At 38.9% G+C, this 120,864-nt stretch overlaps 2 protein-coding genes across 3 annotated transcripts; both read left to right on the top strand.

Moving 5' to 3' along the window:
- The first annotated feature begins 27,973 nt into the window (after nt 1-27,973).
- LOC128515888 (small integral membrane protein 32-like) lies at nt 27,974-29,416 on the top strand. The gene has a single exon (XM_053490133.1). It carries the CDS (start codon nt 28,730-28,732, stop codon nt 29,060-29,062), a length of 333 nt encoding a protein of 110 aa, XP_053346108.1. The 5' UTR covers nt 27,974-28,729; the 3' UTR covers nt 29,063-29,416.
- A 4,223-nt stretch (nt 29,417-33,639) lies between these two features.
- Nucleotides 33,640-120,549, top strand: LOC128542585 (protein diaphanous homolog 1). 2 transcript variants are annotated; one of them, XM_053512508.1, is made up of 17 exons: nt 33,640-34,392; nt 78,842-78,868; nt 83,990-84,148; nt 85,276-85,377; nt 86,015-86,145; nt 86,236-86,319; nt 87,114-87,183; nt 87,674-87,813; nt 89,224-89,329; nt 89,538-89,648; nt 90,114-90,232; nt 91,860-91,976; nt 96,866-96,981; nt 103,967-104,031; nt 110,663-110,842; nt 116,545-117,051; nt 120,323-120,549. In XM_053512508.1, exons 1-17 carry the CDS (start codon nt 34,273-34,275, stop codon nt 120,509-120,511), a joined length of 2,343 nt encoding a protein of 780 aa, XP_053368483.1. In that variant the 5' UTR covers nt 33,640-34,272; the 3' UTR covers nt 120,512-120,549. The 2 variants fall into 2 exon arrangements, with proteins under 2 accessions (XP_053368483.1, XP_053368490.1); XM_053512515.1 differs by lacking the exon at nt 78,842-78,868.
- The last annotated feature ends 315 nt before the right edge of the window (nt 120,550-120,864 follow it).

Raw genomic sequence — 120,864 nt, 5'->3', positions numbered from 1 at the left:
TAATTGGACCTTAATGTAGGGTGCAGCAACCAGCTAAAGAGTTATAAAAGCTATAACATAGATTTTACACATCAGTGAATCATACTGTAACTGTGCGTATACACAGACATTTTAGTTACATTTCATTTCGGGAATTGATTAAATCCTTTAGTGTTTAAAGTAAGAAACCATCCTAACAGTATGCGTATCACTATTTATCATTCTTATAAATCTGTACATTGTTAATCATCCAGTTGGTCTTTTTCACACTTTGGTTCACAGTTTCCTTCATCCTACTCATACTTGCTTCATTTCTATCTAAAGAAAGTGATCCAGCAGGGCTTCAGTATTGGACAGATCTTTTCCTGATCTGCGTAAATCTGCTCAAACAGACCAAAGCTTTAACTTCCACACTAACATTATATTATTATTATTATAATGTTGAACATTACTGGAAAATAGAGAATGAGAGAAGAAACTCTTGCTGGCACAAAGTCATTGACTTGGTTTGTTACTTTTTTAAATATAATTCTAAATGTAAAGATTATGATGATCTTGTAACATTAAGATAAAACATGTTTCATTTTTTGTCTCTTAAACCCGCCGGCACACGATTTATGAGTTTTTTCGACCCCCGGTTGTATTCAGATTGACAGCTGACTGCACGCTCCAGTTCACAGGATAAAAGAATAACTGCACACAGAAGCAGACGACATTTTTGGTTTGCTGCAGGTGGATAATTTAAGTTCGGCTTTTTAGTTCATAAATACGAGGAGGACTTAAATAGACATTATTTGTTCAAAATGCAGAAATAAAATTTCATTTTCTCTGCAGCAGTTCATTGATTTCATAAATGCAACACATTATAGTTTAGTTATACAAAGCATAAAGGTAAAAACGGTATATGCAGTGTTTTTGTAATTTTAGATGTCAAAATGGTTTTGAGGTGTTTTCCTTTTGGTGGAAAATGGGTCTAAATGGCTCTTTGAGTATTAAAGGTTTCCGACCCCTGGTCTAGTACATCCCATGAGTGCTCGATCGGACTGGGATGTGGGGAGTTTGGAGGCTGGGTCAGCGGCCTTGGGCTCGTTGCTTGATGAGCCCCGGTGCATTGAGTGTTCTAGTGCCTTTCTATCATGGCCAGCACTGACGTTTTTCAGCAGGTTGCTCTGCATTGGCTTTTCTGTGGGATCAGGACGGACTAGAATCAGAACCAGATGGATTTGCCTTTTCTTCCCAAAAATGGGTCTTGGATGCCCATGATCATATCAGCAGGTTACTGGGGTATAATTGATCATTAGTATAAATGTCTTAATATTATGTAGAGTTAATATTATGGCTGACCCAGTATGTCCCGTATATAAAGATATATATTTTGTCATTTTGAGTGAATTCATCCTTTAAATCAGTAGTTCTATTGTTTTTATCTTTATAGCATAATAATCTTATTTGAGCTTTGTTTTTAGCACACCGGCTGTTTCGCATTTCCTTCTTGATGATATTTTGTGACTGTTAAACTACCAGAAAATGATTGAGCTCTCCTTGAGCTAATTAAGGTAGATTAAAACAGGGAAATGCTTAAACACAGCAACTGTCGTCCAGATTGGAAAGCTGTTAATATGCCAAGCATGGCTTCATAATACTGTTGAAATCAATGTTTTTTACTTGGTCTGCTCTTGATTCCCAATTCTGACTCAACTAAGTCAACTCTAATTCTTAATGTCAATGTCATCATAATACAAATGAATTGTTATGAGTTTGCACGTATAACTGATTTATGCGTTCTAACACAGTGAGCTCACAGCGTTGTTTCTTTACTACTGTACATAGCAAGTACATTTTCATATTTATTACTTACTATTACTGTTCATCATGTCTGATTATTTGGATAATCGGCATGCTGTTTATAAACTCATAAACAGAACGTGGACAGGTTTATCCCTGGCCAAGTTCAACTACGTACTGTACGGCAGGTAACACTTATTACACTGCAAAGTATGTGGACAAAAAAGGGCATGTGGTGACAAAGCTCATAGCTGACGGGGAATGGGAACTGGCCTGGACACAACGAGAAAATCAGAATGAGGATAGTATTACTGTAGAGAACATAAATATCTCGACCTCTTCCTGGGAGAAAGAGGATCATGACACAGAAGTGCTGAGGTCAACTGTCAAATTAAAGTGCAGTTTTGATGGAACAGGGTCCTCTTGTAAAGTGTAGGTCGGAATTAAGACTGGGCGTGTGTGTGTGTGTGTGTGTGTGTGTGCACCCTCCATTACTGTGCTCTCATAAACACAGGGCCGGTGTCTGCTCTTTATCAGCTTTAAACTCTCTAAACCATACTCCCTCTTTTTACTCCTTTTCCTCTCTCTCTCTCTCTCTCTCTCTCTCTCTCTCTCTCTCTGTCTCTCTCTCGCTCATGACACATACGAGTGCACTTATGAGGACAGGACAGTCAGTCCTTTTTTTTTTTCACGCGCCTCAACACAGATGTCTGGTGTAGGAAGCCGTAAAGCCCATCTGTCACCTAAAACCACAGATTTGGTTGCATATTTAGCGAACGAGTGTCAAACATTAGAATGTTTAGATCGCTTGCTTTTGCAAACAAAATGGACTATTTAAATTTAAACGGTTTTAATTATACAGATGATGATGAAGGAGCGAAATATAAAAAATAAATAAGGAATCAATTTAAAGCGTCTAAGAAAGATTTTGGAACACAAAAAATGCTCCAGTGCATCTTAAGATGAAGCGATTAAGGGAGGGCCATTCTTCGTTGGTGTATGGAGGATGAGTACTTTGTGAAACATTGCTCAGAACTATCTCCCATAGTTGTCCCATTAGACTGAGATCTGTTATCTGTGAAGGCCATGGTATCAGTATCCTGTGTATCCTGTGGATGGGGCGGACCTGTCCTCCCATTAAAATGGAAATGCTCCCTGATCGAGTGAGGATCATCAGTCAGAAGAACACTTTATTGATCTGTAGTGACGCATTCAGGAAAGAGTCAAACCACAGCAACGAAATTCATCCCAAATCCACCAGGTTTTTCTTTTGAATTTATCACCAATCTGAAATTTATGGAGAAAAATATCTTATTATTTAGCTATTTATTCTAAAGCATCCTAAACATTATAGCAAAAGTGTGCAATTCTCAGTGAGAATACAAGTCTGGCACCTGATCCATTCAGTTTAATCCTTATTCCTGAAACCTGCCCTAACCCTTTCCGTCAGCTTAATTTTTTTATTGGGCCACAAATTTTCATTGAAAATGTTTATTTACTGCAAATGTCATCAAGCAGTTAAGACAGGATTGATGGTTTTTTTGAGGATTTTTTCAGTTTTATTTATTTTGCTTTGTTTGTTTGCACAGGAGCTATGAGGCTAATGTAACAAGGGCTGGAACCTAAAATATCCGCACACATATCCACATTTAGGCATTTGTCAGACACTCTTATCCAGAGCGACTTACATTTTTTTAAATCTCATTACACATCTGAGCAGTTGAGGGTTAAGGGCCTTGCTTAAGAGCCCAACAGTAACAACTTGGTGATTGTGGGTTTGAACCTGGGATCTTCCGAACCGTAGTCCAATGCCTTAACCACTGAGCTACTCCTGGCTAATACCCTATTCAGATGCAGAAAAACGTACAATGTATCTGAACCTAGTATAATTGTATGAGCAACCACCTTGGACAACTGGATGAACTTTTTTCTCCCATTTGGGGGTAACTTTTACAGTAACTTTGTCTTTTGTATATTAATAACATGATCATATTTTCAATATAATTATAGTTAAACTGCAAAACTACAGAAGGAGCCATCAAGTCCAAACCTGTCTTGACTGATTGAATGATCCTTTAAGCTGTACCACACTAACAAAATTTTCTGCACAGTTCAATATAGTATAGATCTTTTGCACCTGACATCATGGCATCTGCCCATCATGGTCCAGCCCAAATGGGACATGACTAACCATACCCACACTTCACATAAAGTCATGGTAGCAAGAAAACTCATCTGCTAATATTATGTCATTTTTAACACTTTTAAATGACATGGTATTATTGCGAATGGCCTCTAAATCATTTTGTGTTGTGTTTCACAACTTATGTGAGCTACAAAATGGAAACCCAAATACCCTGAACAAGGGAACTACTTGGTCTGTGGAACAAGTAAATCTGTATACTAAATAGAGCAACCCTGTAAGAGTTAGTTAGCTGTTAATTAGAGCAGAATTAACCCGAATATTGAAGAAACAGATCGGTCTTTAGTCGTCGCCTAAGAATGACAGAGACTCAGCTCATCTGCTTTCAATCTGGTTCATTTCACCACCCAGGTGCCAGAGCAGAAAACAGTCTGGGTGCATGTCTTCCTCGATCTCTGAGATATGGTGGAACCAGCCGAGCAGTGCTGGTGGATCGGAGGGAACGTGGTGCGGTGTGGTGTGTGATTAGAGCTGAGAGGTAAGTAGGTGCTGGGCCATTTTAAGATTTGTAGGCAAACATCAGGGCTTTGAATTTGATCTGGGCAGCTAAAGGAAGCCAGTGCAGGGAGCACAGAAGTGGGGAAGTGTGGGAGAACTTGGGAAGGCTGAAAACAAGACGTGCAGCTGCATTCTGGATCAGCTGCAGAGGACGAAAGGTGGACAGAGGCAGGCCTGCCAGGAGCAAGTAGCAAGAATACAGTCTTGAAATAACTGAACTGAGCACACACCTGAGTACCCCGTGTGGAAATAAATGAGCAAATTCATCTAATGTTGATTAAAAGATGAGCTTTTATTTACATATATCATACATAACTTATCATCTGTATCATGCTATTGAAATGGGTCTGCTTGGACACCAATTTGTCATCATCGTAACAAATATGGAGGCTTAAAGGAGAATGTCAAGAGTGCTACCTCGTCTAGCCGCTCTGCCTCAAACCATATGACACCCACACAGAAACATGTGTCTCCATGTCAGTTCATCAGTAGACAACCTGTGCCAGGTCTTGGGCTCGATTCCAGGCTTCTTAAGTGCTTCAGCTGATCTTTGTGGCACCTATTCAGTGTGCCCACTGGTCTAGAACCCAGTACAAGCTGTGAGTGGTATACATGTTTTGGCAGGCAGGAATCTGAGATTCTGTGGATGTGTCCAGCCCACCTGAGCCAGTGAGATAGGAGGATCGCTTCCACTGATGAGTAAAATCTGTAGGATTTTTATTCAGCAGCATATACTTCTAATAGGACCCAGGAGTAACAAGGATCATATAATATAAAAGAACGTAAGAACAAAGTGCAAGTATTTTTCTAAACTTTCAAATTCCTATTTAAAATACTGCCAGCTAAAAATAACGTGAGCTTTCTGAATAAAAAATAATCTGGCAGGTTAATTAATTAGCCTAAGCCATTTTTTTGTTGTTGCTAAAACACCATAATAGTATATAACATTATTAGTTTTTTTATTATCGTTTTCTATTGCTATTATTTGCTATATCCAGCTCGTGCCAGGCTGTTCCTCGAGTGAATTCAGTATGAAATATTCCCTTAATTTTCATTCAGCTGCTCTCAGGGGAACAGCATGATTCATAACCCCCTGCTCCAGAATATATTACAGTTTATTTGAAAAGTGCCCCTTTGGGGAAGGGGGAAAAATGATATAATATAGGACAAAACAAACACTGTGCACGATACCATGATCATTGAAAGGGGTCTGATTTTAGTGTCTTGTTTTATATCTATCACATAATACTTAATATAAGTAGTAATAAATACACATTAGTAATAAATATATCATCCAGTTCCAGTGGTGTTGCTGCCTGACAGCTTCAGAGTCAGTAGTTGTGTTTAGATTACAGCCAAGTTAATACAACATGTAATATTGTTAATATAAATAGTTCAATTTATAATTAGGGTGGCTCAAGGTTTTATGAGTACTGTATATTCAGTATGTACTGTATGTATGTACGTACACTGTCACCGCAAAATTAAGCATCCAACTCTTCCAGATATGGAGGGGGGGGTGTTTTTTAATTACTTCTTTGATTATTGAGATGATTAACAAAACACAGCTTAGAGTCATGTATTAATCAAAACAACATTTACAGTTCCAGGTATTTATTTAAAGACCATATTTATTGCTTCAAGATGAATCTCTAAAGATGAGGTTCTCTCTGGAACCTTAAGAATATACAACTTTTCAACTTGCATGATGTAGCTTAACTAAAACTAAAATATAAGTTCAGTACTTATTTCCATGAAATTAATGAACAAGTCTATGGAATATGCTCTTATTTATTATTCAATGCATTAATGCATTAATACAGTCCAGAATTCTACAAGAAAATTTATTTGTATGTTTTTTTAGGGCCCAAGCACTATAGGGTGCGCAGAAATCTTTTGTAATAAAGGATTTTTTTCCCATACTTTTGGACTTTTTGGGGGTCATTAACATGCTCAAAAACTCATGAAACTTGGCAGGCCAGTTGGAATCTGCTGCCATTCGGATGCCTAAGAGTCTGGGCCACAGGCGTAGCTCGTGGCCCTTAGGGACCCTCACAAGATTCATGTACTGTAGCCACATGAAACTCGGTACACATTTAGAGCTCATTGAGAGTGTATTTCTAAATGTTATTTCGGGTCGATCACAAAAACACACCTGATGAATTTTGATATACTCCTCCTGGAGAATTTATACGATCGCCACCAACCCGGGCCGATGTGATCTTGACACATTGAGGCTGCTAAATTGCGAAGGGATTATTGATATCTCAAACGGGTCAGCCGTGATAATGTCTTAAACTTACGCGGAAACGTTATTAATAACTTTCTGTGTGGCATTATGTTCAGTGACATCGCATTGAGGAACATTGTAGTCTGCTTATTTTCCAGCATCTGCAGCCTATTCTGCACACGTACAGTACAAATCACAAATGTTAACACACACACACGCACAAACACTAGTATGCTAAACATAAATGGGTTTAGATTGGGTAGTGATGATGAGAACTGTGTGAATTGTGTGTCTGGGTTTCAAGCCCTTGGCTGGCATTAAAGAGTGTATAAACAGGGCTAAAGAGGGCTGCAGCACATGGCAGGGTGAATTGCCATTCTTAGGGGTGCACAGTTGCATCCTGGCATGAGGTGTAACCAACACTGGCACAGCTTTAGGGACAGCTCTGATTGTCTGTGCCTGTGAGTGAGAGGCGGAGGGACTGGTACTGAAAAGGTGGAAAGAAAGATGAGTGTGTGGCCTAATGGCTCCGCAGGGGTGACGAATCCGGGGCTGTGTGTGTTTCTTTATCAACTGTTTCAAGATGGTTGCAGAAGGACACAGGACTGACATCCAGGTAACTGTGAGTGTATTTCCCACCCAGTAAACTGCATTAGCCTGCTGTTTCCAGTACTGTTTATGGATTTCATAAGATATACCTCATGTGCATGAAACTCTGGATCAATTTTCACAGCCGCTGCCAAAAGAATGCAGGTTAAAATGTCAATCTACTGTAATGAGCTGAAGAAAGGCAAAAAAAAAAACTGATTGACATTTATAGAAGACTTTAAGCACAGGACGGTGATGAGACCCTTAGCCGCTGTAAAACATCTGTATGGTGCAAAGATTTTAGGGAATGCTGTACATCCGTGAATGAAGATTGGAGCACACCCTACAGTAGTTGTTCCTGTAAGCATTCAGCGAGTGGAATGCATGATCCTTGAAAATCCATGGGTTACTTGTCTGCGACATTTGGAAAAGACCCATCAGTCTGTGGGAACTGTACACACAATCAGGCACAATCCTGCATTTCCAGGAGGTGAGTACACTTTGGGTACCAAGAGAGCTCTGTTCCTTCGATCAGCACAGAAGATTGCTAATCTGCACTGAGTTAAAGGAACATTTTGACAAGGAAGGCCAGGAAGTCATGGCTCCGACCTTCTGAGAAAACTCTCTATCTTGGAGATATTCAAACACTAGTGTAACACTGGGATTAGTGTATTAGTGTAGCAGGGTATGATAAAGAGAAATAAGGATTTTTAACTTTTATACAGTAAACTGTGTTTGGTTTCTCTGCAAAATCAAACATGCTGGTTTGAATGAGTGTTAAATATAAGAGACATTAAATATAAAGTAGACTTAAGTACCTTAAAAACACAACCATCTGCTGGATAACTGCTATTTAGCTAAAGCCAAATATAGCATAAGCTCTCTGCTTATGTTGCATAAACTGTGTGGTATATTAGCTGTGAGCTGATTATTTTTAACCCTTACGTAACTTTTAACAATCTTTGAACCGAAATCACAGTTACATCAATTAAGCAGAACAACATATCAGTGCCAGCTGTCTATTTCACTCCGTTTGCACCATTTTAGCAGGTTGCACTGTCAAGATTGTTAAAGCTTTCACACAGCATTCAAGAAGAAGGAACATCACTTCTCGGCAAATCAAAGCGGCGTAGCTGATTTAAGATGTTTTTGCTGGTCAGTACTGGTTTAAACTGGGTAGTGCTAGTTTTATTGCTATCTTAGCTGGTGAATAAGCAAAAAGAAACAGCAAGGGCACACATAGAGGCTAGAAAAAGAAAAAAAAATCATCACCCCTCATGTGTTGTACAGAAATACCAGTATGTGATGGAAACCAGCAAAAACCATCACGTTTTGAACGAGCTTCTATTAGTTTTGACCATCAGGTTGGTGGTTTAAAACAATGATTTACCCATATTTTCATATTTATGCATTTATTAAAAGCGGATAAGAGTGTATGTGCAGATCCCATCATCACACTGGCATTCTATTAGAGTTATGTTCCTACCTTATTTTCAGTGTACCTAGGATAGACTCCGGTTCTAACCCACACAAATATTTCATGAATACCAAAAATGAATAATTTCGCAAGTGATGCAATCCAAACATCCAGATGCCTGGCTAAGGCTTTGCCCAAGGGTCCATCTCATAACTTTTAGGTCACTTAAATGGAACTTTACTGTAACACCAGATGTTTTGCTATGTGCACAATGTAGCACAGTTGTGATAAAGAATGGCAGCTTATTTTAAAAGGAAATACGAAATCCATTGTAGAACACTGATCAAACGTTTGGGTTCATTCATTTATCTGTTAGTCTAATGAAGTACTGTGTAGTCTCCTTCTGTCTATTAGAAAAGTATATAAGTAAAAGTTTTGTATTTAAGTCTCAAGAAAGAAAGAAATGGTGAAAAGATGGCGTATTGATTATACTTCAGGCCTGCAGGGGACAAAATCGTTGGTGGATGAAGCAACAGAAATGACACATATTCCCTTTCTACCTTGTCCCTGAACAACCTTGATTTCACACAAACCACAATTTTCTTTCTCAGCCTCAAGAAAAGCATCTTTCATTATTGTCATAAGCCACATCACAATCATCATCATCATCCCTTAAGTTCTTTTTTCCATAATGTCACTTATTGGCACGATGGTTAATCTAGATAGTCTTAAAAGATATACAAGATAACACAAATAGATAGATAGCTAGATAGCTAGATAGCTAGATAGATAGATAGATAGATAGATAGATAGATAGATAGATAGATACAGTAGATATATAGTTACAATATATACTCAGCAAAAAAAGAAACGTCCTCTGACTTTCCACTGTTTTTACTTTCAGTAAACTTAATGTGTAAATATTTGTATGAACACTCAAAGAGTCAACACCATAAGACATAAACTAAAAATGTTTCACAATGTGTCCCTGAATGAAGGGAGGCTCAAAATCAAAAGTACCAGTCAGTATCTGGTGTGGCCACCAGCTGCTTGAAGTACTGCAGTGCATCTCCTCCTCATGGACTGCCTATTGCGGACAGTCTGAGCACTGATGGAGGGATTGTGTGTTCCTGGTGTGACTCGAGCAGTTGTTGTGGCCATCCTGTACCTGTCACGCAGGTGTGATATTCGGATGTACCGATCCTGTGCAGGTGTTGTAACACGTGGTCTTCCACTGCGAGGATGATCAGGTGTCCTTCCTGTCTCCCTGTAGCGCCGTCTTAGGCGTCTCACAGTGCGGACATGGCAATTTATTGCCCTAGCCACATCAGCAGTCCTCATGCCTCCCTGCAGCATGCCTAATGCACGTTCACACAGATGAGCAGGGACCCTGGGCATCTTTCTTTGGGTGTTTTTCACAGTCGGTAGACAAGTCTCTTTAGTGTCCTGCGTTTTTAGAACTGTGACCTTAAATGCCTACTTTCTGTAAGCTGTTAAACAGGTGCATATTAATTATTTGATTATGGTTAATTGAACATGCATAGAAAACATTGTTTAAACCCTTTACAATGAAGATCTGTAAAGTTATTTGGATTTTTACAACATTATTGTTGAAATACACCGTCCTGAAAAAGGGACGTTTCCTTTTTTGCTGAGTATATTTGTAAATAAAACCATACATTTTGTGATCTCAATCCGATGACTGAAAATTTGCAGCGATACTTAAAGATCCATTAGATTTGCTATTGCTTGAGCAATTTATTATTTTTTAAATCAGCAAAAACTTCAGGATCCAGATGTGCAAAGAAGATCTGAAGCTAAATCCACGGCTTCAAAGATGGTTCTGTCAAGTTTTGTCTTATTGGGGACGAATATTTATGCCATCCTTAAATAGCTTTTTTGTTGTTTGTTTGTTTGTTTGTTTGTTTGTTTGTTTTATTAATCTTGCATTGCAATAAATAATTTAAATTTTGTTCATATTGTATCAGGTAAAGCATAAAGTTCCTAAATCAAAAATCTATTTCATTCATGTGTAATAATACAAAATGTCAAGTTTAAGAGGGTAAACACTTATGTAAATCATTTTAGGTTGTACTTCAAATAGAAAGACTTTACCTTCAATGACACGGCAACGACACAATTTTCTACTCTGATGTTGCAGTGTGTACGTTCTGAGCTGGTACTTAAGTAAATCCACCCATAAATAATGAACACAGTTTTCTGGTCTTTGACAGGCATTGTCCTGGATATTATCTTACTTCATGTCTTAGGGGCTGTGGGAGAAAAGTGGCAATAGGAATGATAATCATTACACTCTACAATAGAGCTGCACCTAGGATGTAAGTGTGTGTTCTGATCCGGACAGTGCAATTGTACTAGGGAAGCTCTTTTTTTTATGGTAAAGTATAAATTTGCTATAATTAAAGGGAAATCACTCCCTGAAACACTTTATTAATATATTAATCCCTATAATTACCATGTCATCTCCAGAGATATCCAATATTTAATATGTAAAGAAATTCTGATTAAACTTTTGTTGTATTGTTTTTTTTAAACATTTAATTCATTCACACCTTTTTCCTTTTATACTTTGGTTCACGGTTTCCTACGTGCCCGTAGTAGCACTCTGTCTAAAAAGGGGGATGCAGCAGCACGTTGGTCCATTAGTCTGTGCAGAGTCCTCATTTCCTCATCTGTGCACTCTGTTCAATCAGATCATCTTCTACAGCTTTGGCTTTCATGGTAATATCACCATTAATGCCGTCAAGCTTGTCTTCTCATAGATTCCTAACCAGCTGTGTCGAGTATCATTGCAACAATTTTATATTTGGGAACTTTGAATCCATCATTTATTGTCTCCAATTTGTTACGTCTCCACTGGATGACATTACCTTCACTGAAAAATTATAAGCAATTATGCTCACCGGCCACTTTATTAGGTACACCTTGCTAGTAGTGGGTTGGATCCACATTTGCCTTCAGAACTTCAGAACTTAACTAATTGTGGCATAGACTCAACAAGGCGCGGGAAACATTTCTTAGAGATTTTGGTCCTGGTTGACATGTTATTGTCACATATTTGATGCAGATTTTTTTTTTTTTGGTGCATATCCATGCAAATCTGTTTACACTTTCACCACATCCCAAAGTGCTCTACTAGATTGAGGCTGTTTGGGTGCAGTGAACTCATTGTCATGTTCAGGAAACCAGTTTGAGATGATTTTTAGCTGTGTGTGCTGTGTGAGATGTGTATTATCCTGTGGTCATAAAGAGATAGACATGGTCAGCAACAATACTCAGGTAGGCTGTGGAGTTTAATGATGCCCAACTGGTACTAAAAGGCGCCCAAAGTGTGCCAAGACACCAGCCTGAACTGCTGATATGGCACAGGACGGATCCATGCTTTCTGACCCTACCATCCAAATGTAGCAGCAGAAACCGAGACCTATCAGACCTGGCAATGTTTTTCCAATCTTCTATTGTCTGATTTTGGTGAGCCCATGTAAACTGTAGTCTACAGTTACCTGTTCTTAGCTGACTGGCGTGGCACCCGATGTGGTCTTCTGCTTCTTGTTGTAACGTAGAAAATTAAGGGAACAAATTAAAGGAAATGTTACACAATCCAGTAGTGAATTTGTGCTGCCTGAAGAGCTTTAATTGCCTTAAGTCAGACAACTATGTAGAACTGTGTTGAAGCGATGAACCCTATTCCTCCAAAAGATATTTCTTTATTTGTTTATGATGCTGATTTGATAGCGCTATGTCCAACACGGCACTTAAATATCTCCCATAGGTTTTTGTAACTCGTCTCAAATCATGTGATTTATGCCTTTTTTCGTGCTCATCTATAAGAGACCATCAGGAATAATAAAGGACGTGCTATATCATAGAATAACGGTGATCAGTCAGAGGAACATTGTATCGATTTGCCCGGATGCTTCAGTCTAATAAGGCAAACTGGACTCAAACCATGAAACCTGTACACAGAATAACCAAGCTATTGTTTTTTCTCCCTTTAAAAATTGTCACCCACCATTATGTGCAAAGCATTACAAAATGTTTCTATTTCCCTGGCTCCTTGAAGTGTGCTAATGCATTCCTAGAAATTCTTTTTTAAGAAAAATTCTCCCTTCAAAGACTTTTATGATGCACTTCAGTACTACAAGCAATAAAGTGTGTTTTGTAAAGCAGTTTACATCTTTCATCATTTCATGTATTATTACTGCCTTGCTACAAGTATATTATGTGCCTTGATGTTGTTTGCTAAAAGATATTTTGTTTTCACAGAGCAGCATTAAAGTCACATTAAGCGTGAGAGTTATGAAGAAATTCATAACCATATAGCTGCATTTTCTTTTTTGTTTGTGTTCCCTAGTTATATACTGTACAGTAAGCCTAAAGCACTGTTAAGATATAAGATATATATATAAACAATAGTGCTCACTATAAATATACACATTTATCTCTTATTAAATGGTGTTTTTCCTTTTTTATGGCACATCACATATATCACACACACACACACACACACCAGAGCAACCCCACCACAAGGATAGCATTAACAATCCAGGGGTATGGATTGAACCCTTGACCCTGGAGGTGCAAGGTCACAGTGCTACCCACTATGCCACAGTGCCACCTGGATGGGTGGGGTATTATTTAAAATGTCAAAAAACAGTCAATGTGTAAAAAATTCTCAGTAACGTCACTAATTCGTTTGTGGAGTAGGACTCTTTGTCAGTCCAGATTATTTTTAAAAACTGGTTTAAATATAGCTGAGTGGAGCTTATTATTCTACAGTGGAACCTTGGATTACGAGCATAATTTGTTCCGTTTGCTCAGTTGTGATCACGTGACGAGAAGCGCATGCGTGATACATGATACTCGGTACTCGTAAACCAAGACTTGTTCGTTTTCCAATACAAAATTTATTAAAAATCTTTGCTCGTCTTGCAGAACACTTGCAAACCGCCTTATGAACAGATTATGTAATAATCATCACCATCTAAGCACTTTATCCTGATCAGGGTCATGGTTCATCCTTGGCCAATCCTGGGAATGCTTTGTTTGAGGCAAGAATGACCTTAGTGCAATTTATCATAGGCGGCATGGTGGCTTAGTGGTTAGTACTGACACCTTGCACCTCCATTGTCTAGGTCTTTGTGCATGGAGTTTGCATGTTTTCCCTGTGCTTGACGGGTTTCCTCCAGGTACTCAAATTTCCTCCCACAGACCAAAGACAAGCAGATTAGGCTAACTGGCATTTCAAAATGTTACATTTGTGAAATGGGAATAAATACTACGGTCAACATTGGCCTCCATGGTGATCCTGAAGCTAACCCTTGCAGACATTTGGAAGACACAACATTGCGAAACCTGGAGCTGTGAAGCAGCAATGCTACCCGCTGTGCCAACGTGCTCTCCATCTGAATCTGAAAAAAACATTATGTTCCCTACTGCAATATTACTACCATGAATACTTAATGAAACATTAGGAGCTTGAGGTTATATTACGTATATCTGACATTTACAAGCCTTTGGTTTGCGCGATTGGAAATAATTAAACAGAACTCTGTGGTTTAATTGCTTTAATTGCTGCAGTGTCACACACATGGTAAACAAAAACCTCACAAATGTAGTCAACCCACCTTAAATAGCTGATTAATGTTAGTTAAAGTCAGCATAGATATTGATCGTACTACAGTGCACAGTATAATGGTGGCTTTGTATTAGACCATAAGACAAGGATCTCTCCTCTGTACGGTGTTCATAAAACACATCTAAAACATTCTACTTGCACACAATTTTTTTAAAGTATGGCTTCAATAATTTATTAATTTTACTGCTCATTAATTTGTGTTTGGAGCCCCTGATGTGCATGGCTGTATGAGCACATGTAAGACCGAGTGCTTTCATAAAAGTAATTGAATTTATATGTTTTGAGAAGCGGCTTGAACTTGAACATTAGCATTCATTTGCATTGATTGCATTTGAGAGCTAGTGTGTCATTAGCGGTGCGATTAAGGTTTGGGGAAACAACCAGCTTTCATTCATATAAACTGAGAGAAAGAGAGAGAGAGAGAGACGTAGGAAGAGAGCCGTGCTCCATTTTAGACGACATGCAGTTCGGTCATAATTCAATATAATTAGGCTATAGTCTCCAAAACGACAATGCAAACAGAGTGCTTTTATATCGCAAAAGGGAAAAGGAGAAAAGAAAGAGCAGGAGACAGAGAGTGAGCATTGCTTATTGTCTCATTATCATCCTCTCTGCTGCGACTGTTTGGCCCATGAGAGGGCAGGTAGTTTAAAGATCCGGTTCTTCTCACAGACTCCACTCTGTCAAATCAGCCAAGCACACAAACATGCAGCAAAAACAGCCATTAAAATTCACCTGAGTCTCCCCCATGCCGTTTATACACGCAGTCTCTCAGTCTCACACACACAAACACACACCAAACACCCCCTGCTGTTCTTCTCTTATGTGCTATCTATTACACAGGGGTGACAAATTCAAGGAATAAAACAAGATAATGTGATTTAAGAAGGTGTTAAGCCAATACAAGTCAATACAGCTTTCTGAAACTGCACAAGAGGGATGGAGAATGTTCTTCCCGAAGATATTCCCTCAGTATGCGTTTTGATGGCGGTAGTGGAGAGTGCTGTCTGACACGCCGCATCGCCTGTAGGTGTTCCATTGGGTTAAGATGTGGTGACAGTGAAAGCCGGAGCATGTGATATTTTTAGGCCATTTTTCTCCCCAACTCAGTCACCTGCCAATTTCCACCCCCGGGCAACCGCATCTTTTCAAAACCGTGGCTCATGCTGCATCACAAAGCAGCTGAACACTCACTGAGAAAGGATGTATCCAATCTATTTCCCATACATATGTTTCCAGATGCCCACTATCAGCTACTGTGCATGAGAATGACAATGAAGAGAACATGCCATCCTTTTTCCTTTGTGTGTGTGTGTGTGTTTTTGCTTTTCCTGATATCATGCAATATGTTATGTCATGTATGCATTATCATCAGCGAAACAAAGTACAACGCTACCAGCAATACAAAAAAAACATAATTCCGGATTCGTTGGTGATAGACACACAGCGGTACTGGAAAGCACTGTCCCAGTTGTTTAAGTGTCTCGAATGTTTCTGTGCAAAATTTGAAAAGCAGAGATGAGAGTACTGTAACTGTCTGTTTATTTCTTGTTTTTGTATTGTATTGTCTGGCTGGTCTTAAAAAGTGAAACAAGTCACATTGCTTACTTCAAGATGATCGCTTTGTTTTCTTAAAGAACAGCCCGATTTTCTAAAATTGTCCAAAGTTGTCCTAGGAATTGTCCATATGGAGATCTTCTAGGGGCTTCCAAAATTAACTTACTCTTTCAGACTTTTTTTCTTGTTAGCTTACATGAAATTTAAGAAAATCCATCAACTGTTCTTGGATCCCCTCTTCTGCAGACCCATCAATGAATCCAAGACTTTCAGTAAATGACATGAGAACTAATACTGTGATCTATGGGTGACTTGAACCTATGGTACTTGGCATGATGTGAGTATTTTCAGAAACTTCTGGGATTTTCACACAAAACAGCTCAAAAAACCTACAGAGAGTGGTGCAAAAAACAAAAAACATCCAGTGCTGCAGATAAAAACGAGTGGAGCAGAGGAGAGTAACAAGACTGGTTCAACTCTCTGATAACAAACCACTCTTTTCCACTGTGGTGAGCAGAAAATGACTTCAACGTTGAACATGTTAAGCTTTAACATGATGGCACTGATACTGTATGTGTCAGGAACACAGAATAGGTCAAATGACAATCGAATAAATGCTTATATGGAAGCCTTGTCGATGTGTGTTAACAAGGAGGTTTCAGACAGTTTTAGGCATTTGGCTTTTCGGATGTCAGGTTGAACAAAAGTTATCATTACTTTTATAAAGGGTCAATTTTACCACTAATTTTAGCACATGTTATATATATATATATATATATATATATATATATATATATATATATATATATATATATATATATAAAATCATTGGCTTGTTAGATCAGGTGTTTGGTCAATGAGCGTATATTAAGAATAGTTACCATTCTTAGCTGTTGAAAAAAAAAAGTAATTTCATCAGTCATTTTAATGATAAACATCTAATGACTGCTTTGAAAACCAACAGCTGTGATTTCTGAAATGTCATGCCATAATACAGTCATCGCTGTCTACTTATAGCTTCACAAATAACAGCCTGAAGGGCTATGGCAACATACAAATCTTCTGAAATATATTTTTTGTTTTAGCTTGAAAATTATGCCAAGGTCTTCAAAACCCCATTCGAATTCTCATCTCTAGTCATTAAAGAGCGTCGAGATAAAGCTAGGCTCATGTTAGAAGGAAATCAAGGAATTTGATCATTGTTTCGGTTCCATTGGAATGATATTACGATTTCCCTGAGGCCTTCAAAGCACAGATTTGGTTTGTTTCACAGGCTTTAATATAAAAGTGAGAGCTCACACACACACACAAACTGACGAACACACGCACCCACGAGCTGTTTGGTGTTTTCAGGATCTGAAAGGTCAGCATGTGTTTACAAAGCCTTCTCACAAGCCAATTTCTTTATACCAGTGTGGGTGTCCTGTGAGAAATCTAAATGTGTTTTAAGGCTGTCTCGCTCATGCTCCCTCTGGTCACTGGAGACCCTACTATCTCCTCTCGCAGTCGCTCTATCATTGGCTTTCTCTTTCCATTCCTTTCCAGAATCAAACCAGGACAGGAAGACGCCTCTTACTGGCGAACTGTTAAGAGCCCATATGCGCTGTTAATGAAATCTCTCACAGATCATCACTTCTTTTCACTGTGCTTCACTAAAACAAATATACAGGCACCCACCACCTAGAAGACAAACAGGAGCATTACCGTTCACACACTCTCGCGCACACACACACACACATGCTATGAGCTCTGGTTGGCAGCCTAGATATCCTTTCTTCGCTTTCACGCAACCTTTTCTTTCTCTTTTAATAGCCTGACTGTGTTGATGTGTTCGTGTTTATTCCAACATGATCTCATGAGAGATTGTTTTAAATTGAACCCTGGTTTAAATCCATTTGCTGAATCAAGTGATTGTTCTTGTCTGAAGCTTTGATGACAACATTTTAATATGTGCTTGTCATCAGGGCTTTTCGCTGACAGGAGTGACATAAGCAATTCAGCTCCAGGTCTATGAGCCACCGCGGCGCACGGATAGTAAAGGTTTTTCATGAAATGTTTCATAGATTTTAACTGAAAATGTTAGTCCATAATGTATAGGTTTAAAGTTCAAACGCTATATTTAACCCAAACTGAATAAAGATCAGACAATCAAAAAGCAAACAAAACGAAAAAAGCAGTTAATGAACATATAGTGTGTCATCATTACTAGTCCCTATTTCCACAAGGAGCGACACGTTCCAGCTGCTACACATTCGTTAGAGTTGATCGTTACCACTCTAGTCAAGGCTTGTGTTGCATCGTGACCCCAAAGGGGTAAATAATAATCATTACAATGATTGTGTTTCCACAAGGTGCACCACGGCACATTTCCCAAGTGCCCCCAGAAGTTCCTTGGCTAAAGATTCTGTTAGGTTTTTGTCTTCTTACATTTCCCCTAGATTGCCGCTCCCTCCCTCCCTCCCTCCACATTCTTTATTTAGTAATACTTCCTAAACCTCGCAGAACGCTTTTGTTTCCCCACATTTATATTTCTATAAATCATGTGAATAGCTTTGATATAGTACACCTGGGAAATAGATCAGTACTTATATACCTCTTTTTCTGTAAATAAACCAGAGAGAACATCAGACACCATTATGCTTGGTGTGTGTGTGTGTGTGTGTGTCTCTCGTCCTGGTCAACAAGCATCAGAGCAAGTCAGTAAGCATATTGTGGCAGATTTTAGGAGTAAAATTTGTGTATAAATGCAGAGATAGAAGGTGGCATGGTGGCACAATGGTTGACGCTGTCACTCTGAACCTCCAGGGTGCTGAGGATTTGAGTCCCACATCTGGTCTGTGTGTGTGCAGAACGTGCATGTTCTCCATGTGCTTGGTGGGTTTCCTCCCTCAGTTCGAAGACATGCAGATTAGGGTAATTGGCGTTCCCATTGTGTGTGTGTATGTGTGTGAGTGTGTGTGTGTGTGTGTGTGTGTGTGTGTGTGTGTGTGTGTGTGTGTGAGCGTGCCCTGTGATGGATTGGCAGCCTGTCCAGGGTGTACTCCGCCTCCTACCCTAAGCCTCTTAACATAGGCTCCATGCCCCCATGCAACCCTGTATACAGGATAAAGCCGTATAAAAGATGAATAAATGAAAGTAGATTGGAATGAATCCAATTGGAATGAAATCTTTAAGTGCAGTTTTATCCCTTTTGTAAGATAAACAGAATGATTTAGAACATTACTTGTGGTGATAATACATGCAAACAATAAGCAATGTACAGCTGAATAAAGTCTGTATTGTCAGAACTATACAAAGAAAATGTGAACATCTTAAAATTTACAGCATTGAAAAGACATTCTCACTCGGAGTGAATTACTGAGTTGAGGATGACCAGCACTCTCAGTGTTTGGGGGTGGTTGGATTTTAACCTTCTAATTGGAAGTCCACTGTTTCATCCATAAAGCCACCATGTGAAGGTCACGTCACATTTTCACCAATGCTTCTTATATAAACACTAGATGGGATGGTAGGCGGTTCTGTTAGCTAGTCAGCAGAACTAGCCGCAGGGTAAAGTAGTCCTCCTTACACCGTAAGTGTTACAGTCTTCATGAATATAAGCGCCCATAAGTAAACATAGGGCGCACTTCACATCTCTGAGCCACTTTTGTGTACTGTAAGGCTCCGAACAGCTACAGCTGCCTTATCACTAAAATCAAAACAACCCTGGTATGTTGTGGACATAAAGCAAGTGAGTCAGCGAGGAGATCAAACAAAGCAGTGCTCCAGCAGGAGATATGGTCTGTGTATCGCAGCTGTTTGATAGGCCTCAGAGAAGGTCAACGTCTTATGGCTGGGAGAGAAAGAAGGAGAGAGAGAGAGAAAGACACCAAGAGACACGGTAAACAGCTTTATGGATGGAACAACGAGGCGACTCCACACAGCAGGCACATTTAACTGTCAGCTTGTGTGTTTTATGGCAAAGGGATGAATTGTCCTTCCACACACTGATCTGAGGCAGATGCACTGTGCCTTCCATTTCCCGTGCTCACAAATCTCTGTAAAGGAACGCAGACCTGGGGTATGATTCTCTCCGCGGTCTTTACAACCCTGACCAACAGCTAAAGAGCTACGCTGATTTACAAACACTATTCCTGCTCTGATCGACTTTGTGATTCACTAAGATTACTTTTCACATGTTTATGTTTCTCTATAAAGCAGAGCTACTGGGTTCTCCTGAACATTGCACGTCGTAAACACTTCAACCTCTTAAAGTCCCAGAACCCCAGAATTCCCTTACTATTTTAAGGGGGGGGGGGGGGATCTGATCATTCAGGTAGTCTGCTGACCTCCTTTTTGGGCACATAACATTACTGAACCTAGACCTGACCTACAGAAGCAACCACAGATCATAACTCTGCTTCTTAGCAAACTGAAGCCTTTTTTCCCCAATAAGTCTCACTAATAAATGGTTTTCTTAAGACTACATGCAGCTGTTTTGTCCCAGTCTCCTGGGTTCTCTTCACATTAAATTTCACCAAATGTTTACATATTCTCTGACCATGATCATTCCAAATATTTTTCCTCGAAGATAATGGTTCACCACTATCCTTTCTTTATGCTTTAATAATGCATTATATAGTAAATTATATTTATATAATTATATATAAATATACGTTTTTGCCGTGACCACAGGATATGTCATGGTTTATAAGAAATAAAAAGAAATAAAAGGTACTTACTGACTTATTCGGCTGGACGGTGTATTTTTTTTTCTTCTTTTTTTTTTTTTTTTTGGAGCTTACAGTTATCTTAATTTTATATATTTTTTTCTACCGGAAGTCTGTAATTATTATTATTGTTATTATTGTTATTATTATTATTTTTACTGCTACTAGTGGAAATATTAGGCAATCCTATTTAACATAGTTATTCTACATCCATTATGACACCTTTCACCTTTGTTGTAGACCATATTTACCAATAAAACAATAAGGTTACAGTCAGTAATATACTGGTATCAATAAGAAGTCCAGTAAAAATACAGTATTGCTTTGTGTGGCCTTTGTGGGTATATGAATGGAATCACAATAAAAGTTCTTCTTGAATAGCTGGAAGATAAATGAAGCAACGAATACATTTCCTGACTTCCATGCACCGTCCAGGTTACGACCAATCAATAGTGCAAACTAAGAAAAGCCACAGAGAATATGAAGACAACATTAATAGATATTGTTTACAAAATGAAAAAAGAAAAGGGTCTGTGTTATAAAAATCTCAGAGCCCAGATTTAACCACCTGCCCAATCAGTTCCAGGAGCAGGTCAGGGGGCCAGTCTAACATATACTGTCTAACACTAGTGTGTGTGTGTGTGTGTGTGTGTGTGTGTGTGTGTGTGTGTGTGTGTGTGTGTGTGTGTGGTTTTATGTTGTTGTTTCCCCACAAGGAGAGGAAAAAAGATAGTTTGTCTATAAGCCCCTCCACTGTCTGTTTATATGGCTGTGTAGTTTGCATAGCTGTGTGAAATAAAGGGCAAAGTCTGACAGCTAGAAAGAGAGAGAGAGAGAGAGAAAGAGAGAGAGAGAGAGAGAGAGCGCTTCCAGGCAGCCATGATACCAATAACAGAAGGGAACATGGGGTTATTTTCGAATTAGAATAAAAGCATCTAATGCTAAGAGCTTTATAATAAAGCATGGCCTAAGCTAATGATTTTGATTTCCATTCTCTCAGTTAAAAGATTTTTTTAATGTTTGTCTTCAATCTCAGGAAAGTCCTACAAGTTCTAAAATATTTTTATGACTGCACTAAATAATGTTACCAATTATATACTCATTAACTAAAACATGCTCTTAGACTGAATTTACTCACTCACTCACTCACTCACTCACTCACTTCTATGCCACTTTACCCTGTGTACGAGGTATTGGGAGGGTCTGGAGCCCATCCCAGGAGACTTAGGGCACAAGGCAGGGTACACCCTGGACAGGGTGCCAATCCATCGTAGAGCGCACACACACATACACACGCTCATTCATACAGTATAGACAATTTAGGAACATGCCAGGGAGGATCATGCAAACTCAATGCACACAGACCCGAGGCAGGAATCGAAACCCTGACCCTGGAGGTGCAAGGTGACACTGCTAACCACTATGCCACCCTATCTATGCCCACACAAATCATGCATAGTGAGTTAGGTGATTTGCAAGATTTAACAAGATTTGTAGTGGAGTATCTTTTTTTATTGATATACGTAATTTGTACCCAAGGGAACATAAATGTATCTGTACAAAATGTTTCTTTTTTTTTTTTTAAGTGCTGCCTGTTTGTTTATAACAAATCCACACTTGATTAGTCTGATTAAATTTTTTTATCCTTCAGGCATCAGTTGTAGTTTTATTACTGAACAAAATTAATGTTTCAGATTATCTTAGGGTAAAGTAGTCTGTTTACAGTTCAAGGTCTTTCCATTAGTGATATTTCACTGAGCTTTGCTTGAACAACTAACAAGCCAAGAGGATTCTTGGCCTCCCTCATGTCTTCTGTATAGTCTCTATTCAAGCTGTCATGAGATCTACGTCCTGTGATGCCTCGACCAAAACATTTAGACACAGCGCAATGCATATCAGATTGGTTCAAGGGCTAGCTCATGGCAAGGAAAACGCTTAAGAGATAGGACCTTGGTCTAATGATATTCAGAAGTTGCTTTCTGTTGGGATTTACAGTAAATCCCACACCATACTCTTCCCGTCATTCCTCCTACAAAGGCAGAGGATTGGAGGTGACTGGAAATCGAGCCTAGTGCTGGAAGCTATTTTGGTGCCTTGCGTTCATATGACAGTCTCCTGGCCAGGAAGAGTAAACATCCACTAAAATGTGAAAAATATTTAGTCAGTCACTTCACTTGTGATTTATGCTTATAAAATAAAGTTAGAGACTAACAAGTGGCTCGCATCCAGCCAGTGAGAAAGGTTATGGCAGCAGAGACTTCAAATCTCATCACTGTGTCGATCCCCTGCCGAGGTCTTTCACACTTATCCGGCCTTCTTCAGTCACGTAGGCGGTCTCTTGCGTTCTCCTTCCTCACCTTCATCAGTAGGCGGATGTTGGGAATTTCTGCTCATGAGCTGTGTGTATGCTGAGATTTCCTGTCATCCTGCGTGACTATGTGTGGCAAAGTCAAGCCTTCTTTAAAGTGAGGGAGAAAATACATCTAAATCTCCACAGTGCATTTAGATAGATAGATAGATAGATAGATAGATAGATAGATAGATAGATAGATAGATAGATAGATAGATAGATAGGTAGATGTACACAGTAGTAAAACACAATAGTGCACGCTGTACTAAAAAATAATAATGAATCAGGATGGGTATATTACAACATATATATATATATATATATATATATATATATTTATTTATTTATTTATTTATTTATATTTATTTATTTATTTATTTTGTGCAGGTGTGTTACGGATGTGACGTGTCTGACGTGTTCAGGTGTCAATTTTAGCTAATTTGAAATATTAATCATAGAACAATAATGATAAAATTATGAAATCTTCAAGAATTGTTGAAAATTTTTCTGGCCCTTTTCTCTTCCTTTTTTTTCCTTCATTTGTTTTTATTTATTTTTGATAATATTTTTTTTACCTTTTTGTAGTTTTTTTAGTAGTAGAATGTTTAATTTCCAAATAAAGTGTGTCCAAAATCAGTATGGTTTGGTAGAAAGTAATGCCTATTTTCTGTACCCATGGTAAGGTTGACCTTTTCATTGGCATTTCTCTTATATTTTGCTTTGTAACTGACTTTAGGTACAGTATAGTGTTGTGTTTTACTATTGTAAACCAATACTATATATATATATATATATATATATATATATATATAGGTATATAGAGCTGCGCATTATAGAGGGACATAATCTTTTTTTGTCAGAAATATGATGAACTGAAATTAATTTCATTTTAGCCAACTATACAAACATGACTGAGCAAAAAATATAAAAATAGGTCACTAAGGAAAAGAAATAGCACAGATACACATGGTCACATGTTTTTATGATTGTTTTCAGTTGTTTTTATGACTAAAAAAAGTTCATTTTGAGAGTTATATTTCGGTAGTGATAAAATTTACACATACTAAAAGTAATGATCATTTTTGTTCTACGGGACATATCTGAAAACCCAAATGCACAGTTTGATATCGTTAACACACACCGCTAAGGCTTCCATATCTATTCACATATATTTTTTTAGTCCTCATTGACTTATACTGTGTTTTGAGTGTTAATGTTAATGTAATATTTGTTTGCTCGTCAGTCTTACTTTTCTTTCATTCTCTTGAAGTTAATAGGAGGACAATGCAGCTTGTTTTGCCCCTGAGAAGCTTCAAATATTACCATTACCCTGTCCTACAGAAACCTAGAGAAACCTACAGTCAGTAACAAAGCAGTTACATAATGAAAACTTCAAAGAAAATTAAAGAAAAAGAAAGAGAGAAAGGAAAGGACCAGAGAAAATGTCATTTTTTATCACTATTTCATCACTATTTTTTCATGATTAATATTTCAAATGATTCATGTTACAATTCACAAATAAAATGTCATACACGTCACAACCATAAGACAACAACGTCTCATCTATAACATAAGTTTATCATGAATAATTTTCGCCAAATATAGATCTTTTAAATTCAGAGCTTGTAAAGAAATAAAACTTGCACTCTCTCATAAAAGTGTATTTGTTTAATGTCATATTCATGACCCTAATAAAAAAAACTATATTTTCAGTATGTAAATGATTATATGAATTTACAGGATATATTTGCATTTCGCTGGTATGCAAATGAATTCACTGATACTAAGCCTGTCCATGCTCCGAGGCTTTGTGTTTAGCAATATAAGTCCAAATGTTACATCCATAAAACTGGCCATAAAATAAACATTTCCACACAGAAAGTGTTCTCATACCAACAGACGGAAGTTAGAAGTTAAATAACAACACATTTTACAATCCGTTTTTAATAGTCGTAGATTATGTTGTGTGTCTGCCATACAAGTCCCTGTGAATGAGCTGTTATTGTAGAAACAATTATACAGTATATTAGAATTTATACCAAACTGTGATTTTAATTATAGCTGGCACTCTCAGCACCTTACTGTTATAGAAAATGAATCAACACCTTCTCACTAGTCAGATTTGGAAATTTATCAGCGCTGTGGTGTAAAGTAAGTTAAGCATTAATAACAGGTAATTAGAAAAATACATGTTAAATCTATATGTAATAACTTGTGTTCCCAACTGCCTTTAATATCTTGTGTATACTCTAAGCAGTGCGGGCCATCTTCTAGTTGTAATGTTTGTCCCAGGCAACCCAACATAACATATTTAGCCATCGCAGGTGTAATAAACAGGCTCCTACAATAGGTCTGAAGGTAGAAAAGGTCAGGGTCTCGTTTGGAAATATTTTTTACTGTTGATTTTCACTTGGTATCACATACCACCACATTTAAATTTTGTATTTAAAATTGATTTTTATACCTATTTACATATATTATATACAGTATACTATCTTTATATTCCTAAAAAATAATACTATTTCTGATTTTCATTCAAAGGCAAGGAGTGGTTATTTAACTGTGTATTTAACAGAACGTGTATAATAGATTTGAGAATGAATAAATGACACCGTTACAATTACAATGCACCTGAAAAAAATTTAATGCTCTGTTAATACTGAATAATAATTTATGCTAAGTGCATATTAACTCATACACAGTGAGGTTCCAATAAACAAAATGATTACAATTTTAGCTTGTATAATCTCTCTTTCTCTCTCTCTCTCTCGACTGTCTGAATTTTCACTCTCATTCAAAAGCCATTCCAAGAATGATTTCCATGATGACAAGCCTGCAAGTAGAACTGAGCAAACAGGAGAGACTTTATTTGTCTTAAAGTGTAATGTAAGGAGACGGACTTGGACAAAGGAAAGGGAAAGTGGGTCAGTGCAGTAGCATGTGTGCTGGAGGGGAGCACACGCCTGGAGCAAAGTAGACCTGTGGACAGGAATGTGTCAGGAATCCTTAGCTTTTTACCTTCCCATGAATATACGCTTTTCACTTGACACTCACTGTTAATATTATGGCTCCTATATCATAAGATTGTTAGTTGTCCACTGCTTTAACATTTTCTATAAGTTCTTAAAACAATGTGACATGGTGCTTACACATTTGGAGCACACTCAGGGCCAGTTCTCATGCTTTAAATGCAGGGCTTTAACAGTTTCAGACAGACTTCTACAGGTAACTGTGAACATTCTAATACTGACCGTTTGATCTTTAGATTGAAGTCTCTGTTCTTGCATTGTTCATCCTAAACACATCTGTTCTAATATTTAGGTCAACTTTGTGCTTTTCTTTGATAATAAATGAGCTGTTTGTAATTTTTAAGCATTGTCTGTGAGCTGCCTGTGAGTTGAATTGCTATTGCAATATTGACAAGAGGAAAAGAAAGAGATTAATCAAATGGATTTGTTCAGGCTGGGGTAGAGCTAATTTTTAGAATAAAAAAATGCAAACCTTAAATAAAGTAATTTTACCGCACCCCTGTCCCACGGACTATCAATATAGTAGCAGGCTTGCTGTTAATCCTGAGGACTAGTTGCAGATCAGCTGGTGAAAGATGCTTTAATTATATAAAACTAAAATAAAGCCACAAGAGAGTGTGTGTTAGTTATTTTATCCAAAACCAAAGCAATCCGTTTCATGATCTGGAATACAATGGTGGAAAAATTAGGAATGTGCAATAGCTCAACCCGTGGTTCTTGTAGATTCAGAGTATCTTCCTGCTTTGTGCTCAGTGTTTTCGGTTAAAGGGTTATAGCCCTGGGGGTTACTGTGAGAAAGTTTGGGGTTTGGTGCCCAGAATCACTGTTGAGCCCCTGTAAGCACTGTTGGAGTGATTAGTAGTAGTAGTAGTAGTAATATGATTAGCAAAAAAAAAAAGACACCCTTGTGTGATAATTGGCAGGCTATACGGTAGATGAAAGAAAGTCTGTGGATGTTTATTTGTAATATTGGTTACGTGACATCTTGGTCATTTCTGCTGATTAAAAAGTACCATACAAAAAGTTTCTCCAAAGAAAAGGTGTTACTTGTTTCTTCAAAATCTCCTACTTTTGATGGACTCCACATCGAGCAGGAACACCCACATTTGGTGTTCAATCAACCACCAGTATGATCGTACTGTACATAGACCCCCTCCGGTATTTCCCAAGATGGACAACAGAAGAACCCATGAGTGTTTATCTCCTGAGAGTAGAATTAGCTACAAGCCTGATTAATGATGCAAAAAAAGCAAAATAAAGCAACTGACTATACAGAGCTATTTCATGATCATATTGTTTGTCACTATTTTTACTGTAGCTTCAACATTATATTATTCTTCCATCTTGAAACGGCTCAACTATGCTTGTTCACATCCGGAAAGCGTAGTGTTTCTTGGATTATGGATGTAACCAGAGCTGAATAGCAGTGAGGCCATGGTAGCCTCGGCTGTCCTCTTCCTCTGACAGGAAAATAATAGCCTTGTTTAGTGTGGGCGAATTGTGGGAATGTTTAAACAGATTGAACGAGCTGCTAGCTGATGCTTTGTGACTCCTACAGGGTATTTAAAAACGGTTAGGATTGTTTGTTTTTTTTCACTGCAGACTTTTTTTTTTTTTTAGATTTTGTCCTTTGGAAATAATTTGATGAAACCTGCAGCCCTGAAGGTCAGGAGAGAGAGAGAGAGAGAGAGAGAGAGAGAGAGAGAACAGTCCTTTCTTCACCATGCACTTACAGAGAGAGACATTTGGGAACATGCCTGATCCTGGCACTCTCTTTCTCTCCTCCTTCACTGAGACATTCCACACTCAGCTGACATTCTTCTGCACACTGGCTCTCAAATTGAAGAGCCCGTCTGGGGGGACGGTTGGAGAGGTGCGTCACGTGCTTTAGGCTACCCATCCCTCTCCTCTCCTCTCTCTCTCTCTCTCTCTCACCAGCCCAGTCTGGTGTTCTTGCTCCCTGTGCGCACTGACAGCCGACAGCGAGGAGAGTCCAGAGCAAGCACCGTGACGAGCACAGGATAATTACCTTACTGATCCGGATCTGATTTAAATTTAAAAAAAAAAAAGAAAAAAGAAGAAAAAAGATATTACATTTTCACAGAAGGATGTTATCGAGGCAGCCCGGAGCGCCGAGGTGTGCTTTCGCGTCTCCACCGATCTCACCCGAGCTCGAGTTGCACTGCGCTCGCACCAGCGTGTGTGGAAGCACGCAAACTTAGCCGGAGAAGTGTGTGACGCACTGGAGAACCCGAGCAGAACCTGTATATCTCAATAACATTCGGGCATCAGGAATCCGGAGCGGTGTGTGTGCAGTGTGTGTGTGCAGTGCATGAGGAGGCATGAGTCGTTGTTAACTCGTTACTGCGTGCTTTGGACGTGTGTGCAGGGAACGTGCGTCGGAGTTTGTGCGCTGAAGATTTCGCCTGGATGTTGAAGTGAATTCCGCGCGATGTGTGAAATTGCGCACGACCTGGCCCTTCTTGCGCTTTTGGCTGAGACGCACCCAAGGCGAGTTGCACACCAAAGAAGACAATGTGTAACCTGCAACATATCACGTATTTCTAGTGCGTAAACGCGTCTGAGGGTTTTCCCCCCCTCTTTTTTTCTTTTCCGGGGGAGAGTAACCATGTGCGTCATTTCGTAACTTTGCTGCGCGTTTTTTGGAAACGAGAGCCGGACAGGGTGATATTCCCTTTCACACACATATTTACATTTCTTCGTCATGCTCAGGCAAATGCTGTTGAACTCGACGGCGGCGGCCGCGCGGGACCTGGACGCTATAAGCCAGACGCACGCGCCGGCTCCCCTGGACGTGTCGCACGCGCCGGTCAGCGTGTCGGCGCTGCTGAAGCCCGCGGGTCGCGGCGGCGCTGGCGGGGGCGCGCTGCGCGAGCTCAATAAGCCGGACCTGACGACCTACGTGGTCATGTGCATAGTGCTCTTCCTTCTCGTGCTGCTCATCGTGGTGTTCATCAACTGCCAGCTGCGCAACTCGTTCTTCGCCTCCACGCCGTACGACCGCTCTCTGCGCGAGGCCCGAACCTCGTACAAATGAAACACCTCGTGCGCTGTAACGCACATGGCCTTTGTGACGCAACAGAGAGCTGGCCCTTGCGCTCTGTGGATTACCCATGGTCTGTTTGGAGAGGTGCGCGGACTTGTAATGCCAACGCGCTTGCGTCCATGAACTTTCTCTCATGTTGTGTGTGTGTGTGCGTGTGTGTGTGTGCACTGCAATGTATTGCAGGTTCTTTTCTTGCATGAATTAAATCTGTAATTAAATATTATGTGTACAATCACAAGCTGCGTGAATTAAGGGCTTTGCTTGTAAAATAAACAGTCGAAAGTGTGAATGGTAAATATTAATAATATAACATTTACCATATTTATAATAATCTATGATCATCATCATCATCATTGCACAAACAATTTACCTTCTATAAAGTCTGTTAGTGTTAAGACATCTCTCTTGTGCTAAGTAGTAACAATTGATGCATTTCTGCTTTGTCTGGACTATGTAACCAGTGGAAAGTTGCAGAAAATAATACCTATCCAGACACAGGGTTAAAGAGGGATCCAGGACAAGCGCCACTCAGACAAATAATTGATTCTAAAGAACTCAGAGAATTGATCCAAAGACAATAAAAAAAAGACAATTCTTAAAAAAAAATCCTTAAGAACATTCCTCAGAAATGATGCAAAGACATGCTAATCCATCCTTAAGAAAATTCTTAAAAGGTGAAAAGACATGCACATAATGGGACCGGGCCTGTTATCTCAGGCTTGACATTACATCACCAGTGTTTGGGTGCCAGAATGTAAGATATCTCACCAGAAAATGCTTCCCCAAAGCAAAATGCGATTTATTTAAGGATAGAATGAAAATAAAATGACATTGCGTGCATATACCATGTCATTTATATAACATTACATGGTTTACTTATATAGCTTATATACTCACAGCAGTCATCTGGCAAAATCCTGCAGCAACCAGAAGCATGCAATCACCACTCAATCATGCGTAATAAAATAACTGTGTGTGTGTGTGTGTGTGTGTGTGGAGGGGGTTGGTATCTGTTTTCATAAAGCTTACTAAACGTCAGCTAATGCAATGAAACACCAAAACACTGACTGTTGAGGAAAGTCATCTGAGGCCAAGCAGTGCTTACCGTATTGCTGATGATTTGTGCAAAGGTGGGCAGAATGGTTGCAGGAGCCACGATAAGAGGCAACTTAATCTCATCGACCAAAAATAAACCTGCCTTGACTCAGCACATCTTCCAAGCAAGAACAGAGATACCGTCATGGAAAACATGTCAGTGGATTTGCATTGGCTGACTGGCAGTGTTCCCTGAATGAGCCAGTGATCTCTTAGGCAGGATTAACCATCACTTGTCCCAGTTATATCCACTATAGCAGAATTTTACACTGCTCACAGGCCTTGAATAAAATATAAGTAGAAGATTAGAGATAAAACTTTATAAATGAGTCATTCAGTTTTAAAAAAACTTTGTATATTCTCAATTATGTGTAATTGGTTGTTTGTGGTATTACACCACAGTGAATCATTAGGATGAGTGAATGTTGGGTGTTGGCCTTTGAACCCGAGACTCATGGTGCTGTTCATAAACTTCACACTGAGTGGCGCTGTTAGCAAAAAAAAAAAAAAGAATTATTATTATTTATTTTTTTTAACAGCAACTCTGATTAAAGTTTTAACTATAATTTAAATTACTGGTTTATGTTAATGCAAATTTTTTAATGCATAGGACATTTTTGACATTTATAGAATAAGTTTCAGGTATTAAACTTTGTTATGGTCAGTAGGTTTCCAAACAAAAAAATCTTTATAACAGAAAACTTCACACTTTTTGGTTCCTGGGTAACATGGCAAGCTGGGTTTGTTTTGTCCTAAAAAGTTCAAGTGTGATAAAGAGAGGAATTAATTTGATGTCTATTAATAATTTCATCTGACAATGAAACTATAAAGGCTGAAGAATGCATTTTATTATATTAATATTACTGATGGCAGAACAAACTAGACAAATACTTGATGGAAGAAGGAAAGCTGTATTCATAACAGTTTGTAATGCCAAAAAAAAAAAATTTTTTTGTGGTTCCTCTAAATATCATGGTCAACAGAGAAGAGTTCTTCCTCTTCCCAAGCTCTTGCCAAAGCATTTTTGAAAGAAAATATATGATGCAATAAATTCACCACATTCACATGTTACCCTAGGCATTGTATTTCACACAGGCCGTATTAATCTGATGATCTACTAATAATGTGTATGCGGATAAATATCAGATAAATATAAATTTGAAATTTAATTAAGAATGTGGGTGTACCTATTAGACTGAATGACTCTTTTCTCTGAGCTAAAAAGTAATCAGCCACAGCCTTATTTCTTCACACCTTTCTTATTCGTTCTTTTAACATAAATCATTTAACTATTGGCATGATTCTAAAGAACAAGGACAAGAGCATGTAATATGTTAGTTTTATACTGTGTATAGCAATTTGTGTTTGTATCCTAGTACCTAGACAATGTTTGTTGGACTTACGAACAAATTGGACTTATGAACGAGTGTCTGAAATAGAACTCGTTCGTATGTTGGGGATCTAATGTATATTTTTGTTAAAGACAGTGGGAATTTCGATGCACCCTTTTGGGTAAAAATAAATGTATAAATTACAATTTTGGCTAAACAATACTAAATTAAAACCTACACATGCACCTTTGAAGAGTTTTATGTAGAAATAAACTCACATAGTGATCTGTCCATGGTTTTACCTGAGGTGGTGGTTTTTAAAGTGGGATCTATGCAACACTGAGCAGTCTGTAAATTCTTAGAATTTGTTATAGAGGTAAAAAAAAATCACAAATCATGATTACCAAAATTTGTTTTTATATAAATTTTTGGATTCTTGATTAGTTACTTTAATCAATATTGGCTAAATCCAAACCTCAGTAACTCAAAAATGCAGCATGCAATGTCAACTTTAACCTGATTTGTAGGTCAAGAATATAAGGTAATGTTTATATCAACCATCAGAATAAAAAAAAGTGTGATCTCATTGACTTTAACTAGATCATGAGTGTAGCTACCAGATAGGAAAGTTTGGGGATTTTAGAAACTGCTGCATTCCTAGGATTTTCACAAATAGTCTGTAGAAGTTTAAAACTTTGGTGTGGTGGTTGGAAAAACAACAAATGTGCATGTTTATAGGTATTAGTAATAGGGTGGAAGGTGAGTGCACTTTGCAACAAACTTTTGTTTCCTCTGGATTATGATGCAACACATAATCGTTCCTCCAGGGTAGGAGTTTGAATCCCACCTCGGGTCTGTGTGCATGAAGTCAGCATGTTCTCCCTGTGCTTGATGGGTTTCCTACTACAGTTGAAATAAATGCATATTAGTCTAAATGCCATTGCCAAATTGCTCATAGTGTGTGAATGAGTGTGTGTGCCATGCGATGGATTGGCACCCTGTCCAGGATGTACCTGGGATAGGCAACAGGCCTCCCATTCCCACGTATCTATATAATAAAAGGAATGTCTGTACATTGGTCAGAACTCACTCTTTCATTGATATCTTGCTGTGTCATACACTGGAGGAGGCAAAACCAGTCTGTCTGAATGTCTGTATGTCCGTATGTCTGTCTAGCACCATGCAAAACTGTCTGGACAGAATTTAATTAAACTTTACCAGTCCTTCGGTATTTGCCTGAGGTTGAAACTATGCCATAAATAAAATGAAAAAGATTTACTAAAAGTGATGTTATGAGCAGTAATGTGCCAGATTCTAAATCGCAAGTTTCGCCAGCGTACTGCGCATGCGTCAAACAGTGGGCGCGTCTTAAATCGAAAAAAAAAAAGGTTTTTGTCACCGTACTGCGCGTAGTCCGCATCTTAAATCGATCACTGGACAGAATTTAATGAAACTTTTACAGTACTGTACTTTGATATCTGCTTAAAGTTTAACCTGCACCATAAGTTAAATCTAAATGTGAGTAAAACTGATGTTATAAACAGTAATGTGTCGGATTTAATATTCTACTTTAAAATAAGCTACTAATAAGCTATTTGCTCAATGTAAATACCTGCACTAATAGATATTAATTAAAAGCTAAACTTAACATTTTCCCTGCTGAAATAACAGCGTTGAAGTGGTGTAAGTGAATTTTAACACACTTTAAAAACAAAACTTAATCTTTTTCTTATCTATTTTCTCATCTGCGATTCACTCTCCGATTGCCAAACACGTACAAGTCAACCTAAAAAGACATAAAATACTTAATCTAACAAAATTTGATTTCTTTGTATTAAAAAGTTATACAGAAAGTTCTGCCATACAGAAAGACAGGCCGACATGTAGTGGGCTTCAACCTGAAATAATAATAATATCACTGATTACATTAAAGCTGATCAGTTTATTTTGTTTCTGGCTTTAATCTTTTAATTATTTCTACAAACTCTTCTCCCATCAAAGACGAGTACTAACGCTAGGACAGGATAAAGCGGAGTAGACGATGAGAGAGTGAGGTAAAGCCTGAGGAGGCAGCCGTGGCTCAGGTGAGCCTGTAGTGCGCATGTTTTGGCCCCGCCCTTACTCCTCTCAACCTGTCTTCGCGCTCAAACAGGAAGTGAAGAGCTTCGTGCTTGTGTAAACAGCGCGGCTTGAAAAAGTTGACTCGCGTTAGGAACAAGTATGCAGGGGAAGCCGGAAAGTCAGAATGTGCGTAAAAAGGAGGAGAAATAACTGAAAATAAAGGGAAATTTCAGTGCGCGCGACTGAGCAGCTCGAGCAAAGAGACTGTGTGTGTGCGCGCGCGCACGAGGGTGCGAGACAGAAAGCCCGAGAGCAGAGAGTAGTAACGCTAGCCGAGGAGAGAGAGAGAGAGAGAGAAAGAGATTAAACCCGCGGTAAAGTGACATAACACGGTCCGGGCGACTCTTCAAGTGCTTAATGTTAGGGTTTGGACAAGAACCGGAGTGTATTTTTTATGCGTTTGTGTTTCGAGGAGAAGAAGTTCGGGCTGGTTTCGGCGTCTGGCTTTCAAATTTCCCTCCGTTTTGTAGAGAGCTCGGGGGGAGCCTGAGCTAATAGGGCGGCGGGCTAAACACACTCAGGCCGCAGGGGCAAGCGACCCAGCCCGGGTTACACTCCGGAGGAGCTCACCGCTCACTTGTGTTCTAACGGCCGAGTTTGTGAATCCGTCAATCTTTCCGTTGTCTTGGATACGCTATACGTGCTGAATCAATCATGGATCCTCCAAACTTTGGGAATTCAGCCTCCGCTTCCGCAGCCGGCTCTTCATCGAAAAGCGGCAAAGACAAAAAACCCAAGAAGTCATACGAAGACGGAGATGGGAAAAAGAAATTCGTAAGTATTCCCAAGTTTGTGTTGAGAAGTCAAGCGCTGAAGCTGTTTCCTGTGTGTTAACTCTCCTGCTAAGCTATTAGGAGTCAATGTGCGGCTTAAACGTTATTCCTGTCCGAGCTAACACCGTGCACTCACTCATTCTCACTGTTCACACACTCTCTCTCTCTCTCACACACACACACACACACACCTGATGAACGTCCAGGTTTACTCGGAGTGTGTTTGTTGTTGTTGTTAGAACTGGTTTTGATAGCTGGGTATACATCGCTTCTACATGCCCTGGCTTGGTTAATAAGGAAGTAAGATCTCTCTCTCTCTCTCCATGTGTGTGTGTGTGTGTGTGTGTGTGTAAGAGAGAGAGAGAAAAGTGTGTGTGTGTGTGTGTAAAGTTTGCGATTGTTGTCAGATCATGTGCTCAGGATCTCCTAGTACTTTTTTTGTAAACCTTTCTTTCTAGGAACAGTTTTATTCTAAATGACTTCCACAGTGCTGTGACGAAATCAACTCACGCTTCGTTTCCCACGATAATTGATGAGTATCGCGAGATTTTGTTTGAGTTTGCCCAAGAGCAGTGGCATTAAAACTTTACTCATGATTTTTTTTTTTTAGTTTCCAACACTATACAAACGCACACACGTGTGTATGTATATGTATGTATGTGTGTGTGTGTGTGTATGTGTATATATATATATATATATATATATATATATATATATATAAAATATTAAAATATATCATTATTTAGTTTATATACACACTTCAGGAAAAGAAAGACTTGTGTATAAATACTTAAACTTATAAATGTATAAATATGTTAATTAAAATGTATTGGTATAATAATATTATAATAATATGATGCAATTATGCAATTATGAGCATTATATTAATATCATATTCTTCATACTATTTTTCTTTTCCTGAAGTGTGTGTACCCCAGATGTCTTAAACAGCAGATCAAAATGAAACTTATTTAGTTACGCTCAGCGTGTTTAGTTTTTAATGACCTTGCTGCATTATTAAATATAATTTGGCTTCAGTCTTGGGCTGTGTCTTTATTAATATGCACAATTTTTTTTTTTAATCCATATAGGTGTTTGTGTTTTTTTTTTTTTATTTTATTTTTTATTTTAGCTCTTTGTATGAAACTTGTTTTTTGTGCTTAAATGTTATGCAGTCATTCGTCCTCCTGGCAGGACTGCGTTGTTTATGTTGTCCACAAAAATACCAGACAGCACAGAGAAATAGATTACCTCAGTATTGGGTTTTGGATCATATGACGGTCTAGGGATTTTCACAGATTAATGTTTACACAACAATGGAAAACCTTTTTTTTAATATGATGGGAATTTGGTGGAAAAAAAATATAGCACTCCAGTGTGCATCAGCATTAGAAAGAAAAAAAAGGTTTGTCCTATTATTCTCAGCTTTACGGTATAATATATTTTTTTTCAAGCTTGTCTTTAGTCAAAATTTAGGTGCATATGATTGCATTAGGTCTTTGTTGTTATAAAGTGTCCTGCCATGAAATTTGTCACCCACAATGCAAGTACAGTATAAGTAATCGGGATCAAACTCCACAACCCTCATTCCATGCGGAAATGCTTTCTAAAGTTCAGCTGAGACTCTCACGAAGCTGCTGGAGTCCCACTGAGAGAAGTCAAGTTGGTGTCTTTTTTTTAAGTTACGGTGTATTCACTACAAATTGAACTCTTCTCTTCTTACCCCAGGTCTGATCATTTTGCTAGCTAGAGATTACAGGAGGGAGGAAGAAAAGAGTTAAATATGTACACCAGCTCACTTTTGAGTGAAAAAGTAACTAAAACTATTCCTGTAAGGCTGCACTGGTGGGGCAAAATGTTCTCCCAGGCCTTATTTTAAAAATTCCTTTGCTGGAATTTTTAAGGAGTGGTAAAGCGTGTTTTTGAAAAGGGTGCCGTAATCAAACAAGGTGAAATGAAATTGTAAACATGTCAAATCAGAAATTGCAGAGTGTAATACAAACCGTAAAAAAGGGTTTTAACTGCCTGTTTGAGCGTTAGTTAGTTTCTTCTGGCATCCTTGCTTGTTTGATGTGTGAATTTCAATTGGTAGGATTGAGGCAGGAGCAAGGTGCACCCCCCCAGACAAAACCTTATTACAATCAAACATTAATATTGTAGGTCATTTTTTTTTCTTCTTGTGTAATCAGCAGCAATCTAAACCAACATGTCCTACTGGCAACTGTGAATACAAAAAAGATAACTGGTATTCTGCTTTTTCCTGGCACATTTGAGGCAGGATATCACAGAGATACGATTATTTGACTGCTTCTTATGTAAAATGAGCTCATTTTAAAACCAAATCTTTCAAACAGGCTGTCAGTTAATTTACATCGTCATTTACATTTAGTTATTTGATTATGCACTTTGGTTAAATGTGTTGCATAAGTAAGATGGAGTTGAGTCTCATTGTCCAGGGCAGAGGGAACATTGTAATGATATCCACAGGGATATTCTATAAAATTGCTATCGGGACAGATTCGTCTGATCAGCTGTATTTTCTTTATTGTTTGTACTTTTTTTTTATTTTTTACATTTCCTCATTCTTTTGTAAAGGTCACCGGTCTGAAATCTAAACAGTCGCCACACATGAGTTTTGCAAATTCTGCACAGGGTACGAATAATGATAATTCTACTCGGTTTAAGCTTTACCATCCTGATAAAGCCAGTGGTAAACCTCTAGTACGATCACATTTGTGGTGAATTTTGAGGGAATTCCATTACGTCAGACGTCCGGGAGCGGTGAGTCAGGCGTGGCTAAAAATAACAGCTCCAACACAGTGTGTTAAGCCTCTGGATGACAACTCGTTACACTATCTCCCTATCTTTCCGTCTGAAGAAAACCGATCTTCAGCCAGTAAAGGTTACCATAGAGTCCCAAACACACCTGGCATTTGACATGGTGTAGTAATGAAATCTATCCGGTTTGGCTTGTAAACATTAGACACGCTCCATCTTTCTGCCTGGTTGTGAAGCAGATGTTTCCTGCCGTGTGGAATACTGGTGAACACTTCCTTTTAGTAGTGGGATGGGGGGGGGGGGTACTCTCACACACACACACACACACACATGCAGTTAGCCTTTTCCATTGTAATTCTGGGAAAAAACTTTGTTTTATCCGTTTTTGCAGTGTTACTAATTTTTTAACCTCTTGACCTTAGGGAGTCTCTTTGCAGATCTTTGGCTACAATAAAAGTATAGTGTGATATCTTCTAGGTCATGGTGAGAATGTTTCCTGTTTTTCCACTCCATCGTTTGAGATTTAAGGGATTCTACTATAAGTAGTTAGAAATAACTAGGGATGGAAATCGAAAACCGGTTCTTGTTGAGAACCAGTTTCCAGTGTTTCAATTCCTCGGAATCGTTTGCAAAATTTGCAAACGATTCCCTTAACGATTCTAGTGGGCACGAATGACATCATCACGCGCATTGCGTAACTTACGCACGTTGCGTAGCTTACGCTCAGTCAATAGTAAGCAAGGTTCCTAAGCGGAACAAACGCTCAAAAGTCTGGTTGTATTTCACCAAAAAACATGAAAATAGGGCAACTTGCAATACTTGCAGCTTAGATATTTCCTCAAAGGGAGGAAATACCACTAACATGCTAAAACATTTGCACACACAGCATGCAATAACTATAAAAGAACGTTTTCGATCCGCTCCGGACTAACAACTAACAGTTCTCAACCCAGTAGAGATGGGAATTGGTAAGATTTTTACGATTCCAATTCCATTTTCTTCCCAATGAGAATCGATAAGGGAATCGATAAAGAATTGAATCGCTAAACAGAATCGAAAATGGAATTGGAATCGTAAAAATCCTATCAATTCCCATCCCTAGAAACAACTGGGGTTTGGTAATCAAGGAATTAAAAAAAAGTTTAAAGTTAAACCTCCTCTCTGTAATACCGGGGACTTGGGAGGAAATTTCTCATGAATAAAGGCATAAAAGTGATTGACCTTTACAGTAGATTTCAACCACAGGGTGCTGTCCAGACTTAGTTGCAGTATAAAACATTTAAATCAGACATAATGTCCATGAATTTCGATCCCGATTAAGGTAGCTTGAATCCCCCACAAGTACTTTTTGTGAGCGTTCAGCGAGTGGAAGGATCAGTCGGCGGATAACTTTTATCAGCAACTTGCAGAAGAGACTCAAAAGTTTGTGGCAGCTGTACAAACAATCATTCCTGACCTCGCTTCAAACCATTTACGCATGTTTGACAGATCAAACGAGTTCCTGGGAGGCCAGCGATTCAGACGCAAGCCATCGGTTCCATAGATCAGACCCGCGTTCCATTCGTCAATGGTTGTAGATCTCAGAACATAAAAGACTGGTGAATTTTTGAACACCACTTTAGCAGCCTAAAATTCTAGGTTTGTGCATGATGATAGCGTTATGGACCAGTCTATAGATTACACATGGAACTAGAATGGTTTCAGTTAATTGAGCTATAATCTAAGTCAAAATGGTTTATTTATTTATTTAGTTGTAAATACGCATGGCCTGTTAACCCGGATACATGGAAAGTTGAATTCTTTCGAAAGTTAACGTGAGCTGTTTATGCACGTGGTTATAAGTTAAAATAATAATAAGAAAAAATATATAAATCACGTGGATACACAGCTCTCGTGTGTATATATGCACATATATAATTTATTTATTTATTTAAAATTTGTTGATTTGTAAGGAGCACTGAATTTTGTATGAGCTGAAAGTGGTGGTTTGCGCTAGATGGGGGTTTAACATGTAAAGGCTGAATGTTAGAGGCACAATTTAACCTCCCATGTTTAATTCATAGACCTCATGGATAATGTATTGTGCCATCTTTTAAGTTCATTATCTTAAGCTTTGTCAGGGATGGTACTGACATGCAAGGATGGATTTTCATTTATTATTATTATTATTATTATTATTATTATTATTATTAAGACAGTACTTCCCTGATGCTTGATTTTCTTAGATTTGTCATCCACGTCTTAGTCACAACCCTTTAATTATGCAACAAGATGACCCACTATAGTATGTAGTGTATGGTTAGTGATTATGCAACAAGAAAAAATGTTATTGTAGTCTGTTGTGTAGTTAAAGAAAAAATGTTGCCTTATAGCCTGGAGGTAAACTTCTAAACCACACCCAGACGTCCGTCCCCCCGCCTGTACCCGCTCTGCAATATGGCTAATAGCTGTCGGAGGTAGCGCCTTAAGTCTGATGAGAGGGCAATTAAACAAATGACAATTTCAGCATGAAAAAACAAACACACATAGACACACCTGCTTATTTGTATGAGTTGGATTTCTGAAGAAATGGAAACATTCCCACATGTTTCATCGTAGGAAGCAGCAAGGCCTGATTGATTGATTTAATGAATCGTTAAATAAACTCATCTGTGGTTGAAGGAGGTGGAAGATAAGATGCCTCACTGGCTGAGATGATTTTTGATCCATCTCAATCAGGTGAGGAAATGTTAAGTAATGGGTTGAAAAACTGAAGCACTTTTTACCTAAAAACATGCAGTTATTCATTTAAACACAACTGACACACGATATTACTTTAAATAACCTTGACTTCGCGTGAAGCATCAGTAACACCGTTAATGCACCGCTCTTGGAGATATCTGACTATTAGTAAAACTTACTGATAAAAAAAAGAGAGTTTTACAAGCTTTGCACTTAGTGCATACACAGTCCTTGTGTTCGCATACTCACGCAACCAACAAAACCTGATGTGACTTCTTCACTGTGCAGTGCAGACAATTTGTGTGTGCAGGTGTGTGCTTACAATGATAACACCAGGTGTGACTAAGACATGACTACTGCGGCCAGTCCTTGCATTGTTCCCATTATTATGAGTGTCACATTTGTACACATTAAACTTTCAGAGTGTAACAAGACTAAGGCCTCGTCCACACATGCACAGGTATTTGCATTTACATCTGTGGTTTTGTTAGAATCAAAAAAAAAAAAAATTATAGACACCAGGGTTAAGGGTTCGATTCATGGAGTTTGGCATTTATTATAAACAGGTAGTCGAAGTTTATTTAACGGAGTATTGTGTTTAAGTCCACCTGATTAGATGGATCAAAAATCATCTCACCCAGTAATGCATCTCATCTTCCACCTGTAGTGACACCAGTACTGTACACATGTTACGTACTAGATCTAACACATTCCTTAGGTATAGGTGCAGATTTCACCGTCTTTTCTCACAGCGTAGTGGACCGAATAATTGGAAAAAAGGATCATCTCAAAGCAAACAGTTGTCTTGTCTTGTCTTAAGCACTCAATTTAAACCCCAAAGGTCCTCTACAGTATGTTCTGTTCATTCCTTCTTTCTTCTTTTTCCACTTAGCTACAAGGTTAAACACACACAAAACAAAAAACAAAACAACACTTGATAAGAAATGAGAGATGGAGAAGTTGTTGCTGGCTGTGATGAAATCCGTTTCCTTTTGATCTTGTAGCTTGTTGAATTTACTTATTTATTTTCCAAATATATATATATATATATATATATATATATAAAATCTTTTTTTTAATTTTTTTAATTTTTTGCCTACTTGCGTGTAGTGTGAGCGCTTAACATGTTGGCTCCGTCTGCGGAAATGGGATGTGGTTAACCGATTAAGAACGACACAACTGTCGCACTAGATTTACTCCTAGGATTAACTCCTGCTCCTCGTTCAAAATCAAGAGAGAACTTTTACACTTGGAACTAGAATAGTTTTCTAGTTCAGTTCACTTCTTCTTCTAGGCTTGAAAGAAATCTTGACCCTGGGTGTCTCCTGGCTGAGAGAACGCACGAGCCAGAGGTCACCGTAACCGAGCAGGTGCAACGTGAACTTACTTCCTGTGTGACTCAGTATTAACACTGTTTACAGTACAACAACACTGAGGGTTGCTCTGACTTTTCATAACCTCAATGTCATACTTCAGGCATAGATTAGTTTAGTTTATTGGCAGGAATGCATTGTTGCTGGGGGAAAAACAATTGTTACCATGGCAACAGGTTTGAAATAAAAGGAACGAGCTGAGAATGGGCTCCAGGCTACGTTCACGTTGTCGAGTTACAATTTAATTTGATCAGATTGGACTTGCACGCCTTCACATGATTGTGATCGAAAATGACGTTCTGGCTCTAATATGGAACAGCATGCATGCGTACATCTGTAAAGTACGTATTTGCTCACGCCATCTGGGTTAAAAGAAGTAAAATTTGTGCTACCACTCATCATTTCCAAACAATAAAAACTATTTTAGCAAAAACATTCTTGGGATTTTGCTCTGGATTACGAATGGCAAATTAGTCGGCTGTACTTGTTGAGGTCAAGAGGAAGGAAGAAAAAGACAGACGCCTTGCCTTAATACCTATTTCTAGCACGGCTACGAAATCCCAAAGCGATGACGTCATCTATGATATTGTCCAATCACCTACATAAGTGACCTGGATCTAAGCAAAAAAAACTGAGATCTGAGATCTGTCTCACGTTTGGGTCAAAAACAGATTTGTGTCACTTCAGGCTGGTCATGGTGTTCGATATTAAATATACTGTTAAGTAAAGTAATTGCAAATTTTCAGTCCCTAAATTAATGTTTAATAAAGTGCTGAACAGCAGAAAGTTTGAACAGCAGGAACTCGTTCAAAGTCTGTACTGCACGAGTCCATGAGTTTCTCTTAGTATTGCTCCAAAAATCAAGAAACATGAATGCGAGCCATAATTGAACCACATTTTCTCCTTTTGATTCCTAGTGGCTATCATCACAGTGTTCCCCAGTCAGTGGGCAGTGGATGCTTTGGTACTGGGTCGCACAGAAAGAATAAAAAATATATATATTTATTTGATTTTATTTTAATTTTATTGCCTATCCAAATCTGCAGTGTTTTACTTGTAAAAAATTTGTAATTATTATTATTAAAGTGTGTTTGAGACAACTCAGCTGGATTAAAATCAAGACGGAATGTCCTAAAATCGCCACAAAAGCACGAAAAATCACGCTTCCATTTCCAACAACCTATCTTTGTGAGACAGGGTTGTCTTAATGACAGCAACAAAAATTAAATAACCGAGCAGACTGGACACGAGGAATATACACTTCAGGTGTCCCTGTCCCCCATCACTCCTATATCGGAACGTCTCGTCACAGGGTAGCTAACACAGAGCTCATACCGATTGTGTGTCATGGTATGTTGTGTATACATTATGCTGTTTATTATGCTTTGTTACGATTGTGTGATGGCCGGTCTGTGGAAAAATTTAACTTGCATGGTCTTACATAAAAATGTAGGACCATTACACAAAACCATAACCACAAAAAAAGGTTGGAGACAACTGACTTAAGCTTTTTATCATCTCTGCATGAAGCAAAATGTCGCATTGCATTTGCATTCTGTTTTGTTTTCAACAAAATACATGTACATGTAAGTTTTAATCATTTTATTTCAGACCCTTACAATAAAAAGTAGCAGTGTTAAATCTTATAATCCGGCGTGTTTCATTCATTTTAGAGAGTAAGAATGCGAGGAAAAAGCTTTTGCGAATGAGCCGTGAATGATGTTTTGTGATGGGCAGCGATATATTTTTATGTTGTTGATTTTACTCCGAGGTTGTCGCAGTGGATGATTTTAAATGAATGTTAAAAAAACAACCAAGATTAGATGGAAAAAGCAACTGTCCTCTAAACATCCTAACAGTAGTGCACTGACCGAAACATACTTTTTGAATAACCTGTGTGGCGAGTGTAGTCTGTACTGTGCTGGTTTAAATGCTTAAATGATTTAACAGGAAACAAACGCACTGATTTAATGAAGGTGCGTTCAGAAGGACATATGCAAGTTTGAAAAACATGACGTGGGTGGCGTGGTGTGGTATCTGACATGACCGCTGCACGCTTTTAGAAGCAGCTGAACGTTTCTGAAATGTTTTGGCGGACAGGGAAAAGGTTTCAACACACACACACTCACATAAACAAACACACACATTCTCCCGGCTGTGATTTTTTTTTACCATTCCAGGGCAAAGTTCACGCTCTGTGTATACACAACCCATCCTCATGTGATCTGCTCTCTGTCTATTTCTAACACATTTTTGCATTAAAAAAAATTCCTTTTGAATTTATGATCAAAGCCTTCGGAGCTTTGAGTTCTGACTACTGAAAAAAAAAAGTTATCCAACAGGCTGTTGAACAGGGTGTGTGATTTATATGAATATAATGAACAGTCGAGAGGTGTGATATGCCTAGACACCATCTGCATTGCTGTTAACACACCGAAGCTATATATATATATATATATATATATATATATATATATAAAATATATAATGTATATATAATATATAATGTATATATTATTATATAAGCTATATATATATATATATATATATATATATATATATAATTAAAAAAATTAATTGTTTGCCTTATACCAAAAGTTAGTAAAATGTTTTTAAATCTATGAAAAAAACCAAACAAACAAAAACCCCCACAACTGAGTTCCTGTCATCATTTGTGTCATTGCAGTTCCCCCTTCAAATGTGTTTTCTCTTTTAGTTAAAATGATAAAAAAAACAGCTTGTCATGTGACCATGAAAGCACCATATCTGACATCATAAAGACATTTTTCTTTTGTTGTAGCAAACAGACTTAAAGTTAGCGCTTTCTCTTCGTGTAAGAAATCGACACCAGAGAGTCTTTCCATAAATCTATAGGTACAATAAAACTGTAGAGTCAGAATGTCTGTATAATAAAGATATTTGCTAATATAATAATCTGCGAGGGACGCAAGATGAGTTATAGAGACACATCAAGATGGTTTTTGGAATTTTCCCCTGTTTGTTTGTTCACACATCATGTAACGAATTTTAATGGGGTCTGCACAGGTGTATTTGTCCGAGTTTGAGGTAACATACAGGCTTTTTTATCGCGGTTGGCCTGACTAAAGATATGATCATTTGAAATTTAAATGTACAACACCCTTCATTTGTATTGTTGTATCATTGTATTGTATCATAAAAAAATTTAACTCAATAGAATCATTAGTTCGTCTCAAAATTTAATAGATAACGCTAAACATTTTTTTAATGCATGCTTGAGTGTCAAATTGAAATCTAGTTAATAACGGTGATCTTGCACCTTAATTTCGCGCACTTCGCGGTAAAACTACAAATTTTTAGTTCATTTCAAAATTTAACCGATGGAGCGGTACATTTTTAAATATGTGCTTATAAGTGGGCAGTTAAATTCCACGAATTTAACGAAGTAACAGGCACATGTAGTGTTATATAAGTTAAATCACCCCACAGAGAATTTTTTCTAACCCTTTTTCTACAGTTAATTATTTTTAAATCCTTATAAATCGGTGATTTGCATTCTACGCAGCACTACTGATTAATATTCTCTTCTCACCAATCAGAATTGAGCATTAACCCTGCTAGAGTTTCTAGTAGGGTTAACGCGACTTCAATGTAAAGTGTGTCAGGATGTAGACAGGATGTTTGTGTAGTTTTGACTTGCAGGATTTGAAGAACATCGAAGTTTTAACCCTTCAACACTTATTTCTCCAGATAAAGTTTTTAAAGAATTTTCATTGTGGTTGGCGCTCTGAGCTTGTGTTCGCTGCAGTGTGAACGTCTCTACTACTATTTCTGAATGTTACGAACATCTAGCAAATTTTTAGTGAGTCTGCGTAAGTAATTTTCAGTTTATCGAGATGATTTTAAGCTAAGGAAGAAAATTTTATGTGTTTATCCATAATCAGTTAAAGCGTAACAACTTGACTTAAATAATAGTTTTAAATATGTGCAACCCAAATGAAAACCAGCGTAATACTAGTTTTTTAGATTTTGCTCAGCTCCAGCAAACAGGTTCCAGAAGTATATTACCTATAAATTTAAAGATGTACGTTTGTTTTTTGTTACTTCATGCGATGTGTAATCTTTTTAAGGGTTTGTTGCTCCATCAAATGGGAATGGAGCCTGAATGATTGTGGGTTTAGATATTGGCAATGGCAACGACTCCGATCAGATGTTTTAGTGTTTAGTGCTTTCAATTACAAATGTTGATGTAAATCAATTAGATTCCTGAGCATTAATATGTTTAAAGCATAGAAAAAGAGAGGGAGAGAGTAGGAAGAGATTTAATGTAAGTTATCTTGTGGCGTGTATTCTTTCCTGAGAAATTACTGCGAGATTACTGGTTCACTACCAGTCAAAAGTTTGGACACACTTTTAATTTCTTATTTTTATTTTCTTTCTACATTGTTAAACCATGCTCACTTATGATCTATCTGTAAAGCCTTTATAACGCCTCTAATCTGAGGAGGTTGTTAATTGGAGATTTTTGAGGTTGGTTACTTTAAGTGAACTTGGAGCAGAGATACGTTTTTCTTTTGTTTTTCTGGGATGCTCTTCATTAAAGCCAGTTTCATCATGGTGCTTGATGTGTCTTGCAGGAGCTAATGAACATTCCTGTCTTCAAATAAGCACTAACTTGTTTGTTGTTGTTTCTGATGTCATATGTGTTAATTTATAGTTTTGAAAGACTTCTACAGTGTAGAAAATAACTCCAAACTTGTGCCCAAACTTTTGCCCGGTACTATACTATATGTTGCTTTGTGCTTTGGGTAAATAATCCACAGTGAAGTCAGCTGAAATTGCAGAAATACCCAAGTGAGTGGAGGGAGGAAGCCGAAAGGAAAGTAAAAGGGTGGAGGAGGAGGAGGCCTGAGATTGTCGTATTGTTGGACTCTGTCTTCTTCTTCTTCTTTTTTTTTCTGCTGCTTCCTAGTGATGACAGTACGAGGTGCAATCAGGTGGAGAGAGAACGCACACACACACTAGACACACTAGACACAAGACAGCTGTTTCAGCTGTTTAGTTGCTTGCTTGAAGCAACACACCGGATAGTTTTTGATGCTCATTTCAAAAAGTCCTACAAAGTAAAGATGAGCAACGAGCATGAAAAGTGGAGGCTCCTTTTCCTCAAATATGTTTTAAATGAGGCTCATTATAAAAAAAAAAAAAATAATAATAATAAAAAAGGGCAGAAACAAAGCCTGAGATCTGAAATGGATTCTTGTGGTCTTGTTAGTGTGGAGTGTCAGGAGGGCTGATGGATGGTTTTTGGCTTGCTAAAGATTGTTGATCTGCAGGGAAGTTACCCACAGCTCATTGTGATATAGCAGGTGTATGTGTGTGGGTGTAGTCCTCCTGGACTTTCGGAAATAAGGATTTAAATCAGTTGGAACAGGGATTATATAAGGATGAATACTCGGGCTGCACAATTAGGTGTAATTTATTCCTTAGTTAAGCGTTACTGTCTGAGATATTGCTGAGTGAAGCTAAAGTTGGTTAAAACCCTCTATCCGTACTTGGGAGTAATTCTGTGGTAATTACCTTCCACACATGCTCCCGTGTGATGTGATATTTCTGTCCTGATCGGCCACATCGGTGGTGTTCTTCGTCCTCCACTGTGAAGATCACAGACGGAAATCCACACACACACACACACTCTTTATTATTTTACTCTCATTTAGAGACATGTTGGATAAACAAACATCTGACTGACTTGACTAATGCTTGTCACGTTCAGTCTCATTAATAAATCCTCCTCTAGATTTTAAACAATCCCCAAGATGCGAAATTCAAAACCGAGCGTCTCATAAGCATCAAGATTATCATTTATTGTAGTTTCAGTTCATTTTTTTTTTTCTCTCTCCTTTACTCCAGCGGCTCATTGACTGCTTTTCTAAGAAAATGCAGCCTGCCACAGGTCTCGCTCTCCCTGCAGTCAGTTTGTTGCAGTACTGTTTTTTTTTTATAAAAATGTAATACAGGCTTTCTTCTGATAAACTTATCCAGTCTGAATAGGGCAAAGATTTCCATGATGCGTTAAATCACAAACTTTAAGGATACTTTGAATAATTTATACTTACTTAAATTTTTTAAAAATATTTTGTGTTTTTAAACATTTATTGAGTTAATATGATTTTGATCAGTATTATTGCTCATGTTTAAACGACTACAGGTTTATCATGTACAATGTAAAAGCAAAACCACTGGTAATAAGCACCGCAGTCATGTTTTAGGGTTGTAACCGTTACTCTTGTGGCGGAAGCTTCTGTGAGGAAGCTGATTTACTCATTTCAGTCCTGTGTAAAGTGAACATGGTGATGTCATTCAGAAGTATTTGCATCCCTCCCTCTCAGTGTGAGTGACTGACTGATGAGGAAAAGAGAAGAGAGAGGTTAAAATGAATGGTGTGGCTTAACGCTTACAGTTAATTTGGGGCGTTATTTTACTAGAAGATGCACAATTTATTCTTCAGTGGTTTTTTGTTTGTTTGTTTGTTTCTAGCCTTCATGTTTGTATACGGTAACTCTTGCCATCTTTAGTACGAGCCAATGTTACAGTGACGCTGCCTGATGGACATGCGGCTTCCCTGTTCCAACTGTGATGCTTAGATCTCAGCTGTCTGTGTATCACTATGCTCAAATACACACATACAAGAGAAAGAGATGGTGAGATGGTGTATTGATTTTAGGGACTGGACATTTTAAGGGTTAATGGGATTTTTACTTCACAGAGTCAAAAATGATCCCCACTCTTGTTGTAGAATTTATTTTAACTTTTATTAAAAAGACAAATACATAACCTCTTTGCATTTCAGTAGACCTTGTCCATCTGTCGTTAAAAAAATGTTTTCGGCTGAGCCGCGAGCCACGAATGCACCGCTGTCTTCGCTTCTTCATCAGGAGTAAATTTTCATGCTTTCAGTGGACCAAATGGGTGAAAGTCAGATAGAGCAATATCAGGACTATAGTACCCCCCCCCCAAAAAAAAAAAAGTTTTGCAGAGTGTTGACAGAAGTGAGCAGACGAGCGTCTTGCAAGATCACTGTGCCCTTGGAAAGCAGTCGTCTGCGTTCAATCCGAGGTTTAGTCTTCAGCTCTACAATAAGCATCTCACTGTAACGAGCACCATTGATTGTTGAAACTTTTTTTCTGATAATGTTCCAGTCCTGGTTCTTGAGGATCACAGCTGACTTTTGAGCTTTTTCTTGCCTGGCGATTGAGACACGAAAAAGGTCATACTCTCGGGCTCGTAGTGATGAATCCGTGTATCCTCACCAGTAGCAGTTCGATTCAACAAACTTTCACCTTCCTTTTTGGAGCATCGGTCCAAATCTTGTGTGCAGATTTCCAAACGCTTTTTGTCTCTGCTCTTGCGTGAGTTGTTTCGGCACCAAATACACCCTGAGACCACAAACAAAACCCTTAGTGCACAAAAACCACAAAAAACCCTATCGCTCTTTCCGTGCAAATCACAAGTGGGGCATCAAGTATTGCTCACATCGCTGTTATAAAACCAACTGATGTAACACGTGGGGAGACAGTAGCCCTGAACGGAAAGTGCTGAGAAGACAACAGATGTAACCAGAGTGCACATCATTTTGGAGTTACTCGTATTATTTATTTATTTTTTAATTGTGTTCTTGAACTGGTCATTTATTAAGCGTTTTCTGTGATTTTTCTGCTCTTGGCCGGGTGTTCTCGATTAGCAGGAGCAGCAAGGGAACTCTAGATGGAAAATTAGTTCACATATAAATGATATTTTTTTCTTTTCTCTCTCATTATTCATGTCTGGGCAGAGACAATGGTGTGTTTCAAGAGAGAATTGTAATGCATTAAGCATTTTTATTTTTTTTTACCTTTGGCCTTTTTTATATATAAAAATAGCTGTTTCTTGTAATATTTGCCATTTATTTCTTGTTTTGTTATAAACGCTGTACAGAAACAAATTCAATTTAATTTTATCGATTAAGTTGACCTCAGATTTGCCCGAGTCAGAGTCTAATCCCTTTCAGCTTTTATTAAAACACAGCCACCAGAATTAAACCATTTTTTATTATTCCGTTTTTGTTGACCTGGTACAAATTTGCCTGAAGAACTTTCCAGTCTTTTTGTGACTTTTTGACCGCATGAACGGCCTTATCACTAAGCAACGGTTTCTGATTTAGCTGCAAGTAAGAGCCTTATTTTTGTGTAAATATTCTGGCGAGAGACGAAGAGGCATCGCTCACTTTAAGCTTCTAACCCAACAATTTTGTTGCTTTGGTTTTGCTTCTATTCAGTGTTTTTTTGCTTGCTGAGGTTAATGGCTGAGTGCTCTCCTTCTGGCTGGAGTTAATGTCTGAAACCTCCGATTGGTTTAAGTGCAGTGTTTACGACATGTCTATTAATGGAGCTCAACTAATCCGCTAATCAGGGAGTGCCAATATTTCATCTCTGCTAGTCTGTGATTTATATCATTTTCCCCCCCAGCATCTCAGTTTTTTTTACTTTAACCCTTTCTTTTTCTTTTTTTTGCATGGTGTGTGTGCGTGCATGCGTACAGGGAAGCAAAAAAGTATTTAGTGAACAGGTCTGTGAGAGCCAAATCTTGCTTCTTTGTAGGTGACCAAATACTTATTTTACCAAAGAATTTACCAATTAATTCATTCAAAATCCTACAATGTGATTTTCTGGATTTTTTCCTTATTTTGTCTCTCATAGTTGAGGTATACCTATGGTGAAATTACAGGCCTCTCATCTTTTTAAGTGGGAAAACTTGCACAATTGGTGGCTGACTTAATACTTTTTTGCCCCACTGTATATATCTAGAGGTCTTGCAGCATATTCCTAGTCCATCTCCAGCGCTTTAAAACACAAAACAAAAAATCCAAGGCGGCTCAAACGGGATTAACGAGGCAGGATGTGAATGGGATACACACACGCGCACACACGCGTGCACACGCGCGCGCGCACACACACACACACACACACACACACACACACACACACACACTTTCTGAGTGCCACCATCTGCTGCACTACACACAACTGCCAAGATGTCATCATGTTGATGGCACCAGATTTGTAGGTGATCCTGTCAGAAGCGTGTGAAAAAAAAAAAAAAAAAAAAAGTTTGAAAGTGAAACATACAAGAGATGCTATCAAAAGTTATTTAAAGAATGGTGTACCAATCTTCTCATTCTCTGTAATGCATTTTCACTTTTGCATTTGACATTATTCGTTCACGCTACAGTAGTGTATTTTAACCCTTTTTTTTTTTTTTTAATGGAATGAAAGATAAAGGTTTTCCAGGTCACCAATGTTGATTTGAATGCAGACTGGTGAACTTTGGTGCTGTTTTATTCCAATTATTTTCTTCCAGAGACGAGCAGCCCTCGACGATAAGTTTAGGTTTAATATCATTGAAGAAATCTCCATGCACAGCAGAGTATACAACTTGGAAGGTCTTTAACAGCAGTTCTATACGTCAATAGTCCGTCGTACACGTGAGATAGACAGGTCTGAGTCTAGACCTGCCTAGGTGAATCAACCCCCAGATCATAACACCGCCTCCGTAGTGCCATTGCTTCATGCGCTTTGCCTCTTTTCCTGATCACTCTGGAATAGGGTCACTTGGACCACATGACCTTTTTCCACTGCTCTAATGTTCAATCTTTACACTCCCAAAATGATTTTTTTTTTCTGTTTAGTATCACTGAGTCGTTTCTTTAGTCCCAATCCTGAGAGTTCTCATCATATTGTTTGTCTTACTTTCAGTAATAAGTAATACTACTAAATTTCATCAGGTCGTTTAAGTGATCAGTATAATCCTGTCGTTTATATTTTACACACTGTATTAAATGTCACATTTAGCACTGCGGTTTAGCAGGCTCTCTGTAAACTAATCTTAGTATTATGTTCTGTATCAGGAGTCTGACTTCATATTAACCCCTTCACTTTATGAGGTTATTTTTGTTGCCAGAAGTGACCTCATGTTTTCTGTGTTGTCGTTAGTAAAATCAGTGGGATACAGGCAGCACTTCTGTATTGCAAGTACGGGGGGTGGGGGGTGTTGGGTGTTGGTTGGGGGGGGGGGGGGTTGAGGGGGATAAAGTTTGAGAGTAATGTTCTGTACAGTTCTTTTGTCAGCTGAAGGTTGCTCCCCTGCTGTATTATTGCCGCTTCTATTTTTAGGAGCATTACGACTCATGCATGTCAGCCCAAACTGCAGGAAATTGCCCTTTACTTGGATTTTTATGCTCCCTGTTTGGCTCCTTCGCACTCTCCCTCTGACGTGCTCGGGCCCTGTTGTGCCATATACATGGTCTCATTACCTGCCTGCTCCAGATGCTAGTTTCCCCTGATTTTTCTTCCCCCAGCCCTCTGCTTGTATTTTCTGTCTGACACGCACAATAGAAAGGCGGCGTTCAGGGTAAAAAAAGTGGCGTTTTAAATGCGATGCTCACCTTTGCATTCGAGCAGGTTTTCCATTTTCTTAATTGTTTGCGATTTTCATAGTTTTGCATGGATTTTTTTTTTTTTTTTTTTTTTACAGCAGGCATTTGCATGGATTTTTGGTTCTGTGTGTAAAGAGTATTGGGGCCGTTGTATTTCTTTAGTACATTTACATTTGCAGGATTTTGGCAGACGCTCTTATCCAGAGATTTTTATCTCTATACATCTGAGTAGGTGAGGATCATGGGTCTTGCTCAAGGGGAAGACCACTTGGTGGTGCAGGGTTTTGAACCTGGGACCTCAGTCATCTTAACCAAAAGTGAACCAGTTGCTAGTTCATGTCTGGTGCTAGTGCTGGTTCAGAACCGGCTCAATAGTGATCCTTCTAAAAAGTGGCTTTTTAATTTTTATTTATTTATTTATTTATTTTTAATCCATTGACTAGAGAGTCAGTCTCGTCATTACGACAGTGTATAAATCTACTTTCCTGGCAATGTTAGTGGAAAAAAGAATACTAGCGGCAAAAAATGCTAGCGACAAGCAGACCAACAACATTGTTGAACTTTAACATGGCTTTTCGAGCAGATCTCCTGGCTTTATCATTACTTGGAAAGCATTTAGGCTGCCCTTTTTATATTTGGTCAAAATGTATTTATTTATTTAACCTTTGTCTATTAATGGTCAGGTTGAATGTAAGCCTGAAATGCTGAGTCATCACATACCATCGTCTTCATACCAGGAACTCATGTGAGGGTTGTGCGATGTACACTTTTACATTTAGGCATTTGGCAGATGCTCTTATCCAGAGCGACTTACATTTTTATCTCATTATACCTCTGAGCAGTTGAGGGTTAAGGGCCTTGCTTAAGCTTCTAACAGGGACAACTTGGTGGTTGTGGGATTTGAACCTGTAACCTACCAAACCGTAGTCTAATGCCTTACCATCATGAAGCAATGTTTTTCCTTGACCTGGTTTACCCTCGGAAGCTTCCGGAGAGTCAGCTCGGTTTAATGTGAGCATGTCAGGATGGAGAGGCAGTATTTAAAACGTAGTGATCCAGGAGTGAACAAGTCAGCGTTTTTTTTATTTTTTTTTTTATTATTATTATTTTTTTTATTAAAAGTGGACAAGCAGATTCCTCATGTTTAGCTCCTCTCACTCCAACAGCATGAGCACCCTGCCTTTGGTCAGACTGTTAATATTTCAAGATTAAACATCTGACATTAGCTAGTTACATAACACACTACTCACTATCATCATCATCATCATCATCACCTACAGCTAGGTTTACTTTATTAAGCAACCCAAAGACATACAAGAATTGATTGTGATTAATTGTGTAGCTAAAGCTGAGATAGTGTGTGTGTGTGTGTGTGTGTGTCTGTTATTGACATTAGCCTCTGATATAGACTCTAAGCCCAGGAGTGCAATTTGTTCCGCTCAGTTTAATGCATCATCTGTCCTGCTGATTGTGTGTGTGTGTGTGTGTGTGTGTGTGTGTGTGTGAGAGAGAGAGGGAGAGATTTCCAGGTGCCTGGGTCTCTGTCTAAGAACTAATACGGTTATCTGTATATATGTGGACATTATCTTTCTGTGTGTGTGTGGTTCAGCAGTGGATTAGGAGGGATTAGCTTGTCAGTGATGCAGTTTGACTGCCACATTTCCTGTTGTGTATGTTTGTGTGTGTGTGTGTGTGTGTGTGTGTGTTCACACATTAGCAATACCAGTAATGTTGGTTGTCTGTGTACTCTCATCATCATTAAAAAAAGGAACACATTAAAGAAAATAAATTAAACTTATCACACACACACACACACACACACACACACACACACACAGTTCCATTCAGTTTGTGTTTTAGTGCATATTATGGTGTCTCTTAACAGTGGTATGATCTCTTGGGAACATTATTAGCTAATCGTAGGTCCAGTCTAAAGTTTGGTTGTAATAGGTTGGTTGTTGCTTGCTGGATCTCCATCTCCGGATTTGATGCTGTGTGCTGATGACGAGTATTGCTGAGTCACTGCTCTCTGTGATTCATTATGTCAGTTAACAAATCATTTAGTAAATATATATATTTCTAGAATTATCGCCACTTCCCAGGAACTGTGACATTCGCCTTGGGTGGAGTACAATGCCAGGACTACACACACACACACACACACACACACACACACACACACACACACACACACACACGAAACATTGACACGTATGAGCAATTTAGCATAGCCAGTCCACCCACTGGCATGCTTTCAGTAGGCGGCAAGAAAGGAGGCGAGCATGTGAAGCTTAATCTGGCGCTGAGAAGACACCACCATGTGTCACCCCGTGGACAAGGTTCCCTGGTGTTCCAGAGATGACGAGCTCCCAGCATCCTAACGGTGCTTTTTCCTAAACGTTTCTCAGAAACGAGTGATTAGCGAGTTCTGAGGAAACGCTTGCTTTTCTCAGTCTGATGATGTAATGACCGTGAGGTAATCTCCTGTAGATAGAGAACATGGCCGTGTCTGTTCAAGAATAACCCTGGGTCAGAGCACGCTGGGGAAATTGGTCCTCTCTAACGGCGTTTTATCAATGTGGAATCCATCACAGTGTGTGTGCGAACAAAGCATAAATATGACCCTAAAGCGACTTTCGCGCCATCAGTGCACAATTACCCAATAGATCAACAAGAATTTGTGAAGTGGCAAAGCACAAGCTAATGACCGCTTAGAAAGGCTCTTTTGGCGTAATTGTTTTTCAACGGTTCACTTCGAAATGACTGTACACATCATCTCTCCTGTCAACCTCCTCGCGGGCTGTTTCACAGCCGAACAATCGAGTCAGCGCTGCAGTTATTGTTCACCGCCATCTCCCTTTTTCTGTTTGTGCTTCTCCCTTAACTTTGGCGGATCTTTTAAATATGGATGTACCGTATAATCACCTACATAATGAACTGTAGAGCTTGGAAGATAAGATAAATATTTATTAATCCCGAGGGAAATTGCAGTTCAGAGCGACGGTCATACACAGCTGAAACGTACACAAGGATAAAATGAAATAAACCAAATTAATATTCATATGTATACACTTGTCCAGAGAGGTAGTGTGCAAAATTATCTGGCAACAACAAGGGAGTCGACAAGAGCGTAATGGCTGCAGGTAACTGCTTTCCATAACACTTCTTAGTGTATGTAGTGAACCCGTCTCCACTGGATGTGCTCTTTTGTTTTGTTAAACCAGTTGTACGTATGTGTATGCAATAGAAGATTGTAAAATTACCTTTTTATCATCAATACAGTCAGTGATATACGTGAAACACGTTTCTAATCTGTAAACATTAGAGATGGGAGGAAAATCGATTATTATAATCCCGATTCTTTTGTGTGATTCACGTATCGCCGCCACACTGACTCCAAAATCGATGTTTAAATGATTGACTGCATTTATAGTCGAGGTGCACCGGTCGATCAGCCAGTGACTGGAATTGCCTGGTGTTCAGCTCAATGCGTTAAAAAGCCTCCAATGTGCCATTTTCTCTAAACTCTCCGAGCGAATTAGTCTCAAACCCACTCATTACACATGCTTTTAGGGAGTGAGATAATTAAAAAGTTTGTTTAGAAAAAATAGAAAAGTGGTGCTCAGTAAAATTGCTGCTTTTTTGTTTTACTGTAATTTGAAGTTAAATTTACAGGTTAACTCTTATAAGTTTGTTTGTATTGTTTAAATGCTGCTTTTGGTTCATAAGTGAGGAAACTGATGTTGTAAAGAATGGGCTACATTTACTCATCTTTAGTTTGGCCAAGTTAAAGTGTGAAACTTTAGAGTTATTCCTTAACTTTGTCTTTTTTTTAAGGTTCAAGGTCTTGAAATTGTAACAAAATCAGAAAAATGTAATATAAATTATATGTAATATTAAATCGGGATACTTAAAGAATCACAAATGAAATCGAATTGACGCAGAGGTATCATGATAATAATAAAAAACACATGTTTTAAGACCAGATTTAAAAGCATCAGCAGTCTGTGGTCTCTGGTAATGATATATATAAGGAGGTGACTGGTGATTCCCATCCGTAGTAAACATAGAGATGCTGTGGAATTTAATTTCTGGGCTCTTCTGTGTTAAAAATAAACATAAGTTTATTACTAGCTAGAGTTGCAACACATTTAATTGTCTAAAATTTATGAGTTTGTTGCAAGTTAAAACAACTATTGCTGGAAATACAAATCTCAAATACTTACATTTTTTTACAAATATTGCTTTTGAGTTTGCGGGCAATCGATTTAACCCTGCCACCCTGCCATCTACTGGACTGGAGAGTACAAACTCACATTACACAGCATTTAAATGCTCAATATATATTTGTAATAGTTTATTAGTTCAGAACCTGTGAAAAAATATGGCTGCTTGAGATAAATTAGACAAACAGGCTTATTGAATTGAATTGAGAATAGCTAATGAGAGGTGGGCATTTAATATAACAGTACAGTTATCAACACACATTTCCTTTTTCCTTTGGTCTGGTCAAAAGCTCTATTCTGTTGCTCAGTTCAGGAACAAGCCACACCCACCATATAGCACCGTGTGTAGCAGGCTAGCTAGCTCACAGTGTTCTTGTGTTTCAAAAGTAAGTGGCTTTGTTTTTGTCACTACTGCAGTCAAACTTTTGAGCTAAGAAGTGATTTTCTGTAGCAATCAATGACCCAGTGAAGTTAAACTAATTAAGGCAGTGAAAAGGAAGTAATACTTATGCTGTTTTGTTTGGTTTCCTTTTGCTCCTTCATCCATACTGGAATGAATCAGTAGCTGTGTTTACATCATGCCCTCATGTTCCACTAATAGTCAGAATAAACATGCATCATGTAAACAGTAAATGTCCGAACAGTCCCGCCTGACCCGGACTGATCGCAATAAGTTTTTAATCGAAATGAGAGGAGGGTGTCTCTCTTGTTGGAATAAAATTATATCCTTTTTGCGTTTTTGAAAGTTATATATTTTTTTGTTTGCCCAATGTTTGAGTATCATAAGATGACGTGATGGGTTTCTGGGAAGTCACTGTCCTGGCTGAGCTCTTAAGCTCCTCTCTTAATGTTTAAACATGCCCCTCTACGATTGTATCTCGGTTTGAAAGAACAGCAAAAATTCAATACAAATATTATTTCCATAATTTAATAAGGGTCTACCTTAGGCATCATCTTCTGACTGAAATGGCAGTTCATAAACAAGGTTGCCAGATCAGACACAAAGTCTCCCACCTGAGTAGTGGTAAAAAGACAATTACAGTGAAACCTCTGAAATAACGCAGTTTGCGAGTGTTCCGCAAGATGAGCAAAGATTTTTCGTAAATTTTGACTTGAAAAACGAGCAAGTCTTGGTTTACGAGTATCACGTATCAAGCATGCACTACGTGTTTTGCCGCCGAGCATCACCTGAGGCAATGGTTTTCCTTTCTCTTGCGCTGCGGAATTGTGGGTAATCATCTCCCCTGCTGGGTATTAGTGCGTGTCTCTCACTGGTATAATCAACATTGGTGCACGCATTTTCTCCCTCAGCCTGTCCTTATGTGTGTGCACGCGTGTAATTTGACACCTATGGAAGCAAATCAGTCTCATAAATAATTCACACAAAAGACATGATGTACAAATGCGTATCCCAGTTTACATAAAAACCCACGGAAAAAATATGTATTCACAAAACAACTTGCGTGCACAAAATAAAAAGTCATAATATACATTTCACAAATGCAAAACACAATTTACATACACTACCGTTCAAAAGTTTTAGAACACTTTCTAACTCCATGATGGTTTCTGATTTTTATTTCTTTCTACATTGTAAAGGAATGCTGAAGGCATCCAAAAAATGCATTAATCTCCTTTGAACAGTTAATGGTGAGATGTGTCTGCTACTTATGCTCTGTAAAGACTTCGTAACGCCTCTAATCTGAGGTGCTGTTAATTGGTCATTTTTCAGGCTGATAACTCTAAATGAACTTCTCGTCTGCGGCAGAGGTAGGTTTTGGTCTCGCCCTTCTGGGATGATCTTCATGAGAGCCAGTTTCATTATGGTGCTTGACGGATTTTGCAAATGCACTTGACAATACTGTTCTTGCAAGAACTATTACAGAAAGGCTGACCCCTGTGTCTTAAAATAACAACTAACTGTTGTTTTTCTTGTTGTTACGTAATTACCTAATTCCATATGTATTATTTTCTAGTTTAGAAATCCCCAGTATTGTTGTAGAATGTAGAAAATAAATCACTAAACAAACAAAAAAAAATTCTAAAACTTTTGAACGGTAGTGTATGTACAACTGGGTAAAATCTTTTTGAATGTTTAAAATTTACGAGTGCATCATGGACTGTGCATGTAAAAATCGACTTACGTGTGAATATACCTGGATTTGTGTGTGTGTATTTTTGAGACTTTGTTTACTGACTTACTTTACTTACTTACTGACCGAGTTTACTTACTGACTGACTGACTGATCTTTACTTTACTTACTGACCTACTTTACTGACTGACTAAAGAAGAATATTTCAGGGGCTTTTCCAGAGCTACCTACGTGTTTGTATTTCATTAAGGAAAAAACGGGTATCATAGGCTCATATCTTTTACCTCACAGTTGAATGCTGTCACCAGACCTGGCTGGAGAGGAAAGAACTAGATTACACACTTTAAGTGAGAGGCTCCACTCTCTGTATGTGTGTGTAGAGCATGTGTCTGTGGGTGCTCAGCTGACTGAGTCAAATTCTGATTAACAGCTTTCTGTGTGACCTTTGCAAAGTCCAAATGTTGACAGTAGAAGTTGCGCGCACACACACACACACACACACACACACACACACACACACACACACACACACACACACAGAGAGACACACACAGACACAGAGAGACACACAGACACAGAGAGACACACACAGACAGACACTATGTGTGCGTTCAAGTATGAAGGCTCGACCTGATAAGAGCTCCTTTGTCTCAGATCCATATGGCAGCAGAATTTTAAGTGTGTGTTCATCCAGTTGTGAGGCTGTGTGTGCTTGTGGGTTTTTCTTGAGATAGAAAGTCGTCTTTGTCTGCCTGAGCTCCGAGAAGACAGCGACTCAATGACCATACAACAAGTTGTGTGCCAACAAGTATACAGCAAATGCAAACATTTCAGCAGCAAAGCTGAAAATATGCTTCCTTCCTTCAACTGTCACTCAAGTGTGACACACAAACTTGCACACTCACACACACACACACACACACACACACACACACACACACACACAGTTATTTGTCGTCACGCTTGTACAGTTGCAACATGTGACCGTCGCCGGGGTGACAACCGCAGACTCGAAGATGTGTTCATTCTGGGTAAAGTTCTGCTCCTGAGCTTTAACTGTAATTTTTTTCTTCCTTCAACTGCCCCAGGCGGCCCGACTGACGCGACTGCTGGTTTTATCAGCTAAGGGCACATCATAGACCTTGTTCTTGTCTAATCCGTGCATTTTGCATTTTCGACAGCATGTCAAAAACATTATGCACAGGAAGCTTCAGGAGAGAGAAAACCCCAGATGACTCACTCTTGTATGATTATAACTAAGCTTGCAAATGCAAAAAAGACAGACACAAACACTTTCTTTAATCACCTTCCAGCAATATCACGGGTTCTCTAACTGCATAACACGTCCACGTCAAGGATGAATCGTCTCGATAGCATTCAGCATCTTCGTACCAATTCACAGAGTGAATAAATGTGACGGAACAAGTCCACCACGCCTAACTCCAGCTTCCTTTTGAAGTATAATAACGGCTGGCTTTCACTCTGACTTTCATGTGCATTTGTTTGCGCTCTTTTTCTCTTCAGACGGACACTTTCACAAAGCAGGTTTTACGGAAATGTATACACTCCAGATACTAATTTTACATTTTTAAATTGATCTTTAATGAGTAAGCCTGGGGTGTGGTTAAAAAAGAAGAGAGAAAAAAAAAAAGAAAAACTTCAGTGAGACAACATGCGGATGAAACTTTGAGAGGAACCACACTCAAAAGGGAACCGGTGCTCATCTGGGTGCCACCAGATAGTGTGATTTATAAATGATTCTGTAATCCTTTTACAACTCTGTGTTGACTGTACTACGAGACTTCGAGCATCAGATTCATTTCCAACTCTATATATTCGTTTTAGTTTTTGACTTAAAATCTACTATTGTTTTAAACTGATTTGAGTTAGAGCCCCGAGTGCAAACCTGTTTGTTGGAATTTCACTCATAAGGTTACTCAAGGACGAACATCCAACTTATCCAATTTTAACTTTAGTTAGAAGCAGTGCTTTACAATGGATCGGGCAGATCAGGAGAGCGGAAAAGGGGTGAGGATCGCTGATAATCCTGGAGTAGACTGTGTATAGCCCAAGAGACAGAAGCTGGGACATCGGAGTCTGGAGCAGTGCCCTGAATATATTAATACATCATTTGTCTTTGCTTTTTGCAAATTTTTGTTATTGTGTAATTATAGAATTATAGTTATTTCTGACCAAGCAATCTGATTGAACAAGATTTGATTTTGATAATGAATGTTAACAGGACTGGGACGTTTAATTGTATGTTTCACTCCGCGTCCCAGGTGTTTAATAACACTGACTGTCGGTGTTACAGCACGGGGGGAAGTAGACCTGTACGATCCGCAGTAATGGAGAGGGCAACTGCTTGCCAAAACCCATGTTTCAAAACCAGTCACAGATGAACTTGTAGCAAGAAAATATATCTGATGACGTTATGTCACCTTAAACAAGCCTCTGTGACTCTGTGATGCCCCTTGTGAATCGCCTCTGTCATTTGTTTACACCTAAAGTGAGTTACAAAGCCAGCTAGCGGCTACGGCAAGTGTATAGTGCACAGAATTATTCTGAGACATTTTACATCTACAGCCTCTGATTTTGTGTGTGTAGTTTTGATTTAAGATGGGAAACTTAATTTAGAAGGCAGTGGTGCTATATTTAAGCAATGTCACACGAGAGGGAGTGCTGTTGTGATAATTAACAGCGCGGTCGTAGACATGAGGGTGCAGTCTGAGTGCTGTAGCCATCTCAGTCGTGACGCTATCCGGCACAATATTACGACCTTGAGGGTGATGCTGTTTTTATACAACAGCTCCACAAACACCATTTACTATCAGCAGATTAAGATTTGTTTATGTTTATAATATGGCTGTATGCCAAATACCTCAGAAACCCATAATCAAGTTTGCACTGCTTGGTGTGCACCAAGAATAAGTCCATCAGAGGGATGACCCATGTTAGATGATTTGGACTAGGGCTGAAACAATTCCTAGAGTAATTTGATTACAAAAAATGATGGCGGCAAAATCTTCTGCCTCAGCTTCTTTTAATTAATTTTAAAAGCTTGCGTTATGTTTTTGCGCAATTATTTGTTTGGCATGAAACAGGAAGTAAGCCGCCAATTAACACTGGCGAAGAAGAAGCGCTTACGTCACCCACAAAGCGGAAGGAGGCGCAAACAGTTAGCTGTGTATTGATTTGAGGAAACGTTCTGTTGCAGGGTGCAAGATGGATTGGAGCGATAAAATTATTTTAAAATTTATTTTAACATGTACCTTAGTTTTTTTGATACTTAGTCATTTAAACCTTTTTTTTTTTTTTTAGATTTTGCATCTAAGAAAAGGCTTTAAAATAAGAATATATGGCACTGTAATGCACTTAATTCATCTCCGTCAACTTTAAGCTATTTCTTGTATTGTGAATAATGACAATGTTCATTTTTTATAAAATGCAATATGCGTTTAAAAAATAAAAGTTGATTATTCTAAAAAGAAAACCAATTAATCTTTTTTTCTCTTAGATATTTTACATTGCTGTTTAATTAAGCAAAATATATTTTATCCGATTACTCGATTAATCGATTAAATTTTTGGTAGGACACTCGATTACTAAAATATTTGATTGCTACAGCCCTAATTTGGAGATGAAGTCAGAGAGGGCAGATTGAGGTAGTTCGGAGGAGAGTGTGTGTATATATCGGTAAAAGGATGCTGGGGTTGGAACTGCCAGGCATGAGGTCTAGAGGAAGACCAAGGAGGAGATTTATGGATGCAGTGAGAGAGGACATGAAGTTAGTTGGGTACAGTAGACAGGCAAAAAAGACAAAAAAATACACAAGCTTTCTATTTAACACAATTTAGGATTTAACCCTGAAACCCAGAACTTGGCGGAGCTGATTTACTCAAGTGGAAATATATTAAGAGAAACTTTTCAGATTTGAAGGCCTGTCCACGAGCTCAATGGGTTTATTCTCCTCAGCTTTTGTCCATATACTGTAGTATTTTAAAACTGCTTTCACCCCCTGTTAATTACTCTCACAGTCCATTGCCAGCTCCACCAGTTAGCGAAGCAAAATAACTTTCTGCAAAATAAACAAACAAATCATAAACTGCTAATGATAAATGATGCTTTGTGGAACTGTTGTATAAGAACAGCCTCACTCTCAAGATATGATATCGTCACGACTGCGATGCCTTCAGCACTCTGGCTGCTCCCTCATGTCTATGATGGGCGACCGCGCCGATATCCATCACAACAGCACTCCCTCTTGTGTGACATTGCATAAATGTAGCACTATATTTAGTTTCTGTCCTAAATTGAAATTACACACACTTACACGCACACAAAATCAGGCTATAGATGTAAATCTATTCAGAATAATGCTGTGGACAGCGAAAGTGGAAATAAACCAAGTGTACACACTCTACACACTTGGACTCTCACACCCACTCTGACAGTGCAGTGTTATTTTGTAATAACTAAACTCGCCTGACCAGTGTGACTCAGCACTTCCTGTTCCTGTTTCAATGCAGTGTTGGACCCCATGTGGGATTCTGTAATAAAATCTAGTCTTGTTTTGTCTGTTATTGTTTATTTTTTTTTTTATTTTTGTGTCTTTGCTTTCGATCACAGCAATAATTTATACAGTCACATTCAAGTATTATAGCAAGACGTAGTGGGTGCGACCATGTGCTGTGGTGATATTCATCATTTTTGCGTCTGATGAACACTTTCTTTAATTGTTGTCGCGTATCAGAAAACCTAAATGATGTCTGAAACCTTTCTCGTCGACACACCAACAGGACTTCCATCGAAGCTGTTACTTTTTTTAAAAATCGATTATTGATCGATGCTACGTTACTGGCTTGGAACCGTGATCAGATCTGGTCTTTTTTACATTTTAATTTTTTTCTTACTCTGCTCTGATTCGTTACTAAGCTTCCTGTATCGACGAAACTGTTTCAAGTCAGTTGGTGGGGAATACACGCTACCCCACATGCTTGTTACTTGTGATGTTTGTTGTCATGGCAACCTCATTAGCAACCTGTCTGCTTACTGAGTGAAATCAGGTTGTTAAGGTAACAGTTTTTTGTTTTTTTTTTTGGTTGGTTTTGTTTTAGGGCACAAACTTTTCATATCACTTCAATCTAAGGTTCATCGCTGCATTATTAGATAACACATTTGCTTTTGTTGAATTGTGTGTGTGTATGTGTGTATATACTGTATGTATGTGGTCAGTCATGCATGACACGGAAAGACTGCGAATGCTCTCACACACAACGGAATACATCCGGTGCAATTACGCACAAGCTGTCAGCCTGTAAATCTGCTCCTTATCTCTCCCTCCCTTCGTTTTCTTCTCTCTCTCCCTCCATCCATCTTTCCTTCTCTCTCTCTCTCCGTCTCTCCTTCCATTACTGCAGACCTGCAGAATTACTCACCCTGCTTCACCCGTTCACACACGCTCATTTTTAACAAGTGACGACTGTAGAGACAAAGTGCAGCACTAACAAGGCTCATGTGCAGGTCTCTGGAAAATTATTGAAAAAGTTACTCTGGGAAGTTGAATCAATTATTCTGCAAAAAGTTTTGAGAATCTTTTTTTCCCACAAGCAAAGGGAAAGAGCTCTGTTTTTTTCTGTAATGTGATGTTTTTCTGTAATGTGATGTTTATCATAAGACAGAATATTCAAGTAGGAATTAATAGAATTTAGGTTTCTTAGAGAGGATTTGGTTGGAGTTTGGGAGATTAACCAACTTTCCACAATTTGTTCTAAAGCTGTTAGTCCACGTAAGTTGTTTCAAGCTACAAAACTGTGTTCATGGATCTGGTTTTGTGCACGGGGGCATTGTCATGCTCGGACAGATTGGCGCAATACAGCATATGAGGACATTCTATACTGTTTTGTTTTTCTCAGCTTTGTGGCAAAATATTTAGGGGAAGAACCACACATGGGTGTTTTGCTTTCTACAGCACATGCTAAATTGATTTAGGTTGGTCTTTCCCACTTTGCAGAAAATTTCAGTCTTGCTGACTGTCATTGGTTCCTCTGGGTGTGCTTTTTTCCTGTTTATGTACACACGCCATCTTCACATGCTCCACAAAAGACCATCTTTGATTAGCATTTTATCTATGACTTGTGAAAATTGCAAAATCCATGAGGAATCTAGCATGGTATAATGGAAATGATGTGGATGCATCTAGTTGACATGGGAAGTTGCAGTTAACGGCTTGAAGATGATAATTTTTTTGATCACCACAATGCCTTTTTATTTCTCTTGTACCTCACTGAGCATTCAGTGAATACAGTTCATTCATTAACGAGCAATTTATCCTTTCTAAAAGTTTGTACCTCATGTTGTGAAACAGCCACAATTTACTTCCTGTTACATTCTGTGCACTTTTCTCTATCCAGAACATGACACAAAATAAAAAGACTTAAAGTTTTTAAGTTGCTGAGAATCCAGAAAGTTATATAAGTTTTGTACTGCACAGTTTTCTTTAACTTTCTATATCTTTTATATGTGCCATGCATGCAAGCTTAATAATTTAACTTCCATATAGACTATAGACCCCCCCACCCTTATTTAAATGCTGATTAAGCACACACAGTAAGACATGGGGGACATGCTTGAATAGTACAGTGTTGTCTAGGAGATTGTGTTCAAAACGCTATAGTCGTTTGTTCTACACATTAGCCGTTGAAAGTGTGCATCGGGCGATTCTGTAAACTGCATGAGTGAGAGATTGAGACTTCCTGTTAGAGCTCACACAGGAAGTGGCCTGCCGCTCACAAGGGCGTGCCTGTCCTACCGTGACTTCTGACATCACCTCAGTGCTAAAATCGCACACAACTGAATTCCGGCTCGCGCACTGGCACACTGCTGCGCAGCCGTCTCTATGGGAGCAATAGGAAAACGAACCCATCCCAGATCTCACCCACTCTGCAGAAGGTTGATGATCCACAGCTGGAAGCTCGCCGTCTGCTTTCCTTCTCACTTTAGAAACACGACTGCTGCCGTCCTTGTGAAAGAGCACTGATTAGCACGGATACATGCCAGGTTCACACTGAGGCATTCCACCGCTATCAGTCAGCTTTTAAACATTCACCTCTAGATAAGCACAACTGTAAGCAGCTGCTAGTAGTCACATCCTGTGAGGGCGTGGAAATCGATTTAGTGCATCAGCCAAGTAGACTGGAGTTATTTATTAAGGACAATATACCTGATCTAAACGTGTGCTTGTCCAGTATGATTTAGTTAATTTCACAAATAATGAGTCAGCCTCACCAGTTTCATTAAATTAGTTTAGGAGCACGATGATAGAAAATGTGTGTCCTGTAAGGCTGACCTGATGGAGAATAAGCCTAATTTAAGAGAATCCTCAATGAGACCACATTCCAATACAGCCCTGAGACTAAATAACATTCGTTTAAGCGCGCAGTAAACACCATATACTGTAACCGTATCTTCCCTCAGTGTCTTCCTGGGTTCCCTTTAAATGAGGTCAGCTGACCCAACTGCGTCACCGGGATCCCCCGCGCGATTTAAAGACGCAGTCTTGCGAGAGTACTATGCGGAAATAAACAACCAACCTGAGTATTTTCTTTTTCTTTGTCATGCTTTACGTTGTATATTTATGTCAAAGTTGTAAAGACTCACTTTGTCTGCCTTAGGAGTGAATTTGACTTACGAACGTGCTCCTGAAATAGAATTTTGTTTGTAAGTCGAGGATTAACTGTACTAGGGATGGAAATCACCAAGGACCGGCTACCCAATATGATGCTACTACAATATCTAGGTTTTGATTCGAGGTACGAGGGTAAGCCACCAAAATGATCCACACTCTGGCTGTATGATTTGTTTTATTTAACTTATTTCAATAGAAAAGATGTCAAGTGAATCTTCATCCTCATAGGTCTGCTTTCAGTGAACCAAACAGGTGAAAGTCTGAAGGGCAGAAGTGTGCAGATGTTTATCATCAGCCGTGGATGTGGACGGGGTCCTACTCCTTTTTGATTTCGATCACTTGCACAACCTTTTTTTGATTCCTCTATCCATTTATATACATTTCTTGGCGACAAAACATTTTTTTTCGATAAATATTGGCACCAGATGCATGCTCAGACCAAAAAAATTAATAAAAGAATCACTGCATGCTGATCGTCTTTCATGCAACTTACAAGGGGGGGCATTTATTTTTGTTCACACCGCAGTTAGAAATAAACTGATGTAACGCGTTGTTCACACCTGCACAGCAGTGACTGGCGAGACAGTAGCCATGAACGTGCTGAGAAGACACAACAGACCAACAGAAGTTTATGGGTACTTTTTGACTCACCCTCGTATCATGATTTTATAAATATCTGTTTTTTGTTTTTGTTTTTTTTTTTCTTCCAGGCTTTGTTTCAATTCTAACTTTTGAAGTTAGCAATTTATTCTCTCCTACCGCACAAGATGCTGTGCTGCCTGCTGGTGTGTGATTAGTTTAGAGCACACCACCTGTAGGATTATAGAGGAACTGCAACATTTTATCACCTTAAATGCAAATAATGTAGAAATATGAAATTAATAAAAATCTAATAAAAAAAATCTTTTTTATATAAAATGCAAAAAACAAAAGAATAAAAAACAAAAAATGCATATTGAGCTGTACAGAAGGACACATTTAGGAACACTGTAAAAGGTATATGTGGCACGGTGGCATAGTAGTGGTTAGCACTGTGACCTCGCACTTGCAGTTTGATTCTGGCCTCGGGCTCTTTCTGTGTGTGTGTGTAAAGTTGTTGCATGTGCTTCACCTGTGCTTGATAGGTGTCCTCCAGGTACGCCGGTTTTCTCCCATAGTCTAAAGACATGCAGATTAGGTTAACTGGCGTGGCCCGTTTTTGTGTATGAGTGCGCCCTGTGATGGATTGGCACCCTGTTTATAATTTCTCCACATTCCACAAGCGTTAACAGTGAGCTAACTTTTCTTTTTTTTTTACTTTCTAAAATATCCATCTGTCTATCGAGCGGTCGTCATACATTTCCTTCTTGCATGTGTCATAAAACCAAAGTACGCTTCAAGAACTGAAGTCTGAAGAAATTTATTCCTGATTGCTCAACGATCCCTCAGTATGTCTCATAAACATGGCACTTCTGACACACGCAACATCTCTCTCTCTTTACAGTGAAAACAGCTTTCAGCTACATTAATAGCCACTTCTTTGGTGCCTCACACACATACTCACACACTGGGTTTCCTGTGTGATTATCTCGAGTGACTCGTGCATGTCTGGTCTGTCGTTCGTTTTGTGTTGGTTAGCTGAGCTTCCCGCAACTGTGCGTGTGAATAATAGAGATAGAGAGCTCGCTGTGTCGCCTCATAGTCATCTGTCGTCCTCACTGAGTCGTCCTTCAGGCGTGTAATTGGCTCTTTAGCATCAGCACAGTAATGCGAGTCCTTCATGTGGAAAAAAATTAACGTTTGTTTCTTTCTCTTTCTCTCTCTCTCTCTCTCTGTTTTGTGTTCTCGTACCCAGTTTGTCCTTAAGGTAGAGGCCAATCAGATGCTAATCTTGTCAAGTATTTCAGGTTAGTCAGTGATATTACTCTGGTGCCTTGATGAATTACCTCCCTTTTTCACTGATGTTTCCTGTTAAACAGTTTTATTATTATTATTATTTTTTACATTTCAAGAAGCCTGCTTTTGTTTCTGTCCTTGTTTGCATACGATTGGTGTCCAAGTGTAAAGACGGGCAAATATATATTCCACGTGTCATAGATATTGACTCTCTTCCTGGGGTCTGAGTGAAAAAATGTGTTAAAAACTCTATACATATAAAATTTAATAGAATAGAATGGAGTGTGCTAGGTCTGACATGATGCAGCCATGAGCAGGGTCATGATTTAACAGAAACAGATGCTTGGCAGTCCTCGGTATTGAACTCCTTAGTCTTCTGATCAGCAGTGTAGGGGGACGTTACTTTTTAAAGTAACTAATTACATTACAAAATTACTGTTTTTAAAAAGTAATTAGTTACATTACAGCGTTACTCTCTGATAAAAGTAAACAGCACTTTTCCATTGCAGAAAATAATAAAAACTCCTTTGTGATTCCTCATGCATGTTTTAGTCAAAACCTATATAATTATTATTTATATTATCATCTCTGTTAAGTACTAATACCCCTATCTCACCTACGCAGTTTTCGTAACGTGGTCGTAAGTACGGTTCATCATGATTCCCCCCCCGAGTTTTGACGCTGTGATTAGGTTTCCATCTTTCCGCGCATCAGTCCTCGCATAGTCGAACTTCATCGGTGAGATAGATGAGGTAATCGGGGGTGGGGTTTGAAGGACGACTCTCACGCACACTAACAGAGTGGGAATGAATGCTGTCTGGCTCACCTATTACATAAATGGTCTTAATAACGGATTACATTTTTGAAAAAGTAACTAAATAACTGAGTACTTAAATAGCGGACCTAACGCGTTGGATTACTCGTTACATCAAAAAAGTAATCCAAGTTTTGCGTTTCGCATAACACTGCTGAACAGTGATCCAGAGCCATAAGCATTGAGGAAACACAGAGTTCACATGTCTGTTTAGGAAATCATCTGCATCTACAACTTCCTGTTTCATTGGACTATAAATATGGGGTGAGACGCAGGCCAAATTCTCACAGTCCTTTATCAGCGTAAAGAATCCATGAATAATGATGGTTGATTTTATTTATATTTTTATATATATATATACACACACACACACACACACACACACACACACACACACACACACACACACCGAAACAGTGATATCATGATGCAAAATAAACTACGATGTTAGAAAAAAACATACATTTCCTTTAAATAATATTAGTTGGGATTGAGTCATTTGTACAAGATGCAGAACAGGACACTCAAAAGCCACACACACATTTTTACTATCTAGAGAAACAAGTAAATTCAAATTTAGTTTTCTAACTTCTTAGAAGAAAAAAAACTTAAACATCTTATCTAGTTTCAATATCGAATAACACAAACTAATACTCGCCACGAATATAAGCATAGAAGCTGGCATTAAGATAAAGAGACTTTGTCATTGTAGTGATGCAACGAAATTTCTTTGTTAGCTCTCAGATACCAGCAGCAAGAATAAACTAAAGAAGAAACAAAATATAAGGAACAAAGTATTAACACCAGATAATTGCTTTAAAATTATATATGTATAAATAAAACAATATATGCAATTTAATTTATGTGAAGTGGCACCTGGATCTTAGTGTAAACAGTAGAGTGCAAAAAAAAGTCCAAACATGATTGTCCGAGGTAAGTAAATATTGTACAAGTTGTAATAAGTTATACGAATAGCATAGCCTGAAAAAAAGAAAGTTATCACAATACCTCTGTGCTGATTTGCTTTGTATCGCCATTCTATATCATGGTTTTACAAAGATTTAGATTTTTAAAGAATAAAAGAATAAAACAATTTTAAATAAACTTGGTTAAGAAAATAGTTTAGAGGGCACCCCCTGTAGGGGTGTAGAGGAACTGCAACAATAAAAGGTTTTGTAGTCAGTCTGGAGTTGCATATGTTACCAAAGCAATGTCTTTATTAATAACCCATAATGCTCTAAAGGGATGCTTTTTAGTTTCTAATGCTTAAGTGTTGACGTTTCACATCCTATCCTCGTGTACTGTATATAAATGTTTTATTTATATATAAATAATTTGTTTATATATAAATTCCATGCCTATACAAATCAGCTTCTTCAAGGCCATCTCTGTATGCAAGTGCAATAAATACATAAACAAAACCTTTTTACACCTCGTGAATATTCTTTACAGTGAAATTCCTGAAAAATGTTCATACACACTGTTTGGATGTCAATCAAGCCAAGTTTAGCCTGAGGAGGATGGACTATCGAGGCAATCCTTTCTCCGAGGATTAGCATGGTGGCATTTGGGTGACCAAGTTGCCAAGTCTACTGTTACAGTGGATGCCATCTGCATGCCAACAAGAAAACCTTTTCTGTTATTTAACCAGACCTCTGGAGTGTGCTCGAGTTTACTAGTTGCTCCTGGGGATGTGAGCTTTATCCGGTGCAAAGAGAAGAAAAGAAGCTAATTGGTTACTCCCGACATTTTTTAAGTCGCTGTGAATATTTTGAAGCTGTATGGCATCATGAATACCATACAGAAGGGGAGCGATCTGAAAATCAGAGTGTCTCTCTACTTTAACTGGTTCTTCCACCCACTTGGCGGGTGAAGATCTGGAGATGTCTTTAATGAGCAGTGTGCTTTTAGACCCCGTCCTCTAATCAAGCGCTATTGGAGAAGACTCAGTCCTGTTGTGTTGTCCCAGGGAGCGTGCAGAAAGTACTAAGTGCAGAAAGTGTCAGTAATTAACGTATGGTTCAAATGTATTTTGGTTGAAAGGCTATTAACTAGAAACATTTATTTATTTATTTATTTTTTAACACCCAATTAATTAGCCGTCTTTATCAGGGGTGCCAGTAATCGTGGAGTTGGCTGTAAAGCTTTGTTTAGATGAGCAGGAGGTGTGGATGTGCATTTGCTTGCATAGTAAATGGAAAATGTGTTTTTGCTCCATGGACACAATTAGATTGCTTTTCACACCACAGTGGTTCTCCGCTCGCTTCGCCAAGGACACAAACATGCAGAAGCTGCTACACTTGCTGCACGTTGAACGGCAGGAAGCGCCACCGACTGTAGGCTCTTGTACCATGCCTCAGTTTTATTTAGGAAATAAAAACAATGTGTGTTGTTATTCTTTTTTTGTAGCATTTATCTTTTAAGTGGCATTGGTGGCTCATACGGTTGAGCCAAGACACTTAACCCCATTTGCACCAGGGGGTGCTGTATCCTGGCTAAATCTGTCCTCTGACTCCAGCCTTCTGAAAAAGAAAAGTACAAAAATATGCGAAAATTACAACTTTCCTTTGGGATTAATTTGAACTGCGTTCCCTTCCGAAGTGCACTTCACAGGTTACTCCCTACTCCCTGCTCTGTTTTGCAGGGAATGTCGGTGAAGGGAACTTTCCTCGACAAAACTCCCTCCGTGTGTTACCATGGAAACATAAGCACCTCGGATACCTGTCGCTGCTGCTGTGGAAAGTTTACACTACGGACATTAAATATTGAATATTTATTGAAACCAAAACTGATATACTAAAACATATATACTATAGAAACGTGTATAACTTGTGAATACATTATTGATTAATAATAATAATTGATTAATGATGTATGGAGATTTATATATTTTTTTATTATTATTATTATTTTTACAGATTACTAGCCTATATAATTTTAAGGACTTACATTAAAATGTAAATTATTGTGCCCTTTTAATATGATAAATATATAAAATCCTTTATTCAAGCTCCATTTTTCAGAAAGGAAATTTTCTTTAATTTTTTTTTTTTCAGTGAAGTGTTGTTTTTCACTCGTTTCCTACATTGCTGTTCCTTTCAAACTGAACCTTTTCCCTCCTTACGGGTTGAAATCACACTTAACATGACTGAACACCCTGTGAAGTATACTTCGAAGGGTACTTTATTATTATTATTGTTGTTTTTTATACACTTTCCAGCCACTTTATTAGGTACACCATGCTAATACTTGATTGGACCTGCTTTTGCCTTCTTCGTTCTTCATAGCATAGATTCAACAAGGCGCTGGGAACATTTCCTCAGAGATCATGTCATTATGGGCCGAGATGTTATCATGCAGTTGCTGCAGATTTGTCAGCTGTACATCCATGATGCTTTGTGACATGGTGTGTTATCCTCTGGTCATAAAGGCATGGACACGGTCAGCAACAATACTCATGTAGGCCGTGACATTTAAATGATTCTTGATTAGTACAAAAGGGCTAAAGTGTGGCAGGAAAATGTTCCCCACACCATTACACCACCATCAGCCTGAACCGTTGATGCTCTACAAGGCTGGATGGATCCATGCTTTCATGTTACTTACACCAAATTCTGTAGTGATCAAGACTTTTCAGATGAGGCAACAGTTTTTTTTTTAATTTGTCCAATTTTGTTGAGCCCAAAAAAATTGTAGTCTCAGTTTTCTGTTCTTAGATATCCAATGTGGTCTTCTGCTTCTGCTGTTTTGTGCTTTAGAAATGCTGTTTAAACCTCAGTTGTAACAAGATGTTATTTGAGGTACTGTTGCCTTTCTATTATCTCGAACCAGTCTGACCATTCACCTTTTGACCTTCGGCATCAAGGCATTTTTTTCCCCTCAGAGAACTGGACATTAATGTTTTATTTCAGACCAGTGTCTGTAAACGCTAGAGATGGCGGTGTGACCTCCCAGGTGAATCTCTTAGTATATCAGCTGTTTTAGAAATACACAGACCAGCCCATCTGGCACCAACCAACAACCGTGCCACTTATTAACAATATAACTTGGAACATCTTTCTTCCTCATTCTCATGCTCATCATCAGATCATCTTGATCAGGTCTACGTGCCTAAATGCCTTGAGTTACTGCCATGTGATTGGCTGATTTAGATATTTGCCTTAAAGTGCTGTTGAGCAGGTGTGCCTAATGAAGTGGCTGGTTACTGTACACACTGATTATTACACACACAGATGCTTTGGAATGATTACAAGCACGTGTGTTGAATAACAGCTGCTACAGAAGATTGAATACATGCAAGAGTGTGTTATTGTAAACCAGTGAGAATTTTGGTGTAGCTTTTAATTGTTTAGCCAAACCGGATACGTTTTTGCTGGTTAAAAGTGTGGATATTACAGTATAATGCTGTAGGAAATTCCTACGATACTAGTTGTGACAGTAGCTGGATGCCCACAAAAAGTTAAAAACTCAATTTTGGTTAATGAAACAAGGGACCAAACTCGAACATAGTGAGAAAAATAACACAAGATAACTCCCGAATTGCAATAACGGCACAAACGTCCAAGGCTGGGAGTCGTCAAGAGCAAAAATGTTGTCCGTGGGTGGAAGGGATGACGTTAATCTCCCCAGTCAGTCATAAATCACTTTTACGCAGAGATAATCATATAACGCTGATATAATATGAAACGCCCTTAACATGCAGCTTGCGCTTGCCTTGTAGTTAACACTGGATCCACCTATATCAAGAGTTGTAATATGCAACAACTATTCCAGTGTATAATGTGCCAGTTGCTTTTAAAACACTAAAACAGTTGCTTTCTTTAGGGTGTTTCACAGTAGCGCACCGGGATCACTTCTGAGAACCCAAAAGTTGACCCCAAAGTTTGGTTTATTTTGACCGGTAAGAACACAATCATTTCGTGCTCGGGATTCGTGCCCAAGTCAGCTGAAAAGGCTGGTCTCAAGAACTATACTGCGTACTCGGGCATGAATTGAATTACATACTAGTCGTACCTGAGCCACGGAAGTAGATTGCTGTTTATACATGACGCCTGTCTTCTATGAAGTCTGTTTGCGAGAGAGTCTCTCTTGATGTTTTTCCGAAGTATAAATAACGGTAGTGAAAAAGGTCACTTCCTGTGCAGAAAAGTGCAAAAAATTAACGTGAAAGCCGGCCAGTGTGGTGGAGTGGGGGAGCAAAAATGTTTTTTAGGGTACAATACAACTCAGTCGTGCCTAATGAGAAAACACCCCTACTGCCCTCATTATATGTTAATTTTATCCTCTGCTTGGAGGTACAGACCTCACGGGCTTCACCGTTTGCCCAATTTACTGCGGTTTCCGACTGTTACTCATTTTGTTTCGTTCCAGTCTGGTTCACATGTTTCAGTGGAATCACATGCTGGTCTTCAGCTTCTCCGGTTGGTAGCAAGGGGTGTGCTGGAAGTGGAAAGGTATTGAAGAGAAGATAGGGGGAAGATCAGTTTTGCTCCTATGTAAGAATGATGTTTATATTTATTCAATCAAAAAAAAAAATGGACTCTGCAGTGCACCAGATCATACAATAATATAAAAGTGTGCAGTGTGTAAGTGAATGTATAAAATGTCTAAAGTCAGGTATAGTGTATGTGTGTGCATGTTCGGTAGGCGTGGGAGAAATTAATTGGTCTTACCGGTTTCAATGAATCAGTCCGGGAGCAGGATGATAAACAATGTCTGTTTTTTTTTTTTGTTTTTTTGTGAAGCTGTGCTACTGGTGAATAATCCTAATTTTGGAAAAATCCTCAACAAGACAGAGTTCACAGTCCAATACAGTGGAAAACAGCTCTGAGACAAAATGCTGTCCGGGATTTCCTTTGTGATTTAAAGGTGCAGAGACAACTCTGTTGAATTTTACTCACGAGATTAATTTCCTTAGGTGCTCTTACGGTATTTGTACACATAATAGCAGTGTGGGGACAGATTCAGTCAGATGGATTGGTGTGTTTTCCATTGTAAATTCATGTCAAAGTTGTAGAATACTCACTTCGGACTTATGTCGGACTTGAGGACGAATCAGACTTAAGATTGTGCTCTCATAATAAAACTAGTTCGTAAGTTGGGGACTTGGCTGTACTCTGCTGCTTTTTTTTTCCTTTTTCATTCCAATATTTAGGCGTTTTGTTTTACAATTTAGATTTTTTTTTTCATGTTTTATATTTGCTTTTTAAACTTTTGCATAAAAGAGTTGGATTTAAGCTCCCATAACAATTAGGCAAATCTTACAAACAGAGTCGCATTATTGTTTTTACAGGAAGGACCTGCGTCCTCCGAGCACTCGTGCAGTTCGCTTCAATTCTCCACAAACTGCTGCTCTGTTTGGGTTTGTTATAATAGCTATATTAAATAAAAGGTTGAGCTGTTAGAAATAATATTTATTCAGCCGTGTTGATATTCTGTGCATTTGTATTTAAAACCACTTGCTTGCTTTTCCTGCTTTTGGTCTGTAGGGCATACACACCTTTAATTAAAACCTCGAGGGAAATGTGCCTGCTAACTAGCATGATGTGTTAACCGAGGCTAACATGGCGTGTCTGAACACAGTGCTAATGACAGAAGCTCTGATGGAGCAGCAGGTCCCTATGGGTGGATGTCAGCATGTTAACATAGTTGTGCTTTATTTGAATCTGGAACTTGAAGGAGTGTATGTGCTGCTAAACCTGATCTGTGTGTGTAGTTGTAAAACCAGTGCAGCTGTAAGGGCCGTGGCTCTGGTCTGGGTGTTTGGGGAGTGTTGATCTCAGTCTAATGGATTGCTGTAGTGATCACCGCTAAGCAGATTGTGTGTGTGTGTGTGTGTGTGTGTGTGTGTGTGTGTGTGTAAAGATACTGAAATAGGCAAACAAAAGTAAATGTACACTATATAGGGTGTACAAGAAAATGACATTAACCCGTAGGTAAAGTGCAGGAGTGTAAAACACAAGTCAAATATTTGTTTTTAATTGACAAAAAAAAAATCAATCAGTGTAATGCAATAAGCTTCAGCTGTGTATGTGTTGGTACTCATTTGAAACACATTATGATTTCCAGTCTGTGTAATTCACTTTGATAACCAGGGAATTGAATTGCCTTCTGCTCAATTTTAAAACATGAACAGCTGTAGAAGTTAATGAACTGATCTTTAGAGAGTGAAAAATAATTCTTCATTAACCATGGAACAGGAAACAATCGCTTTCCATTCAGTTTTTTTTTTTTTCCATTCATTCATTTATTAGTCCTTAGTAAGTGCTTTCTGCTGGTCAGGGTTGTGGTCGGTCTTGAGCAAAAACCCACATGTGTGAGGCCCAAATATGATAACAGTCCATCACTTTTAGCGAACACACACACACACACACACACACACACACACACACACACAACCGCTCAAAAGTTTGGGATCACTTTCTAACTCCATGGTCATTTATGATTTTTTCTTTTTTCTTTTCTACATTATTAAGCAATGCCAAAGAAGTCCAAAATATCCGGTCATTTCTTCTGAACAGTTGATATTGGGATGTATCTGCTACTTATGCTCTATAAATCCTTTATAACGACTTTCATCTGAGGTGCTGTTTGTTAATTGGTGATTTATGAGGCTGTTGACTCTAAATAAACTTCTCCTCTGCAGAGGTAAGTTTTAAGCTGTGGCTCGGTTGGCCATCCCTACTTTAGATGAATCTCAAACCACAGATAAAGTCGTGTTGGAGCAACAATTCCTCCATATTATCTAATGATTAACTCTTTATTAGTTCTTTAGGCCTCTATGTGGGCTAATTAGGGATTTAAATTTTACAGCCCCAGATCCCCTTCCAACACACACACACACACACACACACACACACACACCTTTAAAGAAAACCACCCCATCTGGAAACTCTGCTCAACTACAAAATGAATTCCTATGTGCGCTACATAGAATGACTTTGCAAAAAAATATATTGTCAGTTGATAATTTTTTATCACTTTCATTATTGAGCGCAGTTAATTGATAAGTGATTTTAGTCATAACCCTTCCTAAATAATATTAGAAACGTTAGCTAAGTTTAAACTGCCAGTGGACAAACAAATCTTTTTACATGTGGATGTACAACACCACCACCAAACACTTTTGTGTGGAAAAAAAAGTTATTTTAAGATTAGGCTGGAGTATTGAAAAACTGTTTGTCTGCCAAAATTATTGATAAAAGTTATGTGAAGGTGTCGAGCAACAGCCTCGGATTCTGAACAATGTGCAGTTTCTTTTATAAAAGTGAGTGACTCCCCATAAACCTTACAAATAGTAAAAAAAAACATGGTTGCTGCATAATATAAAATAACAACAAAAAACATTTTTTGGTCACCATATTTAGCTTTTTCATTCATGACGACTGTAAGGGGTTGAATTTTATGTTAAATTAAGCAACGAAATTATCCATATTAAGGGGTGTGGCTGATACGGGGCCAGGGGTAGCTCAGTGGTTAAGGCATTGGACTACGGTTCGGAAGATCCCAGGTTCAAACCCCACAACCACCAAGTTGCCACTGTTGGGCCCTTGAGCAAGGCCCTTAACCCTCAACTGCTCAGATGTGTAATGAAATAAAAAATATAAGTCGCTCTGGATAAGAGCGTCTGCCAAATGTCTAAATGTAAATATGATTGACAGCTTAATTGCAAGCCTCCCTGTCTGCTGTGTTACTTTCACTAACCAGCTAATTGCCGTAGTTGTATTTTCATTTACCACAAGAAATGTAAGGTATGAATGATTTAAGCTCAACTAAATGCAAAGTAACGTTAGCGTATAAATTGCTGTTAGCCACCATAGCATTTTAGCTAAAGCTACAGTAAACTTTGGTAACTGAGGTGAGTAGGTGTTTTCCAACCATCAGACAGCCGCTGTTTGTACTGCATGTTTATGGATTACCTGGGATTAGGTGGAGTCAATCTCCTGCCAAGATGGCGATGCTCACTCCACGCTCTCACAGCTGAGCTTTGGGTGGCGTCACAGAGGGTTTATCTAGGTTTTATACTGTGTGTGTGTGTGTGGTAGCCGTACCACACGCGTCTGTGGCATCCTAACTCACTTCAAACTGAAATTCTGTTTCTAAATAATATTAATGGTACATTTCAAGATGATTTCTGACATTTATGTTCTCTGTGTTGTGTGTGTGTGTGTGTGTGATCCATCATTGTGTGGGATTTTATTTATGTATCTACTTCAACTTGTTATTGAGGCAATTGAAAGTTACAATCTTTATTTAACTAGGAATTGCGTGCTAAAAGGAGTGTGTCCAGACAGTCACACAATGCAATACACAATACACACACACTGTGTGTGTGTGTGTGTGTGTGTGTGTGTGTGTGTGTGTGTGTTCATTATCACTTGCTGCTGGATTGTGTACATTCTTTAAAATGTCTTTCTGATGATCTGTTTGCTGTGCTCTGCTGCCCTCTTGTGACAGATTTTATATTGCAAAAATGTTGAACTCTTGTGTTTTATTTGGTCATCTTTCAGCTTCAAAGCTTTTAATCTTTAGCTACTAACCATCTCCTAAATATCTAAGAGGGGGTGGCCGTCACACTCCGATGAAGACCATAAAGTTCCCACCAAGTCTTAAAAATATTAAAGAACGCAGCAGGAAGTGTTTCAAAAAAGAAAGAAAGAAAATGTGCATTAATCAAGTTTGTACTACTTCTTAGCCACAAGAATTTTTGATCATGTTGTCCTTAGTTTACCATCATGCACGTGATCACAGACTCACCGGGTCCAGTGAGATCCAACCGAGTTATTATTATTATGATTATTATTATAATTATTATGTTTGATCAGATTAAACTATCTTGTGTTCGTCAGGTTGGTTTAAATACCGCGACTCTCATTGCTTTTCATCGTCGAGTGATGGTGTGAGAAAGTGGATGATTTTTTTAACGTTACCCAGACGTGCTGATACCCTGCTGCATTTAGAACAAGAGCTTAATGCGGCCTTCTTAAAACACTGCATGGTCATACCAGAGTCATAGCACGAGCTTAAAGAGGGCTACATTGAGGTAGCAACAATGACGACTCCGTCAGAACGCCATTCTGTCTCTCCTGTCTGCGGCACGCTTGTAGTACATGGATGAAGAAGTGTTAGACACGCTTTTTAGTTTGTTTGTTTTTAAACACGTCCAAAATAAATAGATAAATAAATTAACCACACTGCAGCTTTACATTCAGGTAAATCCATATCTGCTTGTACCGCGTCTCAAGTTGTACAAGATCTTCCTGCCTTCCCTAATTTTTTTAAGACGCAGTGTGAACGTGTCTCGGTGTGACGCCCCCTCTAACTTCTGCATCATTAATGTTCTTTATCATTTATTCGTTAATATAATTTCTGTGAATTTCAGCGTAAATGATCTTTTTGGTGTTTTCCTTTTTCCTCCTCCTTTTATACAGACCTTCAAACGACTCATTCCTGATGAGGTAGGTGTAAAAGTCTGTGTGCGTTCCCACCCCATACACACACACACACACACACGTTCTGTGTGTGTTTGTGTTGCTTGGCTAACTCCCCTTACACTGTTTGTTTCCACATGTAACAGCACGCATGACTTGTTATCCTCACCTCCACCACCACCACCACCACCCTTGTTGACCTTTAACCTATACCCCTTACCCTCCACATATTTTGTGTGCGTGCTCGCGCAGTGTTTGTCTGCGTGCAGTGTGCTTCATGTGTTTAAACATGCCTGTGTTTAGCATGAGGCCCCTTAAACCAAGAAGTGTTTTTAAAATGCATTCTGAAAGACTTGCTTTCCCCCATCTACCTTTATTAATAATATTAATAGTAATAAACTATAACCTGTCTCTAACCTCTTCACTGAGCTCGAGTGCAAGACCCCCACCTCCCCCTTGCCCCAGTCAGTGTTTCAAAGGAATCCTCTAGCTTTCAAACTGGATGTTAATGCAACTTTAAATATAAGTGACAGTAATGTATGACGAAAGGCAGTAAAGATTTCTGCACCATGCAGGCGTCCTGCTTTTATTGTTGCTTGTGATAAATGATGCCCATTGATACAAAACATGCGCGTCATTTTTTTTTTCTTCTCTCTCCTCTATTTAAAAATGTTTACACTGCTGGTTTCTGCAACATTTAACATGTTAAAAAGGAGAAAAATCTATAAAGATTTTTTGGGCACAAATTCGAAAACATTCCTGATGGTTCTGACTTCACCAAACGGTTAAATCTCTTTACTGTATAGACAAAATGTCCAGTTTATTTCTAAAAGCCTAACCTATACAGAAAGTACTGCCGATTCATTAAGGGGGTTTACAGATTGTTACCCAAACAGGTGTTAAAACTTTCAGACCATTTAAAGCATTTCCCTTTTAAGAGAATTTCTTTTTTCCCCTTTCTCCTTATCTCACACTACAGACGCAGTAGATAAGAGGTTCGATTGAAAACGCTGGAGTATTCCTCTTTAAAAGAAACGCTGACTTGGCTTTTCATTGCATGGTTTAAGCCATACAACAGATTTTATTCAGCATTATCTTTCAGAATGCACCTCTATACTAATCTGACACCTCGGTGACATTTTAGAGTTGTGCTGTGTGTGTGTGCGCGTGTGTCTTTGTGCGTGTGTTTGTATGCTTGTTATGTTGTGGTCAAATGTGCTGAAGTGTACAGTTTGTAGCAGTTAATTAAATTTAGGTCCCCACTTTTACAGTATTCCTACAGGAGCACGCTGTAAGCATCTGATCGTGTACAACAAGGTTTAATGACCTGCAGTGCCACCTACTGGCTGCTCTTTGTGTTGTACTCCTAGATTTACTTTATAAAAGCAGTAATTTGGTTATCCACAAAAAAAATCATCAAACGTGGTGGATATTAACCAAGGCTGCTAGGCTAATGCATCTAACTATGAAAGGAAACTTGTAGCCTATACTTTAGTTCACTGTGTAAACTGAAACATTTCACACACTCGTCAGACCGAATTTTGTTATTCAGTGATCTGATTGTGCACTTCAACAGTCAGAGAGTAAGAGTTTACAGTAGTAGTATACCATCATATACATAAATAAATAAAACTATTATGCATGAAATAATATACAAAATGTTATTTTTGACTGTAAATAAAATAATCATCCCCAGTACTAAGCTCTTAGTTAATACAAAAACAAACAGCCAATTAATACCTTCACCTGTCCACAATTGGATTAAAATTGGATGTAAAAACAGTGACTGGAAATTAGGGCTGAAATGATTTCTTGAGTAATTCGATTACAAAAAATGATCGAGGCAAAATCTTCTGCCTTGAAGCTTCTTTTAATTAATTTTAAAATCTTGCGTTATGTTTTTGCGCAATTATTACACAGTGCGCTTCCTGATGCAAGCCCCCACAAAGCGGAAGGAAACGCGCTATACATATATAAGTTTTTGCATCTGGGAAAAGGCTTAAAATAAGAATCTATGGCACTGTAATGAACTTAATTAATCTCAGTCAACTTTAAGCTATTCCTTGTATTGCGAATAATGACAATATTTTTGATAAAATGTGGTATGCATTTAAGAAAAATAAAAGTAGATTTTTCCAAAAAGAAAACCAAATTAATCTTTGTTTCTGTTATATATTTTACATTGCTGTTTAATTAAGCAAAATTATATTTTATCCGATTACTCGGTTAAATTTTTGGTAAAATACTCGATTACTAAAATATTTGATAGCCACAGCCCTACTGAACCAAATAAACGTGTTAAACATTATTATACAATCTTACATACACGGTATCAAAAAACCACTGTACATGTACATACTGTATTGTTCTCGTAGCTGTGACAAATTCTTTCATGAAAACTCCATATGATTTATTTATTCCAGTCTGTAATTATGAAAAAACATGAAAATTTGAAATCTGAGTGATGATGATGATGATGATGGTACCCATCATTCTGTCTTTTGTGAGCACTTTATTGCTGAAATTATTAAATAATGTTCATTTTGATGCCTTGAGAATTTTTTTTTCTAGTTTTGCTTCACTCCACAGTGATAGGCTTCAGACTCAAGGGGGTGTGGCCAAAATGGAAATCAGAAATATGTAGAATAATATTTTCATGCATAAATGCAGTTACTCTGCTAATATTTTTACGAGTCTGTGAGATGTTTGCGGTTATCAGCGGTGAAGCTACATGTGTCTTTTAATCACTGGCTAAATTAGCTTTATAGCTTTAGAACCCAACGTTAGACACCAGGGCCCATATTTACAACGCTTCTTAAGCCTAAAAGTTGCTCCTAGGGATGAAATTCTAAAAAAAATTCCTAAAATTATGACATTTTCTTAGAATTTCCCCTTAAATTTAAGACTAAATTTCATTAAAGATCAAAATGATTCATGAAACATCTTAGCCCCAAAAACAGCTCCTATGGTAAAAATTAAGAGTAGAGAGGATGACTTTTAAGAGGCTTAAGAGTTTCTATAGCAGAGGAAAAAAATGGCGGAAAGAAGATATTTACCAAACACTAAAAGAAAACACTGCTCATCCATCCAATTTGGTTTTCTTGTTTGTTTGTTTTTTATCTCCTTCCATCCACTTGGATTGTTGACTACATACCATCCAAAATGCAACTGAAATAAACTGTCCTGTAGTCATGTAAATTGGTAAAAGCTGAGACATTTTGCTCCCATCAATCTAAAATAAATTATAATAAAATCAGGATCATAAATAAATGTATGGACATAAATAAAGTAACTACTGTGTGGAAACTGGTTTCTTCAAAAGTAGACACATTTTCAACATTTGGCTGTTTTAATTAACTGTAAGATATTTAGCCTATAAAAGAAACTTTGCATAAAGTAGCCCGTATTCATGATTATACAATTTCTTTATATACAACATTATGATTTTACCGTCTGTTCTATTATCATTCATTCTATTTTTAAGAGCGCATTTCAAGACTTTTACAGAGATTATTTTTATCAACCCATCACAGTCCTTGAATTGCTGCATAATCCCTAGCAATGGGGTCAACCACACCTCCTCACCAAGCTCTGAGAAGTTTTCCAAATCACTTTTAATCTAGGACTCCCAGCTAGAACGTTTTAAGCTAAGATAGGCGCGCTCTCAGAAAATTTTAAGAAGGTTTATGAATACGGGCCAGATATTTATCTTTCTTTAAGTTAACATGGGTCTCAGCATTTTATAAAGCATGTGTGCTTCATAAAGTAACAAGTGGCCACTGATGAGTGGCCACTAAATGAGAACTAAATCAAAGATTTTGGTAACTACACTGAGTGTAACATCTGCATAGTGACACTAAACAGCTGAACAACTTCACTTTTCCGTTTACCTCTGAGAAACGAAAAGCTGTATTTTGTTTGTTTATATTTAGAATGTTTATAAAAGTACATGAAGTAGGCGCGCACACACACACACACACACACACACACACACACACACACACACACACACACACACCTTCCCTGAGCCCTCGGTCAACATCTAATGACCATCGATATGCAAATGAGTCAAGACGTAGCCTAACGTGGTGTCGTGTCAGATCTCAGCGGTCACGGAGTGGAAAGACTTTGAAGCAGTTGCAGCGTTTTTTCAGTTACAACAAGCACAGCGATAAGTCCATGTTGTTTCACTTTTTGACATAGTGACTCTAAACAGCTAAACAACTTCACTTTTCTGTTTACCTCTGAGAAAAAAAGCTGTATTTAGTTTGTTTATATTCAGAGTAACACCTTCCAACCACCTCTCATAGTCTATTGTTAGTTTTAATGATTTGGCAGAAACTAATTATCACTACATAAGTACCCCAACACCATTGATCATGAGTTTCAGCTGAAACTAATTCTATACATGCAACAGAAAATGTAGATGCAGATTCCAAATGTATAAAGATACATGCTATATATATATATATATATATATATATATATATATATATATAATATAATATAATATTGTTTTAGCGATAATCTCACGGAGGCGAGTTCAGAACTAAATCGCTGCTCCGAGACGTTCAGAAGCTTTAAATAGAATGAACAAACTAATAAATTTTCTTCATATGATATAAAATTAAGTAGAGCTTTCCTTTTTGTTATAGTACGAAGCCCCTAGATGGACAAAGGAGGAGAATAACGGCAGAAAAAAGTTATGCCAATTCCTTTGTCCCCTTAGAGACTCTGTAGTAGGTTTTCTCAGTTGAATATGACAAAAAGATACAGCTGATTATCAACGCGGGAATGAATGGCCTATTGTCCAAGTGTAAGTTTATCTTGGAGCTAAACTATTTGCTTTGGGTGAAAGCGCCATCTAGTGATAATTGTGTGTCAGCAGCAGCTTCCCATTCAAAACAATAGGCGGTCAAATGACCGCGTTATAAGTAGGTGACACTGGCGTGGCGCTTCTAGTAATAAAGGTGAGTAGTGGGGTGACACCTCATTCTATTAGCTCTGATCCAATCACTCTGCAGGGTGCGTTTGCTGTGTCTTTGAGACATCTTGGATAATGTGGTCATCTTCATGTCCCCCCTATCCCTCCCTTTACTCAGTTAGTTACCCCACCACACTGACCTTTGCCCTTTCACTGTGTGGCAGCTGGAGCGCTTCACAAGCATGCGTATAAAGAAGGAGAAGGAGAAGTCGAGCTCTGCAAGCCAGAGACACTCTGCCGTGCTGTACGAAGTCCCATCACAGGCTGCCATGCTGCAGGACCACAGCGACGACTACATCCTGGAGCTCTTCGAGCAGATGCTGGTGAGAGAGTTGATCTACAATAGCTGTCTGTGTGAGAGTGGTTAGTCAGAGATGGCTGTTATCGCACTTAATATGGAATTTAAAATGCTTAAACCACTTAATATTCACATAGATTAGAGTGTTAATGGGTTTCTAATTTTATACAGTTCGAGAGTGAACACAGGCAGTGAAAGGTCTGCTTTATAAAGAAATGAAAATCATCATATTGTTACCATAGACCTTAATGTGTGCAGTCATGTGGTGTTTATTTCATTGATGGTTCAATATACACGTTCAATTAATAGCATACGAACAGGGGTGTTCATGTCAAACCGGGACTTTCTTGTGAAGGAAGGCGTAAAACTGATTGAGAGAGGAACGCTGGAGTATGGCAGAAGACTTGAAGCACATTACGGTGATGAGACTCTTAGCCGCATTAAAACCTTTGAACCGTGCAAAAGTTTTAAAGAAGGCAGTATGTCAGTGAACGATGAACCCGGTCAGGTTGGAACGGAGACCGTGGCATTGTTTTGGGCGAGTGGAACGCCTGATCCATGGAAATTAACAGATAACTTGTCGCCAACGAGACCGATTTACAGGAACTTAGCCTGGAGTTATTGCCACATTTTTAAGCCATTTCCTCATGTTTGAGCCATTAAAGGAGTTCCTGCGAGGCCAAAGTTTCAGATATGCAGCAGGTAGTATGATCATGGCTCTTATGTACTGAGAACACTTTCTAACTGGATTTTTAAATCAAATATTGATTTCTATAGAGAAATAGAGTTTTTACTCTCATATCTGTTCTGTCACCCACCCGGTTTGATTTGAACACTTCTTATGCTCCGTGTACTTAGGATTAGTGTAGTGTCCTTAAAAGTACACTAAAGATTCAGTTACAGGAGAAGTTTCACAATGACTTTTTACTATTTTAATATCACTTTAGGGATCATGTGATCTAAAATGGTGGAATATGAATTCTATTTTCATTTCATTAAAAGAATCACACTAGTGTGCGTGTGTAAATTGTTAGCTAGTGCATCAATATGATTTACCAAAATATGTGGAAAACTTTTTACGACTTAACTGTTTAATTGCAATGTCATTTAGCCGTCTCATTCTCTCTCTTTTTCTCTCTTAACGCTCTCCAGGTGGACATGAATCTGAATGAGGAGAAGCAGGTGCCGCTGAGACAGAAGGACATCGCCATAAAGAGAGAGATGGTCTCTCAGTACCTACACACATCCACAGCTGTGAGTAACACACACACACACCCCTACAGGCCTGTAACTTACGACCACCTCTTGATCAGCGAGTCACATTCTGTGCTCTGGAGCCCCCTTAAGGTGGGACTGTGCGCTGCAGGTGAAGGAGCAGTGTTCACTACTTTGATTCTCCTGATCGATCGTCCATTTGAATTCCCCAAGATCATGATTGGGAAAGTCAGCAATGTGAGGTTGAAAGACATATGTAGTGACTTTTATATACTAATAATGTTAAAGCAATAATATATCATAAAGTGGAAATGCTGGATTAAAGTGACTGTCAGAAATTTACTGAAAACAACTGGATTTTAGACAAACATTTAAAACATACATAACACTACTGAGTTTAACTATTTGAAACGTTGAAGTGTGACAAGGAATGAGGCAAAGAAATGTAATCAATGTTTTCTGTCTGGTAAAGCTATTAGCTGATTTGGAAACAAATTAAATATTCTTTTCTACAAATACACACAGTAAGGGACATGGATGACGTTACATTATCCTAATGTGGATCTGTGATTTGTACGAAACTATGAAGTGCGCTTTAATTATGGAAAGTTTATTGATGCACTTAAATTGGTTTGGTAAATTGATATTAATCATTTTTGTGTGTGTGTGTGTGCAGGGCCAGAGCCAGAAGGAGAGCTCCAAGTCAGCTGTGATGTACATCCAAGAGTTAAAAACTGAACCCAGAGACCAACAGCTACTCAGCTGCCTGGAGTCTCTGCGTATCTCCCTCAATAACAACCCTGTCAGGTAACACACACACACACACGCTCAGACTCTTGTTTACACAGAGACGAGGTATAAATGTGTTAAGTATAAGTGTTTGTGTGCGTCTTACAGCTGGGTGCAGACATTTGGAGAGGAGGGTTTGAATTTACTGCTCGCCTTCCTAAAAAAGCTCCAGGATGAGAAGGACGAGAACCCGTAAGACACCCGCACCACCGTACACACACACAGACACACACACACACCTGTATTATGGCATGTTTATATGGACGTAAAAATACTGAGACCGCAGACAAATCCTCAGATTGATCTCCATTACCTTTTTATTACTTGGCATGTGTTTCTTTTTATTTCCGATGTAATTTGCTGATGTATTTCATTCTAAATGGATACACTACCAATCAAAAGTTTCGGATCTCTTGCATATTTGTTTGTTTTTAGTGATTTATTTTCTAAGTTGTACAACAATACTGGAAATTCCCAAACTATTAAATAACACATAGGGTATAAGGTAATTATGTAACAACAATAACAGTCAGTTGTTATTTTAAGACATGAGGGTCAGCTGTTCTGGAATAGTTCTTGCAGTCCATTCTTGCAAAACCCATCCATCACCATGATCAAACCGTCTCTCATGAAGACCATACCAGGAAAGCAAGACTTAAACTTACCTCTGCTGGAGGGGAGAAGATTATTTAGAGTCAACAACCTCAGAAATCACCAAACTTTTGACACAGATTAGGCATGAGAACACTGGCCGAGATCGAAGCCTGCTTTAAGGTCATATCTGTGTCGGGTTTCACTTAAGCTGTTGTAGTGTATGAGACAGTTAAATAAAAATCAGTGAAAGCTCTACAGCTGTTTTATCTGTGGTTTATTCTCTGCACTTGATCTGTCACTGATGTCATGCTGTTGCTGATATTCATTGATCTCTCTCTCTCTCTCTTTCTTTCTTTCTCTCTCTCTCTCTTTCTCTCTCTTTTCTCTCTAAGGAGCTCTGGTGTTGGAGTAAAATGCCAACATGAGATCATCCGCTGCCTCAAAGCCTTCATGAACAACAAGGTGAGAGGATGCACTCAGTGCTTGGCAGGTGGATTACACGTGTGTGTGTGTGTGTGTGTGTGTGTGTAACTGATGCTCTGAGCCACTGCTCAGGTACTGACTGTACAGATTTATCTGTATACGCCAAAATTTATGGTAATGCATCTTTAAACCCCTGAAAATCAGAAATCAGTACAACTGGCTGGCAGATTTCTAGTTGTATATTAACTAAATCTTTCCTACTGCTTTTTCAGCAGCTTATCCCTGTGGGTTTATAAATCCTATTAGAAACATATGCTGGTGTAAAACAAAGTAGAAACAGAAGAAGCACAGATCTTTATCTTCTCTATGGTCTATATGGGCCCAGAACTGCTGTATTTTAATCATCTTTAATCTATATATCAATATAATGGCATGATTTCCTGAATTATATTAATGAGCGAGACCCAGCTTAGATGTTATTGAACTGTTACATAGACGTGATTGAATATAAATGATTGTTGTGTTTCAGTACGGTTTGAAAGCCATGTTAACGTCACCCGACGGTATTCCTCTCCTGGTTCGAGCCATTAATCCTGTTGTCCCTCATATGATGGTGGACGCTGTCAGACTACTGTCAGCCATCTGCATCCTCGAGCACCCCGAGAACCTGTAAGTGTCTGTGCGGGTCTGTACTAATCTCTCTATCTCTGAGCAGTGATTTTAATAGGACTGAACATGAGTGAGTGATACTGATAGATACAGATGGGTAATGGTGGTGTTTATTGATGGATGTGTGGGGGAGTAAAGGCCAAAACACATACAAATTACAATACAAGTTGTTTTGATGCTAAATAATTACGACCATATTTTAGTTATAATTTATTTACTTTTTAAAAGAAATCTAAAAGTTTTAACATCCATCTAGCTACAGTATGTGTTCTTTCAAGCAACACTGTTAGTCAAAGTATAACAATGTTATATCACACATCTTAATTGCCTTTACACTAATAAAATGACTCTTTTAAACATGGTTTAAACAAGTAAATTTAGTTCTTTAAATAATAATTTTTATCTAGATTTAATATTAAATAATAGAAACTGACTCTCGAACATGAATATAGCCGTAGAAGCTGGCATGGCGTTTAAAAAAAAAATTACGTTTTTTGCTAAAGACCACACTACCTAAAAATGTTAAAATACATTTATATGTTTAGTTACAATTTTGATATCAGCCAGTGTTAAAATGCTACTTTTACTCAAGTTTAGGTGGAGGTGTCAGTGTCAAATGATGCATTTAGGCTTGCTGCTTAAAGGGCACGATATTTAGACCCCTGTGACTGGCTGAAGAGCTGTGATCGATAGTACCTGTCATTCCTCCCTTCTGAGAGAGCTCGGCCAATCAGCTCTCTCCGCTGCGAGAGGCCACAGCGTTACCCAGGAATCGAGCTCGAGGGCTCCGGATGATAGGACGAGGACTTTGCTACCGCGCCACTCAGAAACGTCTTATTTTTTAAGATCGAGTCAGTCAAAGGACAGCTGCAAAATCTGCTTTATAATTTTGCTTGTTGTTGTGGCCAGCACTGTGGCCTCGCTCCTCCATGGTTGAGGGCCCTAGTCCCACCTTTGTTAGCATGTGCATGGAGTTTTTATGTTGTCCTTGTGATTAGTGGAAAGTCAAAAGGATGTGCAGAGTAGGCGAACTGGCCAAATGGCCCATAGTGGGTAACTGAGTGTGTGCGCATGCTTGTGACCTGCGATGGATTGGCACTCTGTCCAGTACAGTATGTACCCTGCCTAGTGCCCTGAGTTCCCTGACATAGGCTCCATGGCTCCCGTGACCCTGTAAAAGAAGAGCATTATAGAAAATAAGTGAGTTAGAGAGACGGATGGAGAGTGAAGTGATTTTGATTATACCGCACCATCTCCAAAAATCTCACCTCACTTACCCGCCACTGAAATCGAACTGAAATTTATCCTGAATTGCTAAGTAATGTCGAGTTGAAATGATGTAACCGTGACACGAATCCTGATTCGACCGTTCAGAACTTTTAAAGTGTGTGTTTGTGATTTGTATTGCAGTCATGAGCGCGTGCTGGAGTCTATAACTGCGCTGGCTGAGGAGAGAGAGGTTGAGAGGTTCCAGCCCCTGCTGTCCGGCATGCGCAGGTCCAATATTGCTCTCAAGGTAATATACAAGGTTTAATGAGCAAGGAAGTACAAATCTGGTGTAATGAAGTCACAGAATTACATTGTCTACATATTTTTCTTTCTGTTGGAACTCAGAGAATCAAGAAGAAAATAAAATGCTGTGAGAGCCTTTGTGAGTTATCTGTACCTGTCTCACTCGTCTGTGTGTGTGTGTGTGTGTGTGTGTGTGTGATGCATGTGCTCAGGGAGGCTGCATGCAGCTCATCAATGCTCTGATCAGCAGAGGAGAGGAGCTCGACTTCAGAATTCACATACGCTCCGAGCTCATGAGACTGGGCCTGAGGGATCTGCTCGCTGTAAGTTTAATTCACAAACTTCACTTGTTCTAGCAGGACTGCCGCTGATGTGCTGTGTGAATATGAAGATAAATGACTGCCCTGTTTAAAGTGTATTAAAGCAATCTATATTCAATGTTTGTTGAAGGCCCAAGTAAGTAGTAAAAGGGTTTGGTAGTTTTTCTAGATCTTAACTCTTTGAAAAGGCCAGGATTTATGCATTTGCATAAATATACGCATGGTAGGATAACAGTCTTGGGTTACATTTGAATGTTAGCCAGTATAAGCATAACTGTATCACTGAACCTCCTTTTCATAAAAATCTTATCAGCATTAGTCTTAGTCTTGGTTAGCTTAATACATGTAGATTAATTCAGTGGGTATCATGTAATATGTCTTTATTATGAGGGATATAAAAGTATGCACACATTTCCTTTTGATACGACTGGTGATCATAATGTGTGTGTGTGTGTGATTGTTGAGCAGGAGGTGAGGAACATAGAAAATGAAGAGCTCCGTGTGCAGATGCAGGTCTTTGATGAGCAGGCTGAGGAGGACTCAGAAGACCTGCGCTCCCGTCTTGAAGATGTGCGCGTTGAGATGGAATATCCTTCCTAATGGTCATGGAGGTCATTAAGTTTTTTATTTGTTGACATCAGCATACTGGAAATGTGCATTTCCACCAGGACCAGTCAGTACCTTAGGGTTCAGTTAGCATGTTTTTTTTTTTTTTTTTAAAGAACCCCCTGTTAAATGTTGAATTGCTTTCTGTTTGAGCTGTTTTTTTTTTACTGTGCAGTAATAATGGGAATCAGCAGGGAACACTCGATTCGATAGGGAATATAAATAGGGTTAAGAGCGTTGATCGAGGTTTCAACAGGCGGCATAGTGAGCATTAGTGGCTCAGCTAGGGTTATTTCTATCCTGGTGTTTTATCCAAACCTGCCCTAGTTCGAAATACCCCAGTTCGATATATACATACTGTATATATTTCTGATTTTAAGATATTGAATCTTTTAAAATTCAACAATTTGACAATTGAAATGAAAATGAGTAATTAAATGCAGCTCATTCATTTTTTTTTCCATTTAAAAAACAAGCGCAGCATTTTAACAATACAATCTTTAAATAAAAGAGATTAACTAAGCTCCTTTAGTTAAACAAAACACGTCTTTGTGCTGTGTAGTCTGGAGGATGCCAGTGCATTACCAGTTTAGACTGTAGGATTATAAAGAAACTGCGACATTTTGCTGTCTACAAATTCAACTCGACAATGAGCATGCAAGTCACACGACTAATTAGGTGTTCTGAGACTGGTGAAAGCTTGTGTGATAAGTGAGAGTAGTCCATCAGCAGAATTAAAAGAAGCCGAATAATCGGACACTTTTTTATTTATTTATTTTTTTTAAATGTCCGTAACTTTTGATAATGTCATGCCATAAAATTTCATGTCTGTTGCAACACTAGGAAGCTTGTGAGCTCGGCACAGATTTGGTTGTATCTGAGGTCGATTACAAATCCCCTGACCGATCAGGCTAAAATTTAGCCATTTCGCGTCACAGGCCGATTGTGCAACTCTGGTAAAAATGTTAAAACAAAATTAATGAATAATAAATAAAATACATTTTTTGAGTCAGTGTGGTGACATTTTATGAATCGCCACACAAAACTAATCTGATATTTTTCCCCATACATGCTCTGCAGAGAAAAAAGTATCACATGGAAAGGTCTACATGTAGCTCCTGGATCAACCACCAGGTGTCTCAAGGGTTCCAAAACAAAATAAAAAGAATTAAAAAAAAAAGCCAGTGAGAATTTTAATTAGCATTTTGTGTTGCTTATTTTTTTCTCATATGGTGATTAAAACATTAACTCGTCCTTTGTTATTACTTATCTATTTTGGGTTCACTGATATATTTACACATTACTTAGAAGTCAATTATTTTCATTGACTGTAGCATTCTGAATTTCATCCACCAGATGGTGTGCGGAAAAACCAGTGGTGGCTGATTTTGTCTGTCTTTAATAACCCCGAAACTCATTCATGTAACGATGAAGTGATTCATGTCTAGGACATTTTGTTCATAGCCGAGCACATTTATTAGCTTTGAACAGCTCAGGAAAGAGAAATGTTCTTTATAATAATACTGATGTTTGTATTCTGTGTCCGTACCTCTGCTGTGTTTGTGTATTGTACTGTATTGGCATCTTCCTTAACAGCCTCTTGTTCACTGACGTGATGGAGGTGTTCCAGGTGCTCCTGAACACTGTGAAGGATTCAAAAGCTGAAGGCTACTTCCTGTCCCTCATGCAGCACCTGCTGCTCGTGCGCAACGACTACCTGATTAGGTACGACCTCTGATGCCTTACCTTGTAATTTCCGCTTGGTGACCTTGAGAGCTCTGTGAGCAATGTGAAAAGGAGCTGTAGAGACCGAAGGGAATGTAAGCAGAATGAAGGCTAAGGGTGTGAGGTTATAGCAGGCCTACAATCGCCATGATCAGTTCAGCTTGATGTGCGCACGGCATTGTATCGAAACAACCTGTAAATAAACCATGAAATAAACCTCCTGGGATAGGGTCCAGGTCCCCGCGACCCTGAATACAGGATAAAGTGGTATAGAAGATGAGTGAGTGAGTGATCCCTTTTAATTACACTGCCTGATTTGCACACGGCACTACATTCACCTGCCTTTATATGGTATTTATGGGCATTACATATTTTAATTAAATGCTAATTTAATGTTAATCCCATGCACTTCTAATTCAAGATCTAGTGGGCTTCATTGTTGATCTCGCCTGAATAAGTGCAGATTGGGATGGTTAAGAGCATTTGGTGCATCTTACGTTGATGTGTCATTTATTTTTCCCCTCAAGTTTGAGAGAATATTGCTGTCTGAGGCCCACTGTGTGTTGACATTGGACTCAAGGATGCGTTATATTGTGTGATATTACCCGGAAGTAGAACATCGGTTTATCTCATTAACAAACCTGATCAAAAACAGATCTGTCCAACTTAACCAACCTGGTCAACCATCTGAAATATGTTTAGCTGTACTTCTCTGCTACTTTATCTACCCAAACTACTTGATATAAAAAGTATTGATGCTGCCACCTCACTAAACTGAACCTTTGTTATTAGTTGAAGTACAATTTACTTAAGTGCACCCCGGAGGTTTTCCTGTGCGAGACATTTTAATGTGCAGCTAAATGGCATGGCAGTCATGTTTTGATGCAGTTATCAGGTTCATATTACCCGTGTAAATGCCCTGCCATTTTTTCGGTGGTTTACCTTTAAGATTTTTAAAATAAGGTATAATTATTGATTTCTACCTAAGCAAGCCTGTATCTGCAAAGGTGTCAAAACGTTTTATGCTAAGACTCACATACTGTAGAATAAAGTCTTCATATAAAAGTTTTCAGTGAAACAGCCATAAAAAGCATGGGGGATAATATAATATATTCCCTGTGTAATATAGGGATAAGTTTGCTTAGAAAAGTGCTGTTGAGAACAAAAAAAAGCAGTTAGGTTGCACGATCAATTATAAACCAATTCAATTCTCCATGAATCATTTTTGAGATGGTTTCAGTCATCTGTGTTATAATGCAGCAGAAGTGGTTGGTAAACACAGTGTGATTTTAACGATGCTTTTAAGAGTCGCAGGGATTGTGTAAAGTCCTTCCTGATTGGCACAAGATTAAATATAAAATTGTCACCCTTTTTATTTTTCTTCTTAAATATGACATTATCTGGTGGACTGTTTTTGGTAACATTGCTAATGAGTATAATAGACAGATGTTACGCTTGTTACAGTACTGTGCAAAAGTCTTGAGCCACAACTAATTCCTTCATATATTATATTAAATTATTAGATTAAATTGAAGAAATGGGGACAGATGTTTTACTGTGACAGCCTACAAAGTGCCAAAATATGCTATTTAAAAAATGGTTGTTTATGTAACAACCTCAGCAGCGACCTTATTTCCCCTCTCGTCTTTTCCCACCACTCAGCATTCATTCAGCATCGCCAGGATCCTAATCACCAGCCTGATCATCTGTCATCATTTGCACCCATTTCCCACTGGTTTATACCTTAAGTTAGATGTTTTTTTTTGGTTTTATGATTAAATGATTCATATGTCACTGTGTTGGCTTTAAAAGTCCTCTCATGCTGTACACATAGAAGGACTGGACTGAAAATGAGAGACGAAAAAATCCTCCAGGAAGCCTGGAGATATATTCCTCAAGACTACATAAAAAATACAATAAAGTTTGACTCTTTGGAAGCACACTGTGAAGAAATGAGGGGTGACTTTAGACTTTTGCACAGAACTGTACGTTTGTCAGTTGGACATACACAGACGCTTTAAACCAGTAATTCACAGCAGAGTTTCTTTAAAAGTAAGTGAAATAAAGTCGCTGTGACACGGTGAAGCAGAGAGATGAGCTGTCACTCATTTCAGATTCATACGTCAATGGGTTTATCTGCGGGTTTCTTTGCTGTTTTCTAAACTAAAAGCTTCTATGCAAAATTTGTAATTACAGACACAACGCTTAATCCCACCGTATCACACCAATATGTTATTCTTGGAGGCACAGACTTGTTTAGAGCATCCCTCTACATGCTGTTGAAATACAGTTTCACTTCACTGGAACTTAAACTTGCTCCAGCATGACGTTGCCTCTGTGCACAAAACGAGCTCCACGAAGACATGGCTAGCCAAGAGCCTCGACAGAAGTTAAACCCCCACTCGAACACCTTTGGGGATAAACTGCACCCCAGACCTTAATCAACGGTCTTGTGGCTGAAAGGGCAAATCCAAACAAGCACGCTCCAAGATCTAATTTAAAGCTTTCCCACATAAGTGGACGTTAATAATGATGGCCAAGGCTGAAACAACTCCGTATTATATTCGCTTGTGGTTTCGCTCGGCTGTCGATATATATATTAAATACTGGCCATGTGGCGTATAAACCAGGCCTGATAACAGAAACATAGATCCCTATAATGATTTAAACTCCGGCTCTATCTGAGAATTTCTGCCAGAAAACATCCACGTGCATCAGCATGCAGTTTAATGAAACACAAAACCGCTACAACTAACTATTTTCATCTGGTGGGCTAAATTTGTACAGTACACACCAGACTTTATTTATTCATCCGCTTCCCCCATTCATTCGGATCAAACTGAGACACAGTAAACCTATTTGGTCACAGTGCGAGTCAGGTTCTTAACACTCGCAATCTTGTAATCCTTTGCGTGTTTAATCTCTGCGTTTGTTGAAAGGAGAAAGCGATCACCTTTCAGAGAACGAATTTGCTTTCAGGGTGCACTTATGGAGCACAAAGGAACACAAAGTGCAAATTAAGTGACTGGAGATACGCAAGAGGAAAATATGTAGGCTTTAATTATACACATCTATACTTTCCACACAGTGCAACGTTGAATAGGTGTTGGAGCGGAATGGCTGTCGATTGTGTAATTGCGAGCACATCTGAGCGAGGAGACGCGAGGCGAGCAGAGAAATAGAATCGATCCGGCGAGCGAGGAGAGGAGAACCGTGCAAAACGAAGCTTTTGATTGATGTCTTACACAGTTGTCATCGGCGTCTGTTTTTAAATTCATCTCTAATGGTAACTCAGCCCTATTAACACAATCAACTAGCTGATTGACACTCATGCACACAGACTCAACTTGGAATGAAATGCATCTTGCTATGTATTTATATACGTCTATTTTCAGAGTGCATTACAGGTTCAATGTTATGTGTCATGGCCATTTTTTTGTGGCTGCATACCCAGACATACTCACTTACCCACTCTCTCGCACACACTGCTGTAAAATGACTGGGCACAAAGAGAAATAAAGCTAAAACGACGACGATGATGATCGTGAAGAAGGAAAGAGAGGATTTGGTAGTCGAGAAGAGAGGGAGAGATGGTGAGCGAGGGTAAACGGTTCGGGGTTGTCAGACTTGTTGCTTTTTCCTCGTCAGCTTGATGTGATCTGACAGGCAGGAAATTGAAGTGTCTATGTCTGTCTGGGAGGTTTTGTGTGTGTGTCTCTACAGGTTTATAGCAAATGAGTGATGAAAGAGTTAAACAATAGAGACGATTTTTCACACTCCCCCCTGCGCCCCCCCCCAAAAAAATATAATAAAAGTGAACATGTGCGCGCGAACACACGTGCTGTTCAACTAGTTTGACCTTTGAATCTTTTTTGTGTCTGTATCTCCGTTATAGTTTTTTTTTTCCCCTCTCTTGGATGCCGTTCATTCATTCTTGTCACCCAAAAGGTTTTTACTTTCATTCTTGCCAGGTTTGTGTTGTTTCGCACACAATGCAATGCCGTAACACAAGACAATTTTGAAGGATCGATGTTAGAAATGAAAAGGACGTGATATGGCAGGAGTTGTAAGGTTGTAAGAAAGTGGTTGTAATAAAAGAAAAATAAAATTGGTGTGCTGGAAAGGGGAAAAAAAAGTGGAAGTTTTTTTTTTTTTTTTTTTCAAATATGCAATACCAGGTATTGAACATTTTTCCTTTGACAATGGAAAATCCAGAACAAAAAGCAGACACTAGATGTCTCTCTCGCTCCACCGAAGAAATGAGTCTCCGCCGGTGAAGAGGGCGGGGGGGTGCAGGCTGTATGTGAGGGGGACATGGACAGAAAAAAAACAAGTAGAAAGACTGATACCAAATAAAGTCGGGAGAGAAACAGCTTGGCGTAAAATGAAAGTATTGAATTACTTTCACACCAGGTCACAATGCCAGACTTCTTACAAATGGAGTGTGTCTGCAAGCACATCAAATATCTGACCATCAGGACAGGTATACACACACACGCGCACACACAAGCAGACCTATAGACTGGGGAAAATGACTTGAACTCATCATCTGTGTGTGTTAACTGAACATCCAGGCAGGACAGTGCTGTGTGCTGTAAACTCGTTATGCGTGTATGAACTCTGTGTTCGATCAGTGCGCGCTCAAACCCTTTTAGCAAGCTCAAGGTCACAGCCCGAATGCTTTCTGTCTCTTTATTGATTAAATCGCTCATTAAGGTCTGCCGTTAATAACGGCCTCTGCAGTTTGTCTCAGGGCTGCGGTCCGAACCGCTCAAGGTTGCTGCTGCTGTTCTGCAGTAAACGATTTGCCCTTTCTCTCTCTCTTCCCCCCCCCCCCCCCCCCCCCCCCCCCCACCCCCTTATTTCTCTTGCTGTCTGTGTTGTCACAGGCCGCAGTACTACAAGTTGATAGACGAGTGCATAGCGCAGATCGTGCTCCACAGGAACGGCTGCGATCCAGATTTCAAGTGCCGGAACCTACAACTGGACGTCGAAGGACTCATCGGTAATGAACATTCTCAGCTCTGTCCACAAGGTGGCATTGCAGAGCACTCAAGGTTAAGAGGGCACAAGAGGGGAACAATATGGGCTTTATTTTTCTCCTTTATGAAAATTTCCTTACTTTCACACTGATTCTTTCATTTATCCAAAGCCACACACACACATACTCTTTCTCTCTCTCTCTCTCTCTCTCTCTCTCTCTCCAAGCTGAGGGGATGAGAGTTGCAAAGCTGTGATGCTGTGGCAGAACTGAGAACTAAAACTGCTCTGATTAACCCAAATGTTTTATAAATCCTCTTAATTTAAATCCCAGCTAGAAATAGTTGAAGAGCAAGGATCTCATTCTATATAATTCGTGTTTCCACATGAACAGAAGGCACTCCTCAATCCTCCTCCTTAATAATTAGCCAGTAGAGACGTGTGAATAAATGGAAGTGAGATTCTCACACACACACACACACACACACACACACACACACACACACCACTCACCCTGAAATACGTATATCACAGCACAAGTATGATGACGTTTGCCACGGCAGAGCGTAATTCTACACATAGCTTTATTTGATCCGTGTAACATTTTGTTCATGTTTTATTTCGGCTCTTATAATTCAGCTCAGCGACTTTAGGGAGCGAAATTAACCAGAGCACCGATTAAAGTGGCAGTATCCAGACACTGAAATTACGTTTTTGGGATTTATAGACCATATGTTCACTCAAGTCAGTAAAAAAAAAACAACAACAAACAAACAAAAAATACAGTTGGATACAGAAACCACATCTGTAGAGCATTGCATCTAAAGAATCTTTCACTTATCATTTCCATGCATCATGCCGAGCTGTTTATTACATCTCCACGTTTAATAGACAGCTAAGATGCATGATGTTCTCATCCTCCACTCTTTCGATCTGAAGGTTTGTTCCTGGAGAATCAGGTGTGATTAAGCATCAACCAAGCTTCAGCGTCAAGCATTAACTCATTTCCACAACAGCTGAAGTAAACAAATAAAAAAATAATAAAATGAATAAATAAATCCAAACAGCATATACAGATTTACAGCATATACAGATTTTGTGTATTCTGTATTTCAGTATCAGTGTACAAATATCAAACCATATTTCAGATGTAATTCGGTTTATACAGTCTTCTGTTCTCAGCTTCCTTTAACAATGAATTCATTGGTCCACATTAGCTTTTTAATCAGTTTTAATCTTTGCCTGTTACTTATTTATCTTTTAAATCAGTTGCCACAATCTAGATGTTACAATCCAGATTAGTTCATCCGTTTCTCCCTTCACGCCAGCCGTCCTGCGATGTTCTACCAAGTTTGTCAGCAGCATACAGCAGTTAGCATACAAACCTGCCAGTCTAAGAGTGCTCTATAAAAGAAGACTAAGGTGTGCGTGTGTGTGTGAGATATTATCTGTGGTCTGTGTGCGTGTGTGCGCTCTCGTTCTTGTGCTGATCTCTAGGGTTGTATCCTGCAGGGATATTTTAAACTCTTTCATAAATGTGCTGCACTTTTTCTTCTCTCTCTCTCTCCTTCTCTCTCTCTCTCTCTTCTCTTCCAGCTAAAGGAGAACAGCCTAATTCCGCCCTGCCTACGTTATTTAAAGATTTCCTTTGAACCCTAAACACGGCTGGGTTTATAGGTTTTGCTTCGCCTTTTTTCTTTTTCTCCTATTGGCCTCACGTCCTATTTTGTATCAGTCTTAAAAGTATAAAAAAAAAGAAAGGGTTTCGTCTTCTCTGTCCATATGGTCTTTTTGTGTCCTACTTTGTCGCCTAGCTTCTATCTTTATCTTTAAACAGACAGTTCCTAGATTTTTTTTATTTTTTTATTTTTTGCAAGTCTTGGTTGATTTTCTATCATGTTCCTTTTCTTTCTTCTGCTTTGCCATCCTTTGTTCTGATTCTTACTTTGTCTTTGCTTCACATGTGCGTGTCTGTGTGTGCACGGGTGCGCATATGAAATGGCAAACGGGCATCTCCCACACATTGTGTCCGCCTCAGGCGCTCATTGCCACCTGTGCTCCCGTATTATCATATTCGCCTATAAGCTATTCTTCTTGGCCTTTAACTTACAGGTCAAGCGAAAGCTCTATCACATCTCCAGGCTCTTTCAGATCCCCCCCCAATAATTTGGATTGGTTTATCACAGAACATGATCTGCGAGGGCAAAAAGTACAAATCTCAGTGTGAGACCTGTAACATGCCGTCTTTTCTGCATGTTTGATTACAATAAAAACAATAATTTTTTATTGAGGGTGAACAAAATCTGAATAACAATCTATGCACTAATAATAGAAGTCTAAGACTTTTAACTGTTTAATTATAATGCTGTTCAGACTGCATAGGATTTCATGGAAAACAAAAATCTGTTAAGTATTAGCAGATTTTATATTGCCAAAAAAGTATTCGCTCACCTGACTGTCATGTTGGAACTAAAAGGAGCTGTCTCCAAACTGTTCCCATGAAGTTTGGAGCATGAAATTGTCCAAAATGTCTTGGCATGCTGAAGCATTAGAAGCAACCCCACACCAGTTCCAACATGACTGTGTACTAGTGCACGAAGCATGAATTATAGCGGAGACTGGGACCCAGGCCGTTCCCTCAAACATCACTGTCTGACCTCACACATGCTCTTTTCGAAAGAATGGTCAAAAATTCCCCAAAACACACTCCTAAACCTTGTGGAAAGCCTTTCCAGAAGAGGTGAAGCTGTTATATCTGAAAAGGGTGGACCAACGTCCTATTCAACCCCCTATGGATTAAGAATTGGATGTTACTCATGTACATATGGATGTGTACAGTCGTGGCCAAATGTTTTGAGAATTACATAAATATTGGAAATTGGAAAAGTTGCTGCTTAAGTTTTTATAATAGCAATTTGCATATACTCCAGAATGTTATGAAGAGTGATCAGATGAGTTGCATAGTCCTTCTTTGCCATGAAAATTAACTTAATCCCAAAAAAACCTTTCCACTGCATTTCATTGGTGTCATTAAAGGACCTGCTTAGATCATTTCAGTAAACGTCTTGTTAACTCAGGTGAGAATGTTGACAAGCACAAGGCTGGAGATCATTATGTCAGGCTGATTGGGTTAGAATGGCAGATTTGACATGTTAAAAGGAGGGTGATGCTTAAATTCATTGTTCTTCCATTGTTAACCATGGTGACCTTCAAAGAAACACGCACTGCCATCATTGCGTTGCATAAAAATGGCTTCACAGGCAAGGATATTGTGGCGACTAATTTATAGGATCATCAAGAACTTCAAGGAAAGAGGTTTGATTCTTGTTAAGAAGGCTTCAGGGCGTCCAAGAAAGTCCAGCAAGCGCCAGGATAGTCTCCTAAAGAGGATTCAGCTGCAAGATTGCCAGTAGTGCCACTAGTGCAGAGCTTGCTCAGGAATGGCAGCAGGCAGGTGTGAGCGCATCTGCACGCACAGTGAGGCGAAGACTTTTGGAAGATGGCCTGGTGTCAAGAAGGGCAGCAAAGAAGCCACTTCTCTCCAAAAAAAAAACATCAGGGACAGATTGATCTTCTGCAGAAAGTATGGTAAATGGACTGCTGAGGACTGGGGCAAAGTCATATTCTCTGATGAAGCCTCTTTCAGATTGTTTAAGGCATCTGGAAAAAGGCTTGTCTGGAGAAGAAAAGATGAGCGCTACCATCAGTCCTGTGTCATGCCAACAGTAAAGCATCCTGAGACCATTCATGTGTGAGGTTGCTTCTCATCCAAGGAAGTGGGCTCACTCACAATTTTGCCTAAAAACACAGCCATAAATAAAGAATAGTAACAAAACACCCTCCAACAGCAACCTCTTCCAACAATCCAACAACAGTTTGGAGCACCGTGCCATAAGGCAAAAGTGATAACTAAGTGGCTCAGGGACCAAAACGTTGAAATTTTGGGTCCATGGCCTGGAAACTCCCCAGATCTTAATCCCATTGAGAACTTGTGGTCAATCCTCAAGAGGCGGGTGGACAAACAAAAACCCACTAATTCTGACAAACTCCAAGAAGTGATTATAAAAGAATGGGTTGCTATCAGTCAGGATTTGGCCAGAAGTTGATTGAGAGCATGCCAAGTCGGATTGCAGAGGTCCTGAAAAAGAAGGACCAGCACTGCAAATACTGACTCTTTGCATAAATGTCATGTAATTGTCGATAAAAGCCTTTGAAACTTATGAAGTGCTTGTAATTATATTTCAGTACATTACAGAAACAACTGAAACAAAGATCTAAAAGCAGTTTAGCAGCAAACTTTGTGAAAACTAATATTTGTGTCATTCTCTAAACTTTTGGCCACAACCGTAGGCAGGCGAGTGAATACTTCTGGTGATATAGTTCGTCATGTGATGTCATAGGATAAATCAGTGTCTCTTTATAATCTATGCTTATTTATCACACTAAAAGGGCCATGTGTACTACATACAACTTATTTTATTACAGACTAATTGCTTAAGTTGCACTTGTAAATCACGTGACATTCATTTCAGGTTCAAGTTTTTGTGGAGTAAAGAGCATGTTACACTATACTGCTAATTAAACCGACGTACACAGGCTGCAAATTAGTTTTCCAGCTTCAGTTATGGTTTTAGATTGTGCTGTTAAAAGCATTGCAACAGGGTAGACCAGTGCACAAACACAGCGACAGCAGGGTGAGGAGTTAAGTGTACTTTTAATAAAGCAAAAAAACGTGAAAAAGGGATAGAATGAGTCACTCAGTGAGGAGGGTGGTGAAGTGAGGATTAGGTGAGCTGGTCTAAGGACGCAATCCCTGGGCCTTCTGCGATAGCTGCAGGCGGTCACGGTCGGTCGATGGGCCGGATTGGCCGAGGCTGACAACGAGGAAGCAGAGGAGGTGGTCCTCCTTTGGCGAGGCTCAGCTTTTAGGTGGCTTGTCCCATTTTGGGGAAAACATTCCAAGTCTGCAGAGGGAGAGAAGAGATAGCAGATCAATGAGTTGAGCACCCAGAACGTAACGGTTACTGGAGACGCCGGGAGGGAGCTGGCCAAGGTGCTGAATATGTGTTGTGATCCATTCTCATTGGTCAAGCAAGGGGCTGGCAGACGACAGGCCTACACAGTCTGTGCCTCTGACCATCTTTCAAGTTACCCTATTTATGAATGCACTACCTCTTAAAATTCTCTACGTTCAGATGACTGGTTAACCTGAAGCACTAGATGGCCAAAATATTTGAACACCTGATCATCAAACCAGTTGGAAGCAGAACAATTGTAGTCAACATCTTTGGGATGAACTGGAACACCAACTGCACTCCAGACCTCCTCAAACATCATCAGTTTCAGATTTTAGTGATGCTCTTATAGATGAACAAAGCCATACTCGTAGCTCTGTTCCAACATCTCATGGAAAGCCTTTGCAGAAGAGTGTAGGTTAATAAAACAGCAGAGAGATTTAATGTGAAGCTCATCAGACAGATACGGTAGTGATGGTGAGGTGTTCATGAACATTTGGCTCAATAACAAACCAAAAACACTCGTACTGCAGAGAAAGGTCAGTAAGTAACAATGTCTTGAATCTAGTCAAATTTAATTACAATATTTTATAAGCTTAAGATAAGATTTTTTTTAGCACAAATGTCTTGTTTTTGATCATTTAATTCTATAAACAAGCACAATTATGTCAACAGAATAAGCAATTTGCTCATAAAAATTTATGTTTTAAAAAGTGTCTCATATATCTTGTTTGGTTTGTTGTTGTTTGTTTCATTATTCTTTTAATAACTAGAACTATTAGAACAAACTTGACTAGATTCAAGATATTTTTACTTGTTAATATTCCTTTTTTTGTATTGTGGAAGTGTTGCTGCTCTAACAGGTCCTTTAAAATGTCATCCTTTTTCTTTTTTATTTTCTTTTATTAAATTTTTTGTGTTTTCTTGGTAGAAACTTGTCCAATATTTAGTTTTATTTGTTTTGTGGGAGACAGCAGAAAAGAGCACTTCCTGGAGTCTCTTTACGCTAAAAAGAAAGCGTGAAAATGCTTTTCTCCGCATGATATGATGGAACCAATGCATGCAGTACATTCTGACCAGAAATACAGTAAATATATATTTTGTTTTTCTTTTCTCCTGGTCATGGTATAGAAGGAAAAAAAAAATACAGCCTTAACTCTCCAGACATTTGCACAAGCGGTGTAAAAAAAAAAAAGTCACGTCATTTCTGACGGAATTTAAATTTGGGATATTCGGCCATAATGAATGCATTAGCCACCTTCTTCATGTAAAAATAATCCCATCTGAACAGGGCTTATGCAATATGAGTTTTTTTTTTTTACAGCACGATTATGGTGTTATGATAAGACGAACGTGGATGAATGTCCTACCACAGTTATAGAGCAGTGTAGTTTTCTTCATCACTCAAGCTGTGCGTTTAAAAAAAAAAAAAAAAAAAAAAAAACATTTAACCTTTTATTTTTCTCAAGTTGTCGTGGCATTCATCAGGTAGAAGCTGATGTTTGTACTGCGTAGCTTCATCCTTGAAAGGAAGAACTATACAAATTCAAAATATTTCAGCATGTAAGTTTTAAGTACACAGATATCTCTTTCTTTTCTCAGTTCAGGGAAAAGTGTCAGTTCTTGTCTTGGGTAATCACACACACACACACATGCACACTGCAAATATGCTGGATCTTGTTTACTCTGGAAAAATTCCTTTAGGATTACTTTATGATTTCTTAGTTTGATTCTTCATACATGGTTGGGGTTGAATTTAGATTGAGTTTTCACCATGAAAGAGAAGTAAGTGTGTGTGTGTGTGTGTGTAAAAGAGAACCAAGGATGGGGTTTTAATTAGGTTGCTCAGTAATCAGAGCACGAATCAGAGGAGACACAGACTCATCACAGTGAAGGGCACTTTATCCTCACAGCCAGATAAATGTGACACACACACACACACACTTCTCTCTCCCTCTCTCTCTCACTCACTCACTTTCTCTCTATTTTCTCTAGATAACATGGTGGATAAGACAAAAGTAGAGATCAGTGAGGCCAAGTCCACGGAGCTGGAGAAGAAGGTAAACCCGGACACACACTTGCACGTTCTTACTCAGACACAGCCCTCCCTCCTTTCCCTGGTCAAACACCCATTTTTCTACCATTCTAGGTTTCATATATAAATCTAACTTTCTCAACACTTTCAAATTTCCCAGTCATGCGCACACACACTGTGTGTCAGCTGGCAGATGTGTAATTTGTGAGAGGAGATGGGAGCAGACAGGAGATTTCCTCTTCCTCCTCTTTGACAGGCTTTCTCCTAATCCCTCCCAGCAAGACTCGTGCTCTCTCTCTCTCTCACACACACACGCCACAATTATCCTTGTGTGTATGTGTGTGTGTGCGCGTGCGTGTGTTGGAGAGCAATCTCATATACTGCAATTTTCCCGTCAGTGCCCGAAATCATGGCATAAGGAGATGCCCTCTGTCCAATTTGTGAGTGTGTGTGGAGGATGACCCCTATCAGGAGGCTGTCACACAAGTGTTTACTCTTTCTCTGCCTCTCTTCCTTGTTCCTCCCTGTCTAATTTAGAGTAATAGCTGCGTAGCAAAGGAGGCGAGGAGAGAAACAGACCCTCATTAACAGCACATGTGTGAGTGTGAATGTGTGAGAGACCCTTCAGTTTCCACTGATGCCATATAATTACATGTCTGGCTTGCAAACACATTCTTGTCAGTGTCCCCAGAAATTGTTGATGCCTTTCTGTCCCTGTGTGTGAGAGTGAATGAGAGAGAGAGAGATGGCGAGAGAGAGAGGGGCGGAGGAGGGTGGTGGTGGTGATATAAAATACAAAAAAAACTCACAGCATCTCTGCAATGAGCTGGACCAAAATGTACAAGTCCTCTTTTTTTTTTTTTTTTTTTAAAGGAATTCTGATTTTTTGGGATCAGTAATAACTATTTTTCCGCCGGCAAAGTGACGCTACCGTGTTTCAGACCAAGCTTGGATGACTGACTTTTTCTTAATAAAATAGATGAGTCTAGGGTTGGGGAATTTCTGTGCAGTTCCAGCACGAAGATACTAGCTTTCTGGAAAGCAGAGCCATTGATATCTGGGCTTCAGGAATATAGTGGTTCAGTGGTTTAGATAATTCCCTGACAACGTTATTACTGTTCTAAGACATGAAGGAAAAAAGACGAAATCTAAATCACCTTGGCAAAAAGAAGAAAGTTGCAGTGAATTAATTAGACACAGTGTTTTCCTTTGTTTTTAAGATGTCTCCTAAACTGCTACTGCAACTAATCTCTGTCTCTCTGGTGCTGTATATGTACCAGTCAAAAATTTGGACACAAGTTCGGATTTATTTTCTACATTTTAGAACAAAACTGAAACCATGAAATAATATGCATCGTTAGGTAACTAAGTAAGAACAACAACAGTCAGTTGTTATTTTAAGACATAAAGTATTAAGTGCATTGTCAAAATATATTGACGTTAATAAAAAAAAATACTTGACTGTTTTGTCAAGAGCATATTGCAAAACCCATCAAGCACCATGATGACACTGGCCTTCACTCTCATGAAGACCTTCACAGGAAAGCAACTCCGATAAGAGCTGTTATAAAGGCACAAAAGTAGCAAATGCCTCTTAATATCAACTCTTTAAAGATAATTATTAAATTTTATGGACGCCTTCAGCCTTGTTTACAGTGTAGAACGAAATAAAAAGCAGGAAAAACCATGGGATTTGAAGACGTGTCCATACGTGAATTTGCCCCACACACAAATTGTGATACTTAACAGAATACAAAAAAAAAAATTTGTCTACATTTTTTTTTCTTTTAGTTCAGAGGAGATATTAGTAGGCAAAATGTATACTCAACAGCTTAACTGTTCAACTCATACAAATCATTGTTTAAGTTATTTAAATTCCATTACATGTTGCATAACAAGCTTATGCGGATTAGCAAAGCTAACTAACACTACTAGCTTATTCCCCTCTGACCAGAGGCAGCAGAAATCTTTGCCTCTTCCTTCCAGGCATTATTTTTATTCACAAAGTCTCTGTGCACATTTAATCACAAAATGAAATCATGGTTATTGTTTCATTTTTGTGAGCCAGACGGTAAACAAAGCTATGAGTGGGAACCAAAGGAAATGTCAGATCATGTGCGCTATAGGATTCAGTTTGCATGATGTTTGGTTTATTGCTTTACTTTGCATCATATCTAATTTGCATATAATTGAATAAAATCACATGAAAATCTCAGCGTAAATGTCGCTTGTCGTGCTGAAAACACGACTCTGTTTAGTGCACGCACAATGAAGATAAATAGTTGTGTCTTGCTTTGACGCTTTGAACAAAGGTTCGGCGCGAAAAGCTAAAAGCAAAAAGAATACATGTATATAAAAATCTCCTTTACAGTGACATCTTAGCGCCACGTCTAGATGACGTCGGATAAAGTTCTCAAAACGGTCCTCGCCACCAATTTGCTGGTTCCTTGAAGCAGCACTGAAACCTTGTCAAAGAAAGAGGGATTTAATCAGCACGCTTCTTCTCGGTGACCTCCGCTTGATGACGTTACCGAGCAAAAGTCACAGACGATTCCGGAGGCTGCTGAAACATGATCTCAGGAATGTCTTCCTCCTCAGAATGCATAATACATTTTCTAAAATTCTCTTCACGTGCACCACTGGAGTCAGTCACAGTGCACAGAGCACACATCCCAGGACGAGCTCATTCCTTTTTTATGCCTTCGCTCGGCTCTGTCATTTGGAGTGCCGAAGATTTGGACTGGGGGTCTGAGCACGCAAGTTAAACATGATATTTGCATAGAGACTTCTACCACATCCACCAGAGATGATAAAAGATCAGTGGACTCAGTAAGGGAGCATTTCAGCAAAAGAAGTATGTGTTACTGGTGGCTGTTTAGTTTTTTCCTGGCATATTTCAGCTTGTTACGAAGCTGGGATCAGAGCGCAGGGTCAGTCGTGAAACCCGTGTCACTCGAGCAGACAGGGTCAAGAGCCTTGCTCAAGGGCCCAACAGCGGCAACTTGAAGCCACCAACCCTCTGATCATTTACTACCAGTGCTCCATACATATGCCCCAGATAAAATATATATATATATATATATATATATATATATATCTGTAGTTCATACAGATCTGGATGAGCAGCTAATGTGAAAGATGAGTTTATGATTATAAATAGGACAGCTTGAAGAGCTGCTATAAAAAGAAATTGCCAAAAATATTCACTCGTCTGCCTTTACATGCATACAGTATGAACTTAAGTAACATCCAATTCCTAATCCATAGGTTTTAATATAATGTTGGCCCGACCGTTGCAGTTTTAACTCTTCTGGAAAGGGTTGAAGTTTGGGCCAGTGTTTATGATCATTTTTGACCATGTCAGAACCTGATGTTGGATGAGAAGGCCTGTCTCTGCTCTAATTCTTCCCAATGATAGTATATCAGGTTGAGGACGCGCCTCGGTCAAGTTATTCCATTTCAAACCCGCTCATCCGTGTCTTTATGGACTTTGCTTTGTGCACTGGTGTGCAGTCATGTTAGAACAGGAAGGGTCCGTCACCAAACTCTTCCTACAAAGTTAGAAGCATTAAATTGACCAAAATGTCTGGTATGCTAAAGCATTAGGAGTTCCTTTTACTGGAACTAACGGTCTAAGCCCAATTCCTGAAAAACAAGTAATGTTGTCGTGGTAACGACTTGTGCTTCCATCCAGACGGAAGCGTGACTCGTCACTTCAGAGAACACGTCTGAACTGCACTAGGGTGCAGTGGCTGCATGCTTTACACCACTGCATCTGATGCTTTGCATTGCACTTGGAGATGTAAGGCTTGGATGCAGCTGCTTGGCCATGGAAACCCATTCCCGTGAAGCTCTCTACCCACTGTTCCTGAGCTAATCTGAAGGTTATATGAAGATTGTTGGTCTATAGCTGTTGACTCTGCAGAAAGTCGACGTCCTCTGTGCACTATGCATCTCTGCATCCGCTGACCCCGCTCTGTGATTTTGCATGACCTGCCACTTCATGGCTGAGTTACTGTCGTTCCCAATCGCTTACACTTTGTTATAACATCACTAACAGTTGTCTGTGGAATTTTCAGTTACTAAAAAAAAAAGAAATTTCACAAATAGACTAATTGCACAGGTGGCGTCCCATCACGGTACCACTCTGGAATTCACTGAGCTGAGAGCGACCCATTCTTGCACAAATATTTGTAGAAGTGCCTCGATGCTTGATTTTACACACCTGTAACCATGGAAATTATGGGAACATCTGAATTTAATGATTTGGATGAGTGAGTGAATATTTTTGGCAATTTAGTGTGTGTAAATCAAAAAAACAAATTTACTTCATTCAGCCACCTCTCTATCCAGTCATCTGTACACGTGTTTCCATCATTAATTCAATATTTAGACCCGATATAAAATTAAATGTAAAATCAGTAAAAGTATTCCCCCCCTCTCAATCAGCTTATTCACTTAAATCCATGTGCAAAGGCTCACAAAACCCGAGATGAGTTTCCATATTTTGGCCAGTTCTGTTTTTTTATTCTTTTTATTTTTTTTATTTCCATGTGCTCATTGCGATCCACTTTGCCAGGCAAGTCTTCTCCATTTGACAACCCCTGATTTACTCTAAGAGCTAAACATGTTTGAGAATTTTAGACCTTCCAATGCTTACAGCACTTTACTCTTTTCAGACATTTTGTTTTGTTTGAGAATCCAGTCTAAGCCTGCCTTCAGATATTTTCCTTTCTCGCGGACAGAAAAGTGACGCTTTTCCGATAGGAGCGCTACCTTGGGCGTTCCTCGCAGACTCGAGTTTATGCTTTGCCACTGTGTTTAAAAGTCAGTCACATTCAGTGCAAACTCCATTTCCCATCGACGCTTCAATGCACAATGCACTCCACTGCTGAATGTGACATAGCCAGAACTGGCTCACTTTTTACTCTGATCTTCACTCTCACCATTGCATTCAGTCCTCCAAAGTATTCGGCAAAACATGTTTGGAACGATGCTGTCAGTGGTGAGAGAGGAGGACTTGCATACAGCTAGCAGTCTGCAGTGGTGCTAAAAAATAGTTTTCTTTAATAAAAAAATGTTCAATAAACTGCATTTTAAAAACTCTGTGGATCATTAAAAAAAAATTTATTGACGATAGAGCACTGCTTAAACCTTGCACTAAAGAAAGCTTCTATGTATGGAGGAAATACTATGGGGCTAAAAATTGCAGCGAGCAATGCATAAACGACTCCTCTTTAGGTAGACTAGATTTTAAATGGTTCACATGTAGCTGTAATTACACCTGAAATATCTCACCGCACTCTCAAGACTCAGTAAAAACTTGTCATAATAGTGAATAGACAGTCTTAGTGCAGCACTTACATTTTTACTGAGCAGGTGGTTGATGCCAAGGTCATTGCGGGAAAGGGAGCTCTTATTTTTTTATGGATTCATCTATCCTGAGGACTTTAGCCCGTAGGCTTTGTGCAGCTGCTGATCCACACAGCCTAGGTTTTTTATTTTATTTATTTATTTTTTGTTATTAAATATTTTTTATTCCTCTATTCTAACTGATAACTCTTTACCATCTCCATGGGCAGAATATTGACCAGGCTGTTCTAAAATATCAGCTGACATCCAGTATGTTTTATTCATGTTGACATTTTACGAGACTCCTCCACCCATTCAAGGCTCTTTCATACATATACACTGACAGTATGTTTAAGGAGTTCCTGATTCCAATCAGAATTCATTGCCACGGTAATTGCAAGTTGTCCAAGTCCCGAGGCAGAAGATTAGTCTCACATTAATATATCTCCTCCACCATGTGCTTTGAATGAAGTTTTAGTATTAGAAGTCTCTGTACATTTATCAGTGCGTTCCACATGGTTCTTATCAGAGGAGTGACAGACAGCTGTATTTATTTTCTCTAATGGTCATCCTGTCCATCGTTATTTTTTTTTTTTTCCCCGCTGACTGAGTGTGAGTAAACACTTCGCCATATCAACGGGAAATATATACAGTAGATCACTTAATTGATGGAACATGGCGAGAGTCAGATTAGAAAATGACTTATGAAAAAAAAAAATCACCATCCATGTTTGAACTACGGAGTATTAAGTTAAAATCTTAAATTTTTGGATATTTTGTCCAAGGTCTATTTTATTATTATTATTTTTTTTTAAACCAAAGTTTTTTTTCCCCGCCTGTTAGTTAGCATCTCTGAGGCGAAAGAAGCAATTTATCAAATCCGCTCAGCCTCCACAGTGGTGGGCTACAGCAGGAGAGGTTGGTAAAATGCTCTGACAGGAGGCAAAAAGGGCCTGGAAGCTTCAGTGCTTCACACATTGTGTTGTCTGCTCAGTTTCATATTTCATGGGCTGCGATGGCAGACAGATGCAGCATGAACACGTAGCTTGTCAAACGCATCAAGTTGCCGCTGACCCACGTCGCAGGTGCTGCGGATTTCAGGAGGCACTTCATGTTCCCTGTGACTGCAGTCCAGATTCAGCACTTTTCAACACGTTTTGTCGAGCCTGGTGTATTCTAGCATGCACACAGCCATATGGTTTAAGATCTGCCTGGATGGTGAACTAGTATTGTAATCTGATGTGTGAAATTCTTACAACAATATACCTAAACTGACTAGGATTGTGTGTTTCTTTGTTTTGTAGCTGGATGCAGAGTTGACTGCGCGCCATGAGCTACAGGTGGAGTTTAAGAAGATGGAGGGTGACTATGAGCAAAAAGTTCAAGAGCTCAGTGCTGAAAAAGAAACTCTCAGAAATGAGAAAGCCGATAAAGAGAAAGAGAACCACGGACTGTCTGGAGAAATCAGCCAACTCAAAAACAAGGTACTGAATCACGTCTCACATCACTGTACGCTGAACCGCACCACTATCAGCCACAACATGCTGTTATTGTGTCGAAGGTTTTGTTCTAGTTTAAATTTTCATCAAGTTCAGTGTGTATGCAGCAGCCTGTGCTCAATTTCTAAACACGAGAACGTCAATATTCCTAACCCGGTCTGAAATAAAGAGCCGAATAACGAGCCATTCTTTAAAGTCGTTCAAGACAAAGTCGACGCTTTGATTCGAGGTAAAAACAGAAACTAATCCACGGGCATGAAAGCAGCTCTGTTTAATTACCAGAAAATTGACCCTTTCTAGGTCCACACAGCTGACTGTGCACGCTGAGCACAAAAGCCTTATATTTTTATATATTTTCTGTCTCATTTTACTGTTCTATGCAAAATTCATTACTGTAGCGATAAGAAGAAAGATAAAATCAGTTAAAATGTATTTGTATAGTAACAATACGCTCTATCACAATGAAGCCATGGCAAAATAAAAACTCTGAAACAACAGAATGAAGAAAGGTTGAGAGCAACCCGAAACACTCGCTAATATAGTAACAGCCCACAAACATGATACAAATTTACAGCTTAATCTTTAGCTTTTAATGTAATAATTGTTCCACAAAAGTAAGAACATTTGCCCATTTAAGATTATCACATTAAAAGCTGCAGATTTGTATTACATTCGGTTGTTTATTACTTTTGTGGGCCATTATTACGCTGACGGGTGTTACAAAGCCCGGCCTCTTCTGGATGACATCAGACTGTGAGAGGATAATGAATAACTTAGGTGTTTACTTAAAAACAAGTACGAGTATGTAGATCATAGTTTTCACAATCCCATGAGTTAATGGGTGCAAACCTATTGTATAGTGCTGAGATACCACAGGGCTAGCGTGGGATTTGGGCATGAACTGTGCAAATCTTTAGGCTTGACAACAGCATCATCACCAGCAGGTGATGAGGCACAAATGCAGAAGCTTCGAGCAGATTTTTGACATCAGGATTAGACAGGAAAGTATTTAGGACCAGGATTTATTTATCTATTATTGTCAATAATAATAATAATAATAATAATAATAGAACTTTAATAATATAAAAGGAAAGAGAATTTTGTGAGAGAATTTTGTTTTGTTAAGTAATATAATATATTTGTAAATAATATATTCTGTTAACTTCAAGAAGTAAGTATGTACTAGTTTGTTTTTTTAAGGAAAAATGCATGATTTTTATTAAATGCAAGTTCTGATTCGATTTAAGATTTTGATTCAGTTTTATGCTTTATTTTTTAAAATAACAATAATTGTCTGCAAAGTTTCTTAAAGTGCTTTTGCAAAGTTCAATTGTCAGTAATTTAATGTATAAATTTAATCCATATATTCTATGCTAGTGCACTTAGTTTTAGCAGTTTATAGGAAAACAAAATCAAGTTGAATTACAAATATGGTGTAATGAGCATTTTTCTTTATAGTGTACATTTTCGAACGATGTACACAGATATTTTCGAGGCCTGACAGATTGGCTGAGATCATAACCATAGCAAAGATTTCACCTCCGGAAACATCACAGCCTTGAACCATGGCAACACTAACTAAAATAGACCGCAGCAGTAGAGATCTCAGAAGTGCTGTTTCCGAGCCGGTGCTGGCTTAATAAAAAATAAAATGCTTGGTACAGTAATGGGACTTGTATGTATTGATTTTTGTTCTTAAAGAAGACAGGGAGCATCCTAGGAAAGGGCATGCACAGGAAGGATTTATTGCCTTAGAAACGCCTGACTTGTATGTGAGAAGAATATATGAAGCACTTTTGTGATTAAGTTATATAAGTGAAAATAACTGAAACAATTGACGGGAAGAGAAACCAAGTGTTGAAGTAATCGATGAGTGGAGCTCCTGTGACATATAAAAAAATAAAATAAAACATACATATATATTTCTGCAACAAGGAAACTTTTTAAAGGAAAATCAGGCCCGTTTCTACTTGAGCTCAAAACCTGAGTGCTGGAAATAAAGTGATCTGTGAAATAATGAAGTGGGCATTGAAAAAGGGGAACCATTAACTAGCACCTATTTTAGTTTCTTGGCTGTACTTTTAAAAACCTTTTTAGTTCCTGCTCCAGTAATCAGCCGACCACAAATTGAATGTACTGAAAAGTCGAACAATTGCTGAAGCATGTTTTTTAACCGCAGTAATATGAATAGCAATTTAGAATGTTTCAGAGATGTTTTCATTTTTTTCTCCCACAAAAGCCAAAACTTTTATGCTTCTATTAGTTTTATTATATGATTATGCATGGGAAGAAATAAGTGTGAGATGTAAAATTAAGCTTTGTGTTTCAGGCAGCTTATTTAAACAGCAAAAGTTTGACTTCAAACACTAGAATGATGTCATAGTTTGCATACAATTGTTATACTACAGTGCCGGAGACTTTTTTAAATACTGACTCGTCCTATTCAATGTTCAGAGGAGAGAGCATATTGGTTGAAGGATGCCGAGGTTGGAACTGCCAGGCAGGAGGTTCAAAGGAAGACCAAAGAGGAGATTTATGGATGCAGTGAGAGAGGACATGGAGTTAGTTGGTGTGGGAGAAGAGGAAGCAGAGGATAGGGTTAGGTGGAGGCAGATGATTTGCTGTGGCGACCCCTGAAAGGGATTAGCCGAAAGACAAAGAAGATTTGTTTTATTCAGTTAAAATGTATGTTTATTTTAATATACATTCACTGCCTGCCTAATAGTATGTAGTCCCCCCGTTCACAGTGTGGACTCTACAAAGCCTTTCAAGTTGTGCTGTTGTACCTGGCACCAAGGCTTTAGCAGTCCTGTAAGACTTCTAACTGGCTAGTTTTAGGATACTTTTTTTGGTGAATTTGAAGGCCAAGTAAACCCTTTGAAGGAACTTTCCTTAAACAGTTATACTGCTGGAAGAGGCCACTACCATTAGGGACTAGTGTGGCCATGAAGGGGTACACTTGGTCTGCAGCAATGTTTATGTGGATGGCGTTGTCAAAGGAATATCCACACGAACACAAGGACTCTGGAAACTCATCACCCTTGCATCATGCCAGCTCGACTTCCTCCCATATTGCATTCTCATGCAGTATACTAAGATGCCTTGAGCACCCATGACCCTGTTGCTAGTTCACAGGTTGTCCCTCATGGAAGACTGTTGTAGGTACTAACCACTGTACACTGGAAATCCCACCCAGAACCCCTGCTGAGGTGGAGATTCTCTGACCTCGTCATCTAGCCATCACCGTTTGGACACTAAGTCACTTATATTCTTACACTTGTTTATTTTACCTGCATTGAGCACATTATTCTCTTCACCTGTGAGTGGTTTTAATGTTATGGCTTGTTTAATGTGGGCATCAAAGTCTTCATGATTACTGCCGAGGTTATTGGGTACAAATCCACAGGATACTATTGAAATTATCTACTAAAGAAAAAGTAAGACTTGGCCTTTGACTAATGTACTAAAGTGCAAATCTTTAGGAAATCCACGTTAAGTCATCCAGCTCAGCAGTGAGTCACAGTGCAAAAAAGCTCCACAACCTGAAGAACAATCAGGATAGATCAGGCAGCCCTGTAGGGTGAGGGGAGACACCAGAGTAGAAGTGTGTTTCAGAGAAGGTGTTGATTAAGCTTCTCTAATAACAGCTCTGTCTGTAGTGCCAGTAGTATTTTAGATCACAGGTTTATATTTATGCTGATCTAAAGTGTTTTTGCTCCTGTAGTAACGAGACGCTTATGGGGCCAGACACTCTGCGTAATCCAAACCTAATAATAAACAGATTAAAAAGCTTTGTTATTCAACAAAAATGATTGCATTATTGTTAATATGGTGAAGGTTTCTAAAAGGAGACACTAAGAAGTCTCCAGCATCAACTAACAAAAAAAACAAAAAAAAAAACGCAGCCAGTCATGTCATTTTTAATAAATCACAAATTGTAATAAATGTCAGAGGAATGTTAGAGGAATAAAATACTCCGGGATGTTTTGGAAAGTAATCACCTTCAGAGTGATAACAGCTAGTCTGCTTTGTATCAGGCCATTAAACCTCCGTATTTTTATTATTTTCCCATAACATCATAGTTTCAAATCTTTTATCCCTTACTTGTTTGACACAATGATGATGATTCCTGCAGCACAGTGGAAATGCACACCAGGCACTAATTCATGAAGTGTGTAAGTTTTTCAATTTTTAACATCCTAGAACTCTGTTCCTGAACTTCTCTTACTTCTTCAAAAGTCTTGGAGTCTCCATGGAAACCTGCTTGTTGACAGGGGGAGCCCACAGACAGTACACACCATGCAGGAATGTGTGTATGTGTGAAAGGAATAATTATATGTGATGGGGATAGGGGAAAAAAAAACAGTAGTCAGCAAAAGTAACAAAGTTGGAGAGGATAAGAAGAGAAAGGCGGTGGAGTATAGACAAAATACAGACGAATGTGAAGCAGCCAGACAGAGCGAGAGGGAAACTTGCTGAGCTAAACACAGCCTGTCACCTCAACCCGCTTTTAATGTGGAGCAGATAAACAACCGTCAGAAACGTTGTCATTGTCGCATCACACACCCTCCGCGCGCGCGCACACATCGACACGCACTCTTTTTGAACAACTTCGGGTTTTGCAGCATCAGTGGAATTGTTGCTCTTGAAATACTGGCACGCCCGAAAAAATGTCAAGAAACGTCCGACTCTCCTGTCCTGCACTTCTTCCCCTTTTCCATCAGGCTTCTTGTTTCACTGATGCGAAATTAGCAGACTGGTCATTTTTAATGAGCTGTGTCGAGTTCTGGATAATTAAATGATCCTTTTAATTAGACATGGATTTATACCGTGCTCATCTCTCTTCAATTTCAGCGTTGACCTTTCTACATCTGCTGCCTCTGCTTTTCTCCCCCCACCCTCTCCTTGTCTAACCTCATTATTTGTCCCTGGGGCTTGGGTAAACTCTGCTTCTTTGAAAGAACTTCGCCTGACAACAGTACGACTGTGTAATCCATATCACTTAATAATTTGCGTCAACTCCGTTTTGACCTTGAACTATATTTGGAACAATGTGGAACTTCGAAGAACCTGAACTATTTTCTCTTTTTGGTTTTGCCTCTGGGGCTGTGGCATTACAGTTAGATGTAAAATTGGTCAGGGACAATCAGTGGCAAAAAGACTGGCTAAGTGCAGATGACTGATGTTTGATACATACAGTATGAGGGAGATGATACTGAGGTGTCCACCTTACTTACTTACATTTGTTATTAGATTTAGGTCTGTACCTAATGACACAATTGTTAATAGTCTTTTTTTCCCCCACCAGTTATTGTGTTTAGGAACAGTCTAGTTTTACTTGACCTGTCATTTCACTTTTTTTTTTTAATAGTTATAAAATAGTTTCTCCTTCTCATGATATCATCCATGCCAATATTTATTACTTATTAACACTATATATTTGTATATTTGTTATTTATAAGAAATGCTTTACAGTCAAATTGATTGTATATCTATTTATAACATTAAATACATACAGTGGGGAGTTTGTGATTTAATGCACCATATAAAAACTTGACCTTGACCTGATTGTTGATATCTCATAGTTGTTTGATTAATTAAGGAACACAAAAACTGTGTAAAGCTAATAAGAAAGATCATCTCTCTCTCTCTTTTGCTCTCTCTCACTCTCTCTCTCTCTCTCTCAGATTGAAAAACTGTCTAAGGATCTCGATGAAGCTAAGAAGAAGATGACGGTTCCTGTAGCCTTGCCAGCCTCAATGCCTCCTCCGCCTCCACCGCCACCTCTGGTCGGCCAGCCATCAATGCCCCTGGCACCCCCACCCCCACCCCCACCTCTCCCTGGATCCGATGGCATGCCCCCTCCAAAACCTCAGTCTGCATGCATGCCCGCTCCACCTCCTCCCCCTCCCTTGCCAGGCATGCCCCCACCGCCTCCGCCTCTACTTGGGCAGGCGGGTATGATGCCCCCTCCACCGCCTCCGTTACCCGGTGGTCCTGGTATGCCCCCACCTCCACCTCCACCTCCAGGATTTCCGGGAATGCCCCCGCCTCCTCCAATGCCTGGCATGCCACCTCCTCCACCCGGAGGGTTTGGAGCCTGGGCTGCTCCAGTACCACAACTACCGTTTGGCCTGAAGCCCAAGAAAGATTACAAACCAGAGGTGCAGCTTAAGAGAGCTAACTGGAGTAAGGTGAGTTTGAGGAGTGCAGTGTGTTGTTGATGCAGTGCAGTGTTAGACCTCTAATACACTCAGCTGACTCAGTGATTAGTCCTTGTCAGTGCCGACAGTATGAAGCTGGCATAAAGTCTCACATTTGGCTGGTCAGTCTAGAAAAAAACCATGCAGGACATTACAAGTGAAAGCAAAACACTAATATACAAAAATATTTTCCTCAGTACGGAATTATGACGTAAAGACACTCAGAATACTCAAATATTAGGCTGTTTATTGGATTCATCAAGCTTCCTATTCCTAATTGTTTTACTCATAGAATTATTTCCACAATCTAAAACTGTGTGAGGAAAGTGGATGAACCCTCTAAGCACAGGGAGTACATGTGAACTCCACACACACACACACACACACACACACACACACACACACACACACACACAGAAACACAGACACAGAGTGGAGGCAACATTTAAGGTTGATAGGTGTGCTAACCATATTAAGCCATCCTGCCACCTATTTAGTGTTTACACAAGTGTATTAAAGGTTTCGTTCAGGATTTAATTCAACTTTTTTGGGTCATCTATCTAAACTTTAACCCATTTTAATAAAATGAAGTTTTTTTTGCTAGTTTAATAAAATTCAAACGGAAATTTCTCATGCGCATATAATCACTTAGACCTTTCATTCCAGATCGAGCTCAGGTTCACAGTATTTGCTTTTATTACCTTGAGAAGTCACTAGAACTTTGTTTTGCTACAGTCCATCCATGGTAAATTTATTAGATTGGACCTGATTTGGAAAGTAAGGTTTCCAGGCAACCGAAACATCAGACTGGGCCTCACACCGGAGCTTCCACTTATACAGTGGGCTTGGCTGATTTGTTGGAGCCTGTTCTTTTACATCAGCTTGCCGTGTCGGGGCCTCTAGAGGTGTGTGTGTGTGTGTGTGTGTGTGTGACCAAAGTACAGGTAGACTAATAGCATTTTACCTTGCATATGGATTACTTGTGTGCCTATTAGTTCTTCTGTTTCTTTCCCTCCCTCACTTCATTTTCTCTCTCTTGTTTTCCCTTGCACCCCCCACAACAGGACTTAAAACATCAAAACGCTTCCGTCTCCTCTATTAGCCTAAAGCTACTCTTTAATGGCTGCCGTTGAGTTCATGAGTGTGTCTCTCTCACTCGCGCTTCCTCTCTTGCTTTCTTCTCGTGGCGAGAGCGCTTTGACGAGAATGTCATTGAAATTGCTTTTTAATAAGCCTGCTTCTTTTAACTGTGGCTGTGAAAGATAATTAAATTGCTGCTAGAAAGGACATCATTCTTTTGTAATTTAAATTAACATTTTTTTTCCCTTTTGCTCTCTATCATTCTCTCTCTCTTTTACTCTCTCTCTCTGTCATATCCACTGCTTTGCACTATCATACACTCCCTAAAGCACACGTGCACGTACATTCACAAATGCTACTGCTCACTTTCGGTCATCAGCATGCAAAGTAATGCGAAATAAGGATCAAAGAAGTCTTCCTCCTTTCTCTTTTTTCATTTTTCTTTTTTTTTCTTTTCTTCTTTTTTTCTTTTTTCCCTTTCTTACATTACACTATTACACAAATTTCATTTTATTCAATCCAGGTTTCAGCTAAAAATAATGTACTGATAAAGGAGAAAATGTATGTATTGGGGCTGATTAATGGGAGAGAAGAAACGGGTGAGAAAAGAATTACGATGAGCGAAAGTTAGATGGAAATGGCGAAGAATAAAAAAGATGGGATAAAAAATGAGAGCGATGGGGTGTTTAATGAGTTTCATTCCCCTGCCTCTTTTTCTTCTCGCATTTCTACCTTCAATCATCTTTTCTCCCATTCTTCAATCCTTCTCTACTCATTTCTGACATCTCATGTTTTCTTATTTGTGTGTTTTTTTTTTTAACACGCTGGAGGTTGTTAGCATGAGGCTGTGTATTGTTGCTGTTGAAAAGGGGCCTGTGCAACAGCACACACACGCTCCTCAGAGGCCGTCAGCGGCTCTGCCTGTTCACCGTGCCGCCAACAGAGATTAATTGACTTAAAGTTGTGTTCATGTAGCGTGGACCAAGTTTCAGGGGCGCTGTGTCTTTCTGAAAGGGGAAACTCATTCGAGCTAAAATAGCATGTCGCTGGTGATAAAGCATTCACTCGTGATAATCCATTAAACCCCTAATTGGGAATCGCTGCAGCTGGCAGGGTAGTTATTATTTCTGGAGTAAGAAAGGATTTTAGAGCAACCACAACAGCACTGATCTTGTTTGTTGTAATATATTATGTGTGTTTGCAGTAAATTGTTAGTGAACTCAGGCACTGCTATTCCAACATCACAGTAATAGGATGCTATTTATATATGATGCATGTTGGAAACCTACGTGAGGATTCAACACTATATGACGCATATGCCTTGATCTTTCGGCTTCATATAAGGCAGGCTCATGGGACGGGCGTTTTAGTGTTAGCGGTCATCTCACATATTGATTAAGGTTGCCTGCTTTACTTTAAGGAATCGACATAAGTGTTTGAATCAGTTTGATGGTTTGAGCGGTTGTGTAGGGTATGAATGGATATTTTAGGTGGACGGAGGACGGAATAGTTTTAGGTAGGTGGATGGATAGATGTAGTTAGGCCGGGTGGGTAGATAGATGATCAGACTGGGTTTCAATGTTGCGATAGATGATGAATAAATGGATTTAGGTGAATGGATGGTACAGATGATTTTGGTCAATGGATAAATGTGTTGAATAGGTGGTGCGTGGGTGGATGGATGGATTGATCATTAGAGGAAACGTGTGTGGATAAATAAAGGAATGGGTTTGATTCAGGTGGAACAATTGATGGCTTGGGTAGATGGATGAATAAATGGATGGCTTACTTGGATGCATGGATTCCATACTAGTGGATGCATGGCTGGCTTGTGTGGGTGGATGAATGAATTGGTTGCCTGGGTGAATGAATGGTAGGTAGATATATGGCTGGCTTGCTTGTGTGAGTAGATGGATGGATGAATGGCTTACTTGGGTGGATGGATGGCTGGATGGCTTCCTTGGGTGGATGGATGCCTGGCTTGCTTTAAATGGATGGATGGATGGATGGGTGGATAAATGAGTTCTGAGTATCCATCTTTCACGCAGAAAGATGGATCGATTGATAGCTTGGGTAGATGGTATGGTGGGGTATGGCATGTTTTGCTTGGGTGAATGGAAGGATGGATGGATGGATGACTTGTCAGATGGCTGAATTAAGTGCTTTCTTTTTTGTGTTACAGATTGGACCTGAGGATCTGTCAGAGAGCAGCTTCTGGGTGAAGGCGAAAGAAGACCGCTTTGAGAGTAACGAGCTTTTCTCCAGACTCACGCTGACGTTCTCCTCCCAGACTAAGAGTGAGTGTGAGCTGCAGTGTGTGACTGTGTTCATGCTAACATGGATGAAACATGCTTTCTTTATGAATGAATAAACCTCAGACCAGCAGAATCATATTCATATGTTTTCTTTTCTTTCTCTCTCCCACGTTTTTTGATCCACCTACACAGCCACAAAAGGTAAGCTCCCTTTCTCTCCCCCTTTCTCTCCGGCTCTTTCTTTCTGTTTGTGAGTGTGTATGTGTGTTCAAGCACTCGCTGCACTAAGAGTAATGTTTCTCTCTGATGGCTGGATGAATACTGAGCAGGATAGATGGAAGTCTCCAGCGACGGATGGATGTTGAAGCGGGTGGATGGTTGCAGAAATTGATGGATGTGTGCCAGAAAGCTGAAATTGATGGATGGATAGAGAGATGTAGGGCTTCCCTATTTAGCACATGCAATAAAG

This window comes from Clarias gariepinus, chromosome 2 (assembly GCF_024256425.1).
Source record: "Clarias gariepinus isolate MV-2021 ecotype Netherlands chromosome 2, CGAR_prim_01v2, whole genome shotgun sequence".
NCBI classification, from domain to species: Eukaryota; Metazoa; Chordata; class Actinopteri; order Siluriformes; family Clariidae; genus Clarias; species Clarias gariepinus.
This window is presented reverse-complemented; position numbering and strand designations above follow the sequence as displayed.

Excerpts from the sequence above, each read along its gene's own strand:
- LOC128515888 (XM_053490133.1), top strand. The coding sequence starts at position 28,730 with ATGCTCAGGCAAATGCTGTTGAACTCGACGGCGGCGGCCGCGCGGGAC.
- LOC128542585 (XM_053512508.1), top strand. The coding sequence starts at position 34,273 with ATGGATCCTCCAAACTTTGGGAATTCAGCCTCCGCTTCCGCAGCCGGC. Across the intron at positions 89,649-90,113 it reads GCCTGAGGGATCTGCTCGCT|GAGGTGAGGAACATAGAAAA; the intron begins GTAAGTTTAATT and ends ATTGTTGAGCAG. Across the intron at positions 110,843-116,544 it reads TCAGCCAACTCAAAAACAAG|ATTGAAAAACTGTCTAAGGA; the intron begins GTACTGAATCAC and ends TCTCTCTCTCAG.